Source organism: Lepidochelys kempii, chromosome 12 (assembly GCF_965140285.1).
Source record: "Lepidochelys kempii isolate rLepKem1 chromosome 12, rLepKem1.hap1, whole genome shotgun sequence".
NCBI classification, from domain to species: Eukaryota; Metazoa; Chordata; order Testudines; family Cheloniidae; genus Lepidochelys; species Lepidochelys kempii.
Window position 1 is genome coordinate 10,471,211 of NC_136391.1, and position 115,855 is coordinate 10,587,065.

General features: G+C 42.1%; 3 protein-coding genes across 13 annotated transcripts; 2 read left to right on the forward strand and 1 right to left on the reverse strand.

Annotated features, from left to right (window-relative positions):
* The first annotated feature begins 6,902 nt into the window (after positions 1-6,902).
* On the forward strand, positions 6,903-27,229 carry LOC140896189 (receptor-interacting serine/threonine-protein kinase 2). The gene is made up of 12 exons (XM_073307544.2): positions 6,903-7,026; positions 10,271-10,448; positions 13,982-14,135; positions 14,387-14,542; positions 14,735-14,877; positions 16,792-16,841; positions 19,827-19,988; positions 20,919-21,004; positions 22,128-22,196; positions 22,377-22,536; positions 24,299-24,505; positions 25,850-27,229. Exons 1-12 carry the CDS (start codon positions 6,903-6,905, stop codon positions 26,170-26,172), a joined length of 1,812 nt encoding a protein of 603 aa, XP_073163645.2. The 3' UTR covers positions 26,173-27,229.
* Positions 27,230-32,100: 4,871 nt separating this feature from the next.
* On the reverse strand, positions 32,101-57,046 carry LOC140896191 (uncharacterized). 5 transcript variants are annotated; one of them, XM_078848090.1, is made up of 6 exons: positions 56,852-57,046; positions 54,656-54,707; positions 48,430-48,508; positions 36,684-36,781; positions 33,322-33,928; positions 32,101-32,732 (listed from the first exon to the last, which is right to left on the reverse strand). In XM_078848090.1, the coding sequence occupies exons 5-6, from the start codon at positions 33,905-33,907 to the stop codon at positions 32,191-32,193; spliced, it is 1,128 nt and encodes a 375-aa protein (XP_078704216.1). In that variant the 5' UTR covers positions 33,908-33,928; positions 36,684-36,781; positions 48,430-48,508; positions 54,656-54,707; positions 56,852-57,046; the 3' UTR covers positions 32,101-32,190. The 5 variants fall into 5 exon arrangements, with proteins under 5 accessions (XP_078704216.1, XP_073163653.1, XP_073163654.1 ...); XM_073307552.2 differs by lacking the exon at positions 56,852-57,046 and adding an exon at positions 56,502-56,685; XM_073307553.2 differs by lacking the exon at positions 56,852-57,046 and adding an exon at positions 56,098-56,342.
* On the forward strand, positions 56,371-112,841 carry SLC7A6 (solute carrier family 7 member 6). Of its 7 annotated transcripts, none has more exons than XM_073307547.2 (11): positions 56,389-56,460; positions 67,647-67,728; positions 68,905-69,474; positions 76,584-76,709; positions 78,937-79,081; positions 88,372-88,495; positions 106,920-107,023; positions 108,057-108,153; positions 109,788-109,937; positions 110,857-111,040; positions 112,025-112,841. In XM_073307547.2, exons 3-11 carry the CDS (start codon positions 68,943-68,945, stop codon positions 112,114-112,116), a joined length of 1,554 nt encoding a protein of 517 aa, XP_073163648.1. In that variant the 5' UTR covers positions 56,389-56,460; positions 67,647-67,728; positions 68,905-68,942; the 3' UTR covers positions 112,117-112,841. The 7 variants fall into 7 exon arrangements, with proteins under 7 accessions (XP_073163646.1, XP_073163648.1, XP_078704215.1 ...); XM_078848089.1 differs by having other exon boundaries at positions 56,446-56,460; positions 67,647-67,672; XM_073307549.2 differs by lacking the exon at positions 56,389-56,460 and adding an exon at positions 58,299-58,318.
* The last annotated feature ends 3,014 nt before the right edge of the window (positions 112,842-115,855 follow it).

Genomic DNA, 115,855 nt, shown 5'->3' on the forward strand with positions numbered 1-115,855 from the left:
TATTGGTTTACTACATTCACTGTACAAAAATTCTTAGAAAATAGGAAATTATATCACTTCCCATCCCATTTCCAAGTAGATGTACAATGTAACTCCAAAACAAAGACTCTGTAAAGGTTTTTGTTAATACAGTATGAAGGCATCAGTAGCGACTCCCATAGTTAAGTTTGCATTGGTGAGCAGGGATGTAAGAGGAAGTAAGACTGGTGGGGTAGCTGGGGAAAAGTGATGGTTGAGTTTCAAGAGGCCAACTTGAGGAGAAGAGAGGAACTCTACTTTGACTAACCATCTATTAGTTCTATTAGATAATCTGTGCTTCACCCTGCTTCCCTGAGGGAGAATCAGTTTCCAAATGACATAAGGCTAGTTGTAGGCATTGACCATAGTCAGAGGCATTGCTGAACTGCAGTACCCCAGGGGGAGCTCCAGAAGGCGGATACAGAGGCAGTGGAGTTGCTTGTACTACACGGTGCTGTAGGGGGCAGACTACTGCCTTTTGTCCTGGCCAGCCAGTTTTGCTGGCTGGTGTATATGGGGGTGCAGCTACAGCTTAGCCTCCTCCAAATTCTTTTTGCGGTGCTGTGCACTCCCAGAAGACTAAAGAGGGTGCAGCTACTATATTCTCTTGAACACATGGGCTGGAATTTTGTCTGGGTCTTACATAGGCCATGCAAGGGTGGGATGTCTTCCTGTGCCATCGCCACCTCCCCCGACCCCCCCCAAGGCACGTTCACATAAGGGCCAGGCATAATCTAGCCCTTACTTTGTCATTTTGCCATTATTGGAACCATTTAGCTGTGATTATGCCATAACTGAGTTACCTGGTGATTTTGTCCTTCCTCACGCTCTTCCATTGTTTATTACTTTTGTTGCATCTAAAACTAGATAGCAAGCTCTTTGGAGCAGGGACTGTGGTGGGGAGGGGTTTACTTGTTCTTTAAAGCATCTAGCATGCTATTGGATGCTGTATAAATTATGAGACCACCTTCAGCCTCCAGTAGTCTGGGAGGAGTTTCCTGCATTTATTCAAATTATGTATTGGGTGCTATATATTAAGAAGTTTTAAAAAGCTAGGTAAAGCATCTAATAAATAATTCATGGTGTTATTAATTACACTATTAGAGTTGTTCAGCACTGTCATTCTCCAGAAACTGCCTAAAGGCCAGGAGGCTTTTCTTTTAATCATCTAATTAGTGAGAGGAAGACAAGCCAAAGCTATTTTCTAACATCACAGCGTGTGGGAGTTTGTTGGGAATGAGGAAATGCTTTCCTGGAAAAATAAATGGGATGCCTTAGTTCAAATGTGAACGACCGTCCTAAATGCACATCAGAATTCCGCATTTAGACATTTAAAACAACACTTCTTAAGTATTTTTGTGCCTACCTGGTATCCAGTCATTTAAATAAATATGGTCACATGGGTATAACTGAGGACAGAAATGTATACATATAAATTACAATTCCCATGAAATATAAAAAAATACAATATTCAATACCCATTAAATTTCCTTACATTAACTCCACTGCCTGGCACCAGATGAGAATGATAGCAGTTTACACCCACTTTGCATAGGTACAGATGACTCCACAATGGGCAAGACAACAGCAAATCAGGCCCTAACTCTTCATCAAAGCCAGTCAGGTTCAGATGCTCAACTGGAATAACCAGCTTGACACTTCAAAGAAGAATTCATGTGATCACTTCTCACAGGTGCTCACTGAACATCGGTACATCAAAAGCTGTATTTGAGTCACTTGCATGTCTCCGCACAGAGAGCCTTGCCATCTGATACTCTGCGTCACTTTTTCTCATTGTTCATACATGCTCAGATACTCTCTCTGTTACTCTGTGGTCCTCCTTGAATACTGCTCCCATAGAGACACATCAGAACTTAATTGTAGGACCAAGTTAATTATTTAATACAACTTTTTAATACAAGCATACCTAGAGTTGTCCTGTTTGAGGTCCTTTAAAACACTGGAGCTTTAATCTGCACCATCCTTTGGACATTATTGTCTTAATTCCTATATTGTTTGGATAATATGGATGATTTAAGACCAGCTAGCTGTGTATTTGGATTGTTTTCCTCTTAGCGTGTTTTGTACACACAGCCCAGCTTAGATGATTTTTAGAGATGTGGCTGGGGCAGGTAAGTAAATTGGCATTGAAAAGGCAAATTTTTGGTTCTTTATGGGCCCTTATTTGATGGGACTAGGAAAAAGTCATTTTTCAAAATTTAACTTTTTTTTTACCTTTTGGAAACTTAGTGGCCTTAGTGGTTGTTGAGCTTCTGTCTTTTGTGTTAGATGTAATGGTTGATCACTGTAGTCTTTAAAAATCCCCTGGCACCTCTTGCAAAAATTGGGGTGTTAGCTATAGTGTTCTGGATAAATCTCAGTATGAGTAATTATACATTCTGCCCATTTAGATTTCTCCCTGCAACTACCATCAGACACACACGGTCAATTCCATCCCTGGTGTATGTAACAGTATCCATGGTGTGTTGTATTTATTTGTTTATTGAATAATGAGTTTCACTGGTATTTATGTAATGGTCTTCCCTCTTCCTCTCCTCTCCAAAATAGGTCTCAGATCACTATCTGAATTCTCTGAAGAATTTCTCCTTACACGTAGTCTAAATGGTAGTTAATGGACTTCCTTTAGGGATGAATTTGGCCCCATAGTTTTCTTTTCCTGTCCTTGACCATAGTGCACCATTGCTATGCTCTGTTAAACAATCAGTGTTTCACCCAGTTAACTGTACTTCACTGGTATCTATGTATTTATATGACCTCAACATCATTGCATCAGAGCAATAACGAAGTGAAGTGAATTCTGTGCATAGACACTGAATTAGACACTGAAAAGAATTAATGGCCCTTACATTATGGTTTCCCTGAGAGATCTTACTATCAGAAAGTTTTTCCTGATATTCAGATTAAATTTTATTTTTCTTAATTTTCTCTCATTACTACTGACATTCTTTACGGCAACCATAAATAATTCTTCTCTTTCCTTATTCAATATATAGAGACTGTAATATTTTGTGTGAGAGATTGTAAAGCATTTTAGAATCCCTCAGGATGAATGGCACTATATAAATGTAAGATATTAATAATTATTTTCAGGAATTAGAATGCACAATCGTAGCGACAAACCAGACTTTGAGGGGTTGAGTCTGACCTAAACTTGGATATAGGAACTGGCCAGTGTGACCATGATTTAGTCATACCAAACACAGCACTAAAATTAAGCTTTAATAGTTTGGCTGGCACTATGTCACGTAAGCTGAAAACAATAAGCAAGATAGCATCAACCAAAGGACACTGAGTGTTTTGCTACCCTCTGTGCATAGCATGTAGAATCATAGAAATGTAGGTCTGGAAGGGACTTCAATAGGTCATGTAGTCCAGTCCCCACATTGAGGTGGAACTATCTAGACCCGAGGTGGGCAAACTATGGCGGCCCGTGAGACCATCCTGCCTGACCCTTGAGCTCCCGGCCAGGGAAGCTAGCCCCTGGCCCCTTCCCTTCTGTCCCCCATCCCCTGCAGCCTCAGCTCACCGTGCCACTAGCGCTCTTGGCAGTGGAGCTGCGAGCTCCTGCTGCGCAGCGTGGCGGTGTGGCTGGCTCCGGCCAGGCAGCACGGCTGCGAGTCCTGCTGCTCTGAGCAGCATGGTAAGGGGGCAGGGAGCGGGGGGGTTGGATAAGGGGCAGGGGATCCCGGGGGACAGTCGGGGACAGGGAGCAGGGGGGTGGATGGGGGTGGGGTCCTGGGGGTCGGTTAGGGGTGGAGGGTCCTGGGAGGGGGTGGTCAGGGGACAAGAAGCGGGGGGGTTGGATGGGTCGGAGGTTCTGAGGGGGGCAGTCAGGGGGCAGGAAGTGGAAGGGGCTGGATAGGGGGCGGGGCCCAGGCTGTTTGGGGAGGCACAGCCTTCCCTACCCAGTCCTCCATACAGTTTCCGAACCCTGATGTGGCCCTTAGGCCAAAAAGTTTGCCCATCCCTGATCTAGACCATCCTTGACAGTTGTTTGTCTAATCATTGGAGGTTTGTAAAAAACTCCAATGACTGAGATTCCTCAGCCTCCCTAGCTATTTTGTTGCAGTGCTTACCTACCCTGACAGTTAGCAAGTTTTTTCTAGTGTCTAACCTAAATCTCCCTGGCTGCAATTTAAGCACATTACTTCTTCTCTTGTTCTCAGTGGATAAGAAGAACAATTTATCATTGTCCTCTTTATAACAACCTTTTATGTATTTGAAGACTGTTATGTCTCTCCTCAGTCTTCTCTTCTCCACACTAAACAAATCCAGTTTTTTCAATCTTTCCTCATAGATCATGTTTTCTAGACTTTTAATAATTTTTTGTTGCTCTCCACTGGACTTTCTCCAATTTGTCCACCTGTTTCCCAGAGTGTGGTGCCCAGAACCAGACTCAGTACTCCAGCTGAGGTCTTATCAGTGCTGAGTAGACTGGAAAAATTACTTCTTGTGTTTTGCTTACAACACTGCTATTAATAATCCCAGAATGATGTTCATTTTTTTTGCAACAGTATTACATTGTTGACTCATATTTAATTTGTGATCCACTATACTCTTTTTCTGCAGTACTCCTTCGTAGGCAGTTATTTTGTGTTTGTGCAATTGATTATTCCCTCCTAAGTGTAGTACTTTGCATTTGTCCTTATTGATTTTTCATCCTATTTATTTCAGACCATTTCTCCATGGAAAACTGAATAGGTGCATCAGAGTATACCACGTGTGAGTGTCAGGGAGTCATATCCTTTTTCACTATTTCTGTGAAAGCGAGCACTTCAAAAAAAATCTCCAAAGGCATTTTTAAGGACAGGTTTTTTAATTATAAAGGGTTTCTTTTTTTTCCATGTGTGATTACAAATGTAACACGGAGTCTATGACAATGACTAATGGTCTATAAATACCTAAGACAGTTATCATACTGTTGATGTCATGCTTCCAGAAATGTAGGCCATGGGCAGGTAGTGAAGACATTGTTAAACAGAGATCAACGTGGAAGGGTGAAGGGAAGTGGTACTCATAATAACTTGACCCCTCTCTATTCAGTCTCCCCAATCCTTGACACTTTTGCTGCCACTGTCTCCTCTCCAGGCTCCTGTGCCATTTCTCCCTCTCTGAGGGGCACGTAGGCACAGACTGGATACTAATGCTGCTTCTAGTAACACTCATTTCTGTTAGGATAGCCATGCAGCTTTGAGGAAATCATGTGATGAGCTGCTCCCTGCCTTCTATCCTTGGCATTCTTCCTCTGAAACCACAGAGCCAAAGCCACATAATGCTGGTGAAGAGAGGCTTTTCAGGCTCACAGGAAGGGGGAAGGGAGTATGTTCAGTGGTTCTGCTTCCTCTCTGCATTTAGGGCAGGGGTGGGCAAACTTTTTGGCCCGAGGGCCACATCTGGGAATAGCAATTGTATGGCAGGCTCATAAAATTGGGGTTGGGGTGTGTGAGGGGGTGAGGGCTCTGGGGTCAGGCCAGAAATGAGGAGGTCAGGGTACAGGACAGGGAACAGGGCTGGGGCATGGGGTTGGGGTGCGGGAAGGGGTGCAGGCTCTGGCTGGGGGTGTGGGCTCTGGGGTGGGACTGGGGATGAGGGTTTGGGGTACAGGAGGGTGCTGTGGGCTGGGATTGAGGGGTTTGGAGGGCGGGAGGGGGATCAGGGCTGGGGCAGGGGGTTGGGGTACAGGGAAAGGCTCAGGGGTGCAGGCTCCAGGCAGAGCTTACCTCAAGCGGCTCCTGGAAGCAGCAGCATGTCCCTTCTCCAGCTCCTATGTGGAGGCTGCCCTGTCCGCAGGCATCACCCCTGCAGCTCCCATTGGCTGCGGTTCCCAGCCAATGGGATCAGGATCAGGCCCTTACTTGCGGTTCCCAGCCAATGGGAGCTGTGGGGGTGGCACTTGGGGCGGCAGCACCATGCAGAGCGGAGCCCCCGGGCTGCCCCTATGCGTAGGAGCCGGAGAGGGTCCATGCTGCTGCTTCTGGGAGCCACATGAAGGGGTCCCTGACCCTGCTCCCTGGCTGGAGCTTCGGAGCGGGGCAAGCCCCAGATCCCACTCCCCAGTGGGAGCTCGAGGGCCAGATTAAAACGGCTGGCAGGCCAGATCCAGCCCGTGGGCCACAGTTTGCCCACCCCTGGTTTAGGGGCTGATCCAAAACCAAATGAAGATAACAGAGAAACTCCCATAAACTTCAGTAGGCTTTGGATTAGACCCTTTAGAGGGTACCATTCACAAAACTACACTTACACTATACTCTGTAAATAAAGCTGCACACTCAAAAATATGATTGTTTTCTCCTTAAAGTTCCCATCTTGCTAGTTGCTGATCACCCTCCAGTTCCATTAACTTTGGTGAGAATGGATATAGCCCAGCACCTAGCAGGATTAGGCCCTTACTACATATCCACTTCCTCTGTGCACACTCTACTGTAACCAAAAAGGGAATGATTTTCCATGTCTTTATTTAGAGATGGGCCTGAGCCACAAAATTCAGATTCAAACTTTACCAAAGCTGAGCGGGCTTTGTATTTGGATTTTGGTTCACCCCACTGTAGAGATAAGCGTGGTTTGCAAAGTTTGGATCCAGATTTAACATCCCTGTGTTTTGGGAGGTATTTGGATCCAGGGTGATGTTTCTGATACAACTCAGTTTTATTGTTTTCTCTTCGTACTGGTGGCGGTGGCCGTCACAGCGTCCGCTCAACCTCTCTAACCTTTTCTATAATCTCTTCTTGCCTATTTCAGCAATTAACTGACCAGCCCATGAAGAGAACCTAGATGACTGCAGTCACTAAGGAGTTACAGTTTGCACACACAACTAGGGGAAATTTTGGATGTGTGTAGGCAGCCAATAAAAGAGGAGATAAACAATGCAGCTGATTCATACCCAGCCAGGCTTAGACTGTGATTGCATCACTGTTCCAGGCAGATCTCCGCTCTTTGTTGCAGTCGCACTAGCTCACTCCTGTAGTCTCTATGCCCACACGTCTGGAGGTAAGTCTCAATATTCTTTGTATGTTTGTTTTCACTTCTTTTATTTGGACACTGAAACATTAAATCAACCCCCAGCCACACTTCCCTCATAAGGATGGAAACTCTTTCACCGTGAATGAAGTGTAAAGGTAGTTTTTAAAGGATCAGCTCTTACGATGCAGGATTTTCCAATGCATTTCAAGGAGGCATTTAAAGCCTCTGACAACTTTCTGCAGTCCCCTTCATTCAAACTGCCAGCCTTGACAAGCTGTGGTTAGAAACCACATTGTAGTGTGGGCGGTAAAATGAGCCCGGATTTTAAAAGAAGAAGGAGCTAAATCTCTCTACCCAGAAGAACTGAGCTGTTGGGAGGGCAGCACCAACAGCGTTTTTCCCAATCAAGGATCCTTTTGCATCCCATTTAGGGACTGACTCTGCCACTCTTACTGTCATTAAACAATACCTTAATCTGTGATTAGTCCCACTGACTCTTTCTGCAACAAGCTAGTTCCCAATGTATGTAAAGGTAGCAAAACTGGGGTTTCTGATTTTAAGGTCAGATCCCCACTTGATGTAAATCGGCAATTTACAGATGAGTTGAGAATCTTGCCCAAACCTCTAGATGTATGGGGGGAAATCCTGTTTCCAGCTGTAGTTCATTGTATAAAAACAACAAGTGGTTTAGAACAGAGATGGGTGAAAACAGATGTCATTCTGGTTTTCAAAACCTCTTTGGTCAGGGTTAGATTTTGCAAAACCAAAATACGGGGGTGATTCAGATCTGGTTCTCATTTTATTTGTGCCACCAAAGTTTCAATAATTGATTCCAGTTTTACCTAGTTTTCTTTTTAAAATAAAAATAAGCAAAACCAGGAGCGATTTGGAGCCAAAACTCATTATTAGACTCTTTCAAACCCGAACATTTAGAGATCTGAATAAACGGTTCTGGTTTTACAGATTTTTAGAGATGAAAAATGATTTTGGTTTTGCAAACCTTTTGATTGTTTATTTTTCTCCACAGAAACCAAAACTAAATTTAGGGTGGTTCCACTTTATCCAATCCCCATAATATTTGAGGAATAAATGGTTCTTTTTTTTTGCCTGTCTCTGATTTGGAAGAGCTTTGTGTAATTTTGCCCATAAAATGACTGGCCTGGCTCTGTTGGTCTCATGCCATACTGGATGTGTCCTTTACAAAGTATACTGCTTGAAGCAGATGTAGGATGTGTCCTTTACAAAATACACTGCTTGAAGCTTGAAAAAATAGATTATGTACTTAACCTCTTCATTTTGGGCATCAGAGAAATCTCATGTGTCTGAAATCTTTCCTTCCACATAGTTGTTGCCATCCAGCTCAATAATTCGTTCACAGCAGCATAGAGAGGATCAGTCACAACCCTGCCTGCCTCTGAACTGAGCTAACAAAGTCATTCTCAGAGGCCGTCATGTAGCTACTGAATGAGTGCCTTGTTCTAATAGTTCCTGCAGGAACCACAGCTAGTGCCTTCGGATTCAGTCTAGAATGCTGATGTTTAAAATAAAAAGCAAAAGGTCTAACTCATCTTGTTGCATCAAACTTACTTTAGACGGGGAAATTTTATTGATCAACCGATGGACATTTTAGTCTATTATATGAATTAGGGTAGCACTTGGAGGCATTAACTGAGTTTGGGGCTCCATTGTGCTTTAGGTCAGGGGTTCTCAACCTTTTTCTTTCTCAGCTCCCCTCCTTCCCCACAACATGCTATAAAAATTCCACGACCCGTCTGCGCCACAAAACCTGTTTTTTTCTGCATATAAAAGCCAGGGCCAGTGTTAGGGGGTAGCAAGCAGGGCAATCGCCTGGGGCCCCGCGCCACAGGGGACCCTGTGAAGTTAAGTTGCTCAGGCTTCGGCTTCAGCCCTGGGCCCTAGCAAGTCTAATGCTGGCCCTGCTTGGCGGACCCCATGAAACCTGCTTGTGGCCCCCGAGAGGACCCCAGACCCCTGGTTGAGAACCACTGCTCTAGGTGATATCAATATACAGTGTAACAGCCACACCCTGCTTGGAAGACCTTGAAATTTAATTAGGCAAAATAGACAAAGGATAAAATAAAGGTGTGTGGTTATCCCCATTTTGTAGATGCTCGGCTGAGTCACTGAGAGATTGTGATTTGCTCAAGATCACACAGGCTTTCTATGGCAGAGCTGGGAACTAGAACCAGATCTCCTGCATCCTAGTTTAATGCCTTAACCACAAGACCGCACTTTAGCTGAATCCCCAACTTAAAAAGAGAGTTCTCAATCTATACCCCTTACTCACCATTTAAATCTGCAGTTTAGAGCAGCATTAATTCCTTCATGGCAATCTGCTGAGTCTGAGGGAAGTATTCCATTTTGAGCTCTTATGACACTCTGATCTCCAACCATGCAGTATTCTCATAAACGGACTTCTGAAGACCCTTTTCTTCCCTCTCTGTTTTCCTTGTCTCAGCTCTGTCTGTTCTTGTTGCTTTCTTTCAGCACAAAGTATAGGGGAGCTTTAAGCTCATTATATTTTTAAAACATCCTCACCTGTTATTAATAACACCTGACTCAGACATTAACACTCAGGCTGTGTGGGAGGTTGCTATCTCTAGTCAATGGGTATTAAGGCACATATGCACGTGGCCCTAGGGATCTACTATATACAAATGGTGGGCCAAATTCTCTGCTGCTATAAATGGGCACAGCTCCACTGGCTTCAGTAGGGTTTTGCCAATATACCGCAGCAGTGAATTTGGCCTTTTGTTTTGCTGTTCTGTTGACATACAGTATCCTAGTAAATAATAGCACATCTGTAAAAGGCATGGCTCTGGAGGTAGATTGGAATGGATTACTGCATTATTACCGTTTCTCATGGGAATTATCTTTCTGTCCAGCATGGAACTATAAGAATTTTAATCTGTTGTTTCCCCAAATTATAACATTATCCTGGGAAATCAAGCATTGTATTATATAAATGTAAATAGTGCCCCCATAGTTCCAGGTGATTATAATGGGAACTGGCCATAATATTGATCACTTAGCACCTCATACTTACAAATGGTAAGTAAACCTCAGGATGCCCCTGTGTGGTAGGTAAAATTTTTCCCTAACTTTAAAGGACAATCTGACCCAGAGCATGGTAATACAAAACCTTCTGAATGAGGGTGAAGAGTAGTTTGGGGAACAAAGAGTGGTGTAATTTCAGTGTACCTTGGCAATGACAGCAAAAGCAAATCTAAGGAGGTCTGTTTTTCTTCAGTTCTCTCCCCCACTAAACGGCAGAAAATGGCCAGTCTGATGCCCGTAATAGCCCAGGAAGAGCTGGATCACTTTATCTTCACCAGGACAAGTTCTGGCTTCACCCTCAAAGCCTTTCATGCTCCTCAGAACATTAACATATCACTGAAGCTGCTGACCAGCCAGAATACAACAGAGAGGTAGGTATCATATTTGATTTACTATATAAACAGCTCAGGAGGACAGTAGTGCAAAGAGGGTACCAACATGGACTGTACCATTTCTGATCCCAGTTAACCTTTCCACTTCAGTGACTCCCAACTGATTAAAAGAGACAAAGTGAAAGAAATGCATTGAATTGCACTAGGTGAGAAATTTGACATATGTAATGACAATGGGGCTTGATCCTGCAGTCATGATTAATTCTGTTGTGATTGCATCAAAGGGCTCCAATCCAGGTTCAGTGCACCATTGTACTATGCACAAAACAAACACACACAAAGAGCTCACAATCTAAGTTTTAGACAAAACATGATAGGTGAATAAATGGACACATACGAGAAGAAAGGGAGAATGGACAATTGCAGTAGAGATAGGATTGAGTGCATATATTAGTCATAACCACGAACTCTGTCACAAATGGACGTCAGCCTAACACTCACATAACTCCAATTTATTTCATTGGAGTCACAGGCATATAGGGATTTTGAGGTCAGGCCCATACTATTTTTTTAATGGTGTGGGACCAAATCACTCTAGTGAATGCACTCATTAGGCTCTCAGTTTCTTGAAAGGGCATTCAAGAGCAGAACATGGCCTTTTTAGTATCTGAGAAGTCTAGATCCTTAGCTGCTTTTTCTAGGAGATATGCTTAAGCTGAAAAATTCAGATTTCAAATATCTTAAAGTAGTATATGGAGAGGTTGGCTTTTCCAAAACAAAGACAGGAATAATTTATCTAATCCAAGTGAGATTTCAAACACCCGCTAAAATTCTGTGGTGCTTGCATCCAAGGTTTCCATGTCTGGTCTTTGGTTGTGCTTGAGTCTAAATTCTTTCATTTACGGCATTCAAATTTGAATCTTGAAACCAGAACCAGTCTGTCTTTAGTGACGACCTCTATAGGGCTCAGGGCCCTGATCCAAATCCCTCTGACGTCAATGGAAAGACTTCTGTGGAGGTTGGATCAGGCCCAAAATGAATTAAGTTTGAGTGTTCTGCTTTTTTATTTTTTAAATTCAATTAAAGTGCAATAATTTACTAATCTAAAATAAGAAATATATTTATTTGGTAGTTTTTTCTAAAAGGCTTGCCCTCTTTCCCCTGTGTGCCCCCCACCTTTTGTTTAAATAAAAAAATAAAGTTAAATCAGACAACAAAAACTAATAATTTATTTTTCCTTTCTGGATTTAAAGTGTTGCTCTAGTTATAAAAGTGATTATGGAAAAATGAACCTTCTTACTCATATCTGCTCTTTAAGTGTCAAGTCTCTGTTTGGTTTTTTCCCCCCACTATTACCAGCAATGAGAACAAGATGGATTCTATCCTGCCCATCATTTGAACTGCTAATCTAGTTCCAATGGTAGAAATCCATATTGTTAGTAATGACGTTAAGAGGTAGAAATAAGCACAGTTTGTAATATAAACTTTGGAGCCACAATTTATTTATAAACACGGGCATTACCATACTGAATAGCCATTATGTTTGCAATGGAAAGGCTGTTTTCCTTCTTTAAAAAAGAACCCAGCTTGGACTGCCTGGCCTGATTTTTCTAAACAATGCATGTTCAACTGTATTTGTGAAAAGTGCTTGCACAGCTGCACATCTAACTTGAGTGTGCTGTTACTGCCATTGCCCGTGCAATATCCATTCACAAATATATTTGATCTGGAAATTAGTGACCCCAAATATGGAACCCACAGTGTAATTTTTAGTCACTTCTCCCTTTAACTGCATTTTTATATACTTCCATGAATTGTATATCACATGCACACCAGAGAGGATTCCAACAAAAAGCAAAAATACAGGAAGCAACTTTTACTATGATAGGACTGGGCTACAGCAGTTAGTCCCTGTCTTACATTTCCACCATGCATTTCATAGTACTGTGCTCCAGCAGAAGGGAAGTTACCAGCAGCCTCTTGGGCACAGGCAAGCAGTGTTGGGCTGTGTAATGGTGGGTGAGAAATTTGAACCACACCTGCTTAAAATAGTTTTTAGAGAATTTTTCTAAGAGTCTCCCTCCTCTGTTAGCAGTTGCTGGGGGGAGTGGGAACAGGAGCTGGTTTGGAAAACAGATGCTAGTTTGAGGAGTTGTCGGATAACTCCCAATCTCTTACACCAGTACCTGGGATGGATCAGGAAATGGGTATCAGTTCAGGGATCAAAGAGCCTCCTGCATGCTGCTGAGGCTGATCAGGGACCAGGAGCCATTGCATACAGTTAGGAAGCAAATACTACAGGGGTCCAGGGTGCTAGCATTACCAATAGCGTAATCAGGCCAAATCCTGATGTCTTTACTCAGTTTTTACTTAGGCATACTCCCACTGAAGTCAATGAGGCTGTCACTGAGTTCAACGGAAGTTTGCTGAAGCATGAGGAATTGAAGTTAAGATCTTAAGATTTATCAAAGAGTACCTACTGCAATAAATATATCCGACAGCCTAAAAACACACAAAGAATAGAATAGCAAATCTGTGATTTATATGGTGTGCAATGTTTGGGACTGAATTAAGTTCCCAAAGTTTGGAACAGTTGGGATCAGAAGCCAAACTATCAGCTGGACCCTCTTCCTAAATATACAGATTTGTTTTTCAGCAGGAAACACTAACTGGGTTAGTCTTTAAAATAATGACAGGGGTTGAAATCCTGGTCCCATTGAATTTTACCATTGATTTCTGTGGGCTGAAGATTTCATGCATAGAATCAGCAATTCAGAAGATATTGCAGATGGGATCATATTTTTAAAGTTAAATGCAAGTTAAGGAGGAGTGATCCTGTAGCAGAACCAGTTCATTTATCTTCCTTGAAACTGAACATTCTGATCTGATCCACAGATCAGTGCTACCATTGTACAACTGAACAAAGAAGTTATTGTCTGAAGTTCTCAAATAGTCTCAATCTTCTACCGATTAGCAAAATCTGGTTTCCTTATACTTCTTAAAATACATCCCACTGGAATTTAAGAATAAATCCCGTCTGAGTAGAAGTAGATGCAGCTCCACGAAGTCCCTAAAGTTACATCTACCACTTACAGTAGGTCTGAATTTGGCCTCATGGCTTTACCTTTACTCTCTGATGTGGTTTGATCCCATCCATACAGGCAAGATTGACTGTGACTGAAGCTGGTAGAATTTGCAGTGTAGAAGGGACATCACTGATAGCATAAGGAAAGCATATTTTTAGGGGAAAGGCAGGGAAAAAAATCAGTTCAGAGAGGTAATTTTTTCAGTTAGTTTAACTATCCCAAACATTCTTCCTGCCCTTGCATTTTAGATCCTGATAAATATATATTTGATACTAATGGAACTAGCTTCTTTCTCGTACATTTTACAGTTTTAATGTGAAAGATGTTTTGTAGTCAAGAAAACATTGTTGGTATTAAGCACCAGATAATGGTAGTGGTGGGAAAACTCTACCAAGTCATCCGTCTTTCCAATATCACACAGTATGACTGTTACTCAGCATGTCTGTCTGAAATGCTACTTCTTTATCCCTTGTTCTCTGTTTGCAGTGAGTTGAAGGTGCTACTCCAAGATGTAGCAAACACACAACGCATTCAGTCTGAACAGCTCCTGCCTTCTCTTGGGATCTACCAATCTCAGGGACTTCTGGGGGTCGTGACTGAATGGATGTGCAATGGATCCCTCCACTCACTCATCCACGAGGTAAGGAAGAGTAGGGATCTTTTAGAGGGGCTCCTTTATGGGTGTTAAAACTGTTTAGAAGCTAGGGCAATAATAAAATGAGCAAACTGTACCTCAATTATGGGTATTAATTTTGCAACAGCGTTGCTAATACTTTTCATCTGTAGATCTCAATAGATAGTGTGAATAGTGACTGCTTTATAATTCTAAAAGATATATACATATCTATATATATCGTGGAATATTACACTGAAATGAATGTTGATTTTTAGCACCACCTGTACCCAGAATTGCCTTTTCCCCTACTCATGCGGATTTTGTCAGATGTGGCTGATGGATTATATCATCTCCATAGACTAGACCCTCCTCTCCTCCACTACAGCCTGAAACCCTCCAATGTTCTTTTGGATACACAATACAGAGCTAAGGTGGGGACGTTTTAAACTTAGCTTTTTGTCTTCATTATTTTCTTGACATGAAACCAGAACAATTTCTCCAAAGGTATGCTTGATTATAGGATTATTTATCAGGCATCTATCCTAATATAAAATACCAGATCAATATTTGACACCAATAATGCCATATTGTTGCTACAATTCACCATTCACTCTTCCCTACAGATAACAGATTATGGTCTAGCCTCCTGGAGGAAGCAGCAAAGATCAGTCCTGCAGAACTGCAATAGAAGCTGCTGGGATTTGATATACCTCTCTCCTGAAATAATTGAAGGAGGTGTGCCCTCACAAGAAGGAGATATTTACAGGTTAGTACAGGTTTTTAAAGGAAAGTTATAGCTAAAGGAGACCTACTTCTTGAGAGCAATTCACATAGTATTGAATTTAATGTTTCTTTCATGAAAATATTGTAAAATTGTACGACAGTGAAACCTACAGGTCACAGTGTTCCATTCAAATAACAGCTGTTATACATATCATATCTGCATAACATTCCAGACTAGGAATATTGCATCATTTAGTTAAACTTGAAATTCCTAATGTTTGAAGGAAATTATTTCAATACAATTTGTTATATTAAAAATTAAGATTTATGGCCATACCTCTAGGTTAAGCAATTGCCAAACTTCAGCTTCAAAATATTAATTTACAGTAAAAAAGTAGAAAACTGTTGCGGATGACATGCTATGAAGTATATTCTCATCTTGACTTTTTGTTTTGCATATATATCCAAGTGTTTTTACACCAATATTGATGTTGATTTAAGTACATTTAAACATTACAGTGACATATCCTAGAAGTTACAAATAGGAAAAAAAGATCTAGGGCCTGATGCAAATTTCACTGATGTAAAGAAAGATTCATTGGGCTTTGGATCAAGCTTTAGTGGGTCAACTAGTTCATTCCCTTGTCAGTATGCTCAACACTACCAAACACTTTATAAGTACTGGGGGAAAAAATGAAAAAGAAGAAATGAAAGGTTCTGAAACCCACAAATGGAAATTAGGTGAGGTATTATTGGAAAATAAGCTACAGAATTTAAGAGCAAGGCTTTCCCCTGAAACAGAATTCTAACTGGTCTTTGTATAAGGACAGCCCAGTTGGAAACTGAAATATAAAAGTTTGCAAAAATGGAAATCCTGCCAATAAGGAAGGACTTAGTGCAGGGATGGGCAAACCTTTTGGCCCAAGGGCTACATCTGGGTGGGGAAATTGTATGCAGGGCCATGAATGTATGGCTGGGGCTGGGGATTGGGGTGCAGGAGGGAGTGCAGGGTGTGGGAGGGGTCGCGGGGTGCAGGAGAGGGCTCAGGGCAGGGGTTTGGGGTACAGGAGGGGTGTGGGATGCTGCAGGGAGCTCGAGGCTCAGGGCAGGGGGTTGGGGTGTAGGAGGGAGTGTGGAGTGTGGGGGGACTCTGGGCCGGGGTTTGGGGTGCAGGAGGGGTGCAGCATGGGGCTCAGGGCAGGAGGTTGGGGTGCAGGAGAGGGTGCAGAGTGCGGGAGGGGGCTCAGGGCAGGGGGCTGGAGTGCAGGAGGGTTGCGGCAAGGGGCTCAAAGCAGGGATTTTGGGTGCAGGAGGGGTTTGGGCTCTGGCCCGATGCTGCTTACCTCGAGCGGCTCTGGGGTGGCAGCGGCACGCAGTGGGGCTAAGGCAGGTGCGGGATTGCCAGCCCTGTGGCACAGCTGGGCTAAGGCAGGCTTCCGTGCCTGATCTGGCCCCGCGCTGCTTCTGGAAGTGGCCAGCATGTCCAGCAGTGGCTCCTGGGGGTGGGGTGGGGCAGGCGGCTCCATGCGCTGCCCTTGCCTGTGGGTACCACCCCCGAAGCTCCCATTGGCCTCAGTTCCCCGTTCCAGGTCAATGGGAGCTGCAGGGGGCAGTGCCTGCGGGCGAGGGCAGCGTACAGAGCCCTCTGCTCCCCCACCTCCCTCCAGGGGCCGCAGGGACATGGTGCCAGCCGCTTTCGGGAGCAGCGCGGGGCCAGGGCAGGCAGGAAGCCTGCCTTAGCCCAGCTGTGCCACAGGACTGGCAATCCTGCAGGCTCGACTGAGAGCCCTGATGGGCTGGATCCAGCCCGCGGGCCATAGTTTGCCCTCCCCTGACTTAGCGTAACATGGAAAATACCCTTCCCTTGAACTAATGAACTCAATTTTTCAGTAAGTAATCATAACACCAACACAGATTCCAAATTAACAAGCACAATTTCATTATTGTTTGCCTCTAGCTTTGGAATGCTATGTTGGGAAAGCGTAAGCAGGCAGAAACCTTTTGAAGGTACGTATTTCTCTCTTTCTTGATGATTAATTATATTTTTCTGAATTTATCCTCCTCTAAGCAACACTGATACCAACAGACCTGTCTTTTCAGACCTCGCTTTATCTCAAATCCCTATTACGGTGCTTGGAAGGATTAATTTTTGATCAGTAAGTGTCAGTAAATATTGATTTCAACGTACACATACAAACGAACAAAAATATTTCCAATGATAGTTGAAATCTACAGATAGGCAAAGTAAGACAAATGCTGCTTGATAACTTATTAGAGTATGATTTAAAGATATTTACTTTGTATATTTTGACATGTGATGTTGGCAATTTGTGTTTGAATGGTTTTAAAACTTTAACTTTTTGAACCTCAACATCTACCATCAATTGTCTGACACTCCCATAATTTTGTGCAACTGTAAAAATTCAATAAAATTGGGAAAAATTTAAAAATAAACAGTATTATCTGTCAAAATTATAAAAAATCAAATTCTGCCAACTGTGTATCCCAATAATGCACAGTTCCATAGCTCTGCATCTCCTGTAGAGAGTCCTAGCCCCAAATGAAGATTCTTTTTGTAAAAGAAACAGATACCTTCTCAGGGGTAGCTTTAATGGCATAATTTTTACTATGTACTACCTAAGCCTGTTCACTGTAGCACTCTATTAAATTGTTATTTTGACCTTTCTGCTTAACTTTAATGCATAGCAACAGCTCTTTGGCTTGTGACAGCCAGCATACTAACATCACAATCCAGCATACTGACATTAGGCAGCATCTTAGGGTATGTCTACACTGGAGCTGGAGAGTATAATTTCCAGTTTGAGTGACACACCCATGCTAGCTCTGATCCAACTAAGAAGATAAAAATTAAAATGTAGCCATGGCAGCATGACTGGTGGGAAGGGCTACCTGATCAGGTACAATCCCAGTCAATCAGAGCTAGTGCAGGCATGCCTACTCAAGATGGAAACTGCATCAGTGTAGACATGCCCTTAGTGGCAAGTAACTTGTCCAGTGAGTAGAACTGAGCTTTTATACATGTTTAAAAATCAGTGAGAGTTTCAGGTCTCCAATAGGAACTTTTAGTTCCTGCTAGACTTAAATTACTATAAAATATGCTACTTTCTGCATATTTTATACCAGAAAATGAAAATAAGGAATTTTACAGAGTTGTAGATCTTTAAAGCACTGTATAATAGACTGAAAATTACCCCCATTTTACCAACAAGGAAACTGAGGCAGTGGTAAATGATTTGTTTAACATGACAGCCAGAGCTGAGAACTAGACTTTGGAGTGCTGATTCCTGTTCCATTCTCATTCCTTTAAAGAATGGCTCCTTTTAACTTACAGTAAACATACTTTAAAGAGGGATCGGTTTCTTCTATTCTCTCAAGTTCTATGACAGTGACAGTGCTGTATCGTGTTCCTGAATATGATCCTTCTTACTCCTTCTCTTACAGCTGATTGCTCTAACAATGAGATTTCAGTTTGAGCAGTCATATGTGAAGAAGTATGTGCCTCTGTACTTGATTATCAAACTACATTACAGTTAGTACTCTCCTCTATCTGGAAAATGGCAAGGGCTCCAGGTCTATCTACCTATGGGACTTTCTTTTTCACTACATGGTCCAAGAAAAGGAAACTACCTGCTTGCCTACGGTGCACTAAACACTACAGAACCCAAGAATCAGGGGTTTTGAAAGCAGCAAGATGTGGAACTTTTCCTGGCAATTGTTTAATGACTATTTCTATTAAATATTACTCTAAAACAAGTCACATTACATTTGTATAGCACCTTTCACCCAAAAGGACCCTAAAGTTCTTTACAATTTAACACACACATTTATTTATGAGAATCACTTCACTCACCATCTCTCGAGTGGAACATATAACTATTCAACACACACTAACACTGCACAACCCTTTTGGACAAAAAATGAAGGATAGTTTCAAATTTAAAATTTAAAAATTTAAAATTTAAAAATTTCAAAGTTTAAAATTGCAGAGGGAATGAAGGCAGGCAGGATGCAGTTACCCCAGCGAGAATCTGGCCATTACATCAAGGCTAGCAAACATCCTCATTCTTACAAAGAGTGCCATGACCACAAGTGATCAGGCTCATGATTTTACATCTCTTCAAACTTCCCTAGTGCTTTCTCAAGACATGCAGGGCTCCTGCAAAATTCATCAACAAATACCCCATATACACCTCATTTTCCATATGTAATGCTCCTCAAGTTCAGCTTCTCATTTTCTAGTATGAATGAAGATGAGAATTACATACTTGTATATTTCAACCATTGGCTGGCTCTCAAGTACAGAATACGCAGGCATATGCCATAGGGAGAGGTGAGGGGGGCAGCATGCTGTAATTCTGCAATCACATTCGTGAGTTGTGTGTGTGTACATGATCTCAGAATAAGCCAGTGTCTTGGCTTTGCTGATTGCAAGTCACCTAGCAGATTACTCTGTTTTTTATGTATGTAACAGCTTTCATTTCGACAGACTTTACAGGCTCAGATTAAAAATATTATGCACAATATACTCATGCAAGGCAGTGCTTTCATATTTTTTCACCGCCATTTTGTAGCTGCCCAGAGGAATTAGATTCTTTTGTGCATGAAGAGAATAATTTTTTAAAATTTGCATGCAGAATTGCATACAGAACTGTGTGGTTAGGCTTCTCACACAGTAACTATAACTGCAAATAGGGTATTTGTGCATGCAGGTTACCAGTTATGCATGCATACCCAGTTGTGACTTATTGCTTAAACAACCCTTCTAACCAGAAATAAATGGACTGCTGCCAGTAGGTATAAATGAGTATTGTCACAGTTGGTCAGCTTTACTTAAGAATGTGTTGTTGGGTTTTTATTTTTTGTTTTTAAAGAGTAGTCTTAGTTTTAAAATACAGAAAATAACCTGTACTAAACAACATCTTAAAATAGTTCTGAGGGTTTTTTAAATAACATTTTTTCATTCTCTGGCAGGCAAAAAAAACCTGCTGGAAGTTGTGACGGGAGTCTGTAACGGCCTGCGGCCTGGGACTGAAGCAGAGTATAAACAGAACAGTTTGCCCCAGAGAAACAGGCTGTTACAGCTCATCATCCTGTGTTGGCACCAAGACCCAGATTACAGGCCCCAAACTGCAGGTAACATTCAGTATTTGCTCTCCCCTTGTTGCTACAACAAACAGTTTGAGTGTCCTAATTAATGCAGTGTTGTTGTAGACCTGAAGCTCTGTGTGAACTCAATAGCTTGTCTCTCTCACCAACGGAAGTTGGTCCAATAAAAGATATTACATCATCCACCTTGTCTCTTTAATGTCCTAGATCATTCTACAGTAATGATGGCACAACAGAATGTTGTAACCCCAGCACGGGATGAAACGGTTGGGGCACTGTCACCAGAATACTGTTGTGTTTTGGTTTGGGGTTTTTTTAATACAGATGCCGTGCCCTCCTGTATGTGGTTTAGTCATTTCAAGTGGTGGTTTAGTCATTTCAAGATTTTTAGTTTAAATATAGTGTAGTAAGTTTAGCATAGATAAAGGCTAGAAATTACTGGAGATTGCCAGCTAAATTCAGTATTTGAAGAATGGCTGATTTACCTTTAACAGTCCCATCTCAAATTAATCACCATTCCCACTGGAGCAAATCCCACTGTTGGTTAAGACAGAGTAGCTATATTATACCAGCTGAGGATCTAATCCTCTGTTTCTAAAAAGACAGCCCTGAAACACGAATGACAAACTATGGCCAAGATTTTTCAGACCTGTACACAGAAGTGTCCAACTAGCCATCTGCACATGCTTTTACTGTGATTGCTTTGTGCAATCATGAATAAATTAGGTACAAATATGCAGGTTTTTCTGTGCACATTTCTGAAAATCTGATCCTAATTTGTTTATATTAGATCAAAAAATAAAAATATATAAGGCAAAGTTACTTAGAGGTGATTTTAAAGTTTTTAATATGATTGCAACAGAATAATAAAATCAGTGGAAGCACATTGGTGCATAGATATTTGCTTATTTGGATACGCATACATCCTGTATTTAAAATGCATTTTTCTTTCCAAAGAATGTGCGGAACTCTTAAAGAGAATTTTGAGCACTTTTAGCAAGGAGAAGATTTCAAGCGCAATCTACAGTTTGATTGATGCAAAGGTTAGTGCAAAATTCAGATTTGGTCCCATACAATTGCATTGCCTGCTTTCTGTGATTATCATCGTTGAAATCAAACAGGAATTTGTCTCTTTGTTATTGCTTCAAAGGGCTAAAAGTTAAAATTTGAAGATCAGTCCCTAAAAGCAGATAGAGCTAAAATACGTCAATCCAAGATTTAAACTCAGCTTCAAAAGTCTAATCCAGGATTCACAAGTGAGACTCTCCATACTGTATTACTGATAAGTATGCGAGTCACAGACAGTTGGGCCCCCTCACACTGTTCTTTCAGCAATAGCAAATAGAAGGATGGTTCTAGGTTAACCAGATGTGTTAGTGAACTAGCCTTTCATCTCTGAAGTCCCCAAGTCAGTTTCTGTCTGAGGTTACATGCAGCTTCATCCTAGTGTCCATTCCCATGATCAATCAGGCCACCACACAGCTGAGAGTGAATATTAGTCTCAGTTTCATCAGGTCCAGGTCTGGGACCGCAGAGCAATATCTGATGTCAGGATTGAGATCAGTTGTCAGTACAGCCTGAAGGGAAGGTAGCACAGGATACTGATGCAGCTGGGATTTCTCATGGTACTAAACTCACAGTCTGTGAAGTGAAAATGCGAAAAGTCTCCTGGTTTTACCTCATTTGTGCTGACTTGATGAGAATAGTTTTACATCCCAGATTTTGGGAGATTTTTTTTATACCTCTTCTGAACTCAAAAGTTGTAGAGGCTGCAATTTGAGAAATGGGATGTGTGATTTGCGGAAGACCAGATGTAGAAGTACCCCAGAAAAGGAGAAGCAGCTCCCAGGCATTGGTCTTTTTGGTGGCATGACATTTATGACGTGATTTTGTAATGCACCAAAAAAGCCCTACTTTCCCCAACGCTCACAGCTATGAGTACGAAATAAATATCTGTAGAGAAAGGCAAAACAACCCAATATTGTTTCAGTAGGTAATAGAACTGTACTCTGGGTGATTTTACTCCTAGCTGCAGATCATGTGGTGTATGTGCCTGATATTTTGGCAGTACCAGCATGAATGTTCAATGTATGATTTTTTTAGTCTCATTTGGACTGAACGTTGTGTATATTTTACTAAGTAAGTGTATTTTTTTGTTTGTTTCAGGAGAGAGCAGTAAATGCCAGCAAAGGCTCAGTTCCACACATGCTTCAGACACATGTGCACAATCTAGAGGTAAGTAAACTGTGTTTTCTTACATATGTACTTGAGGAGGAAAATTTTCCAAGGGTATCTAAGTCCCATTATCAACAGTGACTTAGGCACTTAGACTCCCTAAGGGAGGCTGCCTAGTAAGGCAGGTCTTTTCTATCAAGAAGATAGAAGTAATTTCTTATCCATTTTCATCCCTGTCAGATCCTCTGTGCACAGAAAAACAGCAACCAGCTTATCGACAAGAGAGTCCCTCTAACAGCACAGAGATTGTCAACTGTTCTTGACAGCCCTGCAGGAAGAGAGAAGGCTAATCAGATGGCACTTGCAGATATCACAGCGCTAAACACAACACAAAAAAGAGGTATGCAGGACTGAGACCATCTTAAAATATTTTTACCTCTAAGTACTATAAAAATATTAAACAATTATTTGTCGGCTCAGTGTCCATAAAAACATGCCAAATGTCTCCCTCTTCAGAGTGCAACTGTGATATAACTCTTGATATAACCAGAGCAACAGAGTCCACTGCAGTAGAAGAGTCTGCCTTGAGAACAGCAGTGGTGCAAGATTTTTGCAACTGTTCCTCCATTGGGAGAACTCACAGCTAGCCAGTGTATTCCCATACCTGAGTGGACATTCACTGGGTTCAGTGGGGTAAACCAGGCAGCCATAGAATTTGCTGATTTACTGTATACTCTGAACACCCTCCACCAGTAAGACACTGGTGGTGCTCTGACCATAACTTAAAGCTGCCCTTCCCTGGCATTTCAAGAACTGGCTGCTCTTCCTCAGAGAGCAAATCCATCCTGGGTCTAGTGGACCCTGCTGGAACAAAGAGGTGCAATTTCTTTTGCCTTTGTCACCATGAGTGAGTCTAGCCCTCTACAATGGTACTTATATGGCCCTCAATCACCACAGTGCTTTTCTCTACTTTCTAATACCTGCTGTCAAATGTCTCCACATTAGAAAGTAATTGCTTTGGAAGAGTCCCGTCTCTTCAGAAGTCCATGAATGATTCATGTTAGCCATTCCTACCTAACCATATCCTTCTGTTTTTCCACTGTGGGCTTGTCTTGGCAAATGTTCGACAAAGTATTTAAATCCACGTGTATTTCATGTATATAAGCAGACTGGAGGTGTTGACTTAAACATTTCTTCTTTGTTCTTTGATGGTTTTGTTTACAAGATCTGAGCCACAGAAAATCTATTATCTATCTTTGGTGACATCTGAATACATGGGACTTATGATACATGTTTCTTAATACTTAGTACTGAAATAAATTAGTGGCTGTTTCTTTTGGGTAGAACAGGATTTTCCTCAACTTCATCCACAAATTTACATAAGTCCACAACTATAATCAACAAGTTAAAAGGACACTCACAACTTAGATGTAGCCCAAAGTTTACATTTTTAAAAACCGTTTATAAAATCTACAACCCACAGAAGAGTTTCTAGAATTAAAACTCAGTTGAAACATTTGAGCTAGACATTCGATTGCAATGTTATTAATTTATTTGTATCAAGGACCAGGGCTCCATTGTGCTAGATGCTGTACAAACATATTACAAAAAAAGATTGTAGCTCTTTGGGACAGGAAAAAAGTATGAGACCCAAACACTACAGCACCAACAAGCTGACTAAACAAAAGTGATTGACAATATTCAAGATGAGATAAAAAAATTTCCACTTTTAATTCAGTAACCCATGCAAATTCTTTTTGCAATATATGATTTAAGTTTAGTGTCCCTTATACATTTCTAATTTTACAAATACAAATTTATTATTTGGCCATTAAACAACAGTCCCATTATGTGTAGTGTAACAGAGGTGGTATGCTGCATGAAAAGATGATGCTCCACTCCTGGGAATTCATCATTCATACTCTTGCATAAAACAATTTTCTTAAAGTTTGAGAGATGGAGTATGTACATAACAAATGTCAAAAATTCATAAGAGGGAGGATCTAGCAGCGAGTGTTCACAGGATGTAATATTTACTACAAGTTAGTCCTCTAAACTCTGTTTTAATTAGAGATCCAGAACTATCCATTGATGAATCCCTACTATGTTCAGCTGTAGTCCAGTTTAAAAGTCTTATCTCACCCATCTTTATTTGTTCACAGCTCAGCCAGGCAGTAGAGAATCACCTCTGCAGCATTCCTTTCCCACCCCTTGTACCTCTGATCCACATGCAGGCAGAGAAGATGGTGGTCAGTGTCAAAGGGACCCAAAGGTGTGGCAGCAGCAGCCACTACAGTTATTGCTGTCACCTGAGCACAGCCCCCATCATAGCCAATTTCAAAGCACACAGTGTGAACAAACATTAACAGGTGAGATTCCAAAGAAAAGGCTGATCCTTTCTTAAAGTCGAGTTTGGTCCAAAAACCAGAAGCTAATATCAATGTGGTATAGTAATATTCTACTTTGCCACACTTTACCCAATGTCTCAGATAAAAACTGTACTTTGGCCATACTCTTGTGTATTTACTGGTAATTAGTGTAACTCCTCTGAAGCTGGTACTTGCCATTGTAAGAAACAGGATACTGGACTTGATGGACCATGAGTCTGCTCCGTTTGGCAATTCCTGTGTTACTAAAAGCTCAGACTTTGGCCTTCAAAGCGAACTGTTGTTCAGAATAGGCACATTGTTCAGAAGTCGACTTTCACCGGAAAGGGGTCTAAAGAAAAACCTCACAAAATATAGCAAGTTTTGTGGTGAAACAGGCCCACAGAGTTTATAACAAATGGGGGAAAAAACCATTGTATGGAGTTTAACCTTTTATTGTGACAATTTCTCACACCTCCAGCAAGGTAGTTCTTGGGGATGCAAAAGATTAGTTGGAAAAAGACTTCCCCTCCACCTTGTTTTTATACTTTCTTTGGGCTAGACCCAAAAAAGGCCTCAATCTTCCTACTGAGCAGCTGTGAATAAGGCTGACTTTTGGTCTGCGAAAGCTGTCTCTTTTTTCCATAATGAAAAAGTTTGTAAAAAACAAGTTTTTCACTTTGACAAAATGAACCATGGTGATCTCCAACAAGCTGGACATTCTTCTGATCTGTTGGATGCTGGGGACATGGTTTCTGGGCAAACCAACAAAAGACCTCCTGTAAACTAAGACAATTCAACTCATGGCCCAATTGGTAACAGACTAGGAAGACTGAGGCATGGTCTCCTAAGTACAGGTGACCTTTTCTTATTTCCTTTCCCTTACTGGAAGGGCAGCCTAATGCAGAGTTTCTGCATAGATCTGGTTTTGGTGTATGCATCTGCTAAGATGCTCCCATCTCCCACTGAAGCAATGAAAGTACGGAACAGTACAATCCTTCAGATCTGCCTGTGGTGCCGTCTGCGCTTCCATCCTCTGCTGAGCAGACTAATACTCTCTAGACATAGCTAAACTACTTTACATAACAGTTATACAGATGATAGATTACCAGGATCAGACCTGGGAATCCCCTCCCCTTAAGTCATCTTGCTCACTAAATATTATTTTCTGTGCTAGTTTTGAACAAAGACTGCAAGCAAATGAACTCTTTACCAGCTCCTGTTGCTCCACTGAATTTACATTTCTATTAGTCACTTCATTCTTGACATTAATGCTGCCACTAGCTAACAGTTTAATAAAAAAAGTCTGACAGTTTGGCATATCTAATTTTGTTCCTTTTATTCAAGGTCCTTGCTGCAAAGGCAACTGCTGCCAGATCCTAGCCTGTGGGCGACAGACTATCTTGAGCTGCATGACAGAAGGGCGCCTCAACCACATCCTTGATGTCCTTCGCTCCCAGCGAGTGTTGTCTAAAATGGACTATGAAATGATCACCTCTTTCCCCACCCTGACCAGCCGTGCTCGTGCTTTGTTGGACACTTGCCTCTGCCTTGGAGAGGGGGCAGCTCAGATCGTAGTGACTGTGCTCTCAACTAGCAAATGTAGCCCTCTGGCACGAGGCAGCCACATCACAGACAGCCCTGCTAAATTAAATAGACGACTGCAGTGACTTAAGTTATTTTTCATGGCATATTTCATGGATCGGTGCACTGGTAACGTGGAATGACATTAATTCATGTTCATTTCTCATTACCCACTGACTAAAAAGTCTGTTCCTTTTCCTACTGCTCAGTGACTTTAGTCCTCTAAGAGTTCGAGACACCCATTGCCTGCAGAAATAACAGGGCCTGGTAATATATATTCCAACTTGGACCTCTGAGATGGTAGGATTATGGGAGTATGCCAGAGTCTAGTTCAAGTCACATGTCACTTATTATTTCCTGGTTTCTTAATGGAGGTAAATTGATTGTGACTTATTGGTGGACGGCTGAGAGGAAGGCTGGTGGTAAGCTCTTCCAAGTCTGAAAGCACTTAACGATGGGCTGTTGCCTGGGAAGGAAGAAAGAAGCTGCTTTTGCCAACAGCCAAGAACAGCCAAGCAAGCTGTTGCAGTGAGAGTGAAAATCATTAAGGAATAAGTTTTCAGGATCTCTTCAAACGAGCCTCTTACATTTAACATCTTGCAAACTGAACAATTTTTTAAAAATTTTTCTTGCACGAATGCTCATTTGTCCTTGTAAACTGGCACACTTACATTTTAGCAGGTGCAAATTCAGAGACTCTTTTGCAATAAAATGGCCCTAAACAGGTTAAAGTTACCTGGATACAGCATGTTAATGTTGTTCCGTTTATGAATGTTACAGGTATACAATGTGAAGTTAAGCTGTAAGATAAGAGGTGCCAAACTGACCACTTTGGAAGGACAGTTCCATTGAACTGTGAGCAAAGATACTAACATCAAAGATTATCTTTGTTAAAATGAAAATGAAGTGCACAAGGTGTCTCCATTCAAAAGCACAGTGGGATGCCTGCAATATTCACAACACTGGATAAGCCCAAGAACATTATCATTACAAGATATATAGATATTTCAGATGCCAAGCTACATTGTTTTGTTTTACTGCATTGCAATTGTTCTTTTCTTTTCCAAGATGTTCAAGTAATCCTATGGTTTGATGTGTTGGAATTTTAAAGGCAGGAGTAGAGTGTTTTAAGGTATATTTATACAAGGGATTATTTATTCCACATGATATAATTTGAAACCAATGCTTTAGAAGTTTTAAAATAAATGTTTTAGAAAATTCAGTCAAACTGTCTTAAGGTTGTTTTGTGACTATAAAAATGGCTAAAATTTAAAGCAGTGTCAAAGTATGTTAGAAATGTCATTTTTTACTTTATTGAGGGGGCCAACTTTCTAGCTCTTAGAAGTTTAATGTTTCATGCTACATTTTAAATGAGAGACTTCTGTTTCTCCAACAGACCACAGAACAGCTTTTGGTACAACATAGGGCTGTTGTCACTGGTCAAAAAAGGAAAGAGTCCCTCCACTGTATTCCTTCTTTCTGTGAAAGGAAGCACAACTGTCAAGACTCAAATATCAGGAATCCATTCAACTGTTGTACTGGAGTTTTTAAACTTCTATATAACATTGATGGGGCAGTAGACAACCCTAGTTTAAGATATATTTTGAAATGAGTGCCTGATTTTAATGCATATCTTAGTCTTTGTCCACCCATATCCTCTATCAGTTTCTGAAAGATTTCAGATTTGCACAAAACTTTCACTTCTATTTACTTCCATGCAGTTACAGAGAACCTCAGCAACCCATACTAACACTGTATTTTCTGCATATTAAGTGAAATCCATTATATAAATATCTATTAATATAATAGATTTACTTCCTAAGTGGTCTTTTAAATGTTTAGCATCCTCAGAAATAAAGCAGAGCAAGTAGATAGAAATAGTCGGAAAATAATACAGATTCATCTTTAAAAAATGCTGTCTAATACATCTGCTGAAAATCTGAACCCCAGAGATGCAATGTGGGAGAAATCAGGTAAGCAGTAATAGTGACCAAGTAGTGGACAGCTAATTGCACGTGAATTTGTAGAGTCCTGCATGGATATAAAATTTGTATCTGCATGCAATCCGCAAAAATGATCCGCGGATGTGGATTTCCATAGATATAAAGCCGCTATCTGTGCATTTGCAGAGCTCTATGAATTTGTGATATAGCTAAACAAAGGCCTAGTGCATTTTGGGACTGGGTTCACAGATTTCATGTAATGGAGTATGACTGTAGTATTCCCTTCTATATGGTTTTGGCGTGACCACAACTGGAATATTACATTAAGCTCTGGGCATCCAATTAATGGACAGATGTGGCCTGAAGTCCAGAGAAGAGCTACTGACATTAAAGGGATTGATGTGAGGACTGAGGGAGAGGGGGAAAATAGTTGTTCAGAGGTACCTGAAGGACGTAAATACTAAACACCAAGATGGAAAAGGGATTATCAGGTACAAGAGGGTATTGTGACAGATATGGCAATTTCCTGCAATATCCCTGGAATTCCTTATTAAGTTTATGTATTATTGCAGGCCAAGATTGTATGTAACCTCTCTATGGGGAAGATGTGGTAGATGTGAGACCTGGAAGTTAAAAAGACTATATTCAAAATGTGCTGGTCATGTATGGACTTCTGGGACAATAAGTGTTAAGTGGGGGAATTCCTAGGGAGAGGTTAATGCAAATTCCCCAACTCTGGTTATGCAATACCCCAGCCTTTGGAAACTACCCCCGAAGAAGAGGGTCATTGGCTGCTGATTATTTGTCACAGAAGGCTGGGGTCAAAGGTCTGAGCTGCATGAGGAACAGCTGATATACCCAGCCTTAGTTCTGGTTCTGGCTCTAAGACAGGTCCATGCAGAAAACCCATGTTGTGGGTTTTGAACAACTGAAATTTACCAGAGCCCTAAGTTAGAACTGAGGGTGACCTCTGGTAAGCTTTTTAGTATGCATGTAGGTTTTGTTATTATTTTAATTTGTTGTCTCTGTTTCTGAACAAGCACATTTATTCTTAAAGGTAAAAAGAGCCATATGGTATCTTATAACTGCTGGCAATACACTGTTCATAGCCCTCAGAGAGAAAGCAAAGCGCAGGTGCTGGTGTTTTCAGGCAGTCTGGCTTGTTGGGGATATCAGTGTAAGTCAGGGAGCTGTACAACCTTAAAATCTCCACACAGAGGGAATGAGATATGGGTCTCCACCCAAAAGAGGTGACTGCTGGGAGTCAGAAATCTTTAAATGCGTGCCCTTGAGGGACCACAGGTGTAGTTACTTCGAAACTGGCATATGATGGCAGCATCTGTGGGATCTATGACAGCGTTAACTGCCAAAGTGCCAAAAATAGTGAAAGCAAGTACCGTAGAAAGGAAAAGCACAGAGAAAAGTCTCAGGGTATGTCTACACTACGAAATTAGGTCAAATTTACAGAAGTCGGTTATTTAGAAATCGGTTTTATATATTCGAGTGTGTGTGTCCCCACAGAAAATGCTCTAAGTGCACTAAGTGAATTAACTCGGCGGAGCGCTTCCACAGTAGTGAGGCTAGAGTCGACTTCCGGAGTGTGCACTGTGGGTAGCTATCCCACAGTTCCCGCAGTCTCCGCTGCCCGTTGGAATTCTGGGTTGAGATCCCAATGCCTGATGGGGCTAAAACATTGCCGCGGGTGGTTCTGGGTACATATCATCAGGCCCCCGTTCTCTCCCTCCCTCCGTGAAAGCAAGGGCAGACAATCGTTTCACGCCTTTTTTCCTGAGTTACCTGTGCAGACGCCATACCACGGCAAGCATGGAGCCAGCTCAGGTAACCGTCACCGTATGTCTCCTGGGTGCTGGCAGACGCGGCACTGCATTGCTACACAGTAGCAGCAACCCATTGCCTTGTGGCAGCAGACGGTGCAATAGGACTGGTAGCCGTCATCGTCATGTCTGAGGTGCTCCTGGCCACATCGGCCGGGAGCGCCTGGACAGACATGAGCGCAGGGACTAAATTTGGAGTGACTTGATCAAGTCATTCTCTTTAGTCCTGCAGTCAGTCCTATTGAACCATCTTATGGTGAGCAGGCAGGCGATACGGATTGCTAGCAGTCCTATTGCATCATCTTCTGCTGAGCAGCCATGAGATGTGGATGGCATGCAGTCCTTCTGCACCGTCTGCTGCCAGCCAAAGATGTAAAAGATAGATGGAGTGTATCAAAACAAGAAATAGACCAGATTTCTTTTGTACTCATTTGCTTCCCCCCCGCCCCCATCTAGGGGACTCATTCCTCTAGGTCACACTGCAGTCACTCACAGGGAAGGTGCAGCAAGGTAAATCTAGCCACATATCAATCAGAGGCCAGACTAACCTCCTTGTTCCAATAAGAACAATAACTTAGGTGCACCATTTCTTATTGGAACCCTCCGTGAAGTCCTGCCTGAAATACTCCTTGATGTAAAGCCACCCCCTTTGTTGATTTTAGCTCCCTGAAGCCAACCCTGTAAGCCATGTCGTCAGTCGCCCCTCCCTCAGTTAGAGCAATGGCAGACAATCGTTCAGCGCCTTTTTTCTGAGCGGACGCCATACCAAGGCAAGCACGGAGGCCGCTCAGCTCACTTTGGTAATTAGGAGCACATTAAACACCACACACATTATCCAGCAGTATATGCAGCACCAGAACCTGGCAGAGTGATACCGGGCGAGTAGGAGATGTCAGCGCGGTCGCGTGAGTGATCAGGACATGGACACAGATTTCTCTGAAAGCATGGGCCCTGCCAATGCATGCATCATGGTGCTAATGGGGCAGGTTCATGCTGTGGAACGCCGATTCTGGGCTCGGGAAACAAGCACAGACTGGTGGGACCGCATAGTGTTGCAGGTCTGGGACGATTCCCAGTGGCTGCGAAACTTTCGCATGCGTAAGGGCACTTTCATGGAACTTTGTGACTTGCTTTCCCCTGCTCTGAAGCGCATGAATACCAAGATGAGAGCAGCCCTCACAGTTGAGAAGCGAGTGGTGATAGCCCTGTGGAAGCTTGCAATGCCAGACAGCTACTGGTCAGTTGGGAATCAGTTTGGAGTGGGCAAATCTACTGTAGGGGCTGCTGTGATGCAAGTAGCCCACGCAATCAAAGATCTGCTGATATCAAGGCTGGTGACCCTGGGAAATGTGCAGGTCATAGAGGATGGCTTTGCTACAATGGGATTCCCTAACTGTGGTGGGGCCATAGACGGAACCCATATCCCTATCTTGGCACCGGAGCACCAAGCCGGCGACTACATAAACCACAAGGGGTACTTTTCAATAGTGCTGCAAGCTCTGGTGGATCACAAGGGACATTTCACCAACATCAACGTGGGATGGCCGGGAAAGGTACATGACGCTCGCATCTTCAGGAACTCTGGTCTGTTTCAAAAGCTGCAGGAAGGGACTTTATTCCAGACCAGAAAATAACTGTTGGGGATGTTGAAATGCCTATATGTATCCTTGGGGACCCAGCCTACCCCTTAATGCCATGGCTCATGAAGCCGTACACAGGCAGCCTGGACAGTAGTCAGGAGCTGTTCAACTACAGGCTGAGCAAGTGCAGAATGGTGGTAGAATGTGCATTTGGACATTTAAAGGCGCGCTGGCGCAGTTTACTGACTCGCTTAGACCTCAGCGAAACCAATATTCCCACTGTTATTACTGCTTGCTGTGTGCTCCACAATATCTGTGAGAGTAAGGGGGAGATGTTTATGGCGGGGTGGGAGGTTGAGGCAAATCGCCTGGCTGCTGGTTACGTGCAGCCAGACACCAGGGCAGTTAGAAGAGCACAGGAGGGTGCGGTATGCATCAGAGAAGCTTTGAAAACCAGTTTCATGACTGACCAGGCTACGGTGTGAAAGTTCTCTTTTTTTTCCTTGATGAACCCCCCCACCCCTTGGTTCACTCTACTTCCCTGTAAGCTAACCACTCTCCCCTCCTCTCTTCGATCACCGCTTGCAGAGGTAATAAAGTCATTGTTGCTTCACATTCATGCATTCTTTATTCATTCATCACACAAATAGGGGGATGACTACCAAGGTAGCCCAGGAGGGGTGGTGGAGGAGGGAAGGAAAATGCCACACAGCACTTTAAGCACAGCACTTTAAAAGTTTACAACTTTAAAATTTATTGAATGACAGCCTTCTTTTTTTTGGGCAATCCTCTGTGGTGGAGTGGCTGGTTGGCCGGTGGCCCCCCCACCGCGTTCTTGGGCGTCTGGGTGTGGAGGCTATGGAACTTGAGGAGGACGGCGATTGGTTACACAGGGGCTGTAGTGGCAGTCTGTGCTCTAGCTGCCTTTGCTGCAGCTCAACCATACACTGGAGCATACTGGTTTGATCCTCCAGCAGACTCAGCATTGACTTCTGCCTCCTCTCATCACGCTGCCGCCATATTTGAGCTTCAGCCCTGTCTTCAGCCAGCCACTTACTCTCTTCAGCCCGCCACTTACTCTCTTCAGCCTGCCACCTCTCCTCCCGGTCATTTTGTGCTTTCCTGCACTCTGACATTATTTGCCTCCACGCATTCGTCTGTGCTCTGTCAGTGTGGGAGGACAGCATGAGCTCAGAGAACATTTCATCACGAGTGTGTTTTTTTTTCTTTCTAATCTTCACTAGCCTCTGGGAAGGAGAAGATCCTGTGATCATTGAAACACATGCAGCTGGTGGGAAAAAAAAAGGGACAGCGGTATTTAAAAAGACACATTTTATAAAACAGTGGCTACAGTCTTTCAGGGTAAACCTTGCTGTTAACATTACATACATAGCACATGTGCTTTCGTTACAAGGTCGCATTTTGCTTCCCCCCACCGCGTGGCTACCCCCCTCAACCCTCCCCCCTCCCCGTGGCTAACAGCAGGGAACATTTCTGTTCAGCCGCAGGCAAACAGCTCAGCAGGAATGAGCTCCTCTGAGTGTCCCCTTAAGAAAAGCACCCTATTTCAACCAGGTGACCATGAATGATATCTCACTCTCCTGAGGATAGCACAGAGAGACAAAGAACGGATGTTGTTTGAACGCCAGCAAACATACACTGCAATGCTTTGTTGTACAATGATTCCCGAGTACGTGTTACTGGCCTGGAGTGGTAAAGTGTCCTACCATGAAGGACGCAATAAGGCTGCCCTCCCCAGAAACCTTTTGCAAAGGCTTTGGGAGTACATCCACGAGAGCCGCGAATGCCAGGGCAAATTAATCCTTTCACATGCTTGCTTTTAAACCATGTATAGTATTTTAAAAAGGTACACTCACCGGAGGTCCCTTCTCCACCTGCCGGGTCCAGGAGGCAGCCTTGGGTGGGTTCGGCGGGTACTGGCTCCAGGTCCAGGTCCAGGGTGAGAAACAGTTCCTGGCTGTCGGGAAAACCGGTTTCTCCGCTTGCTTGCTGTGAGCTATCTACAACCTCATCATCATCATCTTCTTCATCTCCAAAACCTGCTTCTGTGTTGCCTCCATCTCCATTGAAGGAGTCAAACAACACGGCTAGGGTAGTGATGGCTGAACCCCCTAAAATGGCATGCAGCTCATCATAGAAGCGGCATGTTTGGGGCTCTGACCCGGAGCAGCCGTTCACCCCTCTGGTTTTCTGGTAGGCTTGCCTCAGCTCTTTAAGTTTCACGCGGCACTGCTTTGGATCCCTGTTATGGCCTCTGTCCTTCATGCCCTGGGAGATTTTGACAAAGGTTTTGGCATTTCGAAAACTGGAACGGAGTTCTGATAGCACGGATTCCTCTCCCAATACAGCGATCAGATCCCGTACCTCCCGTTCAGTCCATGCTGGAGCTCTTTTGCGATTCTGGGACTCCATCATGGTCACCTCTGCTGCTGAGCTCTGCATGGTCACCTGCAGCTTGCCACGCTGGACAAACAGGAAATGAGATTCAAAAGTTCGCGGTTCTTTTCCTGTCTACCTGGCCAGTGCATCTGAGTTGAGAGTGCTGTCCAGAGTGGTCACAATGGAGCACTCTGGGATAGCTCCCGGAGGCCAATACCGTCGAATTGTGTCCACAGTACCCCAAATTCGACCTGGCAAGGCCGATTTAAGCGCTAATCCACTTGTCAGGGGTGGAGTACGGAAATCGATTTTAAGAACCCTTTAAGTCGAAATAAAGGGCTTCATTGTGTGGACGGGTGCAGGTTTACATCGATTTAACGCTGCTAAATTCAACCTAAAGTCATAGTGTAGACCAGGGCTCAGTCTTTTCAGGAAGGGAATAGCAAAAAGAGAGAGGGAAAACAAGTTATAAACAGCTGAGAAGTCAGCTAGTCAGTGTGGAGGAATATACTCCAGGCTTCCTGGGAATAGCCATTTAAAATCATCAAACAACTCAGTGAGGTGAACTGTTGTGGCGGAGCCATCTAATTGCTTACATTGGCACCCAATATCATGTGAACGTGACAAAACCTTTTTATGACAGTGTCACAAGATCCTTTCACTGCTAGGGGCACCTCCTCCTGGCTGCTCTGGGGATTAGCTCCTTCCAGGAACTGCACTCTCCTCTGGCAGTCTCTCCATCCTGGGTCCTCTCTCTCTCTCTGAGGCCCCCTTTTCTCCAGGAACTGCAGCTTCCTCTTCACAACGTGGCCCTCCTGCCAGCTCACTATGGTCCTCCCATTCCAGGGTATTGAAGTCTTCCAAGGCAAACTGTCCCAGGCAGTCTACTCTCTGTTTCATGTCTCTTGCCCTGAGGCTGGTAGGGGAACCTGGGCCCACCCCCTACTCTGGGTTCCCTATCCCCTGTGGCTGATAGGGGAACCTGGGCCCGCCCCCTACTCTGGGTTCCCTATCCCATACCTTGATGCTTTTCCCCAGAGCCTTTCCTACCTTCCTGGCTTTCCCCCTCTCTGGGTTTACCAGCCCAAACTCCTTCCTCCCAGGGAGCAACTGTAGGCTACCTATCTCTGTCGCCCCAAACACACTTCCCTTCCCCCAGGGAGCAACTGCAGACTACTTCTCTGCAGCACCCCTGCTGCCAATTTCCTGTCTTTGTACATCCAGCCCAGTTATTCCTCCTCAGCTGGGCACCCTCACACAAGGGAACTCCTTTCTCATCATCTGCCTCCTGGCTGATGTGCATAACATACGACTTTGCATCCTTCAGTTTTCCTTATGGAAGCAAACCTCTTATAGAACAAGGCAGAGAACACACTAGGTGCAACCAGGCAAGGCATCAAGTATACTTTCAAGATAAAATATTTACATATACTTCAAAAAAGCCATTGTTATCGTAGACCCAACAAGCCTAGTATACATGGGACCAAGTTACACTCTGTCAAAACACGTTAGAGCTGGGGTCTGAAACTCACGGCCCATGGGCCATCTGCGGCCCACGAACCGCCCCAATGCAGCCCGTGGGGCTCCAGCAGTTTTGGGACCAGGTCTCTTCCTTCACTCCACCTGCCTCCCCTGGGCGCTTCCCCTCCCTGGCAATTTAAAATGGCCCAGGGCCCCGGCAGCACAGCGGAGCTGAGTGGCGTCTGCCTGCCTGCTGGCCCCTCCCTGCAGCCAATGGGAAGCTGGAGGGGCGGTGCCTGGGATCAGCAGCGCACGGAGGCCCCCTGGTCCGCCCCGCCTTGGAGCCCCAGGTAAGTGCCGCCCCCGCTGACCCCCTCCCAGAGCCTGCATCCCATCCCCTCCCCACACACGCCCTCCTGCCCCCAAACTCCCTCCCAGAGCCTGCGCCCCCTTCCCACCCACACACCCCAGCCCCCAAACTCCCTCCCAGAGCCTGCACCCCAGTATCTAAGGTTCAATTCCTGTAAATGTTTTACACAAATGCTTAGTTTTATGCATGTGAGTAGTCAGGGAGAACCTGTGTGAGTAAAGGTAAGCATATATGTAAGCATTAGCAGGATTGGGAGTGTTAGACTGTAATCTCTTTGAGGCAGAGTCCTTCTCTGCTGGATTGTCTCTAAAGATTTAGCACACTGGATTACTATTATTTAATAATGTGTATAGCGCTACAGAGCTATTAGTTACATTCTCCTTCAATTAAGTCTTATTACTTTGCCCTTCCATTCCTTTATTTATTTTTTCCACAGTGATATAGGTGCTCAGGTAGCCTCAGTATTATTTCATCTTTCCTCTTTATCCTGGGAAGTAGCTCCTTGCCTGGAAATGCACTCATTTTGCTTAGCATGTGGTTAGGTGGACGGGGCCAACTTAAACAGGTCTCCTAGAATGTGAAGGTCAATCTATCATAAATTAAACTAGTTGACAGGCCTGCAAGGGAAATAGCTAATGAACTATCTGTGTTCTATTAAAGTTAGTGTAACTAGCCAGGTACATTTACTATCTAGTTAAGTTTGGTATGTGTTATTATTAAGAAAAGATTCCTGCCAGTCCAAGCCTTTTGTTTTGTGAGATCCCAAAATGGCAAAAAATGGTGGGGGAGAGATCAGGTTCAGATGATTTACCTCTAACTCTTGTCCCAACATGAGAATGGGGTTGGGAAGGGTTTCTAATGATGAATTCGCAAAAAGAAAAGGAGTGCTAGTGGCATCTTAGAGACTAACCAATTTATTTGAGCATGAGCTTTCTTGAGCTACAGCTCACTTCATCGGATGCATTAACATGACTGCTACTCTGAAAATAGTGATAAATTGTTTCCTACCTTTTGGTCACACACCCAAAAATAGTCAGATCACAGTTTGCAGAGATATGCGGAGCCATACAGCCATTTGCTTTGCTGAGATTTCAGGTAGGCCTTACCTAATGGACAAAAATAAGAGATTAAATGAAATGGTGGCTAGTTATTTACATGAATAAAAACCTATTCACTCTTAGAAACCTGAGGCCTGAAGTGTTCTAAGGAGCACTCATTTTCAACATTTCCTCTGTCTTTTCTCCATAGGGCTTATGATTGCAAAGATTAACATTCTAGAGCACAGCAGCTTGCTTAGCTGGTGCCTAGAGCCGGTCCTGAGCACAGGCAGGTTAATTATGAACTAATTCAATTCTGTTGCACTCAGAGGATAGGAATATCTACACTGTAATCAGAGGTGGGACTGCAGCACATGTTGACACACCGGAGCTAGCTTTGATTTAACTAACTCAAATAACAACAGCAATGAAGCAACCACAGTACGGGTGGCAACATGGGCTAGTCACTAAATTACATACCCAGGGTCCCAGGTGAGAAAGGAAAACATTGCACTCTGCATTTAGTTGGAGTGTGCTAGTTCAGAATTGGGAGTTTCATTGCTCAATTGGTAGCAACCATCTTTTCCTTTATACCTACTATAATTTTTGGTTGGTTCTATGACTCAGTCTAATCTAAACCAAGTGAAATCTTGTTCTCTCCAATAGAAGAAGATTCTCCCTCCTCTCTCAACAGAAGGTGAGATCTCCCACCATGACAAGTGTGGCCTCCTCCTCGGGTTCACCCACTTCACACTTCTGCTAGCTCTGCTTGGACAAGTTAGTTTTTGCTTGCCCTTGGCTTCTGATACAATGCCCTTATGCTGATTCCCAGCCAAAGGCATGGTTCAAGACCTAATAGCAGGGAAGATGGACTAATGGATGGGCAAGGGTTTCCAGCAGCAGGGAGGAAGGGCAGTTTGGGATTCTATAGTGCACAAGGTCCAAAGTTGTGCACTTCCTTTAGCCTTAGCATTTTCCATTTAGTCCATAGAATTTAGCCAAGATTAATTTACTCAGAGTTAATATAGCATTAAGGTAAAGAAGTTAAGTGTTCAGCAGTCTGGAAACTCCAGAAAAAAACAGAATGTTAGGCCTCATGCAAAGGTCAATTCATTGTAATAGTTACTTCTAACAATTTATCTTTTGTCAACTCTGCATAGGTAGAAATATTTTCCCTTGTTCTTCAAGGAATAACAGAGTGTGCAGTCTAAATGTGTATTACTCTCAAACTGGAATCTGATTTATATTAGCTTATAACACTCTATTCCACCTTGCATTTTGCTGTGATGCTGGGAGTTCCTTTCCCAGACCTGAAAAAGAGCTCTGTGGGTATGTCTACACAGCAATGTAAGCCTATGGTTAGTGGAACTCAAGTCAGCTGACCTCTGTCAGGGAACCCTTGAGAATCTACACTGCATTCTAACCATAGCTTGAGGATTTTCTGACCTGGGCTTGAACCTTGGGCTGTGGTATCCACACTGCAGTGCGTAGACGCAAGTCAAAGTAACCCTATCCTGGGGAGTGCCTAAAGCTACTGCCCTCTAGTGTCGACACTCTAGCCCTATGAATGTATTGCACGTAGGAAAACTCTCCTGCCCACCCTGTTTCCTGATTGTCATGATGCTATTGATAGGACTTGGGTGCCCATACTGAGCAGTGAGTAAATAAGCAACATAATTATCTCCTTTGGTGGCTTTCTCAGTAGAATGACTGTAGTTAGAGAAGGCTATGTATGAACTGTCATCTAATCTGAGAACTAGGCTCTCCACCTCTAGGCTGAGTCACACTGGCAAAAAAATGCATACAAATGCATATATTTGAAAATGTAGAAAACATCAAAAATATTTAAATAAATGGTATTCTATTATTTAAACAATAAATAACATGTTCTATTATTTAAACAATAATAGAATAGCATTTACAGTAACTCCTCACTTAACATCATCCTGGTTAATGTTGTTTCGTTGTTATGTTGCTGATCTATTACAGAACATGCTTGTTTAAAGTTGCGCGATGCTCCCTTATAACGTTGTTTGGCAGCCGCCTGCTTTGTCCACTGGTTGCAGGAAGAGCAGCCTGTTGCAGCTAGCTGGTGGGGGCTTTGAACCAGGGTGGACCGGCAGCCCCCTTTCAGTTCTCCTAAGTTCCCTGTGCACCCGCCCAGCAGGCTATCACTTGCCTGGCAGTTCAGCTGTCCCTCCCCCCACTGCCGTGTGCTACTCCTGCCCCCTGCCTTGGAGCTGCTCCCGGGAGCCTTCTGCTTGCTGTGCAGAGGGTGGGGGAAGAGGGGTGTTAATGTCAGGGTGTCCCCCTCCCCTGCTCTTGTACCCCATCTCCACAGAGCGGGGGGGGGGGGGAGGGAAATGACACGACAGGGCTCAGAACGGAGGGAACTTGCTGGCAGCAGCTGCTACCCAAGATCCATAAACCTGGAAATCCTGGACACCCCATCATCTCAGGCATTGGCACCCTGACAGCTGGATTGTCTGGCTATGTAGACTCCCTCCTCAGGCCCTATGCTACCAGCACTCCCAGTATCTTTGAGACAGCACTGACTTCCTGAGGAAACTACAATCCATCGGTGATCTTCCTGAAAACACCATCCTAGCCACTATGGATGTAGAAGCCCTCTACACCAACATTCCACACAAAGATGGACTACAAGCCATCAGGAACAGTATCCCCGATAATGTCACGGCAAACCTGGTGGCTGAACTTTGTGACTTTGTCCTCACCCATAACTATTTCACATTTGGGGACAATGTATACCTTCAAATCAGCGGCACTGCTATGGGTACCCACATGGCCCCACAGTATGCCAACATTTTTATGGCTGACTTAGAACAACGGTTCCTCAGCTCTCGTCCCCTAATGCCCCTACTCTACTTGCGCTACATTGATGACATCTTCATCATCTGGACCCATGGAAAAGAAGCCCTTGAGGAATTCCACCATGATTTCAACAATTTCCTTCCCACAATCAACCTCAGCCTGGACCAGTCCACACAAGAGATCCACTTCCTGGACACTACGGTGCTAATAAGCGATGGTCACATAAACACCCTATACCAGAAACCTACTGACCGCTATGCAGTTCATGCCTCCAGCTTTCATCCAGACCACACCACACGATCCATTGTCTACAGCCAAGCGCTACAATACAACCTCATTTGCTCCAACCCCTCAGAGACAAATACCTACAAGATCTCTATCAAGCATTCTTACAACTACAATACCCACCTGCCGAAGTGAAGAAACAGATTGACAGAGCCAGAAGAGTACCCAGAAGTTACCTACTACAGGACAGGCCCAACAAAAAAAATAACAGAACGCCACTAGCCATCACCTTCAGCCCCCAACTAAAACCTCTCCAACGCATCATCAAAGATCTACAACCTACCCTGAAGGACGAGCCATCACTCTCACAGATCTTGGGAGACAGGCCAGTCCTTGCTTACAGACAGCCCCCCAACCTGAAGCAAATACTCACCAGCAACCACACAACAGAACCACTAACCCAGGAACCTATCCTTGCAACAAAGCCCGTTGCCAACTCTGTCCACATATCTATTCAGGGGACACCATCATAGGGCCTAATCACATCAGCCACACTATCAGAGGCTCGTTCACCTGCACATCTACCAATGTGATATATGTCATGATGTGCTAGCAATGCCCCTCTGCCATGTACCTTGGCCAAACCGGACAGTCTCTATGTAAAAGACTAAATGGACACAAATCAGACGTCAAGAATTATAAAATTCAAAAACCAGTCGGAGAACACTTCAATCTCTTTAGTCACTCGATTACAGACCTAAAAGTGGCAATTCTTCAACAAAAAAGCTTCAAAAACGGACTCCAACGAGAGACTGCTGAATTGGAATTAATTTGCAAACTGGACACTGTTAACTTAGGCTTGAATAAAGACTGGGAGTGGATGGGTCATTACACAAAGTAAAACTATTTCCCCATGTTTACTTTCCCTCCCTACTGTTCCTCACACGTTCTTGTCAACTGCTGGAAATGGCCCACCTTGATTATCACTACAAAAGATTTTTTTTCTCTCCTGCTGATAATAGCTCACCTTACCCGATCACTCTCGTTACAGTGTGTATGGTAACACCCATTGTTTCATGTTCTCTGTGTATATAAAATCTCCCCACTGTATTTTCCACTGCATGCATCCGATGAAGTGAGCTGTAGCTCACGAAAGCTTATGCTCAAATAAATTGGTTAGTCTCTAAGGTGCCACAAGTACTCCTTTTTCTTATTGTAATTCAGTGGGAGGAATAGTCTTGGCTACCCTCCTTCATGTCTTAAAATGGAATCTCTCTGGTAATTATAGCTAATTCTTTGTCTGGTTTTAAGACAAAAGAAAATGAATTTTCAGTCCTGGTAAAAGGTAGTTGATTGGCAGTCTAGGAGGTCAAAGTCCATTAATCAAAAGTGGGCACCAGAAATGTAAACTCTCATTCTCGCTCAGCCCATTACCTACAATTATCACCTGGAAGGGAGAAAGGGAGGGAAGCTTAATCTCCCCATATACTTTTCTGACATTACACCTCACCTACCTTCTCTCTCTAATACTTTGGGACCAACACGGCTACAACAGTTCTTAGAATGTGACAGTGTCAACTATTTGCACCAACTAGTACCAATTATGCTAGCTGTGGAGGTGATGACTCACAGGAATTGATCTTAATTTGTGACTTTTGAGTAGCTTGGCCACATGAGATGAAATCTTTTGGTCTGTCTTGTCTTTGGCTGAGTTTGCTAGATCTCATAGGCACGGCAACAACAACAACTGTGGAGCTGTAAACACACTGGCAAAGTAAACAAAACAGAAGATCATCACCAGTGTAGGACTGTCTGACTTGAATCTGTCAAAGTCAGATTCAGGACTCACATAATTTGTCAGACCACTCTGTTGATTAGCAAAGCGCTTTGCTAATACACCCAGATGTGAGCCCCTCTCTGAGGCTCAAGATAACTTATTTATACAGCTAAGCCAAAGCCAATTTAACATAAGAGACAAAAGAAAGCAGAAACTGACAAATATTCATACATATCTTATTTGCATACTAACGTTTACCAATCTCCTAGCTCAGTAGAAGCTCTAAGTTAATTAGTTTGAGGACCCATTGTCTCACACTCCTTAATGTTTCTCTTCCTGACAACTATATTTCAAACCCTTCAAGTAGCATTTCTTTAATGAATTATAATTTCAATATAATTCATTCTACTTTCACAAATCCAAAGAGGGGAAGAGAGGTTCCCCACTGTTCCAAAAGCACTTCAGTAACAGCTAAACACTAAAAGGAGGACCATGAGAGTCTCAGCTTTTAAGAGCACAGGTCTGGATCATACAAAGTAAGCCAGTGGCATCTGAACTTTGCAGGATTCTGACCACGAATGCTGTTATACTGGATCTGATGGCCTATCTAGACTATTTTCCTGATTCCAGTGGCCATTAAGTTTCAAGAGAAGGTCAAGGTTCCCCAAATTATGCTATATTATGATATGGAGACAAAAACATCTTCCTGAACGCCTCAGGCAATCATATTACATCCAGAGGCATGAGGTTTGGTTTCCCTTGTCACACTGACTGAACTGTGATAGGTTTCAGAGTAACAGCCATGTTAGTCTGTATTCGCAAAAAGAAAAGGAGTACTTGTGGCACCTTAGAGACTAACCAATTTATTTGAGCATAAGCTTTCTGATGAAGTGAGCTGTAGCTCACGAAAGCTTATGCTCAAATAAATTGGTTAGTCTCTAAGGTGCCACAAGTACTCCTTTTCTCTTTGAACTGTGATATAAACTCACTAATGCTGGCTCCATATTTCAATTATATTTTCTGGATCAAGTAAATTTAAGGGTAAATGTCTCCAGTTTTGCCATTATATGTAATCACATCTGATGGAATCAAATTGTCAGTATTCAAAAAGCTCTTTTATGTAGTATTCAGTAATGACCATTAGGAACTGGAAAAAAGATTAGTAGCAACCTACAACAGAAGTAACAGCTTTTTCCCTGGACTAAAATATACTTAGGAGTATATGCACAGAGCTTTGTTTTTGAAAGTTTAATTTTATGGCACTTCACAGTAAACAACCATATGGCTTTTAAAGGCTTTTCATATGTGTGAGGATCTTGCATAGCTTGAAGTAGTTTTTAAATTAGTCCACTGTGGTTTGCTCAGTGGGACACACTGTATGCACCAAGCAACCAAAAGCCAAGTGTGGGACAAAGGAGCAAAGGGGAGACCATACATAATGGAGTGCTGGGAGCTCCGGAAATCACATTAAGAAAGCTAGCAAAGTCATCTGTAATTATCACTTTAGGGCTGACTGCCTTTTAACATTAGCAAAGAACAGAAGTTGGAACAAAAATGTCTGCTTGGAGACAGAAATTTGGAACCATTTCACATGACTGTGATACCTACTGCAGGGGGACATGACATACGTGGGCCTGCAACAAATCCTCATCTGGTTTTAAAAAACTGAATTTACTTAATCTTCCAGACTGTCAAAATGCTGTTACACATTTGAGTTTTAAAGGGGGTACTGCTGGGTTAAACACTACAAGTCAAATCCTTGCACAGGCAAGACTCCTTGAAGTCAAGAGGAGCTTTGTCTGAGTAAGGACCAAGTAAAAAGTCTTCAGGATTGAATCCTATATTTGTGAAAACCCACACATTCCCTTATGTTACAATTAACACCCAGGTTATTAAAACTTAGAATTCAAACTCTGGACTTTAGACTATTTATGCACTTTCCTCACTTTTTGCATATCACTTAGCTTTGAGGATGAGTATAGACTCGTCAGTTTCACTTTTGTTTATATTCAGTTTGTAGTTAGTTTCTTTAGGATTGTAGGCTTGACCTGACATAAATAATTAAACATGGGGGATGCCTCATTTCTTGGAAGACAGGAGAAGGGAGGTAAATTGGTTAGCAGGCTGAAAAGGGACTATTTGTGCTAAGATAAGTAAATGGGTAAGTAAGCTAGGAGACAGAATGTAATGTTCTCTCAAACTAAAAGGGGGAACACTGAGGGAACTCTTTACTACAAACAAGATAATGGACAAGATAAGTCAGGAATGTAAAGATGAGGTAAAGAGTAGGTCCAGTGTCAACAGTGTGTGAACAAGGATTAGTCCCTACCATGTAACCAAGCCAATCCAAAAATGTGTAATGAACCATATATAGTCAAGGCTAAGATTTTGTCATGCATATTTTTAGTAAAAGGCAGGGACAGGTTATGGGCAAGAATGAAAAATTCACAGAAGCCTGTGACCTGTCCCTGACTTTTACTAAAAATATCCATGATAAAATGGGAAGGGACTGGGCAGCTGCAGGGTGGCTGGGAACTCCGGGTCCCCCATCACACAGTAGAGCTCAGAGCTCCAGGGTCCCCCTACTCACCGCAGTGTAGGGGAGCTGCAGGGTCCCCCTGCCCTTCCGCGCTAGAGGGGAGCCGCTGGCGTCTGCCTGCCCTGCCACAGTGGCTGGAAGCTGCAGGCTATCCCTGCTGTCCATGGGGGCTGGGAGCTTGAGGGCCCGCTGCCTTAGGCAGCAGAGGTACCTCACAGCTCCCTGCAACTGCAGGAGGCAGCAGGACCTTGCAGCTCCCAGCTGCCAGGGCTGAAGTCACTGTGGTCTTTGGAAGTGACGGATTCCGTGACTTCCACAAGCTCCGTGACAAAATCATAGCTTTATGTATAGTAAATGCAATGAGATGTGTAAACGTATATACAAAGAGTGGGTATCTGTGTAACTTTGGATCTGTGATGTTCCCTGTATCCATCCCCCTGCATTTAAGTCTAATCAACTCAGCATAGCATTGCTGTACGCCAAATAAAAATACCTGGGTAATGAAGTCTAGAGTCAAACTGAGTTCTTGGGAAAATGTCTGAGAAAGAATCCCAATAATTTCATGTTCAGGTTATCATGTAGTAGCACTATGCTACAAATTTTGATTTGCAAACAGTGTCAGAACTTTAGGGAAAGGCCTGTTGGGCTTACGTTTTGTAAAAGTTTATTTTTAAAGACAGCCTAAATTTGGACCTTGTAGAAATGAGGGTTTTTAAATGTTTAGAAATTAAAGCTCTCCTCAGTACCACTAAACCAAAAAGAATCCCTACTGTAGTGCAGTCCCATGCTACAAAGGGGCTTAGAGAAAAATGAAAATGGACTCCTTTATAACAAGGAAGGGTTTCAGATGTGTAACCCATTTGCCTAATAGGGAAATATTTCTTGAAGAGATATATGGGTGAGGAAGGGTAGGAATGAGTTGGGTCTGGTTCATTGTTGCTAGGCAGATGCACAATTAGCACTGGATGCTCAGAAGTTTCAGGAATTGGTTGTGGTTGTTTTGGATATGCTTAATAGGTTTCTTGTTGTTGGACTCAGGTTCTATGAGGCCAGTAGTCAGGGCAGCTGCTTTGCAAAAGACCATGTGTACTGTGTGGGTTTGGAGACGCTGAGCCCCAGGAGCAGAAAGCAGGCGGTTTCCCCTACATCTGAAGCATTTTGCAGCAGATCAGTGATATTGTTAACAATTCAACAGGGAAACCATACCAGTGTTAAGTTTAGAAACAGAAAACTGGGTGGGGAAAACTAATTTCTTTTATTTTAATTGTATACTGGGAATATTGCTTGATTTTAGCCAAACAGTATTAGTTAAATTGTCTCAACCAATATGATTTATCAATTCTTCTCTTATTTAAATGTCATGATGGGGAAAGAGTCATTTATATTCCACTATAGTCAGTTTTGTATTTTTCTTGTAACAGAGTTTTTTATTTATCTATATACTTATAGATTGGAAGGGGAAATATCTGCTGGCTGAGCAGTGGTTGGTGGGACTGCAGATGACCTAGCCAAGTTCTGAAACGTCCGCTTCAGATACACGATTCACTCCTCAATGACCCAAAGAATACCAATACCAAGATTTAACAAAAGAAATCCTTTTGTTTTAACTGTGGGCAAATAGGACATTTTTCAAAACAATTGTGAGAATTCTCCTGACTCCAGTCTAGTACATCAGCCTGTGAGTCAGACAAGGATAAGTAAACACTATCTGCACAAATCCCTGCTCTTTTATAAGTTCTGGTGAAACAGAGGCTTCAACTGCTATATGATTTTCCAGGAAGTTATACTTGTGTTCTCTCTTTACACTGGAGTAGGCTAGATCCTCAGTGGGTTTAAATCAGCTTAGTTATGTCAATTTACACGAGCCAAGGATGTGGTTTAATAGTGTTCATTAAATGTAGTTAATTTTAGGTGTCTCCATAATAAAGACAACCAATCTTAAAACATTCAAAATTACAAGTGATCAATGTGCACAAATAAGTCTCAAAGGCAGATTAAAGAAACCATAAACATTCCACTGAATTCCAATAAAGAACCTAATAGTAGACTATAAAAGAAAAAAGAGGCCTTGGACATTGCCCAGAAGGATGCTGAAGAAGGACTTAAAAGGAATAGATTACACTGGCAGATTGGTTGCTTTCCTTCTGTTACCTTTTTGGCTGAAGAAGTTAGCCAAAATTCAGGCTAGCATGTTGTTTGAGTTAGGAGAAACTGATATTGGAGTCAGGTATGTCTTTGATGTAATACTATTTGCAAAGAATGTACATACTCCTGTTTCCATTAACACAACAGGAGTAAAACAGCAGGTGACATCTTCTTTGCTCAGTGTTCCAAGCCCCTTTCCAGCCAGCACTTAGTTTCAAAGGTCTCTTTAGGCTTTTCTCAGGGCTACGTTCCCAATGGCTGTGTCATTGGATTTCTGCTGCTTCTCTATCAGCTTCTCCTGTGTTCTTCCTATTTTTCCTCAAACACACACACAAACTTCTCCTATAACAATAACCAGTGAAACTTCTCCACCAAATGGCTCTGTTTCTGACCAGTCTTCCATGTGCTTTTGTTTTGGACAGTGCTCCTAGTATTTCAGCTACTTTGTTCCATAAATTGGCTTAAGGGCATCTTACTTTTATCCCAAACATAGGTTGGTTGTTACAACCACCAATTTCAACAACGTTTACCAAACCCATAACACTCAAGGGTCTTCTTGGTATCATTTGGAAATTGTGTTCAGCCTTTGAAAGATGTCACTCCCCAGCTCAGCTCTACAGCATGGACAGAGTTGAAGGAGTAGAAACTGGACTCATGCACGATAGTTGTGTGTATCAACAAACCAGTAATTATTGATTAGTGTTGATGTCACCGAGGGCCATCGCTTCTCCCTGGCTCCAAAGCATACACTGCCATGCCCAGTCTCAGTCAAGGAGGTTTATTTTTCATAACTGAGGTTAAGAAATGAACAGAACACTGTGTCTTAACCCAGTTCTTGGTCCCAGGTTCAGGGTCACGTCTTCTAGGGGTCTCTGGTGGCATTCTAGTTCCTGGCAGCCTTCCAGCTTCACTCAGCTCTACTCCCCACCTGGAGCAGCAGCCACAGGGCTGTTTCCCTGGCCTCTTGTTCTAGGGAAGGGATCTCAAACTGAGGGCCACATGAGGACTAGCACATTGGCCCAAGGGCCGCATCACTGAAACCTTTCCATACAACAATACAAAAGTATAGTCAAAAACGAAAAAAATGAAGAGTAATATAATATCCTATTAAAAGTCAATGTATTAACATTTTTAAAACTGTAATGCGAAGAGGGGTTTTAATAAAATATAAACACTCAGTAATGCACCTCACTCCAATGACAAAACACGCATTTACTTTTAAAATTACTTCAGTTAAAGCCACCCGTTTCCCCCCAGCCCCGCTCCCACTCCACCCCTTCCATGAGGCCCCACCACTGCCCCACCTCTTCCCACCCCTCCCCTGCCCCCATTCCAACCCCTTCCCCAAATCCCTGCCTCGGCCCCATCTCTTCTCTGCCTCCTCCCCTGAGCGTGCTGCATCCCTGCTCCTCCCCTGTCCCTCCTGGAAAGTCCTAAGCACTGCCAAGCAGCTGTTTGGCGGCGAGAAGCGCTGGGAGGTAGGTGGAGGAGCAGGGATGCAGTGCATTCGGGGAGGGGCAGGGGGTGAGAGGAGTTTGGCTGCTGGTGGAGTCAGTGCCTATGGTGGGCCGCAGGAAATACTCCACATGTTTGAGACCCCTGCTCTAGGGACTGCCACAGAAGTTAGGTCCACTCCAGTACAGCTTCCTCTGCCAGTGCTGGGTTCAGCCTGTCTCAGTTCTTCCTTCCTTCAGATGCCCACTAACAGACCTTTGTAGGCCCAGGTCTATCCTGGCCCTCTTTAATTAGCTGAATTTCCAGGGGAGCCTGGCTCTGTCTGTCCACAGAGACCAGCTACCCTTTGACTGTGGACAAAAATGGGTAAAAGGATAATGTCAGGCAATAATAAGTAAAATGTTACTTGAAAGATAACAGAGGCAGATGCGTGGGAAATGAGGAAGGACGATGGGATCGGAGAGTTTATTTCACAGCCTCTATGAACTTTTGCAGACTAGTGAATGAGACCAAGATTTTCAGTATAAGGGCCTAAAGTTAGCCTCCAAAGCATCCGAACAAAGGAAGCTGCTGGCTGCTCAGTACTTTGGAATAATCAGACAATTTAAATAAGTGCTTAAATATAGAATTAGAAGCCCAAATGTAGACATTTATATTTTTAAATCTTCAACTGCATTTTTTTTATCTCCCCCCTCAACATTGCATACATTTTGTCTGTTGTAAGGTGCTTGCACTCATGCTTACCTGAAGTGGGCATACACATGGTCTTGTTAAGATTCTGTTGCAACACTCTGTCACACCTAATATTCCAACCACCTACTTTCTTGAAAAAAAAAAAGAAAAAAAAAGGTCTCTGTTGTTGGCACAAAAGTTGCTTTGTTTTGTGTAGAATATTGTTTCACAAATGAAGCACTGGGGAACAGGGGTGAACAGTAAGAATAATGATCTTTACATCCATCTATAGCAAAGCAGAGCAAGTAACAGGCCCTTCAATTGCCTAACAAGAATGATTCTTAGTTTCTAAATCAGGGTATGAAACATAAATACTTATGGACAGGATAGCAACTGCAGTACCAGTGATGTGCTGCCCATGTATTAGGAAAGAGAACCTCAAAATTTTCCCAATAATCCAATGTTAAATCCTTGTTCCAGAAAAGCATGTGAAGCACTAAGGGAGAATATACTAATTTATTTTCCTTTTTTTAAAAAGCCATTCATAACTTTAACCCAAAATAGTGACAAAAGCACTTAAAACTTGTAAAATCATTAGCTTGAAATATTTCCATTGCTCTCCTGAAAGTTACTCAGACTGTAAGGACAGTAGTGCACTGAATTCAGGTTGTACTGTTTTAGGTGATGAGGTTGGCATGAACATCTTATGAGGAAGGAGTCCCATTAGAAATTGGAAAATCTACCAATTGGTCAAATCTGGTCCATTCCATAGGTAATACATTCTCTCTTCCAAAGCATATTTATGAGCCCCAAGGACAAATCTCTGGCAAGAATACTATAGGAGTGTCCAGTGAACATCAGCAGAAGCTGGAAAGTGACCCCAACACCCAACTTTGATAGCAGAATTTCAGCAGTGGGCCAGATAAGTACTCACCAATGTGTCACTATAAGCAGCTCCTCTATGACATTTGCACTGGGTATTGGGTCATCTAGTTCCATGTCACTGTCAATCCTATTGGCCTACCGCAGGCCCATTTCCACTGGACTATCACTATACAGGGGATGCAGAAGCAATGGCACCCTGCCTTCTTGGATGTTAAATGGTATGGAAGGGCTTATGCTGGCCCTTCATATCAGGACAAATTTCACCAGTTTAATAATTGGCTAATGTGTTTGGATTTCTCTTACTTGCAGATATTCCCCTGGTTTTGTCAGATTTTGATCTTTTGTTTAGTTTCATGAGTCTTGTATGTTGGTTTTCCTTCAAGTTTTATTTTCATTTGTTTAGTGATTTTCATGTTTAGATTTTTTTTTTGAGTTTGCTCAATTGATTTCTGTGTTGATGTGTTTAATTGGAAATCTTTGGCTCTGTAACAGGGTGACTTGCCCCTGGGCTGGAGAGCCTGGGGTTGAGCTAGCCCTAGTTACAAGATGAGCTCCATCTGAGAGGAATCAGGTGATTCAAATATAAAAGGCATCCAGAGGTTGTAGGGAGGGTTTGTTTGGATGGATGGATGGAAGTAGCAGCTCTGGCTGCTAGAGGTAGGTGGTCTGATAGTAAGGTGGGGAAGCCCAATAGGAGACTATGTGGAACTAGAGCTGGTGAAAGACTGTATTTGTTTTGGGATGTTTGAGTTCTGTTTTTGACAAACTCTGTTGCCAGCCTGATGGACAGTGAATCAAAGGACTTAGGGCTCAGAATGTGAGTGGAAAATGTGAGTTTTTAAGGGGACTCTGATAAAGGGGAAATGGAGATTAGTAGCAGCTGCAGAACTAAAGGCTCATAAAAATGGTAAAACTCAGATACATCAGAAAGTTTCACAAAGCCCTGTTTGGCATTATCTTCACTGCAGGGTGGGGGAGGAGACAAAGGTGTGCTCTTACCTGGTGTTAACCAATATGTGGTAAAGGCTGTGTGAAGAAAATTCTAGGTTTCTCCGTAGTCTTTAATTTGACTTGCTAAGTCAAGCAAAAACTACAAACTGCCTTATTTTTTGCTATAATTGTCATGTATGAGCTAACTCGCATTATGACAACACCTTTTTTTCCCAAGAGAAGATGTACATTTTAAAATACGCCTATATCCAATCAATATTCTTTATATTCCTAGCTGCTATTTTGTTAGCAGGTTATATTTTAGCTTGCTTATGGCACTATTATTTTGTCTTTGCAAAACTATACATTCTTAATAGAACATACATCCTGAACAGATGTAATTTTCAATGCTAAGTCCTGGAAATATTAACTCATAGACTTCAAGGTCAGAAGAGACCATTGTGATAATCTAGTCTGACCCCCTGTATAATGCAGGCTATAGAACTTCCCTATAATAATTCCTAGAGCATATCTTTTAGAAAAACATCCAGTCTTGATTTTAAAATTCATAATGGCATAGATTCTACATCACTATCATGACCCTTGGTAAATATTCCAATGGCTAAAAATGATAGGCTCAGTGAAACTATTCAAGTCTGTACACTTACTTATATGTCAATGTTTGTAAGATCAGGGCCAGGTAGCCTTCTCTAGTATCCGGAGTAAGGACTAGAGGCTTCAAAGAAGGGTACCCGGAGTAAGGACTAGAGGCTGACTCTGCCTATGAGTGACACTGGAGAAGTGATTTACTGTGCCTATGCCCATATCCATCTTACAGATGGGTATAACACATCTACCTCACATGACTGTTGTGAAATCGGTTAATTTTGGTGTCTAATCCTATGAACATAAGAACAGCCATACTGGATCAGACTAATGGTCCATCTAGCCCAGTATCCTGTCTTCCAACAGTGGTCAATGCCAGGTACTTCAGAGCAAATGAACAGAACAGGTAATCATCAAGTGATCCATCCCGTCACCCGTTCCCAGCTTCTGGCAAACAGAGGTTAGGGACACTTCAGAGCATGGTTTTACATCCAGGCTAATAGCCATTGATGGACCTATCCTCTATGAACGTATGTAGTTCTTTTTTGATCCCTGTTAGTCTTGGCCTTCACAACATCCTCTGGCAAAGAGTTCCACAGGTTGACTGTGTGTTGTGAAGGAATACTGCCTTTTGTTTGTTTTAAACCTGCTGCCTATTAATTTCATTTGGTGACCCTTGGCTCTTCTATTATGAGGAGTAAATAACACTTTTTCCACACCACTCATGATTTTATAGACCTCTATTATATCCCCCCTAGTCATCTCTTTTCCAAGCTGAAAAATCCTAGTCTTATTCATCTCTCCTCATACGGAAGCTGTTCCATACCCTAATCACTTTTGTTGCCCTTTTCTATACCTTTTCCAATTCCAATATATCTTTTTTGAGATAGGGTGACCAGATCAGCATGCAGTATTTAAGATGTGAGCATACCATGGATTTGCATAATGGCATTATGATATTTACTGTCTTATTATCTATCTCTTTCCTAACGATTCCCAACATTGCTAGCTTTTTTGACTGCTACTGCATACTGAGCAGATGTTTTCAGAGAACTATCTAGAGGTCTTTCTTCAGTCGTAACAGCTAATATAGACTACATCATTTGTATGTGTAGTTAAGAATGTTTTCCAATGTGAAGTACTTTGCATTTATCAACATTGAATTTCATCTGCCATTTTGCCCCTTTGTAACTCTTTGCAGTCTGCTTTGGACTTAACTATCTTGAGTAGTTTTGTATCAGCAAATTTTGCCACCTCACTGTTTACCCCTTTTTGCAGCTCATTTATGAATATGTTGAATAGTACTGGTCCCAGTACAGACCCCTGGGAGATACCAGTATTTACCTCCACTCTGAAAACTGACCATTTATTTCTACCATTTGTTTCCTATCTTTTAACCAGTTACCGATTCATGAAAAGACTTCCCCTCTTGTCCTATGACAGCTTACTTTGCCTAAGAGCCTTTGGTGAGGGATCTGGTCAAAGGCTTTCTGAAAATTTAAGTACACTATATCCACTGGATTATCCTTGTCCACATGCTTGTTGACCCCCTCAAAGAATTCTAGTAGATTGGTGAGACATGATTTCCCTTTACAAAAATCACGTTGACTCTTCCCCCAAAAATCATGTTCATTGATGTGTCTGATAATTCTGTTCTTTATTATAGTTTCAACCAATTTGCCTGGTACTGACATTAGGCTTACTGGTCTGTGATTGTTGATCACTGCTGGAGCCTTTTTTAAAAAAAAATTGGTGTCAAATTCGCTATCCTCTAGTCATCTGGTACAGAAGCTGATTGAAGTGATAGGTTACATCCCACAGCTGGTAGTTCTGCTATTTCATATTTGAGTTTCTTCCAAACTCTTGGGTGAATACCATCTGGTCTTGGTGACTTCTTACTCTTTAATTTATCAATTTGTTCTAATGACACCTCAGTTTCTCAGATTTGTCACCTGAAAAGAATGGCTCAGATTTGGGAATCTCCCTCATATCAGACATGAAGACCGATGCAAAGAATTCATTTAGTTTCTCTGCAATGGCCTTATCTTCCTTGAGTGCTCCTTTAGCATCCCGATTTCCTGTGGCCCCACTGGTTGTTTAGCAGGCTTCCTGCTTTCAATGTACTTAAGCACTATGCTTTGTAATAAGTGTTTTTAAATTATGAGTACCTCTGTGGGACTGCTCTTGGCTCACATTACTGAGCAATAATTGTAGCTTCTTATCCCAAGCCCTCCATATGACAAGTGTTTAGGGTTTATCAACTCCTTCTTTAGGTCCTGAAAGTATCTTGTTGGTATATTCTCTAAGGCAGGGGTGGGCAAACTTTTTGGCCTGAGGGCCACATCTGAGTGGGGAAATTGCATGCATGACCATGAATGTAGGGGTTGGGGTGTAGGGGGGGTGCGGTGTGCAGGAAGGGGCTCAGGGCAAGGGGTTGGGGCAGAGGAGGGGTACAGGTTTATGAGGGGGCTCAGGGAAGGGGGTTGGGGTGCAGGAGGGGGCTCAAGGCAGTGATGCAGGGAGGGGTGCAAGGTGCAGCAGGGGGCTCAGGACAGGGAGTTGAGGTGGGGGTACAGGAGAGGTTCGGGCTCCGGCCTGGCGCTGCTTACCTGGAGCAGTTCCAGGGTAGCAGCAGCATGCGCCAGGGCAGGCTTGGGGGACAGAAGGCTCAGTGCACTGCCCTTGCCTGTGGGTACCTCCTCAAAGCTCCCATTGGCCGGGCACTGAGCCCTCTGCCTCCCCTCCCCCAGGGGCCGTAGGGACATGGTACCGGACGCTTCTGGGACTGGCGGCGCCACAAGAGTGACAATCCCGTGGGACGGATCCAAAGCCCTGAGGGGCCGGATCCAGCCCGCAGGCTGTAGTTTGCCCACCCCTGCTCCAAGGAATCTCTTCTGAGGTCATAAAATGAAATTTCATCCTCTATCTCCAGCATGAGCAGAACAATCTGTCTATCCTTTTAGCTCTAATGGTGCAATGCTCTAATTATCTGAAATTTCATGAGCCCAGAATGCTGAGGACTGAATATTGTCTCTGATGAATGCAGTTTATTACACAGCTATCCAGGCACTCTAGCAAGAATTTATATCTACCCCCAGCTCTCCTTCCTACATACAATCACCTTCTGTTAGTAACTAAGGGTACAGCAATGAAACATCTGTGTACAGGAGAGAGTGTTCTAGCATGACAGGAAGCAGCAAGTTAATCAGTAGTGACTAAAAGTTGTTACCATAAGAAACAATGGTAAGGCATGTGGGCAGGGAGAGAAGCCTGAATTACCACTGTCTGTGGTGCATCATTTCAGAGGGCTCAACATGTCTGGAAAATGAGAAGTCGGGAGGGTTTAAACATTAGGAGGAACTGTCTGAATTCCACCTAATGTTTCTACACTGGTATTGAGGCAGTATGTCTTGTCAAGTTGGTTCCTATGTAACAGCAGCAGGACAGGCACACCAATTGTTTACGGTCAATAAACACCCCATGACCCATGTAAGAAAGGGACCATGGACTGGCAGAGGGATGGATTAGATGATTTTAAAAGTCAGACAGAGCACGACTACCCTAGCTCCTGAGGTCCTCAGCTACTTTCTCAAGCAAGGTCAGATAGAGGCTCACCTTCCTTCTACCTAGCTAGTAACAGCACAAGGGCTAGTAATGGGAAACCCTAAGAGCAAGGGGGTAGTCTGAAGTTCTATGGAACAGACATTCTACAATCAGTGACTTATTTAGGGGAAGAACATGTAAGGAACCTGCATAACACCCCACCCCAAATTACCAGTTTGTAAACCTTCATCCACCTGCCACTCTTCTCTTCCCTCTGCCATCCACAGCAAAAGAGGGCAATCTCATTTACTAAACCTTGTGCCAGGCCATTTACCTTAATCGGCAGTTCCGCAGACCTTGGTGTGCCTGGCTTCCCTGGACTTCTCCTAAAAAACAGTCAAAGAAACCAGTGGCTAGACTCCAGGGCCAAATGTATCCTGTTTTAATTGCGGTGGGGTAAAAACAGGATGAATTTGCCCCTCTGGAAGTAAACCTCTGTCGTCCATGGTACGCTCTTGCACAGAAGTATAATATACCTCACATATGCACTAGCAGATTGTTTTACTGCTGTGTGTGCAGTGTTTGCACAGGCTGCTGTTTTGATGCCACAAACACTAGGAATCTCCTTTACCTACCCCTGGAGGAGGTGGGATAGTTTTACCAAATACAGGTTTCAGAGTAACAGCCGTGTTAGTCTGTATTTGCAAAAAGAAAAGGAGGACTTGTGGCACCTTCGAGACTAACCAATTTATTTGAGCATGAGCTTGAGCATGAGCTTTCAGTGAGCTGTAGCTCACGAAAGCTCATGCTCAAATAAATTGGTTAGTCTCGAAGGTGCCACAAGTCCTCCTTTTCTTTTTACCAAATACAAACACCTGTCCAGGATGATCTAGAGCAGTTGTTTTCAACCTCTCCAAACTACAGTACCCTTTTCAGAGCAAGACCGCTCAAGGCAGTGCTACTACCAGCTGCAGTGCAGAGGTAAGAGGGGCATGGTTTGGTATAGCCATGGTTTTGTGCTGCTGTTGGTGGTGGTGCTGCATTCAAAGGTGGGTGGCTGGAGAGTGGTGGCTGGAGAGTAGTGGCTGCTGGCAGAGACGTTCATGTTAGCGCACAAGGACCATTTTTTTAAAAAAAAAAAAAAATCCCCATTTCCTCCTGTGTTTCTTGAATTTTTCTCCTGCTCCTGCTATTATGGCAGTAGGGCTGGTGGGACCCAGGAGATCCCAGTCCTGATGTAGGGCTCTAGCCTGTTGTAAACTTAAGCAAATATCTCGAGGACCTGATGTACCCCCTGGATGACCTCTGCACATCCCCAGGGGGATGCGTACCACTGGGCGGAAACCATCCTCTAGAGCAGCGCTTCTCAAGCGATCTGAGGTGGGGGACCAGCAATTTTTTTTTCCAATGTGCACACAGACCAGCAGCCGCTGGCTCGCGGCCTGGTGCCGGTCCGCGGACCACCACGTTGAGTAGCACTGCTCTAGATAACACTTAGTCCTGTCTCAATGTAGGGGAAAGGCCTAAATACTCCATGGTGCTCCCTTCCTCCTTTGGTGACCAGACAGCAAATCTGAAAAATTGGGATGGGGGGGAGTAAATAGGAGCCTATATAAGGACCCAAAAATCAAGACTGTCCCTATAAAATCAGGACAGCTGGTCACCCTACTTTCCTCCAGTCCTAGGGTTCCCCAGCGCGGTGGACGCTCTCTGGAGCCCTCAGGAGATTGCTTACACGCCCAGGGGCGGAAAAATCATCTACCCACCCTTCCCTACCTTTGCTGGGGGGAGGATTTACCGCGCCTGGCGGGGAAGTCCCCGTCCCCAGAGCAGGCGAGTGCTGCTCCCCACAAAGGGGCAGGCTGCCCTTGGGTAAAGGCCAGAGCTGCTGCGGGGCGGGGTCGCAAATCGCCCGCGGGGAGCAGCGTAGGACACACCCGAGAAGGGTGGCGGGGGGGCTCGCCCGCCATGGCTGAGGTGAGGGCCCCGGCGCAGAGGGCGGGAGGCGGTGCCTGAGCCACCCCCACTATCCAGGGCAGGGCTGGCCGGGTATCACGTGCCGCTCTGCAGAGGCCGGGCGGGCTGCGAGCATCCCGCGGGCTGCGGCGAGCGGGCCGGTCACGGCGGGGAGCCGGAGAGGTAACGGGGGCTGCGGGAGCCGGGGCGCGGGTAAAACTCACCGCAGGGAAGGGGCCGGGGGCTGGAGACGGGCGGAGGGACCCAGCCCAAGCGAGCCGCCTGGCGCTGTGGCCGGGCCCCCGGGGGGCTGCGGGGGTCCGGCTGGGCCGGTTCCCCTGGGTCGGTTCAGGTGCCGCGGCCGTCTCCTCCCAGCGCCCCCTGTGAAAGGAGGCGTGCGGGCCCCCAGTGCCGGTATCGGGCCGCGCATCGCCCGCAGCCGCGAGGAGCCCGCCTCCCGTCCCACCCTCCCCTCTGGTAGCGGCGGAGCCAGGCGCTGAGGACGGAGGGGAAAATCCGGCTGCCAGCCCTGAGCTTCAGCGACCAGCCCCTCACCCCCGCCTCATGTACCCACCTTTTCCCCGCTGTGAGCTGGGCTGGGTCGCTGACGCCTTGTCTGGGTGCAGGTTTTGAGGCTCTGTGGCTGGACAAGCGATTCCTTCAGAGCGTAAACAACCAGGCGTCCTTGTGGCACCTTAGAGACCAACACATTTATTTGGGCATAAGCTTTTGTGGGCTAAAACCCACTTCATCAGATGCATGGAGTGGAAAATACAGTTGGTGGGTATAAATACACAGCACATGAAAAGATGGGAGTTGCCTTACCGTGGGGGGGGGGGGGGCGGTCAGTGCTAAGGAGCCAATTCAGTTAAGGTGGAAGTGGCCTAGTCTCAACAGTTGACGAGAAGGGGTGAATACCAAGGGAGGGAAAAATCACTTTTGTAGTGCTAATGAGGCCAATGCAGTCAAGGTGGCCCATTTCAAACAGATGACAATAGGTAAATAGGAGCCTGGAACACATGAGTTATGAGGAGAGGCTGAGGGAGCTGGGATTGTTTAGCCTGCAGAAGAGAAGAATGAGGCGGGATTTGATAGCTGCTTTCAACTACCTGAGAGGGGGTTCCAAAGAGGATGGCTCTAGACTGTTCTCAATGGTAGCAGATGACAGAATGAGGAGTAATGGTCTCAAGTTGCAGTGGGGGAGGTTTAGATTGGATATTAGGAAAAACTTTTTCACTAAGAGGGTGGTGAAACACTGGAATGCGTTACCTAGGGAGGTGGTAGAATCTCCTTCCTTAGAGGTTTTTAAGGTCAGGCTTGACAAAGCCCTGGCTGGGATGATTTAACTGGGAATTGGTCCTGCTTTGAGCAGGGGGTTGGACTAGATGACCTTCTGGGGTCCCTTCCAACCCTGATATTCTATGATTCTATGACAAGAAGGTGTGAGTATCAGCAGAGGGAAATTAGTTTTTGTGGTGACCCATCCACTTCCAGTCTTCATTCAGGCCTAATTTGATGGTGTCCAGTTTGCAAATTAATTCCAGTTCTGCAGTTTCTCATGGGAGTCTGTTTTTTCAATTTTTTTGTTGAAAAATTGCCACTTTTAAGTCGGTTATTGAGTGTCCAGGGAGATTGAAGTGTTCTCCTACTGGTTTTTGAATGTTATAATTCTTGATGTCTGGTCTGTGTCCATTTATTCTTTTGCGTAGAGACTGCCTGGTTTGGCCAAAGTATACGAAAGCTTACGAAATTTGTTAGTCTCTAAGGTGCCACAAGGATACAGACTAACACAGCTACCACTCTGAAACCATTCCGAGCTTAGCATCCTACAGGCACCTCAAGATGACTCCTCTGAGATCCACCTGTTGGAGCTTTTATTTAATTAATTTATTTATTAATTATTTATTATTTCTGAGACCTTGTCAGTGTCTGCTTGGGCTCTCAGCCATATGTATCTATAGCAGGTTCAAAGCATGGTGTGAGAGGCCTGTGGCAGTTTTGGGGATCTGTAGTAGGAATGAAAACTTCATGTTATATCACTGTAAGTATTTACATTTACACAAATGAGTAAGACCCATCCCCTGCTGTAAGGAGCTTACCAGACTCTGAAGTATCTTTGAGTCTGATTTATTTTTTAAACTGAAATAGAAGAACTTTAGGTCTCCTTAAAATGCGGAACACAGAGTTGGTCAATTTAGGGAACCCTCTACTGTACTCAGGGTGTTACAGCACTTAGGCCTTCTCTATACTGCACTTTTGTTGCGACTTTTGTCGCTCAGTGGTGTGAAAAAAAACACACACCTCTGAACAACCGAAGTTTTAACGACAAAAAATGCCGGTGTCAACGCTCTCTTGCTGACGAATCGACCGCCCCTCATTGGGCGGGGTTTATTTTGTTGGGCAATCTCTCTCCCGGTGACAAAGAGTAGCTACGCTGCGCACCTTACAAAAGCATAGCTGTAGCAGCACAGCTGCGCCATTGTAAGGTGTGCAGAGTAAACGTAGCCTCAGTTGGCTTCCCTTCAGAACATCTGAAATCTCTTGCAACTTCTGATTGTTAGTAAGGAGAGATGTGACCAAGATCTTTTCACAGAATTGAGGTGAAGCTCATAGATGTATCCCTGTTGCTGTGGTACAGAAAGGACTCAAATCACAGTGAACGTCCGTAGATACGGTTCTTCCTGTAATGTAGTTACTAGGCATTATAACTTTCTGGTGTGTCACAACCAGTAATAAGTCTAATGTGTGTAGATTCCCTGCCATTTTAGTTCTGAAACTACCATTCTGGCTTTCTTATGCTTATTGAAGTTAAAATTAGTCTTCCTTTTAGCCATGTGGGTTGTTCTGTTTGACTGCATGCATATACAGGTGTGATGAATGCTGTTATCAGAACCTTAATAGAAGGGACAATTGGATTTTTATTAGCTAACTTTTAAAAAATATCCAGTTTGGTAACACACCCTTTAAATAATAACGTGAAATGAATTTCATATCAAAGATAGTTTTAAAAAATTCTGCTTTTAATGGACTTTAGTATTGCCTCAAACCTTTTTACCCTTGCATTATTTTAGAATAGAAGACTAGCATTCCTCCAAAAATTGGTCTTTTTAAAGATGCTTTACACACCTCAATCCCCAATTCCACAGTAATTAAACCAATCTCCCAGAAATTTTATTTGTATGCTCTTATGTCAGGATTTTTTTTTTCTGGTAAATTTGAGGCAAATCAAATGAGAAGTGGAATATAAATGGGTTCAGAAAAGTACTCCCATATAGGACATTTTCATAACTCTTTTTTGGCTTGTCACTTTAGAGAGACTTGGTTTAAAAACTCAACATTCATATGATTCTGTTGGATTTTGGTAAGACTGCTGTCGTTAACTAGTTTTGACAGGTTTCTAAAATGGTGTAAAGATGTGGCAAACTTGTAAACCAGTCTTGCAACATGTTACTCCTGGGGGAATTTTGTGCTACTGTGCATGCACAGAATTCCTGTGCTGAGCAGAATTTTTTGGCCCCCTGCAAAAAGTAACTTCTACTGGAAAGTTGCTGCAGTTATGCCTTTTACCCACCAGGGGCCACTGTGCTGCTAGAACAGAGCGGCTGCTCCTGGGCCAGTCCCAGCTGCTGATAGGGAAGAAAAGAGGCTACCTTCATAGTAGTGTCCTGCCGGTGGGGCCAGGTCAGGAGACATAAGATATGGGGGGCACAGACAGTGTGGGGCACATGAGACTGCTGTGGGGGTTAACAGACTGGGGTTCATAAGGTCTACTGGGGGAAGACAGACTGGGGTAGGAGCTGAATGGGAATGGAGGCACAGGGCCACATAGGGACAGGGGGGTGCAGGGCCACCTGGGGATGGAGGGGAGAAGGCTCACTGAGTGGTGGTGCAAGGACACATGGAGACGCTATTCCCCCCCCACCCCCAAAACCTGTTCCAAACTTCTCCAATCCACACTCAACAACTCTCCAAATTCACACCCAGGCTCTCCCTCCCAGCAATTACTTCCCTCTCCCTCAGCTCCTCTGTTACCCCAGCTCCCTCAAGCCTTTGCACTGCTTCTGAATGGTAAGGGAAATATGGTTCTGTATTGTAGTTTAAATTAATTATTATTCAGAGTTCTGTATCTATGTCTAGTTAGAATCTATTTGTCAAAAAACTTCTATTGTCTGTTATTACAGATGTACTCGCTGACAGGTATTTTGAAATAAATTACCAAAATAATTGAAACTGGTGTGATTATATTGTGTTATTTTGACAAATAATATGCAGAATTTTGCAGAATTTGTGCTCAGAAATTTTTAATACTTTGGCACAGAATTCCTCCAGTAGTAAATGTGATCCAGCCAGGGGTGCTAAAAAGTGGATGGGCCTGCCCCTCCTCTTCCTTCTGAGGGCCCACCGCCTGGCCAGGCCAGAAACTGGAGCTCAGCTGGGGTAAGAGTGTCCCGGAGAGCCCAGGCAGCTGTGGAGCCATGGACCTTCCACCTGACTGGGGGGATGGGGCAAGAGCATTCCCCAGCCTGTGTCCCCACCCTAAAGGCCCCCTGCCCAAGGCAGGTGGAGGGTCTGTGGCTCCCCACAGCTGCCCAGGCAGCTCTTGCCACGGCCTGGCTGCGGCTGTTCTGCCCCCGAGGCCCTGGCCAGCCTGGAAGCCAGAGCCGGCTCAGGGTAAGAGCCATGCGGGCAGCTGTGGGGAGGTGGAGGGATCCAAGCTCCCCAGTTGGGCTCTGGATTCTGGCTTGGCCGGGGGTGGTGGTGGTGTGTGGAGCCTCAGTGGAAAGAGTAGGGGCAGGGACCACAGAGTGGGTCGAGCCTCATGGTCCCCCTCACTTTTAAGAAGAATCCGTCACCCCAGGATCCAACTAAAAACCTTCCTCCCCTAATGTTTTTAACATTCTAATCCAGCAGTTCTCAAAATTCTTTGCACTTCAACACGCTTCTGACAACAAAAATTACGACATGACCCTGAGGGGTGGGACCGAAGCCCGAGTTCCACCATCCTAGGCAAGGTGGGTGGAGCCGAAGCCAAAGCCTGAGGGCTTCAGCCCTAGATGATGGTGGGGGTCCTGTAACCTGAGCCACACCCCCCAGGGCTGAAGCCAAAGCCTGAGCCCACCACCGGCTTCAGTCCTGGGCAGTGGGGCTCAGGCTTTGGCTTCAGCCCTGGGCCTGAGCAAGTCTAACGCCAGCTCTGGCAATTCCATTAAAATGGGGTCATGACCCACTTTGGGGGTCCTGAACCACAGTTTGAGAACTGCTCCTCTTCCTTCCATTTTCTTATATAGTGAACCTGCAGCGTCTTCCAATTTTATGTGGGGAAAAAAAAATGCAAAGACTAGATTGTACAGAAAGATGTCATTCTTAAGAACATAAGAATGGTCATACTGGATCAGATCAATGGTCCATGTAGCTCAGTATCCTTTCTTCTGACAGTGGCCGGTGCCAGATGCCTCTGAGGGAGGGAACAGAACAGAGCAATTTATCAAGTTATCCATTCCCTGATGCCCAGTCCCAGCTTCTGGCAGTCAGGTTTAGGGACACCCAGAGACTGGCTAATAGCCATTGATGGACCTATCCTCCATCAATTTATTTAATGTTTTTTGAACCCAGTTATATTTTTGGCCTTTGCAGGATCCCCTGGCAATGAGTTCTTCACACAACGCACAGTCAACCTGTAGAATTGCTTCCTTATCTTTGTTTTAAACCTGCTGCACATTAATTTCATTGGATGACCCCTGGTTTTTGTGTGTTATGTGAATGGGTAAAAAACACTTTCTCCCCACCATTCATGATTTTATAGACCTCTATCATTTTTCCTATTAGTTGTCTCTTTTCCAAGATGAAAAGTCCCAGCTTTATTAATCTCTCCTCATATGGAAGCTGTTCCATAACACTAATCATTTTTGTTGCCCTTTTCTGTACCTTTTCCAATATATCTTTTTTGAGATAGGGTGACCAGATCTGCATGCAGTATTCAAGATGTGAGCATACCATGGATTTATATAGTGGCATTATGATACTCTGTCTTATTATCTATCCCTTTCCTAATGGTTCCTAATATTCTGTTAGCTTTTTTGACTGCCATTGCAAATTGGGCAGATGTTTTCAGAGAACTGTCCATGATGACTCCAACATCTTTCTCTTCTGTATGAGTAATTAAGATTTTTTTCCAATGTGCATAACTTTGCATTTATCATTATTGAATTTCATCTGCCATTTTGTTGCCTGGTCACTCAGTTTGGTGAGATCCCTTTGTAACTCTTAGTTCAATCTGAAGCAGACTGCAATCTTGAGTGATTTTATACAGTCTGCAAACTTTGCCACCTCACTGTTTTAACCGCTTTTCCAGACCAAGTATGTATACACTGAACAGCACAGGTCCCATTACTGATCTTTGGGGAACCCCGCACTTTACTTCTCTCCATTAGGAAGACTGACCATTTATTCCTGCCTTTTGTTTCCTATGTTTTCACCAGTTACTGATCCATGAGAGGACCTTCCCTCTTATCCCATGGCTGCTTAAGAGCCTTTGGTGAGGGACCTTGTCAAAGCTTTCTGAAAGTCCAAATACATTATATTCACTGAATCACCCTTATCCAGGTGTTTGTTGACCCCCCTCAAAAAGTTCTAATAGATTAGTGAAGCATGATTTCCCTTTGCAGAAGCCATGTTGACTCTTCCCCACCGTATTGTGTTCATCGGTCTCTGATAATTCCGTTCTTTACTATAGTGTCAACTAGGGTTGTCAATCAATCACTGTCAATGCCTGTGATTAACTGAAAACAAAATATGTTAATTTTTTTAACAGCGCTAATTGCATAGCTCTGGGCAGGGAGGGAGGCATCAGCTGTGGAGGGATCTGACAGTGACGGGTCAGGTGCTGTAACCCAATCCACCTCCAGAGAGAGAGAGAAGAGGAAGTGGCTCCCATCCCAGGTCTGGAAGAGTTAGGGATCCTGACCTCAAGGGACTTAATGTTAACATCCCCTAACCTTTCTTTGAACTGTAGTTAATTGAAGTTCATGGGTCTTTTGGTAGTGTTGTAAACTACCATGGATTTAGCTATAGAGCAGGAGCCATACAAATAGACTTCCACTGGGGAAAGATCTTATTCCTTACTTTTAAATATTTCCTTACATCCAGCCTCTTAAAATTCTATAGGAAATAAAATTCTGTGTCTGGGGTTCCCACTGAGGTATCCTGCTTTCTGACCTTTAGGATACCTAAAGTGATTTTAAAAGGTATTAAAAAATCATTTGAGAGTAATAATTCAGCAATAAAACAACATTGTGCCAGTGACATGCTGGTATATGGCATTGAGCTAAATGGGCATGCTGGGGAGTATGAACCTGGAATTGTCATGTACTAGAAAACACTGCACTGCACCTTTGTCTCCTTCTCTCCCAGCCTTCTATTTTCTGTGCCTAATAATGGTCTCTGGCAGAAACCTGGGTTTTAGTAAATATTTTCTGTTCTCAGTATGTGTTTTTTCTAACTTTGACACCGCTTCAGTTTTGTTCACTAATATTTTTCTGCATTCTACACTCTTCTTTGGTTAGATGGAGACTGATAAGTTTTGGTGCCAGTTAAGATTAGGTGTACTGCTTGTAGAGACACTTTATCTGTATTGTTTACATAGCACAAGTAGCATTCTAGATATTTATATAGACAAACAAGCAGTCCCTGTACTAAAGATCCACCAGTCATAACTGACAATATAAGACTAGAGGATAGCTTGCATCTAACTAACTGAGTGAACTGTTATGTACGTGTATTAATACCACATTTTGTGCAAGATTTACCATTTCGTAAACACTTACAGTTGTGACTTCAGAAGGGGCTTGAAGGTGGGGAGCAGACTCAGTGTGAGATTCTCCACAGAAAGGGCTATATGGGAAAATGTAGACTAGTGTGAGAGGACAGCGTAGCAGTTGTGTGGAGCAAAGCAGAGTATGGTAACAGATGAAAACAGATAGATAGAAGCTAAGTTATGTAGGACCTTGTAGTCAAGGAACTTAAGTTTGGGGTGGTGGCAAGGGCAAGTGAAGGGATTTGAATCGTGGCTGGACCAGGGGTTTCCAGTTACAGTATTTAAATATGTCTCTGGGATTAGCATTTGAATGTAAACTTGAGTGGCTTTTGATCTGAGTTGGTACCGAAAGTCTAAATCCACCATCTTTCTGCAGGATTAGGGTTTGTGTGTGAATAAGTTCATAACAATGTTTGTTGAGTCACTAAGACCCTGTCTACACAATGAAACAGGCCATGTTTTGAAAGCTGTTTCAATAGAAGCAGTTATATTGGCCAGTGTAAGAATACCGTAAACACTGCAAATATTTCCTGAAATTGTGTTTAAGAGGAGTTCTTGCAGCACATCTTGTTTCATGGTGTAAGTGGGTGCTTTAAAATATTGTACTATTTTATAGCTTGACTATACAAAACTAAGAATAAATACCCAGTATTTTCAAAATAGCATTTAGATGTCCTAGCAATGGTTTCAGTATCCTCACTGAGTTAGAGCAGTGCCTTTCAACCTCTGCAGACTATTGTACCCCTTTCAGGAGTCTGATTTGTTTTGTGTACCCCAAGTTTCACCTCACTTAAAAACTATGTGTTTATAAAAATACAAAAGTGTCACAGCTCCCTATTACTGAAAAATTCTTTACTTTCTCATATTTCCACATAATTACAAAATAAGTAAATTGGAATATAAATTTTCATTTACATTTCAGTCTATAGTATATAGACCAGTATAAACAAGTCATTATCTATATGAAATTTTAGTTTGTACTGACTTTATGTAGCCTGTTGTAAAACTAGGCAAATATCTAGAGGAGTTGATGTCTTCCCTGGAAGACTTCTGCGTGTCACCAGGAGTATGCATACCTCTGGTTGAGAGCCTCTGAATTAGAGGTTAGTGTATCTACCCAGAAGGGGCTGCTATCTTAAACATAGTTCCAGCAGGTGTCCAGTTTGATTCAAAGTAGAAGCAAGAAAAAAAATATCAGCTTTGAAACTGATCTCTAATGATAAACCAGGTGTTGTCATAACAATTTGATGATGCAAACTAGGATTGAGGGTTGATTGTTAGCTATTTTTTATGTTTAAAACAAAAATATTGCAGTATTTACTATTTGTGATTAGCCAGTCTAATCTCTTAGCAAAATTATAACTATTTATAGTCATATCTGTCTTTAAAAGCATTCCAATAGACTAAATTTTAAATATCATGAGTCCTTTTTCAAAGCCCATTTCTGGTACAACACCAACAAGAAATCAGCCAGAGTAGAACAACAAGGCAGAGGGCAGTTCTAATTTTGAAGAAGGGATAGAGAAAGCAACTTGAGTTCTTCCTTTGATTTTTTTTGGAGGTTGGGAGGGGAGAGAAGGTTGGGATAGGCATATGCTGGGTCTGTCAAGAGGCTGTACTGATGTTAATTATTGTAGTGATGGAAGTTCTTACTATGTGTTTGTGAATTCCCTCAGACACTTAAAGCTTGGCATCAGCTAGTCAACGAGCCCAGCCCACTGGAGAAATGGTGGGATAACAGAGGATGGAAAAGTTTTCTAAATATAGGACTGCTTATTAAACTAGCATCCACAAAGTTATAGACTAAACAAATCCATTTCCATAGTGCTTTATAATTACAGTAGAATTAGCTCCTCAAGACTCGGTAGGCTCTCTTAATCAGGAAAGCTTTTATCTATATCTTCACTAGCAAATAACATCCTTGACTGTCAACGTCGTCTCGCCAAATAGTTTTTACAGCACTGATAGGAATGTAGAAGAGCTGGTATGATTATGGGCCTTAGACTCTCTGTCTGTGCTAAAATGAAATAAACAGTCAGACCTGGCTTTGCCTCCACTTCCTAGATTTCAGTGGGGGAAGAGGCTATGTTTCAACATACTGTGAGTGTATGGCTATATTGGAACAAATTTTCCATGACCTATTTTCTGGTTGGGCTTTTTTCCTCTGAAAATAAATGCCAGATAACTATGGGGAAGGAGGGAAATCCTGAACCTTTCAGAACCCTTAACATTTGGGGAGAATAAATCCAGTTTTTAAATTTTTTTTTTTTTTTTTTTTTGGAAACTCTTTTCTTTTACTTGTGATGGTATTGTGATAGACCCAGGCCAGCTGGGTACAGCAGAATAGCAGAAGGCAGATATACTGGCCACTGGATTAACAGTTTTCTGTTCCCTGACTGACCAGAGCAGGGGCTGCTCCAGGCTAATGAGAACACCTGACTCCAATTAACCTGCAAAGAGTCAGGTGAGGCCATTAAGCTAAAGTGACCACCTGACTCTAAGGCCCTCTGATACTATAAAAGGGCTCACTCTCATCAGGCAGAGGAGAGCCAGGGAAGAGGCAGTGCGGCTGAAGGGCTAGTTAATGAAGACGCCCTCAAGCCATCGGTAAGGGAGCCCTAAGGTAAGGGTGAAGAAGAGAGAAGCGGGAGAGCTGTGGGGAAGTGGCCCAGGGAAATGTAGCAAGTCTGGCAGTGAAAGGTCAGCTGCCAACAGCTGTTATTATTAGGGTCCCTGGGCCAGAACCCGGGGTAGAGAGCAGGCCCAGGTTCCCCCCAACCTGCCACTACAGAAACACCTCCTGGGACGGGAAGACAGGCCCCCGTCAGGACAGGAGGCTAAACTGTTTGGGAATAAGCCCATAGGGACAGAGACTGTGGGAGTTCTCTCACCAACCTCCTTGCTGGCTTATGATAAGGGCTCAGTAGACTGTAACCCCAGCCCTAGAGAGAGGGGCTATGTGGAGCGTCACAGTGAGTCTCTGAGGCTAGCATAAACCGCCTAGAAGCGCGGGACCCACAAGGAGAAGGGCGGAGCTCTACCACAGGTATATTCTGTAATACAGAAGTTTGTGTGGGATGACTTTTCCAAATATGGCTGAGTTTGACTGTATTATGCCATTACTGTTTGCTCTGACAGAATAAAAGTTTAACATTTTAAACAAATCTTTTAAATCTTTAAAAAAGCCTTAAGGGAGGATTTGTAATAATTCAGCAGACCTATTTGTAATATTATAGTCTTTCAAATGCAGTCAATATTTTAATTTATGTAAATAATACTATTTTTGGATACTTACTGCATTTTCTCTTTTATGAAAAGAGATAGAAGGCTTATACTGGACATAATGTGAACAGGCTATATTCCATTCCAGTAAATGGCTTTTACATGCCATTTCCATGTAGATTACATATTTATTTCCCTTGGTTTAAAATATTTAAAATGGCTTGAAAGAGTAAGAACATGTTCTAAGTATATTAGGTCAATGTTTTAATTAACTTACATTGTTATATTGTCAACATTATAATCTACAAAGTAAGGATTTGATTTTTTTCAAAAGGAAGAATCTAACTGCGTGAACAAAGAGTGAGTGAAAATGACCATAAATGCATGGACAAATGTGTTTATACTTGTATGCCCAGGTAGATGCATCTATTAATTACTTTCAGGCACAAATACTGAATTGTGTGCATAATTATATGTTGGACCTACTGAAAATCAGACCATAAATACTTTGTTTGTGCCTTTTCCCTCTTCACTAAGTTAGTGCCAGGATCAATTTCAAGAAAAAAAGTTTACTTTTGGAATGAAATACCCCTAATTAAGCTTCTGTGATAAAGAAAATATAATGCAAGATAAAATAGTTGATTTCTCTGCTAGAGCAACTGCTTTGCCAAATCTCACCCAGACTTGCATGTTTCTGCTCTGCAGTAGGCCACTGAAATGTGCACTCAGGATTTAGTGCTTGGCAAGGGCATATGAAAATGATAGCACATTTTTAGGAAAGGAGTAGGCTCGTTCTTATGAAACTTCTGATAATCCAATCAGAAGTTAGATTTTGAATGAAAGCTAGTGTCAATGCAAATTAAAGATCAATTTTTATTTAATCAGATTGTTTCATCTCTAAACTTGTCTGTATTTCAGAATTGATATTAGTATAATCTTATGTTTAAGTGTTAAGGCCAGCAGTGATCCTTTTTAAGGAGGGAGGGGAAGATCCTCTAGAGACTTGAGGTGTAAGATGTTCAGCTCTGAAGTCAAGGAAAATCAAATATGAACCATTCAGAAGCTTTATCCACACCTTTTTTTCCACTTTTGTATTCTTGGGCGCTTTTAAAAACAATTAGTTATGGAAGAGGAAAGAATAAAACTTTAATTGAAATGTGTTTTATATTGTAATAAACTTGTCTTCACTACTTCCACCTTCTGTTCTTTCTTGTACTGTGCTTTCTCTTTATACACCTCCATTACCCCTTTTGATCTTTCCAGTTCGACTGACGGGTGTCAATGACCTTTGAATTTCCTCTGTTCTGTGCTTCCCCACAACTCCCCACCCCCCCACCCCTTGCAAATCAGCACCATTTATTTTTCTTTTCACTTTTTTCTTCTAGGATATTTTGAGACTGTTACTTGTTCAAATGTCATGTTTTACCATCCAAAGATTTACCCTCATTCAAAATCATATAGCACACGGTAGCAAAAGAGGGATATCTGAGGTTACACAAGTCAGTCCTACGCTCCAAGCAGAAAGAAGAATTGATGTGAAGGGTTAGACAAAATGTTATGTTAATTTTTAGCTGTCTGTAATTTTGTTTTAGATTGGGATTGGTGTTAGAGAATACACAACAATTCCACAATGGAAGAAAGGGCAAATGGTGCAGTGGCTCACAACTCACTGGCTGGATACTCTCCCATCAAGGAAGCAGGCAAGCCAGATTCAAGTGACAGCTGTGAAATGTATGAAAGAAACAAAGAAACAATGCAGCTGAAGAAAGAAATCTCTTTGCTTAATGGAATCAGCCTCATTGTAGGCAACATGATTGGTTCAGGTATCTTTGTCTCGCCTAAAGGAGTTCTCATCTACAGTGCCTCCTATGGATTGTCGCTAATAATCTGGGCAACTGGGGGGATTTTTTCAGTGTTTGGAGCTCTCTGCTATGCTGAACTGGGAACCACTATTACCAAGTCAGGAGCCAGCTATGCATATATCTTGGAGGCTTTTGGGGGCTTTATTGCTTTTATTCGCTTATGGACCTCATTATTAATTGTTGAGCCAACTAGTCAGGCAATTATTGCAATAACCTTTGCTAACTACATTGTGCAGCCTGCCTTCCCTTCTTGTGAGCCTCCTTATGTTGCCTGTCGTCTCATCGCAGCTGCTTGTATATGTAAGTATTATATGAAAACTAATGTGATTATTATTTTGACTGAACATCTATTACATATAATCCTGTTTAGATTCCAGAACTGTAGCATTCTGAATCTAGAATGGGTTGAGTTAAAGTAAGGAAAGGAAATGGTTTCCAGGTAATCAGCATAGATTGGATGTGCATGACTAGGATATTTTGACATCTTAAAGGCAAAATCTTTCACTCTTAACTAAAACTTAGTTCAAGTCCTGATTCTTCTTGGGGGAATTTTTAATTATGGCTGGCAGAATTTAGCAGTGGCATCTTTAAACAGAGAGGCCAGGTTTATGTAACTTTGTGTCTCTTCCTCTCTCCATGACTTCCAGAAAACTCAATTTCTTATTAGAAACCTTGTGTACTTTCAAACACAAACTGTTCACTTTTAAATGTCACTTTCAGGGAATAGCTTTATTGACAGAGGCCTATCTTTTGGGACTCAAGTAACTTTGTTTGTTTGAGGGGGGTGCTGGGTGGATTGATTTTTAAATCAAGGTGATTTCTATAATTATTTAAATCTGCAAGCAGGAAACTTTAAAAATCCATTATTTTAATCAATCTTGTTTTGCATTTGTACTTTTCAGTTCTTTTCCTAAAGAAAAAATGTGATTCTTGTTGATTGGTATAACCATTAAAACATGGTGGTTTGCAACTAAATATAGTTTATTAATACTAAATGTATACTAATTTTGGTACTTTTTGCTAACTCAGAGAATGTTATATGTATACACACTTAAGCAATTCTATATCTTAAAATACATTTATTCCGATTCTTAATTTTTACACTTTTTAGATGAATGACATTTATTTATTACAGAGAGTGATCAATTATTTGTGATTTGTGTCTAGCTGCATTTAGAAGACATTGAAATTAAATTAATGCACAAAACCAGCATTTTCAAATTATTGTTAAATTAAAACTACCTGAAGTGTGGTGGATACACAAGGAAAAAAAATCACAGCATGTTTCTTATTTAAAACTATTTAATAAAACAAAGTATTAGCTATACTTAATGAATTGGACTGATTTTGTTTCTGGTCACCAGGTCCTTCAAGATTTTAGAACTAGTAGATCTCATCCTCATTGTTTTTATTGACAGATTTGGAAGAGAAAAACAAGCTTTTTCAACTTCCAAACAGTTTTTCAACTTTGATTGAACTCTAGTTGTTCAACTGAACTGGTTTAAAGAAGAAAATATTCTTTGAGCGCCTGCAGAAGAGGCTATAGCTATCAAAAGCTGGTTTAGTACTTAGCCAGTGACTTCAAATTTAAAAATCCAACTTTTTGATTTAAAAAATATATATTTTTATCCACCGTGGGTGAGTGAGTAAAGTTTCACTAATCTTTCCTTCTCTATCATACCGAAGAGAAAATACCTTTTGTGCCTACAATTGTAAATTATATGCTTTTTATAAGGCTCTGATAGTTGAAAATCCCCTTTTGTACAATAAGGAAACTGATCTCATGGATCAGTAACAGGTTAAAAGATAGGAAACAGTCTATTTTCATAATGGAGAGAGGTAATAGCAAGGTCCACCAAGGACTTAGGCTGTACAGCACATTCATAAATCTGGGAAAGGGGGTGATAACAGTGAGGTGGAAAAATTTCCAGATGATACAAAATTACTCAAGATAGTTGAGTCCAAATTGACTACAAAGATCTTACCAAACTGAGTGACCGGGCAACACAATGGCAGATGAAATTCAGTGTTGGTAAATGCAACGTAATGCACATTGGAAAAAATAAATCCCAACTATACATACAAAATGATGGGGTCTAAATTAGCAGTTTTCACTCAAGAAAGATCTTGGCGTCCTTGTTCTCTAAAGACATCTGCTCTGGTGCAGCAGCAGACAAAATAACTAACAATGTTGGGAACCGTTAGGAGAGGGATAGATAAAGAAAATATCACAATGCCACTATATAAATCCATGGTAAGACCCCACCTTGAATACTGTGCAGTTCTGATCTCCCCATCTCAAAAAGATATTACAATTGGAAAAGGGCAACAAAAATTCTAAGTGGTAAAGAAGAGCTTACATAGGAAGAGAGATTAAAAAGACTGGAACTGATCAGCTTAGAAAAGAGATAACTAAGGGGTGAGATATGATAGGTCTATAAAATCATGAATGATGTGGAGAAAGTGAATAAGGAAGGAATTTACTCATTCACATAACACACAAGCCAAGGGTTACCAATGAAAATAGGTAACGGATTTAAAACAAACACAAGAAACCAACCAACCAAAAGAAAGTAGATCACACAACCTACATTCTCCTGTGGAACTTGTTGCCTGAGGATGATGTGAAGGCCAAAAATATAACTTGGTTCAAAAAGAATTAGATAAGTTGATATAGGATAGATCCATCAATGACTATTAGCTAATGACTATTAGGTCCTGAACGCAGCCCCATGCACTGGGTGTTCCTAAACCTCTCACTGCAAGAAGCTGGTACTGGATGACAGGAGATGGATCACTTGGTAAATTGCTGTGTTCTGTTCATTCACTCTGAAGTATCTGGCACTGGTTATTGTTGGAAGACTGGATACTGGACTAGGTGGATCATTAGTCTGATCTAGTATAACTGTTCTTATGTTAAAGACCGAAATGAGAGAAAAGCAGACAGATTCTTTCTGGCTGAAGAGGCCAGGGTTTTCATGCTTGATTAACCTAGCATTAGATCCTAAGATGTGCCTATCTTGGAGAAGGAAAAGTAATGTCCTAAATTAGTCTCCTTTGTGGTTATGGTAGCAGGGACAAACATTTGCTGAAAAGCTTTGTTTTAGAAATAAGTTGTGTGCTTTAAAATCCTGCCCTCAACCACGCGACTTCCTTGCTAGACCTCGCTCCACTGCACTACTTTTATTTGTAGCTCAGTCACTACAGAAGTCCTCCCTTGCTACTTGGCAGCAGCTTGCAACCTAACATTGAGAATCAAATAAAATCTGTGAAGGGTACTAACTTGTTAAGGAAAACCAACATGAGCAGTGTGCCTGAAAAGTGTTGGATAATTTCTGTGCAAAAATGGGGATTTTTGTTTCCCAATATATACAGTAACAAATACAAGTTGTTTACTAGCTGATATACTGCAAGATCTGTTTCCTGAAAATTCCAAATGTTGTGACACTTTACCACTCACTTCTGAAATCTTTACTATCGTGGGATATTATCTCAAAGTGCACAGGCACACTTTACAATGTGATCAATATAAGCTAGCAAATTGACCACAGCTGCAACAAAATTGATAGAAGCAATCTTAGGGCAGGTCTACACTGCGGGGTTAAGTCAACTTAAGTTACGCAATTCCAGCTACGTGAATAACATAGCTGGAGTCGATGTAGCTTAGGTCGACTTATTGCAGTGTCCACACTGCGTTGGGTCGACGGGAGACTTACCTTATGCTTCTCGTTCTGGTGGAGTACCAGAGTCTGAGTGAGCGATCTGTTGTTAATTTAGCGGGTCTTCACTAGACCCGCTAAATCGACCGTCGGAGGATCGATCGCCACAGCGTCGATCCATGGTAAGTGTAGACATACCCTTAGTAACCAGAAAAAAGCATAGTCTAACAATGAAAGAGTTTGGTTTGTTCAGATTCTTAATTAGATTTTTTTTTTTAAACTCCAGAGATAGGACAGCACTTCACAATCAAATTGTCATGAAAACAGACCAAATGTTCTAACATCTTTGTAATAGGAAAATTTTTCATAAAAAATCATTTGCACATGGAAAATTACCTAAAAACTGTTGGCTAGAATAAAAAATCCTGTTCACATAAGTATGGTTTATTATAGAGTAACAAAAACTACTATTTGGTTATGTTGGAAGGCAGATCTGATACCAGTTTTTTTCCCTTGAGTGTTTCTCAGGAGCTCCTACAGTCATGATTTTCAAAATTTGATACCTCTGTTTTTCCCAGTCTTGACAAGTTGAAGGAAATGTGGTTCATCCTTTTCAGTTGCCAACTTTTCAAGTTCACCAGTCTCTCACTTGTATGGGATCATTACCCTTGGTTTTTTATTAATTTTGAATTATTATTCTTCCATGGGGTAACTGGACTAAGTACATTCCTATCTCCGTGTGCTGCCCCCCTTTTTTAGCTTGTTGGGTTATGGCTCTTTAACCAAGCTTTATAATTGTATATAATCACTTTCAGTCAATGTGACTACATTGTTTGATACCCTGTGACAAAACTCTTTCCTTGTCTCCATGGGTCCCGCATTTCCTGGCAGATTTTGCTAGCCTCAGAGGCTCACTGTGACCCTCCACATAACCCTTCTCTCTCTAGAGACAAGGGTCACAGTCTACTGAGCCATTTTCATCATAAGCCAGCAAGGGAGGTAAGGAGAAGCTATCCTCCCTTGCACAGTCTCTGTTGTCTCCCAGTCTCAGTGATTAATCAGGGGGGCAAAGTGGGGAGCCCGGGCCCACCCTCTACTCCAGGCTCCAGCCCAGGGACCCTAATAGCATCAGCTATGGTAGCTGACCTTTTAGAAACTCGACACATACAATTCCCTGGGCTACTTCCCCACAGCAGACCCCACTTCCTCAAGCTCCACTTCACCCTTACCTCAGCACCTCCTTACTTGTGCCTGATATGGTGTGTACTGCTCAGTCTCTCTAACAACACAACTTCCTCCCACAGCTCCTGACATTCACACCCACCAGACTAACTGGGAGGCTTTTAACTAGTTTCAGCCAGCCCCTGATTGGTTTCAGGTGTCCCAATCAACCTAGTGTTCTCCCTGCCTTCTGGAAAGTTCTTAATTGGCCCCAGGTGTCTTAATTGACCTGGAGCAGCTGCCATTTAACTTATCCTGGTTCTAGGGATTTGTTTACCTTGAAGCTAATATATCTATCTCCCACTACTTTTCTATAGCCATCTGGCCTTGCCCCGTCACAACCCTTATAATACCATGTTTTTTCAGTAAGAAAGCTTAGTAAAATACAATTTAATTTCACTAACTATATATTGTTTGTAGTGCCAATATCTGCATCTGGGTAAGTGCCAAAAATGCAGGATTGAAATAGATTAATTATAATCTGGATAGTGCAAAAATTACTCTGAATTATAGAAAAACAATAAAGATACAGCTATATAATCCCTGAATATTCAGATGGTACTTTGGGAGGGGCTGTTTAATATTTTAAAATATTTGAGGGAAAAAATGAATACAATAGAGCAATAACGCAAACTGAGTGTAGTGTGTAGCAACAGCAATCAGAGAAGAGATGATCTGATAAATTTGGTTACATGGGCAAATCTAAAGTCATAGAATATTAAGGTTGGAAGAGACCTCAGGAGGTCATCTAGTCCAATCCCCTGCTCAAAGCAGGACCGACACCCACTAAATCATCCCAGCTAGGGCTTTGTCAAGCCGGGCCTTAAAAACCTCTAAGGATGGAGATTCTACCACCTCTCTAGGTAACCCATTCCAGTGCTTCACCACCCTCCTAGTGAAATAGTGTTTCCTAATATCCAACCTAGACCTCCTCCACTGCAACTTGAGACCATTACTCCTTGCTCGGTCGTCTGCCACCACTGGGAGCAGCCGAGCTCCATCCTCTTTGCAACCCCCCTTCAGGTAGTTGAAGTCTACTATCAAATCCCCCCTCAGTCTTCTCTTCTGTAGACTAAATAACTCCAGTTCCTTCAGCCTCTCCTCATAAATCATGTGCCCCAGCCCCCTAGTCATTTTTGTTGACCTCCGCTGGACTCTCTCCAGTTTGTCCACATCCTTTCTATAGTGGGGGGACCAAAACTGGACGCAATACTCCAGGTGTGGCCTCACCAGTGCTGAGGTGGGGGGGGGGGAAATAATCACTTCCCTCAATCTGCTGGCAGTGCTCCTACTAATACAGCCCAAGATGTTGTTGGTCTTCCTGGCAACAATGACACACTGCTGACTCGTATCTAGCTTCTTGTTCACTGTAATCTCCAGGTCCTTTTCTGCAGAACTGCTGCTTAGACAGCCACAATTAGCTGGAATACTTGAGATTAGAGGGGGAGGGGCAGCGGGAGTGTGTTCCCAAAGAGACAGAACTGAATGTTTTCAAATAATTTTAAAGTTGTCAAATAGGGCTGTTATTGAGGTATTTGGGAAATATCCTCAGGTTACACAACATTACTTAATATGGTACAAATATTGTGTGTCTTTATGTTGTAACGTATCATTTAGAATTGAGCAGTCTGTGAATAGCTAATACTGAAGGAAAATACAATGGTAACCTCTACATAATTTAAGTAAAAGAATACATTGTATATAGCCAGAGGGGTTCAACTCTTTGAAGAACCAATCTTAAAGTACTGTTATACACGAATGTGAATTTGTGTTCCCCAAGGTGTCTCCTTATTTCCATTTTCATCACACTAACACCAGTTTTAATTTAAAAAATCTCCCATCAGTCAAATGTTGCCTTATCCGTGGAGCTTACATTGCTAATTGGTCAGATCTGTTCTAACCTTGTCTTTTCCAACTGTCTTAAAATGTGCAATTGATATCAAGAGAATCATCAATGTCCATTTTTGGCTTTCCAAATTTCATATTTTAAAGACTATAAAACCTATGAAATTATCTGGGATGTTAAACTAATCTTCAAGTTACCAAGAAAAGGGCCAAATAATTTAACTTACAATTTTTTACATTGGTCTAAAGTTTGGAGGTGAACCAGAACATTATTTTAAAATATAAAATGAAAGGACATTCTCTGCTGCCTTTGGCTTGAATAATAGTTGCAGAATGGGGCCACAAAAATGAGGGGTAAAACCAGGAAAATGGGAACAGGCCCAGCAGGTCTGACATGTGGTGGAGGGTCTTTCTTCCTGTCCTCGGCAAAAAGAATCTAAAATGTCTTTAGAAAACTGACGTTTCCCACTCTTGTTTTTTGTCATAAATTAAGCAATGCATAATAGTAAGACAATATGTTGTGAGTACCAGTAAACATTGCTTAGTTTAATTTTCCCAGGCTCTTAAGCTTATTTTAGCATAGTTTAAATTTAGCATTTATAACTGACATGGACAGTAATTAAAATCTGTGCTTAACAAAGCTCATGTATAACTTCCTTTTCATCTTCGTTTTTTGTCTCCTAGGTCTTCTAACATTTATAAATTGTGCCTATGTTAAATGGGGAACAAGGGTGCAGGATGTATTCACGTATGCTAAAGTCCTTGCCCTTATTGTCATCATCGTAACAGGAATTGTTAGACTATGCCAGGGTAAGCTTTTAAAACTAATTAGAGGTTGGTGTGCAGCAATAAGGCTGGGGAATAATCAGTTTGGTTTTCATTAGGAACATCCATAGAAGCTGCAAAACAGTATTTTTAAATTAATCTGTAATGTTAAATTTATATTTATGTAATACCAGATCTCTCTATTAAGCAATAAGGTCCAGCATATCCATCCAGATATTAACAACTTGGCCAGTGTTGTGAATGAAGATCATACTTGAATTGGCCTAACACACCTAAGCAATTTTACACCCTCTGGTTTGGAATGGTTAGTGGAATGAAATAGCAAGCAGCAACATGCAGAACTTGCAAAATACAGTTTGAAGAGAGAAATATGATGTCTCCAGTGTCTAGTAATATTGTGAGGTTCACTGAACCTCAATCTAAACTTTTTGTAATCTGGATTTTGGATAAGATGTGCAATTACACAAAACTGTACAATTGCAATACTTCTCTTCAGAGTATATCTTCACTGATATCTATCTGTGAAGTTGAATGGACTCAAAGCCATTTAAAAGGAGCTATACACTTAGATGTGTGCCTCTGAAGGTGGGTGTTCTGCATCTATAGAAGGAGTATCAGCCCAGTATTAGTTCCTGATTTCTTTTCTTTGTTGTTCAGCATTAAATAGTTTATTGCTGGTTCTTTTTATTAGTCATAATATTTTAAAGTTGTTTTCCATCAAACTTTTTTTTTTTTTTGAGTTTTACTCCTGTGTGTTTTGGAAGCTTTCCGTGTTGGCTCAAAAAAGTACACAACCCAATTTTAAATTATGAAAAATGTGTCCTTTGCCCAAATTATGCTTTGTGTTTAGAGTGAAGTCATTGTTGAGGGACTGTACCCCACGTTCTTTCCTTATTCTTGGGCCGGTATTGAACAAAACGTGCCTATATGAGCACTACTGCACAGTGTGTCACTTCAATACAAAATACCTCTGCACCATTGGCTGCTCCACTGACCTTAATATATTTACCACTAACATCCTGGATGCTGCCTGCCTTCTTCCCTGCTCCTAACTTGACTGTTGCTCCATCTTCCTCAGTGTCATCCAAGATACTGAGGAGGAGAGCAATGCAGTGACACATTTAAAGGACTCAAATATTTGGGCTGGTCAACCTTGGCAATGCCTTATAAACTGCTTTTCCCACCCTACAAATAGCAACATATTGCTGTAAAAAGTACAAGGTGTTTAGAACTGTAGCTATATTTTTGGGCATTGGAATGTACAAGATAGTAACTCACCTTCCTGTAGTCAATATTATAAAATGTTTATATTGCTATTGTATTGCCACAGTGCTGACAATGTCAGCACATGTTGGAAAAAACTCACTCCAAGTTGAAGAGTGACGTAAATGATATTAGTCGCAGTAGTATTGATAGCACACAAGACTTAAGTGTACTTTGGAAGATTTTGTCCCTACCATTATTTAACAACATTTTATGTTCCCTTAATTACTATCAATTTGGCCCTTTCGATACTTAAACTAAATTGGTCTACCTCTTAATATGCACAAATTCATGGACTCGTCACATCTTTTTGTATGCATTTAAATGTTTACAATGTAATGGACAGTAGTCTGAACCTATGATAGTAACTATAACTCATCAAATCAATCAGAACTTTAACAAAATGAAATACAGGTATTTATCCATTTGGATAAATGACTGATTTTATGAATTTGCGTGTATTTTTGAGACAGTCATCCCTGCCCACCCCTAAATAAATAAATAAAAGGGTTAGTTTTGACTCTCACAGGCGAAGTGGTTCAGAATTTCAGAGATGGTATAACCCATAGAATTGTACCATTTCATTTGTATACAATGGCTTGAGCCAAAAGGATACTGCCAAGGCTGTTACAAGTATGATTGAACTGTATTTTGGGTTACAAGCCTGTACTTCACTGTCCCTCAGATCTGTCTCTGCTGTAACTATGAACAGGTCAGGTATTTAGCTGCATAATAATAATGCTTTCTGAGTTCTCCATAGAATAGATTTTTTTTTTAATAAAATTAAGTGCCCTGCTTATTCTCAAGGCTGTAACAGGCAGAATGGAAGGATGGGTCAATAAGTGATCTTGAAGGAATGTGAAAATTCCTAGTTCTTGGCTTGTTTTGCTACTTTTGCATATCAAACTAAAAAACATTTTTACTTACTATGTCATACCATAATGCATATGTATTTCTCCCCCTCCCCCCCCCCCCCCCCCCCCCCCAGGACATTCAGGACACTTTCAGAACTCCTTTGAGGGATCTTCTTGGGACCTAGGAGACATTTCTCTTGCACTGTATTCCGCCCTGTTCTCTTACTCAGGCTGGGACACCCTTAATTTTGTAACAGAAGAAATCAAAAATGCAGAAAGGTAAAGGATCCAGTTTTTTTAAGGATGTTATTTAATTAAACTTGGACTGTTATTAAGTCACTAATGTAGTGACTGTTTTTCACTGAAATGTGTTCTGAGCTGACAAGGAATTTGATTATTGTAAAACTACTCTGTGTGGACACACAACTCAACTTTATAATGGATCACCAACAGGGGATTATTAAGCATAAGGTTTATTAATGGCTGAAACACTTTAAAAATAAGGAAGTCTTGATGACTACAGCATACTAGTTGATTAGCAATCGTTACTTTGCAGTTACGTATCATGGATAGTTCTTTACAAATAAACTATAATATTGCAGTGTAAATGGTGCACACCATTGTTTTTATCTGTGCAATTGCCTAGACAGTTTCAAAGTCTCAAAACATAATCCCAACACACAGGTGAATGCTGAAAATGTGCGACTGACAAGTCAGTTAATTGTGTAGCTCCGTCATTAAACAGAAATGGTTAATGTAAAATTCACATCTGTCTGACTTGTTTTTACTTATTACAAGTAACAGCTAAGATTGCTATAGCTAAAAGACGGGGGGGAGGGAGTTCCTTTTTTCCCCAGCCGGCTTGCTTTATACATTATTAGTCAGTTTGCTCTGTTTGAGCATTCACACCGCAAAGGAGAGACACGTTTTCCTTTAAAAATTTTTGTTGCAAAATGACAATTAGCAACTCTTTTTTTTTTTTTTAACTGACTAAATTTCAGGTTGACAATGTCTCTTTTAAACCACTTTGCTAGTGAGTGTTGTACACCTACCCATAAGAGATTTAACGCTCTGTGCTTACGTTAGTCATCTTGTCTTTCTGCATCTGTTGGCAGAGAAAATTGATTTTAAAAACTCCCTTTTGAGTGCTGTTGCAATATCTTTCCACCTTCCTCTTAAAGATAATATAATCTGCTGAGTTAACAGTTAAGTAACTTTTTTCTATTGGATATCATTTAAAAACAAGTTTTCTGCTAGGAACGTTTAATTAAGACGATGAAACCTCCTTTACATCCATATGTTGTTCATAAGCTCAAATTTCTAATGCAGCAGGCTTTATTCCTGGCAGTGACTCTCACTCATAAAGCAAGCTTCAAATTTTAGTTGCCCATATTATACTAATGCTCAAAAGAATAAGGAGGTGTTTGGTCTCATGAAATGTCTTTGAGTATGGTAGAATTTTTCCATAATCATCCTGTCTCATACTTGTGCTGTGAAAGTTCTAGTCCACAATTACATCTGAAAAGGTCCCTGGGCTTTTTTTTCTTGAAGATTAATGCCCTTGAAGAGCTGTTCCAGCTTTTTTGTTTCATGAGGTGACGTGTCTGCATTTCTTCTTCATGCTAAGGTCCACAGATCCATTACAATGAGTACTTCAGGCTGCTTCCAGTTTGGGGGCAGAACCAGACCTCTCGGTCATTGGCAACAGGAGAATGCCCTTCCTCCTAAAGTTTCTCCATTTTTTTTTTTTTTTACCCTGCCTCCATGGTGCTTGGCAGGTTCAACCAGACCTCCTGGCTGTAGAGCTTTTCTGATGAAAATTCTTTATTTTGAATTGTTTGACTTTCTCTGTCACTCTGTGTCTGTCTAATTCCCAGCCATGTCCTAGAACTGCATTTGATTTTTTTGAGGAAAGTCCCCTCAGCTCTGCTTCCTCTGCTGAGGTGTTTGCAGTGGCTGGTGCCCCTGCAGGCTTTAGCAGCAGAGCTAAGCTGAGGAAAAGGCTAAATGAAAGGCCTGTCTCACTTTGGAGCTTGGTCCTGTTCTATGGGCAGAATGCAATTGCGTGGGCTAAGATGTGAAGGACAAGTCACCTCTGTTACCTTTCCCTGGGCAGGAAAGGAGCCAGATTGGATTAGAGAGGCTAACTCTGCTGGGCAAAATACAGCCAAGGCCAGACTGGATTGCCTCAGCTCCCTCCCCTGGCAGGAAAGGAGGCACGTAGAAATGGAAAAGAACAGGCTCCAGTGGCAAGCAGCCTCTTTCCCTAGCTGCATGAGGGGCAGCAAAGCCAGAAAGACAGCATGCCAGATGGAAGATCATGCCTAAAACCCCATATAGGTCACACCGGCAGCCATACCTCTGACTGCAAAGCTGAATCCCTCCTACCTCTCAGGTCAGGTGGAGGGTACTTGACACAACATGGACCCTACCAATGCCAGAATGCAGTAAGGGGTGTTTGTTTCCAACTCTCACCCTCTGCTGCCACCTCTTTAACATCCCCCCAGGGACCCCTCTTCATATCCTATGCTGAGACCTCCAGGGGAAACAGGTCCATCTGCCCCATGTGGATCCCATGCAACAGAGGGGTCGAGCTTATGGGAGCCCATTATTGAGCCCCCCCCAGATCAGTACCTCCCTTGAGACACCCAGAAGGGCTCCATGTGGGGATGGAGAGACAAATAAGACCAACCTCTTTGAGGACAGTCCCATTTTAGGTCTTATGTTTTGCAGATGGATGGCAGCCTTTTTTCTTTTCCCAACTTCAGTCATTACCGTTTGATCTTACATGTGTTCTCAGGGTCTCTCCAGGATAGCAATATAGGCTTTAGGGAAAAGGAAATTTGCTTTTCTTTCCAGACTGTTTTTCTGATTGGGGCTCTGTAGAGAGAGGAAGCTGAAACAAACAGTGATACAGTTTCTGGAGTATCTTGGATTCCAGAAATGCGTGACACTAAGGAAGTCAGTTATAAGCTTGGACAGATGATAAAGAGCATTAGGTAAAAGGTCTCATCTCAGAAGACTTGTAATAAATGATTGCCATAATGGAAAACAAGTGGTGTCACACATAAAAAAATCTATTTCTTATTTAAGCCTATTGGGAATTCTGATTTCAAGTGCAAGCATGCCTCAGGGATCCAGAGTTGATATACCTATCCACTAATTCTGGGTACTCCTTCTGCATCTTGCCCTGTCTCATTCATTGGAAGAGATCTACTTCCCATTATATGTTCTTTGCTCCCACAACTGGTGAATGCAGAGAATTAAGGTTGTTGGTTTTGGGGTGTTTGTACCATTCTCTGGTTTAGTTCAGAGAATGGGTACTAGAAAGAGAGCAAAGCATCCATCAGCTGAAACATAATAATTCACTGATGTCTCAGAGCACTGCTCCTTACATTGGTAACAGACCTGTTTAGGTCATGACCATCAACATTTCTGATAGCATCTTTATGATAACTTGGAAGAACATGATCAACCCTACTCCAGAGACAGATTCTCCCATCCTGGGTGGAGCAAAGTCTTCTACCCACCAGAGGGGAGATGAACATCAAAACACATTTGGCAAAGTTGGATTAGCAGAGTACTCCTACATGAAGAAATATCTCATTCATGGTAAAGCAGTTTGGTGGGCTGGTGATCAGCTTCTCTGCATCTGGAAACCGTAAATAAAGTGACCTGCAGCCTCTCTGTCAGACTTGGAGCATGAGGCAGGGATGAAATCTTGTAAAGCTTATCAGGGTGCCTCACTGTCTGGCCACCTTTTCCATTGTTTGTCAGATATGGAACAGCTTCTGTATGAGAAGAGATTAAAGACTGGGACTGTTAATCTTAGAAATCTCACATTGGTACCTTCTTTGCGTTTTATGAAATCTGCAGTGATAGTGTTCTTAAAATGAACAACTTGTGGTGGTTCATAATCCAAGACTGCTGTAACATGAAATATATGACAGAATGCGGGTAAAACAGAACAGGGGACATACAATTCTCCCCCAAGGAGTTCAGTCACAAGTTTAATTAATGCATTTTTTTTTTTTAACTAGCTTCATCAACATGGAAGCATGTCCTCTGAAATGGTGGCTGAAGCATGAAGGGACATATCAATGTTTAGCATATCTGGCATGTAAATACCTTGCAATGCCAGCTACAAAAGTGCCATGCAAATGCTTGTTCTCACTTTCTCGTGATTTTGTAAATAAGAAGAGGGAAGCCATATCTCCTGTAAATGTAAACAAACTTGTTTGTCTTAGCGATTGGCTGAACAAGAAGTAGGGCTGAGAGGACTTGTAGGCTCTGAAGTTTTACATTGTTTTATTTTTGAGTGCAGTTATGTAACAACAACAAAAAATTTACATTTGTAAGTTGCATTTTCATGACAGATTGCACTACAGTATTTGTGTCAAGGTTCCTTCCTCACTCTGAACTCTAGGGTACAGATGTGGGGACCTGCATGAAAGACCCCTAAGCTTATTTTTACCAGCTTAGGTTAAAAACTTCCCTAAAGTACAGACTTTGCATTGTTCTTGAACCGTATGCTGCCACCACCAACTCTTTAAAACAAAGAACAGGGTGTGGCAAATTACCGGCACTACTTTGATGGGTCTCACGCTTTCTCCTCTTGGGGAGGGTTCAGGGCACCGTTTCTCGCCCCTGAACTGGGGTATTAACTGCCCCTCTAGTGTCCTAGAGGATGGGAGTGGAGAGGGAGGGACCCAGGCCTACCCTCTACTCCGGGTCCCAGCCCAGGGGCCCTAGGGATAGCAGTAAACTGCTTGAACTAGCGGTTCCTTCCCCTGGGCTACTTCCCTCTCCTGCTCTTCAGCTTGTGGGGCTTCGTGCTCTCCCTCTGCACAAACCAGGTGTCCCTTTACCTAGGTCTTGGTGGTCTTAGCCCACCGCAGCACTTCTCCAAACTCTCCTCTGCTTCCCTCCAAACTGCTCTCTGCTCCAACACCAATCCACTCTGCTTCAACTCCTTCCCTTGTCTGATTGAAGCAGGGGGGTTTTATCAGGTGACTGGCTTCAGGTGCTTTAATTGGCTTCAGGTTGAGGGGAGATATGATTGCTCTCTATAAATATATCAGAGGGATAAATACCGGAGAGGGAGAGGAATTATTTAAGCTCAGTACCAATGTGGACACAAGAACAAATGGATATAAACTGGTCATTGGGAAGTTTAGACTTGAAATTAGACGAAGGTTTCTAACCATCAGAGGAGTGAAGTTTTGGAATAGCCTTCCAAGGGAAGCAGTTGGGGCAAAAGATCTATCTGGCTTTAAGATTAAACTTGATAAGTTTATGGAGGAGATGGTGTGATGGGATAACATGATTTTGGTAATTAATTGATCTTTAAATATTCATGGTAAATAGGCCTAATGGCCTGTGATGGGATGTTAGATGGGGTGGGATCTGAGTTACCTAGGAAAGAATTTTCTGTAGTATCTGGCTGGTGAACCTTGCCCATGTGCTCAGGGTTCAGCTGATCACCATATTTGGGGTCAGGAAGGAATTTTCCTCCAGGGCAGATTGGAAGAGGCCCTGGAGGTTTTTCACCTTCCTCTGTAGCATGGGGCACGGGTCACTTGCTGGAGGATTCTCTGCTCCTTGAAGTCTTTAAACCACGATTTGAGGATTTCAATAGCTCAGACATAGGTGAGAGGTTTTTTGCAGGAGTGGGTGGGTGAGATTCTGTGGCCTGCGTTGTGCAGGAGGTCGGACTAGATGATCATAATGGTCCCTTCTGACCTTAGTATCTATGAATTAATCTATAGCAAACTTTCTCCCTCTACAGGGAATAAGGCTCCCTTCTAACACTCTCCTGCTGCCCTCTGGCCATGCAGTATCACAAGGGAAAGAGCCCACTTGGAGACGTCTTCCCCCAAAATATCCCGCCTAGCCCTACATCCCCTTTCCTGGGGAAGGCTTGATAAGAATCCTCACCAATTTGTACAGGTGAACACAGACCCAAATCCTTGGATCTTAAGAATAATGAAAAAGCAATCAGGTTCTTAAAAGAAGACTTTTAATTAAAGAAAAGGTAAAAGAATCACCTCTGTAAAATCAGGATGGTAAATACCTTACAGGGTAATCTGATTCAAAACATAAAGAATCCCTCTAGGCAAAACCTTAAGTTACAAAAAGAGACAAAAACAGGAATATACATTCCATTCAGCACAGCTTATTTTACCAGCCATTAAGCAAAAGGAAATCTAACGCATTTCTAGCTAGATTAGTTACTAACTTAACAGGAATTGTAAGGCTGCATTCCTGATCTGTTCCTGGCAAAAGCATCACACAGACCCTTTGTCGTCTCCCCCCCCCTCCCCCGCCCTCCAGATTTAAAAGTATCTTGTCCCCTCTTTGGTCATTTTGGGTCAGGTGCCAGTGAAGTTACCTTAGCTTCTTAACCCTTTACAGGTGAAAGGGTTTTGCCTCTGGCCAGGAGGGATTTTATAGCACTGTATACAGAAAGGTGGTTACCCTTCCCTTTATATTTATGACAACTTGTATGAGGTGAATTGAAAAATACTATTTCTTTATCATTTTTACAGTGCAAATATTTGTAATCAAAAATAATATACACCTTGTATTCTGTGTTGTAATTGAAATCAATATATATGAAAATGAAGAAAAACATCCAAAATATAATACATTTCAGTTGCTATTCTAGTGTTTAACAGTGCAATTAAAACTGCGATTAATTGCAATTAACTTTTTTAATTGTGATTTTTTTAGTTAATCGTGTGAGTTAACTGTGATTAATCAACAACCCTAATTTGTAGACCTTAGCATGAAGAAGAAGAAGAGAAAAATGTATCTGTGCTTAGCTGAAAATTATCTTTCTGTGTAATAAGATCCACAGATTCAGCTCACTCTGGAGACAAATGGATCATCCACAATACAGATGGAAACTGACAGCCCAGTATTTGGGTTTGTTGTGATTAGGTAGAATATACCATGGACTGCCATAGGAGAAATGTTTGTATTTCCTCAAAGTATATTTAACACAATCTCTAATTAAAAAAGTAGCTTTGAATTATCTTGGCTGTGGAATTTCTCAACTGGAGGGAATTTCAAGAGGTGATGCATCATCTGATGCTAGGGAATGACAGGTCTGATCCTGCCCGAAAGCTGCACGCAGGTTGGAGTACCCATGGTAATGGATCTGTGGACCTTATTACTTGCACAATGGAAATTTTCAGGTAAGCAGATAATTTTTCCTATTCTAGCATTCCCTTTTAGCCATGCCTTTGTGAATTTCAGGTCAAGGTGTAGGATGGCAGCCATGTGAGAGAGAGTACGCAACCTTTGATTAATATTTAGGATACTCACAGGGAAGCCACATAGAATATTTTACATTCTCTTGTCAAAGAACTCGGGCTTAAAATTGTATCAGACATTGAGGTTTGGACTTGCAGCTTCTTTCTAGTTTTGAAAAATTTTGAAAATACCCTGATTCTTCCATCTTCTGCATAGTATTTTTAGGGGATTAAAGGGGGACGATGAATACCCCTCTGTAGTTTTGTGTTTTTTCTTTTTTGTTTTGTTTTTGAAAGGCATCTCCTCTGTTTTCCATTTCCTGCCTGAGTGTAATGGGACAGGCCTCACCACCACGGTGCCTCCTGCTGGCTGTCCTAGGAATTAGCTCTTGTTTCACCAACATGCCCTCATCTAGTAGTGTCTCGCCTGTCGTCATTCTCACCTCCACCTCTAGGACCCATGTCGCTCCCTGGACTGTGCTCCACTCGGTTCTCTCCCCGCTCCCCCCCGGGGGACCTGGCAGTGCTCAGTGCAGTCCACTCATCGCAGTGGCAAACTGCAGTGCATGCACTGGCCACTCCCCTTGGTGGCAAGTGGAGGACCCGGGCCCACCCACTACTCTGCGTTCTGGCCCAGGGACCCTATAGCTGGCAGCCATGTATTGCCCCTCCTCCTACTCCACCATCTGTTTCCCTGGGCCACTTCCCCACAGCCCTAGCACCTTCTCCGCCCTTGTATCAGGGCCTCAGTCTGGCAGCCATCTGGTTGGAGCTTCCTCTTGTTCCCTTTTCCAGCACTGCTCTGTCCGAGGTGCTGTCTCTCTCTTGACTAGGGTGACCAGACAGCAAGTGTGAAAAATCGGGGTGGGGGTTATAGGAGCCTATATAAGGGAAAAAGACCCCCCAAATCAGGACTGTCCCTATAAAATCGGGACATCTGTTCACGCTGCTCTCAACCCTCCTACAGGGTAGCCAGTCCTTCTCCCTTACCCTCCCGGGAGAGACTGCCTCTGTTCTGCTCAGCAGCCTTTCTTATATAGGCCAGCCTGACCCTGACTGGCTGCTCCACTAAGCCTTCTCCCTATTGGCTGGCTCAATAAGACTCTTCTAATTGGCTGGGTTCTGCGCAGCCTCCCCAGGGCTGCTTTAATCCTTCTGCCTGTGTGGGGCAGCTACCCCACCACACTGGGGTACTAGATTTACTAAATATGTCTATTAGTAATATATATTTCAGGAATGATCCTTGTATTGCTTGTTCTCCAAGAGTGTGGTGGGATATAATTATATTGGTTAATCTTTGGTGCAATGAAAATTATTGCTATTGCTGAGAAAAAGGTAACTATAATATAGTCCCCATTTTCTCTCTCTTGTTCTCTGCGGAGCTGGCACTTTTCTTTTGTTCTTGTTTCACATCATTAAACTTTAGCTTAAACTGGTATTTGAAGTAAGTAATTGCTCTCTGGATGGATCTCAGCCACTAGCTATTACGATGCTCAGATCTTTGAACCATGAGCGTTGCATTAGTCACTCTCTAGGAGAACAGTCCCAAGAATCATGGTCTCTTATCTTTTAAAGAGTTTTTAATTACTTTGTATTGCACTGACATTTTGCCACAGTAATTTGACTTTGTGATAGTGATGACATTGTAATGGTGTTGAATCCCCTTTTAGTGCCATTAGGGAAGTAATGAAAAAATCCTTACTCTGTGCCAAATTCATTTTTAAAAGGTAAATGACGCTTTAAAATATTAAATCCAACAAATGCAAAAGGCTGACTTGGAGTTTGTCACTCTCTATTGATCCAGTTTGCTGGTTTTGCCACCCTGAACGAGTGACAATTTTTTCAAAATTTTATTTTGTTTTGACAGGAGGTTTTTGAAAGAAGAAGAGCTTGCATTCAATTAGAAACATTTATCAAATGTAATCAGCTCAGTCTAGCTCTAAATAACTTAGATATTTCCATTGATATCTGACACTGACAGATAGGCAAAGTAAGAAAAATGCTACTTAGACCTTATTAGAGTTTCATTTAAGGATATTACATTGACAGTTTGTTTTAACGGTTATAAAGCGTTAACTTTTTGAATCTGTATTTAGTGTTTTTAGTGTAATTGTCTGACTTCCCCCATAATTTTCTGCAACTGTGAAAATTTAAATCTATTTAAAAAGTGGGAAAAAATTTAACCCGTAATTTTGCACAACTGTAGACATGTAAATAAACAATTTAAAAATAAATACTGATATTTGTTGAAATTATATATTTTTTAAAACCCTAGAATTTTCCCAAGCCTATTTGCTGTTTTTGTCTCATCAGGAATCTGCCACTGGCTATTGCAATTTCTATGCCCATTGTGACGGTTATCTATATTTTGACCAACATAGCTTACTATACAGTGCTGGATATTAATGCTGTTCTTTCTAGTGATGCTGTGGCGGTGGTAAGTCAAATATATACCATACTGCTGTATTGTCAAATCTTCATATTTTAGAGAGAGATTTACTACTTGTGCACATTGTAGGTAAAGTCCCTAGTCACTCATGTTCCTTCCTGTGCCATGTATATTTTCCCCTAAATCTAGAAGGGGAGACCAATTGAATAATTAATTTATCCTAAATACTTAAATCTGGTCTTAAACACAAATATTGTGAATGTGCATACTGTGTATTGGTTTCTTTTAACTTAATAGCAATCCTATTTAAAACCAGCACCTAATCCAAGCCACTGGCATATTTTGCAAAGATTCTGAGTAGGTGTATGCTCCTTGAGGTATTTAAAGAATAATAATAGGAATCATTAATACTTAGCATGTTCTTAGTCATTTTTATGCTATAGTTTTTAATAACTTGAAATGTGTTTGAAAAATGTTGTACTGAGACACTAACTAATCTGTCTTCAATGTGAAGTAGCTTTGTTATCTGTTTGCAAATAGATAATGTTGCAATTTAGCCATGCTAATATTTGTACTACTCTCTAACCAAGTTTTATCACTCATTGTTTCCTAGCCCTACTAAAATTGCATCAATTCCTACAATTCTTCTGTAAAACAGAAGTACAAAATTGAGGGGGAAAAAAAAAAATCCTGAATTTGAAGGATTGGATGCTCATTTGTGTAGGGATTTTTTTTAAAGTACCCTAAATTTTATTCAGTAATTCACCTATTCTCCGTAATATAATTTCTTACAGATACAATATATCCTCTATATTTTGATCATTGGGCTGGTAGGGCAATTGTTATAGTAAACCTTATTAAGAAATTTGTATGACTGTACAAGCTTAATCAACTTTAAAATGTAACAAACTAAGCTCTAAACAGAGATGGGTGAGATTTAGTTTAGTCAGCAGTTTACAAAGGATAGGGGTGGTTTTTAAAAAAAATTTCCCCTATGAAAACTAAATCCCAGTGTTGACTGTGATGAACTGTGGTGGCTTGCATCACAGCAAATAGATTCCAGTGATTTCAAATGATCTGTTCAATCTCAGTCTGAGCTTAGCTACTCAGAACAAAACTAAGGCCTGGTCTACACTACGGGGCTAGGTCGAATTTAGCCACGATAGGTTGATTTTAAAATCAACCTATCCACGCAACCAACCCCGTTCTGTCGACTTAAAAGGCTCTTAAAATTGACTTCTGTACTCCTCCCTGGTGAGTGCTACAATTGACCTTGCTGGGTCGAATTAGTGGTAGTGCGGATGCAAATCGACAGTAATGGCCTCCGGGAGCTATCCCAGAATGCTCTGTTGTAACCGCTCTGGACAGCACTTTGAACTCCGATGCACTAGCCAGGTACACAGGAAAAGCCCCGGGAACTTAGGAAATGAAATTCAAGTTTGGTCAGCGTGGCGAACTTGGCAGCAGAGGTGACCATGCAGTTCCCCCAGAATTGCAAACGAGCTCCAGCATGGACCGAAAGGGAGACACTGGATCCGATTGCTGTATGGGGAGAAGCCTCTGTGCAGGCAGAACTCCGATCAAAAAGAAGAAATGCAAATATATTTGCCAAAATCTCACAGGGCATGGTGGAGAGAGGCTATAACAGGGGCACACAGCAGTGCTGCGTGAAAGTTAAGGAGCTGAGGCAAGCCTACCAAAAGACAAAGGAGGCAAACGGTTGCTCCAGATCAGAGTCCCATACATGCCGCTTCTACGATCAGCTACATGCCATTCTGGGAGGGGACCCTACCACTACCCCACCATTGTCCATGGACACCTGCAAGGGGGGGAGTCTCACGCAACAGAGGGGAGGATTTTGTGGAGGAGGAGGAGAATGCGCAACAGGCAAGCGGTGAATCTGTTCTCCCCAGCAGCCATGACCTTTTCGTCCCCCTGGAGCCAATACCCTCCGAAGGCATGATCCCCGACCCTGAAGCTGGAGAAGGCACCTCTGGTGAGTGCACATTTGTAACTACAGTACAGAGTTCAAAAGCAATAATGTTTAATGTTAGATTTGCCCTGAAGAATTGGGATGCATTCGTGGCCAGTAGAGCTACTGGAAAAGCCTGTTCACATGTCTGGGGATGGAGCGGGAATCCTCCAGGGACATCTCCATGAAGCTCTCCTGCAGGTACTCTGAAATTATTCTGGAATCATTGCAGCACAAAGCATGGCAGCGAATGGTCCTGGGTTTTGGTCACATTCAAGCAACATTTGGTCTATATCGTTCTGTGCTCACCTCAGGAGAGTGATATCATTCATGGTCACCTGGTTGAAATAGGGGAATTTTTGTAAGGGAATAGTAAAAGGACCCCATTCATGCTGGGTTGTTTGTGCTTGGCTAAAAGGGATCATCCCAGAGAATAGCCACGCTGTGGGGTGGGGGGAGGTGTATGCTGCACATCCATCCAAAAACTGCAGCCCCTCCTTTTAATTGTGAAACCCAACCTATTGCTTGCTATGGGAAAGGATGGTGCTGCAGTTTGAAACCATTCCCACATCTTATGTGTAAGAAGCCAACCCTGCATACCCTTTTGCCTTACCATGGCTGCCTGGAAACCGAACTGTGTTGCCCAGCCGCGTGTGATGTCACCATACCTGCAGGCCCTCAATATAAAAGGCAAAATGCGACCTTGTACCTAAAGCACATGTGCTGTCTGCTGTGAATTGCTTGATTCACTGTGAAAGAGTCTCCGTTTTGTTCTCAGAAATGTATCATCTTAAATTTTACTCTCCCTTTTTATCTTCCGACCCAGAAATGCAAATGTTTCCAGGCTCCCCCATCATCTCCGTCCCTGAGGTTATCGCAGATTAGAAGGCAAAAAAATGCACTCGTGATGACATGTTTTCCGAGCTCATGCAGTCCTCCCACACTGATAGGGCACAGCTGAATGCATGGAGGCATTCAGCGTTAAAGACTAGGAAAGCATTAAGTGAGCGCGAAGAGCGGTGGCAGGAGGCGATGCTAAGGCTAATTGGGGGAGCAAACGGACATGGTGAAGCATCTGGTGCAGCTGCAAGAAATCCAACAAGAGCACAGACCCCCACTGCATCCATTGTACAATCACCTTACCTCCTCCCCAAGTTCCATATCCTCCTCACCCAGATGCCCAAGAATGCGGCGGGGAAGCTCCGGGCACCCAGCCACTCCACTCCAGAGGATGGCCCAAGCAACAGAAGACTGTCATTCAAACAGTTTGATTTGTAGTGTGGCTACAATAAGCAATGTGGCCGTATCCTTCCCTCCTCCCCCACCCTACCTGGGCTGCCTTGTCAGTTATCTCCCTTTTTTTTTAATTAACCTAAAGAAAGAATGCATGGTTTCAAAACAATAATTACTTTATTTTGAAGGTGGGAGGGTGCTTGGCTTACAGGGAATAAAAATCAGCAAAGGGGGCGGGTTTGCATCAAGGAGAAATACACACAACTGTCACACCGAAGCTTGGCCAGTCATGAAACTGGTTCTCTGATGTGCAGCGCGCCTTGCTGTGCTTTTCTAATCGCCCTGGTGTCTGGCTGCTCAAAATCGGACACCAGGCGATTTGCCTCAACCTCCCACCCTGCCATAAAAGTCTCCCCCTTACTCTCACAGATATTATGGAGCACACTGCAAGCAGCAATAACAATGGGAATGTTGGTTGCGCTGAGGTCTGACCTAATCAGCAAACAGTGCTAGCGAGCTTTTAAACGTCCAAAGGCACATTCTACCACCATTCTGCACTTGTTCAGCCTATAGTTGAACTGCTCCTTACTACTGTCCTGGCTGCATGTGTACGGCTTCATGAGCCATGGGAGCAAGGGTTAGGCTGGGTCCCCAGGGATAACTATTGGCATTTCAACATCCCCAATGGTAATTTTCTGGTCTGGGAAGTAAGTCCCTTCTTGCAGCTGCTTGAACAGCCCGGAGTTCCTAAAGATGCGAGCGTCATGCACCTTTGCTGGCCATCCCACGTTGATGATGGTGAAATGTCCCTTGTGATCCACCAATGCTTGCAGCACCATTGAGAAGTACCCCTTGCGGTTTACGTTCTGGTTGGCAAGGTGGTCTGGTGCCAAGGTAGCAGTTATCCTTTTGGGTTTATAATTTCTGAAGTTCCCTTTCCATTATGATTGCTTTTCTAGACCCATCTTCTGCATTTGGCTATTACTGTTCTTGGGTGTTGAAGCCTGTCACTGCAAACTTCTCTTGCAGTGTAGAACTGGGAGCCTGATTGACTTTACCAGCCAGCATCCAACCCACTCTCTTTGGTTGTGTTGATATCTTCCAAAAAGACCAGTTTGGTAGGAAGGCATCTTCTTTGGCACCTGTTAATTTAAGAACTTCTAATTAGAGGCAGTAATGGGTCGCTGCTTTCAGACAGTGTGCTTATTGTACCAGAAGGACCTACAGCCCTTTTCACCAGGGGAGTAATAACTTCTGCAGTATTTATTTGTCATGTGCTGGTTGTTGAGATTTGCAATGCTGCTCCCTGAAGCTCGATGCATGCCTTCACAAAGCATATTCTCTCTTCAAAAACAGACTCCAACGAGAGACTGCTGAATTGGAATTAATTTGCAAACTGGATACAATTAACTTCTGCTTGAAGACTGGGAGTGGATGTGTCATTACACAAAGTAAAACTATTTCCCCATGTTTATGATCCAAGCGCCTCTCCCCCCCCCCCCCCCGCTACTGTTCCTGACACGTTCTTGTCAACTGCTGGAAATGGCCCACCTTGATTATCACTACAAAAAGTTTTTTCCCCCCCCCCACTCTCCTGCTGGTAATAGCTCACCTTACCTAATCACTCTTGTTACAGTGTGTATGGTAACACCCACTGTTTCATGTTCTCTGTGTATCTAAATCTCCCCACTGTATTTTCTACTGAATGCATCCAGTGAATTGAGCTGTAGCTCACAAAAGCTTATGCTCAAATAAATTTGTTAGCCTCTAAGGTGCCACAAGTACTCCTTTTCTTTTTGTATATTCTCTCTTATTTCCCAATACGGAGTCAGATCAGACTAGGTTGTCGTTCAGGAGAGCAGTGTTTTCACCAACATTTCAGTTATTCATACTCTGCCTTCTTGCTGAGACTTGCCACTGTTAGTTAGTCTAACTGTGAGTATCTGCAGAAACAGTGTTATGAAGAAGAGGTTGCTTACTGGCCTAAGTTGTTCTCCAAATGTATTGCCTCTGCAGATTCAGGTGACTCTCCTTTCTCTCCTCTACTTTGGAGAGTTAAAGTATGAGCCTGAAGTTAGAGAAGAACTATGTAAGTTGGGGACTTATAATGTTGGTTCTAAACTCCATGAACAGAGATGCATGCACATGCCTTCCCAGTGGTGAGATTCTCTGAAATGAGTTTGTCACACAGTGAAGAGCACATGATCTCTCAGTGTAATATATGGAAGTAATACATTTTGGAGAACAAAAGTTATTTTGTTAAGTAACCTTTTTTAAAATTCCCTTATCTGCTTGTGAATCTTGTACTTTTCTGACTTAAAACCTGATTAGAATTTCTTTGATATGCAACATTGATTGTTGGAATAGGCATATTGAAAGAGTTCACTCAATCTGGGTTTATGGATCTTTTTACCAGTTCTTACTTGTTAATTGGTAGGTCCCTCAACTCTTCTCATTTTCAGCACTGAAATCACTAGCACACCTTTGGGGCTGTGTAAATAGAAATATTGCTGTTACTTTAACCCTTGACTGCATTTATACTTGCAAACTTTTGAGAGGTAATTCACTGCCTATGCAGCTTCACCAGTGTAAACAGCCATGGAAACTATAGTATAGATGGGACTCGGGCATCTTTACCACAGTCCTCAAACCTAGTCCCTGTCTGTTACAACTTCCACTGATGCTGCAATGGTGATGCTTTATAGCTAGAAAGGTTGTGAGTGTAGACACATCAAACAGGAGGTGTGAGATCAAGGGGTTGAACCCAATCTGGAGAGAAGGCTTGGCATATTAGTATAATTTTAAGGGAACACATTTTGTCCTTGCCTATTCTGCAGAATTTGTACCCGTTTCCAGCCTTGTTGCAGCTCCTACTCTAGGGTAAGGAGCAGTGTAAGCCCTAGTGAAAATGCTTGTGCCTTATCTACACCACTGTCATGAATTTCTGATCTGCGTAGCTGCACTGTTGGAAGGTGGGTATGCAATTTTGTAAGTGTAGATCCGGCCAAAGAGGCTGGGGTATATCCAGAAGAGCATATCCATGCAGTGGACTATATGCCATGCATGATTTCGGTGATTTAAGATCTTACTGAATGAACGATTCCACTCTGTACCTTGCACTGCAGCAGCATCTTCTGTCCCTGGGAAAAGGGAAGACATTTTCCATCTCAAATGATTTAAGAGGAGCAATGTGGGTTGCAGTGGGGACTAGCCAGAAGGATTATCACTGAAAGCCGAATTGAAAGACACTTTAAAAAACATAACACAAACTGCTATCTATTGCACCACCAGAAATTAGAGTACCCCATTACATTTCCAGTTGATGTAGTCACTCCTTTAGCGCAGGTCACTTAAATGTATTTGATCAAATTGAACAGACTTCACCCAATGTTTTTGTTTTGACAAACAAGCTTTCTGAGAGTGGCACAGAATTTTATGCACTCAGCAGTTTTGTTTTGTTCGGGTCTTTTGCACATGCAGTTTTCCTACTTGCAAATGGTTACCATGAGTCAGTTTCCTTATTTCCTTTAGGAAACAATCCTCAAAGGTCAGGAAACTAAAAGGGGGAAAACTGTTCTGTGTTCTCACACCAGATCTTTCTGTTCCCTGCCTCTGCCCTCCAGTACACAGACCGAGGCTGGCATGGGGAATCTAAAACAAAATGCTATACTGCACACACTTTTCTCTCTCTGGGGAGAGGAGGAGCAAGAACAAACCTACGGGGCAGATGTTAGTCGCTTAATGTATTACTGAAAGGGGCTCAGATACAAAAGTGATGAGAGCAATATAAGAACCTGTATAAATGGAACCTGGAACAGCTCACTCATGTCTGAGGCAAACCTGAAATGAGCTACACAAACCGGCACTGCAGAAGTCTTCAGTCTTATGCAGGGTAGGATCATCTTTGGTCTTTCAGTTTTGCATGAGTTCAGAATTCAGGAAAGGCTGACATCTATTTCCAGTTATCATAGAATATCAGGGTTGGAAGGGACCCCAGAAGGTCATCTAGTCCAACCCCCTGCTTGAAGCAGGACCAATTCCCAGTTAAATCATCCCAGCCAGGGCTTTGTCAAGCCTGACCTTAAAAACCTCTAAGGAAGGAGATTCTACCACCTCCCTAGGTAACGCATTCCAGTGTTTCACCACCCTCTTAGTGGAAAAGTTTTTCCTAATATCCAATCTAAACCTCCCCCACTGCAACTTGAAACCATTACTCCTCATTCTGTCATCTGCTACCATTGAGAACAGTCTAGAGCCATCCTCTTTGGAACCCCCTTTCAGGTAGTTGAAAGCAGCTATCAAATCCCCCCTCATTCTTCTCTTCTGCAGGCTAAACAATCCCAGCTCCCTCAGCCTCTCCTCATAAGTCATGTGTTCCAGACCCCTAATCATTTTTGTTGCCCTTCGCTGGACTCTCTCCAATTTATCCACATCCTTCTTGAAGTGTGGGGCCCAAAACTGGACACAGTACTCCAGATGAGGCCTCACCAATGTCGAATAGAGGGGAACGATCACGTCCCTCGATCTGCTCGCTATGCCCCTACTTATACATCCCCAAATGCCATTGGCCTTCTTGGCAACAAGGGCACACTGCTGACTCATATCCAGCTTCTCGTCCACTGTCACCCCTAGGTCCTTTTCCGCAGAACTGCTGCCTAGCCATTCGGTCCCTAGTCTGTAGCTGTGCATTGGGTTCTTCCGTCCTAAGTGCAGGACCCTGCACTTATCCTTATTGAACCTCATCAGATTTCTTTTGGCCCAATCCTCCAATTTGTCTAGGTCCTTCTGTATCCTATCCCTCCCCTCCAGCGTATCTACCACTCCTCCCAGTTTAGTATCATCCGCACATTTGCTGAGAGTGCAATCCACACCATCCTCCAGATCATTTATGAAGATATTGAACAAAACCGGCCCCATGACCGACCCTTGGGGCACTCCACTTGATACCAGCTGCCAACTAGACATGGAGCCATTGATCACTACCCTTTGAGCCCGACAATCTAGCCAGCTTTCTACCCACCTTATAGTGCATTCATCCAGCCCATACTTCCTTAACTCGCTGACAAGAATACTGTGGGAGACCGTGTCAAAAGCTTTGCTAAAGTCAAGAAACAATACATCCACTGCTTTCCCTTCATCCACAGAACCAGTAATCTCATCATAAAAGGCGATTAGATTAGTCAGGCATGACCTTCCCTTGGTGAATCCATGCTGGCTGTTCCTGATCACTTTCCTCTCATGCAAGTGCTTCAGGATTGATTCTTTGAGGACCTGCTCCATGATTTTTCCAGGGACTGAGGTGAGGCTGACTGGCCTGTAGTTCCCAGGATCCTCCTTCTTCCCTTTTTTAAAGATTGGCACTACATTAGCCTTTTTCTAGTCATCCGGGACTTCCCCCGTTCGCCACGAGTTTTCAAAGATAATGGCCAATGGCTCTGCAATCACAGCCGCCAATTCCTTCAGCACTCTCGGATGCAACTCGTCCGGCCCCATGGACTTGTGCACGTCCAGCTTTTCTAAATAGTCCCTAGCCACCTCTATCTCCACAGAGGGCTGGCCATCTCTTCCCCGTTTTGTGATGCCCAGTGCAGCAGTCTGGGAGCTGACCTTGTTAGTGAAAACAGAGGCAAAAAAAGCATTGAGTACATTAGCTTTTTCCACATCCTCCGTCACTAGGTTGCCTCCCTCATTCAGTAAGGGGCCCACGCTTTCCTTGGCTTTCTTCTTGTTGCCAACATACCTGAAGAAACCCTTTTTGTTAATCTTAACATCTCTTGCTAGCTGCAGCTCCAGGTGCGATTTGGCCCTCCTGATATCATTCCTACATGCCCGAGCAATATTTTTATACTCTTCCCTGGTCATATGTCCAACCTTCCACTTCTTGTAAGCTTCTTTTTTATGTTTAAGATCCGCTAGGATTTCACCATTAAGCCAAGCTGGTCGCCTGCCATATTTACTATTCTTTCGACTCATTGGGATGGTTTGTCCCTGTAACCTCAACAGGGATTCCTTGAAATACAGCCAGCTCTCCTGGACTCCTTTCCCCTTCAAGTTAGTCCCCCAGGGGATCCTGGCCATCCGTTCCCTGAGGGAGTCAAAGTCTGCTTTCCTGAAGTCCAGGGTCCGTATCCTGCTGCTTACCTTTCTTCCCTGCGTCAGGATCCTGAACTCAACCAACTCATGGTCACTGCCTCCCAGATTCCCATCCACTTTTGCTTCCCCCACTAATTCTACCCGGTTTGTGAGCAGCAGGTCAAGAAAAGCGCCCCCCCTAGTTGGCTCCTCTAGCACTTGCGCCAGGAAATTGTCCCCTACGCTTTCCAAAAACTTCCTGGATTGTCTATGCACCGCTGTATTGCTCTCCCAGCAGATATCAGGAAAATTAAAGTCACCCATGAGAATCAGGGCATGCGATCTAGTAGCTTCCGTGAGCTGCCGGAAGAAAGCCTCATCTACCTCATCCCCCTGGTCCGGTGGTCTATAGCAGACTCCCACCACTACATCACTCTTGTTGCACACACTTCTAAACTTAATCCAGAGACACTCCAGGTTTTTCTGCAGTTTCGTACCGGAGCTCTGAGCAGTCATACTGCTCCCTTACATACGGTGCTACTCCCCCACCTTTTCTGCCCTGCCTGTCCTTCCTGAACAGTTTATAACCATCCATGACAGTACTCCAGTCATGTGAGTTATCCCACCAAGTCTCTGTTGTTCCAATCACGTCATAGTTCCTTGACATCACCAGGACCTCCAGTTCTCCCTGCTTGTTTCCAAGGCTTTGTGCATTTGTATATAAGCACTTGAGATAACCTGTTGATCGCCCCTCATTCCCAGTATGAGGCAGGAGCCCTCCCCTCACAGACATTCCTGCCTGTGCTTCCTCCCGGTATCCCGCTTTCCCACTTACCTCAGGGCTTTGGTCTCCTTCCCCCGGTGAACCGAGTTTAAAGCCCTCCTCACTAGGTTTTAAAGCCCCCCCTCACTAAAGACCTTTTAGGACAGTGGTGTTTTGGAACGGTTAGTGTTACATCATGATTTGTTGCAGTGTCAGTGTCTGGTGATCTTTGTCATCTTGTTACAGTGCAAACTGAATGTTGTGAAGACAAAGTCCTTGTGTTGACATTCCTAAAATAAATGTAGGACTCTTATCTTCCTGCAACCCTCGCTTACTGAACATGGGACAGATCCTAAAACATGGAAGTACCCTGTGAATTTTGTTTTGTGGCAACATTTTATTGGAGGAGTTCTCACTGCTTCCAGTCAGACTTCTTTAAATAGAACTGTTTGTACAGAACTGTTGTTTCAGCATTTCAGGGGGCAGAGTAGTAGTCTTGCAAATCCTGTTCAGATGTTGAGTCCAGCTGTTAAAGTCAAGAAGCCAAACTAACTTTCCCACTGCAGGAAAAACAGATTTAATAAATCAGGCTTTTGTGTTTTAACAAAGTAGATTTTTTGAGTGTTTAATTTTGTGATCGTTCTTCTGGGATTAATTTGTCATAACATTTCAGTCGGAAAAAAATGCTAGCACTTCAGCTGAAAAATGTACAGCTAGAAGCTCCTGGCTTCTGTTCTTTCATTAAGGTGGTCTTAAAATGAAATTCAGAATTAAGGTTGCTAGCGGGGGGAAACAAATACACGTGTGTCTATAGTATGATAGTTGGGAGGGAGGCATTGTCCATAACTGAAGAGATTTATAATTCATTTATTTCTTGTACTGTTTTCTGGCTATAGAAACAGTTCTAGTTCAGGACTTGTCAGATCATAGTGAGGATGATGATTTAATCTTAATGCTTCTTGCTCTTCAGACTTTCTCAGAAGAAACCCTGAGATTTATGCAATGGACCATCCCCATAATGTTGGTTTTCTCCTGTTATGGCGGACTAAATGCTTCTGTAATAGCTGTCTCCAGGTAGGCCCTTCTGTCACCCTCTGCATATTCCCTCAAATGCGCCATTCTTTCCCTTGTCACTACTGCTTCACATGTCTGTAAAAATGAACTTGAACATTCACCAGAAGCAGTGGTAGGTAAAATGGAGTTGGTCAGCTCTCAGATGAGAGCTCCATGACTCATTTACTAATTGAGGATACGTTGTCATAAAAGTAATCACGCCTATAATGGAAAACAGTCTCTAATCCTTTTTCTTGTGCCATTGCACTTGATGATGTTGTTTTTGATCCCTGTTCTAGTATTTCTCTGCCCCCCTTCCATGATCCCCCCACAAAATACAAGTATAATGTTTTTTTCATGTGGCTGGTTTTGTTGCACCTCCATAAAATTTTACTGCCATGAGTAACTGTGTAGGGATTCTTTTATCATTTGTCAAAGAAAAATATAGCACAATCTTGAAGATACCTGCTGGTTTACAGAATAATTTACAACAAAAGTTGTAAGAAATTGAGTCTTCCTGTGGAAGTGAAAGATTTTATAAATATGCATTTATGAACTAAAAAATGCATTTTGTCTTGGAAGTAACAAAGAAACCAGGCAGACTTATTCACTGCAACTATGGAATTAGAAAACACATTTGATAGGTGCTCTTCATCTATGCTTTGTCTGTTGAATTTGCACCACTGGAAATAAAAATTTAACCAGAAAGTTCAGGTGACTGACAAACTTGAAGAACTTAATTTGGCTGAAATATCTTGTGGAAGATATGCTTAGTAGAGCAAACTGAACTTCTTAAGACTTCTTAAATTGTAACACAATGGTTCCCTCCCACGGAAAATCCATAGTGGACAGACAACCTACCTATTGGGGATGGGGGAGGGGAGGGAAAGGGGATTTCTTCCTAACTGCAGTTGGTTAACTTGCATCCTAACGTACGAATTTGTATAGGTTATAAATTTATCATCTATCTCTGTAACTCTAGCTAATGTAACTCTAGCTGTTAATCATCCATATAAATGTCAAATCACCTATATTAACAGGTGTCTTCATCTTGAATGGTCCCTTGAAATGTGTTAACTACTTTTGCTAAACAATTTGTTCCATCTTGTATTTAGCTGTGACACTCTGTGAACTGAAGAGCTCTTTGTAAGCTTGTGTCTCTCTCTCTCCAACAGAAGTTGATCCAATAAAAGATATTACCTCACCCATCATGTCTCTGTAATCTCCTAGAAAGCTTTTTGTCTCTGTGACATCTTGTGGAAGAGAGTTCCATAGTTAGTTGTGCGGTGGTGTGTGGGTTTTTAATCATATCCTTCATCAGATTTAAATTTTGGAGTCTCTTAATTTCATTTGGTCTTTGGATTGCTCAACTTTGGAGACCAGATTTCTTCTTCTTCTATTGCAACAGTTGTCTGTAAGAATTTTCATCTCTTGACACAGCTTATTTGTTCTGAAGAATCTTTCAAAATTCCTTCATTATTCGATCATCAGCCATCACGTTCTTCCTTGATTCCTGGTTCACCTGATTCCTCTGAGCTGGCTTTGCCTTAATTCCAATAGGCATATGGATCTGATGATACAAGAGAGGCACCTATCAGTTTACATACTCCATGTGTAGGATGTTTGAAGACCAAGAAAGATACCCACTGGAATTACCAGTCAATTTGAATTGGGCAATCCAGGCTGGAGAACGATACCATAGGGATAACAATCTATTGTTATACTTAATAGCCCCCAGTTTTTGCAGTCAGATTTTTGCACTATTCAGTTCCTTTTATGTACCCTCTTCTGTTTCCTCCCACTCATTTTTATCATCTGGTATAATGGACTGTAATCGGCTTTGCATAATTCTCCTTTACTCAAGGACTTTTTTGATGGACAAGCAATAGGTAGCCTATTGGATAAGGAAAATTTTATAATTATTTTGATCAATCATTGTGAAGGACAGATAAGTAGACTTAGCCTCCTGAGTTGGCAGACTTTCATGACAGCTTCTATGAGGCTGGATTATGTAAATCCCAAAATAGCTTTGCTTTCTTTGCACATGGTATCATATCTCTGGCTTTAGAGAGAGGCAGTTAGCTCTTGTTTTGAAGGGTATAGTCTTTGTGGATGTCCTGTATGCTACTGCTTTTTTACAGGGCCATGATCTGTTTCAGTATGGGGGATTTCTTGTCTACACGCTGTATTTTCATTCTATGAGGCAAAGAAGGAAAGAAGCAAATAATTTAGGGCAGAAAATTCCAAATGAAGTAGGTGGGGAGACATGAAGCCAATGCTGCATGTTCCTATGCAAGAGTGACCTCTGCAGACAGCTCTGTGCCTTAGGGTCTCTGGATGACAGCAAGAGGACAAACCACTCTTTGCAAAAAAGCCCCAATTTGAGACAGCGGATAGCTGCAGCATTATTAATGTTGCCTTTAGCCACATTAGCGTCAGCTTTGCACTTGTACTTCCCACACAGAAAGAACCATGTTGACAGGGGAGAGCCAGAGGCTGGGCAATACAAAGTTTATATGTTGAATCCTTGCAATGGTCAGTTTTCATTGCTCACATTTGGAAGGCTGTTTTCTCCCTTTTTGAGGCCAGAATCCTCTGTGTCTCTCTCCACCCTCATGGAAGCAGTGAGAGAACTCTGAAGTTCACCTTAATACATTATCTAAGTTTTCTTACACATTTCCTATAAGTTTTATTGATTTGGCTTTTGTCCTGACTTTACTATTTCCCCCTTCTGGTGGCTAACATGAACGGATTTAATCCATCTTTTGCCTACAAAGGAAACCTTAATTAGGATTTATTTGGAAAAGATAAAAACAAAATGATGAAAACGCAAAAAAGGGCCCCATTAAAAATCAAAGTAGTTATAGACACAAACAGTACAGAATAAAGCCTGGATTTCTGTATTTTGAACTGAGGGCTCTTTACAAAGAATAATCTTGGTGACCTTTTTAACAAGTGAATATGAATAATATGAAGCAGCAAGAGGTATCACATTAAATATTTTCTTTGGAGCCTTGGGGCAATAGTTGATCTTAAATCTGACCATTTAAAGAAGCAAATGTCGTCTTTTTTTGCATTCACTTTTTCCTCTGTAGCTGCTTAATAATGAGGGAATTATACCACGGTGTACAATTTTTCTGGAGACTTAAGAAGGAAAGGCAACTTTAAGTTTTACCTATGCAATTGTCTAAGGACTTGTCTACACAGTGGGATAATGTGCTGTAAGAGGGTGTGATTTTTAAAGCACGCTAAGTTGCTGTGCATTAAGACCTTTCTGGTATACACTAAAGGTCCCCTGGTGTGTTTTAATGTAGTACTACTACTAGCAAAGTCTGCATGGACCAGTTCAAGTCCAGCATGTTAGTTCATTTTAGAAATCACACCCCCACAGAATGCTTTAAACAACCATGTAGTCAGGCCCTGAGTAGCTTTTAACCTTTTTGTGCAGACTTCTGTAAGCATGAATACATTTTTGCTTTGGCACATCGTATCAAGAAATTCATTCCCCTGTGCTGATGCTCAATTAAATTTGCTCAGAGTTACATAGAGATGGAATACATTTTGGTTTATACTGCAGGTCATCACATGCAGCTAAGCAGAATTGAGTTCAGAACCTTAAACTGGCTGGACTACTTAAATGCTGGAGAAAGCACTTTGCTGTCTAAAAGTTTGGACAGGGTACTCAAGGATAGGCAAGCTTTGTTTTGTGTTTACAAAAATTCAGTCACATGAAAAAATAAACCTGAAACTCTAGTTCAGATTTTGCCCAACTTGGGCCTCGTGAAATTTCTTTAAACTGCACATATCTTGGCCATGATGAGATATCGCTTACGTCTAGAGCCAACTGAGGAAGATGGGAGATGAAGCGTTCTGTGCTGCTTTAGGTGGTGGTTGAGAAGAAGCCAATTAAAAATATTTCAGTCCACCTTTAACTCCAGATGTCTTTGTACACTGTGAACAAAGTGCAGTGCTGAATATTTACCCATTTTGAGTGACCGGCTTAGTCCATAGTTTCATGAGTGAAAAGCCACCTGAAAAGGGCGTATTGTGGGGGTCAAAATACTAACAGCTAGTGGTTCACTGTTAGCCTGAAATTGAATATTTATGACTGACAAGACAGAAAACACGCAGGAAGCAGGGACTGATTTTTGCGGCTCTTGCTATTTGGTATCTTGCTCTTGAGGCTGAAGAAGGAAACAAAGAAACAATTTGGGGAGGAGTTACTGGAAATGTTTAGGTGACCATGCATACCTACATATGTACTATGTAAATACAGAAATATAAAATACCTACTGTATGTGCAACAAAGAAGGTTGATATCTCCTGCAACTAGTTGTGTGCTGTGACTGTCACTTGGATACCAACTAGCTGTTTCTTCCTTTATAGATATAAAAAAAAGTGTGCATTCGTAGCCTGTAAATGACGTAGAATGATTTAGTGCAGCAATTGATTGATATAATGCAAGACACTAAGTAGCCACTGCCATCACTACTAGTTTTTTCCAGTAAATGGTATAATAGAAGTAATGTGCCATTTGATAAAATTCAGCAAAGAAATAATTGATAGGACTGTCAAGCGATTAAAAAAATTAATTGCGATTAATCGCATTGTTAATAATAGCATACCATTTATTTAAATATTTTTAGATGTTATCTACATTTTCAAATATATTGATTTCAGTTACAACACAGAATACAAAGTGTACAGTGCTCACTTTATATTTTTTTGATTACAAGTATTTGCACTGTAAAAAAACGAGATAGTATTTTTCAATTCACCTCATACAAGTACTGTAGTGCAATCTCTTTTATCATGAAAGTTGAACTTACAAATATAGATTTACGTACAAAAAAAGGGCACTCAAAAACAAAACAATGTAAAACTTCAGAGCCTACAAGTCCACTCAGTTCTACTTCTTGTTCGGCCAACTGCTTAGACAAGCAAGTGTGTTTACATTTGCAGGAGATAATGCTGCCTGCTTCTTGTTTGCAGTGTCACCTGAAAGTGAGAACAGGCATTCTCAGGGCACTGTTGTAGCCAGTGTCGCAAGATATTTATGTGCCAGATGTGCTAAAGATTCATATGTCCCTTCATGCTTCGGCCACCATTCCAGGGGACATGCTGATGATGGGTTCTGCTCGATAAGAATCCAAAGCAGTGCAGACCAATGCATGTTCATTTTCATTATCTGGAGTCAGGTGCCACCAACAGAAGGTTGATTTTCTTTTTTGGTGTTTCGGGTTTGGTAGTTTCCACATCAGAGTGTTGCTCTTTTAAGACTTCTGAAAGCATGCTCCACACCTTGTCCCTCCCAGATTTTGGACTGCACTTCAGATTCTTAAACCTTGGGTTGAGTGCTGTAGCTATCTTTAGAAATCTCACATTGGTACTTTCTTTGCGTTTTGTCAAATCTGCAGTGAAAATGTTCTTAAAATGAACAACTTGTGTGGGGTCATAATCCAAGACTGCTATAACGTGGAACATATGGCAGAATGTGGGTAAAACAGAGCCGGGGAGACACAATTCTCTCCCAAGGAGTTCAGTCACAAATTTTATTAACGCTTTTTTTTTTTTCTTTTAACGGGCACCATCAGCACGGAAGCATGTCCTCTGGAATAGTGGCCAGAGCATGAAGTGGCATATGAATGTTTAGCATATCTGGCACGTAAATACCTTGCAATGCCGCTACAAAAGTGCCATGCAAATGCTTGTTCTCACTTTCTGGTGACATTGTAAATAAGAAGATGGCAGTATTATATCCTGTAAATGTAAACAAACTTGTTTGTCTTAGCGATTGGCTGAACAAGAAGTAGGACTGAGTGGACTGCTAGGCTCTGAAGTTCTACATTGTTTTGTTTTTGAGTGCAGTTATGTAACAAAAAATCTACATTTGTAAGTTGTACTTTCATGACCGAGATTGCACTGCAGTACTTGTAAGAGGTGAATTGAAAAATACTATTTCTTTTGTTTTTAATTTTGACAGTGCAAATATTTGTAATAAAAAATAATATACACTTCTATTTCAATTACAACACAGAATACAAAATATATATGAATGTAGAAAAACATCCAAAATATTTAATAAATGTTAATTGATACTCTATTGTTTAACAGTGCAATTAAAACTGCGATTAATCGCGATTTGCTTTTTTAATCACGATTAATTTTTTTCAGTTAATCGCGTGAGTTAACTGTGATTAATTGACAGCCCTAATTGATAGCTTCCATATTTGGAATGAAGGCTTTCTTCCCCCCCAGCTGAACACAACTCTGGGAGGATAAGGGATTTTTTTGGGGGGCGGGGGGCATGGCTTCCCTTCCATCCTCTAGCGCACACTCCAGGTAGGGGGAGAGAAACTATTGTATCTAAGCAATTGTCTTTCATTATATATTAATCCACTTGATTTTTTTTTTAAATATTCTGAGACCAGATATTCTAAGAGATTCTCTCCAATTTCCTTCACCTGGGGGAAACAGATTATGCTGAACAGGACATTATCCAACGTGCTCTCTAGCAAATTCTGCTATTAAACATTTGCATGATAGTTTCCAGAGCATTGGCATCTGGAGGCTTTGCTCATTCACCTACTAAGAAATCCTGTGCGCCTGGCCACTTTGCTCTAGAGTCACTGGTATTGGCAATCACTGCAATGGCACATAAGTGGTCTGGCAGCATCAGCAGTGAGGAAGCTGCTCTGCCAGCTACGGTGTTTGAGGACCAAAGCCCTTGCAGTTCAGAGAAGGGGAAGGGCTGCCTAAGGGACAGAATGTGCTAGTTTGGGGAGAGGGGGAGGGAGTAGAAGGGAAAAGAAAAATAAGGATTATAGACTGGCTTAGAGAACAGTAACTTTATAGAAATGCTCATGTGAGGGTTTTGGGAAGAAGTTCCCTCAGTTGGTATTTCAGAAGGCAAAGCACACCTTCCTATTTGGATCTCAGATTGTATGTATGTTTTTCCCCTTGGAGCCGTATTTATTTGTTGCTCTGGAAGCCAGTCTGTTATGTTGACTTTTTATAATTAAGGTGTATCACACAGCATATTATGTGGGTGAGCAAGAGAAACCAAAGCAATTTAGAAATCTGTCTTATATTTATGAGCACAATTCTTTGTGAATTGCTTAAAGAAAAGACTTCTTGGGTTCACTGAGCAGTAAACCCAAACTAAATTGCCTGACTTGAGCTTCATTTTGTGTATAACTAAAATAGGTGAAAGGAATTGCTGCCAATTTATACAGCTCTGTGGAAGATTATTAATAGAAGTGTTAAATGCTGTTTTTTTTCTCACACAAATCTTATTAAAAACAGGTTTAATTTTACTGTTCCATTTATGTCCTGCCATTGCAAACATTTTAATTTTTTCCCTTGTCTTCATTCATTAGACATTTGCTGACCAGGTGTTCGGCATTTTCAGCTGGACAGTTCCTGTTGCTGTAGCTGTTTCATGTTTTGGTGGACTTAATGCATCAATTTTAGCATCATCTAGGTAATACACATTTTGGTTCTGTTTTAAGATGTTCATAAGCACTCTTGGCCAACTTAGTGTATCACACACAAAATAGATGAACACTTTTAATGTCCATGCCATTAAAGAATATCGCAATAAAATAACTGTCCTCAATAGACTTTTTAGTTTGTGTATTCCGTATCACTAGTTTGTCCCATTTCTTCCCCCCGTATCCCCTCCCACTCCCAAAATGTGACTGCATAGCAATATGAACAATACATTGTAAGGTATAATAAATGTTGTATAGTAGGTAATCAACCACATTGTTTCATGCCCTTGGTCAAGAATTGATTATTCTCCAGTTTTCTTGTGGAGTTAATAACTTAATTTTCTTGTTTTCCTGTTTAAATACTGTGTTTAAAGTGTAAAAATGTAATACATTTGTGATCTTGTGTGTGAAGCTTTAAACGTTTTAATTTGTAGGACAGCCTTTTTAAAGCTTCAGATATGTCATGGAAACTTTCTCCTATGCATTGACTACAGACATGACCAGTACAAGCTTCAAAAGAGTTTTTATAATATCTATAAAATCTTGTTTGTCCATTAAAATGCATATTTAACCTCCCCCTACTGAAAAGAAATGTTGTTTTGAAATTACACAATAGATAAACTTAGAACACTGTTATAATTTATAGACATTCTTATGTACAGTCACCTCCTTCAGGATCTGATCATAAATCATTTCTCATTGTTACGTCATGAAAATTACTAACTTGATGTCAATACTTAAAATTGTACCAGAATGTTTAACTAACTGTATACAGCTGTAATTGTGGATGGTTTGTGCCTCATAACAATGAAAACCTACTTCAGTAATTACAGAAGTTTACCTTTTAAAAAAAAAAAAAAACCAGCAGTAATGTGTAGAGATTTACTTATACAGACCTACATACAGTACAAGAATAGTTGAATACACATGCAAGTTTATTTGAGGTTGTTCTCATAACACGTTTTTACACAGCTCTCTTTCTTTCCTTGGGTCAAGATTTACTTTTTCTTGTGTCCTTTACAGGCTATTTTTTGTAGGATCCCGGGAAGGTCATCTCCCTGATCTATTGTCCATGATCCATATAGGGAGGTTCACACCTGTACCAGCGCTGCTCTTTAATGTAAGTTGCTGCTGCTGCTTTTAAGCTGTATGGAAGTATTTGGGATATGAAATAGATCCAAAAAGGAATTTTTTTACTTGGGTTGGAGTTCATTGACAGATAAGGTCTGTACTGTATACTACATTAAATGATCTTTCACTTGTATGACTTAACAATTAATTAGTCTCTGGAGAGTTACATTAGGTTGATAATTCCTAAAAATTCTTAACGTAAGTCAAACTACAAAGTCTCTAACTATAAAGAAAACTGGAACGGGAATAAAGTGACTGAATACTTTGGCTTTGTTGCTGTTGGGTGCAGTTCTTTGCAGACTTCCATTTCTCATGAACAAGGTAAGACTAAAGCTAGTCTAAGATCCATCTTAAATTTTCTTTGACTTCTTGTTAGCAAATCAAATAGATAATACAGTCAGGCTATTTAGTCATCAGGATATGATTGAATTATGTAAAGTAAAAATCCAGCTGTTTATGAACTCCTTTATGCTCTGGTAAACTTACTTACAGGGTCAAAATACATTAAGCATCTTTGTCAGTAGCTAGTGTGACAGGGTCGGGCCAGATGGCTACAGGAGAGTGATCGAAGGCAGATACATTAGCCCCAGGTTAAGTAGGTGCCTTTTCCCCGGGTAAGGTAACGGGGAAGGTTCCAGAACAATCAGGAACTTTCTGGAAACCATTAAGGCAGACAGGCTGATTAGAACACCTGCAACCAATCAAGAAGCTGCTAGAATCAATTAAGGCAGGCTAATCAGGGCACCTGGGTTTAAAAAGGAGCTCACTTCAGTTTGTGGTGCGTGCAAGGAGCTGGGAGCAAGAGGCACAAGAAGCTGAGAGGGAGAAGGCGTACTACTGGAAGACTGAGAAGTACAAACATCAGACATCAGGAGGAAGGTCCTGTGGTGAGAATAAAGAAGGTGTTGGGAGGAGGCCATGGGGAGGTAGCCCAGGGAGTTGTAGCTGTCATGCAGCTGTTACAGGAGCCACTGTAGACAGCTGCAATCCACAGGGCCCTGGGCTGGAACCCGGAGTAGGGGGCAGGCCCGGGTTCCCCCATCCCTCCAACTCCCTACTTGATACCGGAGGAGTTGACCTGGACTGTGGGTTCCACCAGAGGGGACGGTCTCTGGCCTGTTCCCCGATCCACTAGGTGGATCAGCAGAGACTGCAGGGATTGTTCTTCTTCCTTTTCCTCGTGCTGGCCAGTGATGAGTGAATGGCAGATTTGAGCCACGAAAGTGGCCAAACTGACGGCTGCTGTGAACCTCTGAGGTGAACAAATCCGCCAATAAGCACAGGACCCACCAAGGCAGAGGAGGAACTTTGTCACACTAGGTAGCTGGACTTTCTTGTTAAATTCAGCACTTTCTTGCAATTCACCAAAGATGAAAGTGAATAAACGTAATCCTTGTGTCCCTACCACCTTGGGAAATCTCAGTAAAATCCCATCTCTAGGAATAATCAGAAATAATTGTTTCCACCCCAAAAGTTCATTTCTGTAAGGGTGAAGTCTGTAAGTATATAATCATATAAAGAACTCCGGCATGAAAGATGACATTAATATACAAAGCAAAAAAATAACTTGAAAAACCAATGTCACTTATAGTTCTTCATGATACTCATGTTTTTTCCCAACAGTGTACTATGGCCCTCATTTATCTGACTGTAGAAGATGTTTTCCAGCTTATTAACTACTTCAGTTTCAGTTACTGGTTTTTTGTGGGACTATCAATAGCTGGGCAATTATACCTCCGCTGGAAGGAACCAGATCGACCCAGGCCTCTCAAGGTACAAATTAATGAATTAATATAAGCAGAATTAGTTTATTTTTAAGATCTTTCCCCTCCCTCAATACATCCTACAGCACTTGTCTGAAATTTGAACCCATATGCATTATGTCTGAAGTGTTAGATTGTAAACTTTCAGGGCATTTTGTAAAATGCCGTGCGTTGCTGTCAAATGCTCAGTAAATATTCCTGTTCTAGCAGACTGGCTCAACTACTAGGTGAAAATGACTGACGGATATTCCTCTTCATTTTTTCAGTTCAATCACTAGTTCATCGTTCTGCCATCTGATAAATGGTTCATGTGGTTGAAATCAGGAGCTACTCTTGCTCTTTGGATTATAGGCCAATGGATTATGGCTTTCTATCGCTCTTCCCCTCTTCCTTAGTCCCAGCACTATTGTGTGAAAATTAGGGAGGGCAAATTAATCATGCTGGTAGCACCTTTGCTACCAAGGCAATATTTGGAGCTGTTGTGGTATGTCTGAATTCTTAATTCCTTTAGCACCTTTCTCTGGTAAAGTTTGATGCACTTCATTAAACTAACCATGCCATTCTTGACTCTCGAAAGGCAATGTCTCAGTGCGGTGGATTTGTCTAAAAGCCACTCTGCTGCAGTAAAAAGCTTCTTTCAACATTGCATAGATATAATCTTACACTGTTGCACATGTGAATCTTAGCTACTGTTCTGTGGGTCTGCTGTATGGAGTACTGTCCTTGTATCCACTTAACATGTTTCTAACTAGCCAAATACAAGTCCACTCTGTGCTGTTGTGTGTATGGGAATTAAAAACCTGATTTGGAAAAATGTTATGTATTGAAAATTGCAATTACAGAAAATCGCATTCCCATCAGAATGCATGTAACTGTTGCTATATGAAAGCATTCCAAGAATGTCCTAATCTTTTTCTCCTTTTCTACAGCTGGGCCTGTTTTTCCCAATAGTTTTCTGTATATGCTCAATATTTCTGGTGGTGGTGCCTCTGTATAGTGACACCATTAATTCATTGATCGGAATTGGCATTGCTATATCTGGAATTCCAGTCTATTTCATTGGAGTCTACTTGCCCATATCCAGAAGGCCTCCATTTATCAACAACATCTTAGGTAAGCACATGTAGATTGGAAGTTCACTATTTGCTAGACTTGAATGAAGACCTTTACAATAAATTTTAAATTAGTGTGAGTGGTCATACATGAGCTGAATGGCAGTGATTGGGGGGGGGGGGGAATATTTCATTATTTCTGTATTTTACATTTAGTGTATATTTTATAGCTTCTATCAATCTCATTATATGTGTATCTTATTAAACACATTGAAAAATCTAAATCCTAAAGCAAGGCTGGCTGTAATTCTAAAATCACTAAATCTTTCTGGACTCAAGCAAACATGTTGTCTTACTTCACTTTAGTTGGAGCTTAGATTGATCAGCTGCTTGAAAATATGTAATGTTTATGCTATTCAAAAAAAAAAATCTTCTCTGGAGCTTTGCCTGCCAGTATCCCTTTGTTGAATTGTCCAGTTAAGGATTACTCAATCTTCTCTTGCAGCCTACTGCTTTGTTTTTTACAGTTCTGTAAAAGTTCCCACAGGGGTTGTTCATAAATCCTCCCTTAAATGAAATAGGTCACATGGCTTCATCAGTCAGTGCATGGATCAATTATCAAACCTTATTAATTTCTTAAACGTATACAGAAGTCCTTTTTCCTTCCCCCACACACTATTTGAAGCTTTTGGTTTGTAAGCCTTATCTTTCTCTTTTAGCAGGGAAAACAAATTTCAGTGTATTGTATACCCTACAGGATCCTGGGAGAAAAAACTGTCACCATTAGGACAGCGTTTAAACATACTGTTGGTTTGTTTTTAAAAAAAAAAAAAGTCAGACTAGACCAAAAATGGAACTTTACCTTGTGTTGCAAATGTATCCTCTTTGTGGTATATTTTAAAGAAAATAGAACTAAACCCACTTCAAGACTAACTTTCACTGATCTATATGTAGTCCAGTTGGCTTAAAGTTCTGTTTAAATAATTTGCTGCTTTTATGATAAACCAGGTGAATATCAAAGTATTATCTTCAATTTCCTATGCAGGTGCTATCACTCGAGACATCCAGGTACTTTGTAACAGTGTTTTGACAGAGATGGACAGTAAAGATAAGAAATTAGAGACCAAAACTAACTAAAAATATAAAGCAATTCCAAAAACAGCAGAGAACCAAGCAAGAGTTACTAACAGGAACAAAAAGGATCAACAGGAAATATGTGGCAACTGAAGAACTGTTGGAGCCAGGATATACCAGCTGTTCAAACTGAAGAGGGGGAATGCTTGGGCGCATCTTGGTCTGTAGTTGAAGTACTGTCAATTCACATTATTATGAGTAATCATTAGCCAGTCACTTCAGACATGGAAACGGTGTCTGAACTATTCATTATTGTTTGAGGCCAATGGAAAATCTCTTAAAAATGGGATTTAAGTAGTAAGAGGGGAAACAGATTCTAGAATAGTAGCGCTGAGTGATCAAATTAAACGTACATTGGAGAACTAGGTAGCAGAATAATGAATCCTTTTAAGTACAATTCAAAACTTAAGTCAGAAGTGACCAAAAGCCATTCATATCTGATGGATGCTCAGTGGGCTATGTGAAGTGACTTGCTTGGGAATCTGCCCCTTATCCCAGAAGACAAGCGTCCATAACAAACATTCATCACTGGCAGTTGCAGCAGATTGAATTGGCGTATAAAGACTGACCTACCCTTTCTCCTCTAGAAACTATCATTTCAGTGAAAAGTGGTGGGGTCTGCAGAGAGAGAACTTCAGTCTCCAAAGCCGTTTTGTTCTGCACCTTTCACATGCTCCAAATTGCCTTTTTACAGAAAAAACTTAGACTTGATTAAAATGTTACATCTATGTATGGATTGTTACTGGTTTTGTGGTGATGATTGATTTGTTTCTAAATGGTTCAAATAGAACCCCAAAAAGTAAAATACTTAAGAGGCAAAAACTTAAGCTTCCATATTTAATCGTTTCTTAAATGAGTTTACAAGCATGGTTACAGCAGAGAGACTAGAATTTTCAGTTTCTGATTTTCAGTACTGTTCACCAGAGGCAATACTTTTACATATTATAAAGACTTGTAATACCACAGCTGTCATCTCAGTTTGAATATTAGATATATACTAGTAACTGGCACAGAAGAGAAATCTATTTGTACATAGCATTCAACTGTGGGAAACATTGTGGGGAAAGGGGAAACATATTCTTGATCTGATGTACTATTAATTCACCTCAACAGCTAGTAATAAAAGTTAGAAATAATTGTACTACTGAGGTAAAGATCAAATCACCTTCAAGGTACTGGGGTTCTTCTAATCGTACCTTCTTGCTGGGTCTGCTCCTAGTCACTTTACATACCAGTGTTAGACAATATTGTAAATATAACACAAATTGAGAGCTGAAACACCTGGGTATCATTTGGTTTTAGAAGTTAAAGGTTTTAGAGGTTCAAAATTATGATTAGCGGGACAGCAAACTATAGTCCTGTGGTGCAGTATGGATACACGTCTGCTTACTTGCCTGTGCTTGAGAGATTCAAATACTATAAAACCAATTTTGTCACAACTATTGCTAAATTAAGATGAAATACAGCTGCAAAAATGGGGCTTGTGTTGTGCCTTCTTTGTGGCACACAGTGGGATGAACCTGTTTTGCAATCTTGTTAAATATTTTACTAGCTATATCTCAACTTATTATTTAAAACATTAGTCTTTTTTTAAACTAGCTAAATGGGAACCTTGCAATCTTAGTTACTTTCTATTCCATGCTAATTTATTTCTCTGTAGCTGAAGAGTGAGGTTTAAAATAAATCCCATCAAACCAACAGCACACTGAATTGAAAGCGTCTCTTTTGGAGTCTAACATCTCCAACTATATTTTAAATCATCATCAGAGGTATTTAGTTCTCTGGCACTTATTTTAAGTGTGCCATAACTTGTACGTCATCTCAATTGTAGTTTTATTTTTATGTAAACTTGCAGGTTTTTGCTAGGTTTAGAAAGCAATACTTTTAATTTACCATCTTATTCCTAGTAAATTGAAGCAAAATCCAGTCCAGGAGTTTATTTAAACCTCAAACCTTTTCCTTGTTTCATCTGATCATTTAATAAAAAGTGGCATTTAGCACTTAAATCTTGCTGTGGCTTATTACAATCCAATGTACTATTATGACAAATTCTATACATTTAAGTTGGAGATTTGTTTAAAGGATTATAGTAGGCAGTTCAAGATCTCTCCAACATGCTGTGGTTTTATTAAGAACTTTGTGCATAGCTTCTGGGAGGGCTTAGGATAGGCTTTAACTTTAAATAAAAAAAAAGTCTCAAATTCAACTATGCTGAAGTCCTTTTCAGTGATGGGAATTAAGTGCTCCTTACAGTTAGTGCTATAAGTCAGATTCTGATAAATGCAATGGTTTTCATTAATTTAAATTTAAAATCACTTAATCAGCGTCCTATTAGCCACTGCATAGGCTCTCCTGTACTTAAATGCAAAGGGGAAAAAAAGAAGCAGTGCTATGGAAATACTGACAGAGGAAGGATGATGGGGGTGGGGGAGGAGTACAAGTGGACTATTAGCAGGCAGTGTTCAAAGGTAGGAAAAGAAAATGAGTTTTTTGAGGCAGACTTGTAAGGTGAGAGTTGAGACTTTAGTTTTATTTGATCCTAAACCACAGTTACATTTTCAGAAGTCTTTTATACAATGGCAATAAGTCCTTTTCCTAGTTTTAGGTAATGGAAGACAGCATGATTTTTGACCAAATTCCACAAACTGAGGTTAGAGGATGATTTCCTAAACTTTCATGGCCTAAAAAGTAACTCTAGTTCTAACCCTCAAGCCAGGTCTCCCAAAAATCATAGCGTACACTCACTATAGATTTGGTGAACATTGCTAGACCACCGACCTGCACGCTGCAGCAGTTGCTACCCTACTAGCTGCCTAACTACTCTTGATTGTAGAATGCCAGGGACTGAATCAGGGGAGAAAGAATAGAGTTTAAAATAAGAACTTTGAGTGATTTATTGAAGACATTAACCTCACTCACACAAGTTGCAATTGCTTTGAATGATTTATTGAACTCTTCTTTGTCCCCTGATTCAATCCGTGGCATTGCTTTAGTGTAACTTCTCCCACAGGACTTCACTAGAGCTCTAGCAGAGAATGCTAGTTGATGTTTGTGGCCAATCTTCAAGCTAAACACCACAAAAACCTGTATTTCAGTTTGATATTGACAGAAGGAGGTTTGTATGTAGTGTTGTATCCATGTCAGTCCGAGGATATTAGAGACAAGGTGGGTGAGGTCATATCTTTTATGGAACCAACTTCTGTTTGAAAGAAAAGCTTGTGATTACACAGGTCTGAAGAAGAGCTGTGTAAACTCAAAAGGTTGTCTCTCACCAACAGTTGGTCCAATAAAAGATAACCCACGTTATTTCTGTAAAAGTTGCTTTGCTGTCACTACAGCCTTACTCGTTACTAGTGCAAGGGAAATAGCCACAAAACTGTATTCGCAAAAAGAAAAGGAGTTACTTGTGGCACCTTAGAGACTAACCAATTTATTTGAGCATAAGCTTTTGTGAGCTACAGCATCCAATGAAGTGAGCTGTAGCTCACGAAAGCTTATGCTCAAATAAATTGGTTAGTCTAAGGTGCCACAAGTACTCCTTTTCTTTTTGCGAATACAGACTAACATGGCTGTTACTCTGAAAACTGTATTTGTTTCTTCCTTGATTTCAGGTACCACTTTTGAGTGCACTGACAACTAATTCTGCCCTAGGTGGTAGAGGCTGCAACAATGGGAATGTCTGATATGAGAAGACCATAACCACCCTAAGACAGTGATGAGTTTTACATAAATCCTCTTATCC

Bases quoted from the DNA above. Each gene is read 5' to 3' on its own strand.
- LOC140896189 (XM_073307544.2), top strand. From the start codon at position 6,903: ATGCAGCTGATTCATACCCAGCCAGGCTTAGACTGTGATTGCATCACT. The intron at 7,027-10,270 runs GTAAGTCTCAAT...GTTTTTCTTCAG, and splicing joins CTATGCCCACACGTCTGGAG to TTCTCTCCCCCACTAAACGG. The intron at 16,842-19,826 runs GTACGTATTTCT...ATTCTCTGGCAG, and splicing joins CAGGCAGAAACCTTTTGAAG to GCAAAAAAAACCTGCTGGAA.
- LOC140896191 (XM_078848091.1), bottom strand. From the start codon at position 33,907: ATGCAGAGCTCAGCAGCAGAGGTGACCATGATGGAGTCCCAGAATCGC. The intron at 32,733-33,321 runs GTGAGTGTACCT...TTTTCCCACCAG, and splicing joins AGGTGGAGAAGGGACCTCCG to CTGCATGTGTTTCAATGATC.
- SLC7A6 (XM_073307545.2), top strand. From the start codon at position 68,943: ATGGAAGAAAGGGCAAATGGTGCAGTGGCTCACAACTCACTGGCTGGA. The intron at 88,496-106,919 runs GTAAGTCAAATA...TTCATTCATTAG, and splicing joins CTAGTGATGCTGTGGCGGTG to ACATTTGCTGACCAGGTGTT. The intron at 107,024-108,056 runs GTAATACACATT...TGTCCTTTACAG, and splicing joins TCAATTTTAGCATCATCTAG to GCTATTTTTTGTAGGATCCC.